We start from the raw sequence: 144,179 nt of genomic DNA on the forward strand, positions 1-144,179 counted from the left end.
ATTTTATTTTTCATAAATTTCTTTTTGAATAGAAATTTATATTTATTTTTAAATTTTTGTTACTCTCTACAATGTATGTATATATTATATATTAGCTCTGTTTATTAATTATAAATCTCTAAAATATTAATATTATAATTAAATTTTTATTTAAACTAAACTACACTGAACCACATTGAATAATTGTTAATTAAGTATTAAAACATGTAAAAGAAACTTAGACAATTAATAATTAACAGTGTATTTTTGTTTTAAATTTAAGATTAATTCAAATAAAGTAAAATAAATTATTTACACATAAAAGAAATTAAAAATTATTTTTAAAGAATTCATTTGCATTTAAATTATTTGTTTATAGCTTCTTTTTTTTATAAAATAACTAAAATATTAATGAAGAAAAAATTCAATTAAAAACTAAATTATTTTTTTTATAATTCTAAATATAAATATAAGTATAGTATGTATTTAATATTTTGATTTTATTGAAAATAAAATTTGTTTTGGTTAAAAAAATAATTATTAAATTAAAGTATAAATTAAATGTTTTTTTTTTTATTTTAATATAAATATTTATTATACGTTATTTATTCATATACATTTTTTATACATATTACATGTATGTATATATTTTAAGATTTTCTTTAAATTTCAAGAAAATAATTTTGTTAATTTCATTAAAAAAAAAGAAAAAAATTTGTTTTGTACTAAAAATTCATGACCCATTTAAAAAAAAAACTATTTGGCCAGACACTTAAACCAGCATTAAAGTATTATTAGGTAAAATATATATATTTTTAAAAATTTAATTGATTTACTAAAAAAAAGCTTTCATGTTTATTAAACTCTAGGTTTTTCTCAGTAGCTGCAAGGAAAAACTTTCATTGCTTTTAATTAAATTCATTACAAAAAGCTATTTTGTTAAACTTGGAAAAAAAAGATATTTTTAAAAGAAATTAAAAAAATTTAAGGATAAAGCTTACATTCATTTCACAAAGCTTTCAGTTGTATGCAGAATTTTCAAATATTTTGAAGCGACAGTTTAAAATAAGTACTCTTCAGAACAGTTTTTTTTTTACAAAAAAGCTTTCACTATTTTCTTTACAAAACTTTCAAATAAGTGAAAGTTTTTACTATTTTAAGAATAAATTAGCAAAGCTTTCAATTGAAAACAGTAATTTTAAATGTTTTTAATTGAGAGCTTTAACATAAAAAAAATATTTAAATTTAAAAAAAGTTATTTTTGTTTAATTCACTTTTAGAAATAGCTTTAAAGTAAAAGCTTTCTCAATTTTCTTTACTAAACTTTCAAATAGTTAAAAGTTTTCTTTATATTCTTTACAAAACTTTATTATAAGTAAAAGCTTTTACTATTTTTATGATTAAATTAGCAAAGCTTTCAATTGAAAACAGTAATTTTAACTGTTTTTAATTGAGAGCTTTAACATAAAAAAATTCTTTCAATTTAAAAAAGTTATTTTTGTTTAATTCACTTTTAAAAATAGCTTTAAAGTAAAAGCTTTCTCAATTTTCTTTACTAAACTTTGAAATAGTTAAAAGTTTTCTTTACATTCTTTCCTAAACTTTCTTTACTATTTTTATGTTTAAATTGGCAAAGCTTTCAATTGAAAACAGTAATTGCATCTGTTGTGAATTGAGAGCTTTAACATAAAAAAAAATTAATTGAATGTAATTAGTTTTGTTTAAATTTTCTTCAAAGATGCTTTCAGTATTTTCAGTACTAAACTTTCAAATAAATGAAAGATTTGCCATTTGTATGATTAAATTTTAATTAAAAATAGCCATTTGAACTGAAAGGCTTCAAGCTCTCGCTATTTTCTTTATTAAACAAGACAAAAATTTAATTGAAAACATTAATTTCAACTGTTTTGAATTAAGAGCTTTAGTATACAAAAGCTTTAAATTTTAAACACATGTTTTGGTTCAAAATCATTACTTTTTAAAATTATTCTTCAAAATGGTTTCGCAAAAAAGTTTTCACAATTTTTTCAATAGATAAAAGCTTTTAGTATTTTAATTATGATTAAATTTGCAAATTTTAGCTGTTTTGAATTGAGAGCTTTCAGTTAAAAAAAAGCTTTCAATTTAAAACAGATATTTATGTTTCAAAATAATTTTTTTTCAATTAAGTGAATGCTTTCAAAGCTGTTACATTTCAATAACTTTTATATAAATATAAATAAGCTTTTACTTTTTTTATAAGTAAATTTTTTTTAAATTTTAATTCTCAAAAATCTTTTAAAAATATAAGTAATTTTGCAAACAAGAGCTTAAAAGCTCTTTAATATAAAAAAAGCTTGTTGGTTCATATGAATTCCTTATTTATTCCTTTGGAAAAACTTAAAATTTTTGAAAGGAAATATAATAAATAAAAATCAACTAAATATCAAATAAATATTTGATACTTTATAGAAAAATAAAATTAAAAATCATGCATTTAAAAGGGTTAAAAAATTCATTCAATTCTTATTAAAAATTTTGTATGTTTTTTTAGTAAATCACTTGAAATTTCCTTTTTTCTGTGTTACATTGGAATTTTCTCTTCCAAATTATAAGAAAAATAACAAAACTTAAGCTTTTCCTACCAGAACTTGTAAACATTTTAAATTCATTCAATTCTTATTAAAAATTTAGTGTTTTTTTTTAGTAAATCACTTGAAGTTTCCATTTTTCTGTGTTGCATTGGAATTTACTCTTAAAAATTTTTAGAAAAAATAACAAAATATAAGCTGTAAAGCTTTTGTTTTGAAAATATTAAACCCATTAATACTTTAAATACCTTTTGTTTTGCATATTTTCTTAAATACCCAATTTCTTGAAATTGTGTTATATCTCAAATACGTTTTACCGTTTCAGTTTCTTCACTACACGACCCCTTAATGTTTGATGTGTGGAGGCTGACAATGATGAGGAGGATGAGATGGCCGCTGCCGGGTTTGTGGTGTTTAGTGCAGCCGGGTGTGAGTTACCATTACTTCTCAAACTAGTTCTCTTGCCAAAAACGGCCGACACCACTGACTGCGAACCATTGGCTGCCGCCGCATGTTTGGCATTTAGCAGAGAACGCGCTCGGGTAGCTGCGGCAACAGCGGCTGCAGCATTTATCAGTTTGGGCGAGGGAGGCGGTGCTGCCAAATTACTGCCCGTACTTTGGGTTCGTGTGGTTTTGCTAAAGTTCGCCGGGGTTTGAGAACCTTTGCTGGAAGTGCTGCGTGTATGCATACTACGCAAAATACGGCGTTCCGTTAGAGAGGCACGTTTTATCACAGGTGTCGAGGCAGCAGCAGGAGGACTTCTCATAGAGCTGACATTAGTAGAGGGCGGAGAGGAGGAGCTAGATGATTGCGACGAGGTCACTGGTCTGGATCTCAAATTCAGCTGAGGATGAGCAGAGTTTTGCAAATTGCTCTTTCCTTGATTCAGCGAGACATTTATAGAGTGGCCCGTTTTGTCGCGCCGCGTTTTAATACTTGTACGATTTGGTGTGCGCACACTGTTGCTGGAGCTAAGTGATCTACGACTGCAGGTTGTTAAATGTTGGTCATTGAGTAGCATCAAATTGGCGGCTGTTGTTCTTAAGAAATTGCGTGTTACTGCATTATGAGGATATTTAAGAGCTGTGGGTACTAAAGAACTTTTAGCTTTCATATCTTTTGTCAGGGAGTTGCGCGTTCTCAAAGTACGCTTGCCATAATCCATTAATGGCGTGTTCGTACTCGTGCAAGGTGTGGTGGTACTGCGCAATTGTCTTTGGATCATGGGTGTTGAGGTGGCGGCTGGCGGTGTCATGCTGCCCGAGGGTGTCATACACATACTTCTGCGGCGATTTTCAGACGCTTGGTTTGCATTGGAATACATGCTGCTGCTGCTGTTGTGGTTTTTGGAGTTTGAGATTCTTTGTAGATTGTTTTCATTAGGTACATTGGCATATAAATACGAGGACTTGGCGCGTTTGCTAAGGTTTAGATTTGTCTTGAGGGGCGTTAAGGCAAGTGCGGAAGGCGCTGCTGGCGCTATTGGTGTTTGAGGTGGCGGTAGGCAAATACTGTTTTTGGAGATCTTTAAGGGGGTAAGTTTAGGGTTTATTAATACTTCACTTTCTGCTAATTCCTGTTGGGGCTGCTCATCGGTGTTTGTAGCTATTAAAACATTTGGTATTATTTCAATATTTTTTAGGATTTCAACCTCACTAGCATCTTTGCCACACGATGATGAGGATATTTCATTGATTTGTACAATAGAGTCTGCTGCCATTATCTCCTCTTCCATTAAGGCGTTCTCTTCTTCCAAATACTCCACAACTTCCTCATTAACAGTTGCTGGCAAGGGATTTGCTACTGGCTGCAAGCAGGCATAAGCCGTGATATTTTGATGTTGTTGTTCTTGCTGCAATTTACTTTCCATTTGCAAACGTTCATAGGCCACCTGCTGCTCCTCTTCGCGCTCTTGTTGCAATAGTGAATGCAATTCCAAAGGTTTAGGCTGGATGGGAGGAGGCATAAATGGCTGCTGCTGTGGGTGCTGATAATAACGTTCGCTGTTCGCCGCCTGATACAACTCAATTTGTGGGGATTGTTGTGGTTCATTTAAGATTTTAAAGGTTTGCAGCGCTGCCGTTGTTTCCGTTGTTAGGTGGTGAGCTGTAATATCAAGGCTTTTGCAGGTCTGCTGTTCACGTCGGGTTTCTAATTTCGTTAGTGAATAGCCTTCTTCCTCGGACATGCATTGTTGTTGATACAACTGTTGTTCCTGTAGTATAGCATGCATATTGGGTGGGGTAACACTTTGGCAATTGGAATTCGAATTGGAGTTGCTATTGCTGGAAGATGATGATGAAGAGGAAGAGGTGGTGGCGGCCGCCAAACAATCATCTTGTGAGGCTGTTAATATGGAGTTATAGGACTCGGCAAAGGTGTTTATATAAGAATCAGTAGCATTGTTAGTCTCTTCGGCCTCCAAATGTACATAATTTTGATAGTTGACAATGCAAACTTGTCGTTCATGGGCCACAACTACATGATCTTCCACAATTGACTCTTCCTCCATATCTTCTTCGTCTTCTTCTTCATCATCATCCTCTTCTTCGTCATCATCGTCGTCGTCGTCCTCGGCTTCCTCCTCTGCCTGACCCTGCATAGGCTGTACAGTGTGTGTTGGTATATTTGCACAATTAGCCTGCCAATTCCAATTATTTGTGTTAACTAAATGCTTATAATAATTTGTGTTGGTTAGTAAATCTCCTGGAACAGGCTTTGAAGTCAATGTGATCTCTTGATCCTCTTCCTCACTTTCTTCGTTATCTTCACAATCTGTATCCGATTCATCGGCATAATAATTGAAATTGCGATAAGCTTCGGGAGGTAAATATTTTAAAGCCATTTCTTTGTAGGTGGTAGCATCATCATAAGCGGGATTCTCTGCCTGCACTTGGGTATATTCCAGGCCATAGCTGATGGGTTGAACAAAGGCGGGAGGATTGGTTAATGTGCCATTACAACCCCCCTCAGAGGTATGATCACCTTGGCTGGGCGGATATAATATCACCGTCACCACCGACGTATTATCGGCTCTCATTTTTTTATTTGACCAGGTGCGTAAAGCTTGATCCACCAATGATTTGCTGGGATTTGTCCATTGATTGCCCTCGTGGGGACTTGCGCCTCTTTGGGCCAATAAACGTTCATTAATCACCTCCTTATCTCTAACCAAATTGACAGCTTCTTGGGCGCTTACCACATTCCACAGGCCATCTGTGCCGAAAATTAAACAACGGAATGTATTGGGATTTATGGGTATAACTTTGACATCAGGATCGGGGCTAACTACAAATTCATTGCGCTCTGAATTATAACTCCAAAGATCACCCAAACTGCGGGCCACAGCCAAAAAGGGAATTTCATCTGTTAAGGTCTTTTTGCGTATGGGACCACGATGGCTGGCTGGAATATTTTTGTTTTTTTTTTAAAAAAAAATAAATAAGAACATTTTATTAGTTAAGGTTTTTAGTGTTTTTGTTGTTTTAACTCACCATTTCTAGGACGATTCCATACTACTCTGGGTACACCAGATTTCACCACCACTTTACCGCCCGAATTCATTATGCGTGTTCTTTCCTCCACGGATTCGGGTTTGTGGTCGGTCGTCAATTGTTTGGCTCTCCAAAAGTTTTCATTTTCATTTTGATAGCCCAATACTATGCCGGAATCGCCTACATGACCGATATAGATCTTTTCCTTTCTTATAAACGCTATTGTGGCTGTGGTGCCCGCTGTGCTGGGCAAACCATTGGCTGTTTTGGGCCATTTGTCTATAAAAAAAACAGGGAAAATAAAAAATTGTTTAGGTTAAGTAGAAATTTAAGGTTAGATTAAAAAGTATGTACTAATTGGTTGGCGGCTTAAGCTCTGTAATAAGTACGAAAGTACAAATAGCTGATGAAAAAATATTTCTTTAGGAAAACATAAATAAAATAAATGAATTATTCCTAAAGAAGCTAAGAAAGATTTAAGATTAAAAGACTTGATTGACACTTCGTCAGCTACAATTTTCTGGTAAATCTGTTTATTCATTCACTAACAAAGGCATCACCAATTGGAAGGTCAAAGTATACCTCTTGAACTTATAGTAAGATCTAATTAAATGGCTTAATAGTTTGGCCTTGACCTCTGTTTATACCTTCTAAAAATGGCTAAAATGTTTTATAGATTTTAAAAAGTAAGTAACTTAAAAATAATTTGTAGCAAAACCCTATCTTAAATTTAGTGAAACCTTTAAACAAATATTACTATTCTAGTTAGCTAGGTAGGTATGTATAAATAAATTTCTTCATAATAAAACCATATTTTCAATTAATGTTTTTTTTTGCTTTCCTTATTATTGACTATTTTTAATTTTCTTAATTTAATTTTACTCCTACTACAAAATTTTTAATTAAGACATTAAAACAAATATGTCAACTGTGGGGTGGTAGAAATTGTTTTTGTTTACTTTTTAGATTAATAGCGGCAAATTAAGATAATCAAAACAAACGAAACAAATAAAGTTTCTTTTAGTAATAATAACTGTGACTGACTGTCTATATTTGCGCTGTTTTTTTATGTATGGATGTATGTAGGTATGTAAACATGTTTGTAGTATTGTGTATATTAATACACTTGACATTAGAGAGGATGATATAAAGAAACAATCAAAACAGATAAATTGAGGTGAATTTAAAATCACCCAACAGCAACAACAAACAGCCAATAATACCAAAACAAAAGCCTAAAACTTAACGCAGGGTTGCAATTAATATTAATTTTACATAACAGTAATTTTCAAACAAAATTGTTTTTAAATTATTTCTAGAAAATATTTAATATCCTATAAAAAAATAGGTTTATTTAGAAAATCAATAAATATAATTTCTACAATTTCCTGTTAAAACGAAAAAAAATTGTATCTATAACAATATTTTTTTTATATTTTGCTGTTATAAAGAAAATAATATATAGAAAAAATTCAGTATAACCATGACTGAGTCATATAATACATTCATTTGTTCGTTTTCACATACAAAATATACTTGGGTATGACAGCTAAAGTGACTGGCTTATGTAAACTCAATATACAAAAAGCAAAAACCACCACCATCACCATACTTAGGTAGTTTTTTTTCCCCATTCTTCTATTTATTCCAACTAATACCACAGCAAAGTACAACTTTTACAACACTACACATATACAGCTGTATATAGATAGATATAGCAACAATAAAAAAAATATAAAAAAAGAGAAACGAAATGTTTTGTTGAAAATTTTAATCGAATAAGCACAAAATGGAATGTACAATAATTCTCATCTGGCAATGGTTGAAAATTAAATACACTTGGGTATGGCTGGCTGGCTGGCTGCTTGACTGGGCAATATTCAATGCTGATGATGATGGTGGTGGTGGTGAAGTGGTGTATGTATAATATTCAAGCGAACCGAACGAACCAGTACGAAAAATACAAAAATTGTAGTATATTTGTGTATTGAAATAATAATAATAAAAATGTAGTAGGTATATGTAGGTAGGTGTAGTATACATTTAGTATGAACTGAAAACCGTACGGACGGTATGGCACTTTGGGAATATTCCATTGTTGAAGCAGCTGAGAGAGATATTTAGGAGGTATTTTCTGTATACAATACACAAATATAAATAAAATTTCACAATATAAATTTAGGGTTGCCACTTTATATATACAATAAATACATATACAAATATATTTACATAGATACGATTTATATGCATAATGTATAATATGGATATTATCAAGGTCTTTTTGAAAGCAAAATTAAAAATTTGAAATGTTTTTTAAATTACTGACTCTGTAGGGGGATTTTAGTGGCAACTCTTTATGTTGTTATAGCTATAACAAAAATCTACTACACTTTTTTACAATTTCTCACATTATTTACGTGACTATTTGCTGTGTTGAAAAAAAAAAATAATATAAAAGCAAATGTATACAAATACATGATATAGAGGTCTTAATACAGCTGGCGACAAAAAAAAACAAGTTTTTATAAGAAAAATAATTGAAACAATTTTTTAAATAAAATTCTTTATAAAAATTATAATACATATAAAAAAACAAGCAATTTAATTTTTCTAAAAAAAAAACAAGAGATTACTTTTAAAATTAAATTCTCAATTTTAGATTTTTCAAAAAAAATTTGTTTCTATAAATTTTCTATAATTTCTTTAATTTTTTTTTTTATTTTTCTAAAATATTTACCATAATTTAAATTTAATAAAAATATTTTTCTAAATTTTAAAATAAAAAAAAAAATCGATTTTTCCCCCATCTTGCCTGTTTTTAGCAGCGAGGTGTATATACATTTCATAAAATACCATAGAAATGGGTACATGTTAATTTAACCAAGCCCATGCATAATATAGAAAATTGTATATAAAAACCAGACTGTGTGTACGTACAATTTCAACATTTTTGTTGAATACTGTGAGCTAAAGTAGTTTTTAGTATTGTAGAAAATCAACAAAATTAAATGAAACTAGAGAAAAGTAGCAGAAGCAGAAGAAGAAGCAACAAAAATAAACCAGATGCAAGTTTAGTTTTGTATGGTGGTGGTGAAATTCGATTATATTTTTTAGTTCGTTGTGTTGTTGTTGTAGCTGTTATTATTGTATAAGTTCCTCTGCTTGCAGCGTTGCTAACAAAATAACACAAACAGAAATGAACGAACGAACGGAAAAAACAACTTGGGTTATAATAAAAAAACAACAACAAAAAAACGTATGACGACGATATTTTAAGCAAGCATATGCATGAACTAAATCAACACAAAAATTTTCTACTAAAAATAATGACTGTTGTGGAAGATAAAGAAAACATGACAAATATAATTTGGCGGGTATTAAATGATTTTGTTGATTTTTTTTTTTGTTTCTGTTTCAGCTGAAAAGGTTGTGGTCTATGATTAAGATGTGTTGAATGCACAACACAAAAAGGAAACTGTAATTGTTGAAAATACAAGAATATTAATGACAAATACAAAGAGGGGGAGCGAGTGAGAGAGAATGTTTTTAATGTCACTGCAAGAGGGTGATGTGTCTTTGCTGAATTTGTTTTTGCAAAATGACTGCAAAATAATAAGCTCATATTACGTTCATGTTTGTGCCTGCATTCAATTGTAGATTTAATCGATTTGAATGGGAATTAGCAACTGAATTTAACGGTTATATGGAATAATAATGATATTAAACAAACTATAGGGTCTTATTTTTAAAATCATGGCGTCAAGTCATAGGTAGGTTTATATGGAAAACAAAATATCAGAAATGTAGTATATGTAGGTATCTATCGATTTGAATGGAAATTAGTAACTGAAATGAACGGTTATATGGAATAATAATGTTATTATGCAAACTTTATAGGTATTGGAACAAAATACCTATCAGTAAGTAAGGAAATAAGGTACTTTTAGGGTGTTAAACATACAAATTATAACATTTTTATTCTATAATCAGTTCAGAATAACACTCCCAAGAGTAAAGCTACAAATTTATTTAGCGACTGTAACAGGAACAGACATTTTTTGAAAAATCACTTAGTTTTCAATTAATTTTAGAGTGTTTTTCATACAATAATCTGAAAATTCCAGTTTGTGAAACTTAATTTAAACGTTCATTAAATTTCATATTAAAAAAAACTAGGACAGATAGAATCTCAATCTTATAGAATTTAAAATCCCGGAATTTAAATTATAGGTTTAATTATAAGCAAAAGGTAAATTGATATTAAACTAATAAACTTAAAAGTTTTGAGTCAAAACAAAATACAGTTTTATTCAATTGAAGCTAAATTTATTAAAAAATCGAATAAAGATATTAATATAATAGCAAAGTTTGCACAAAAAACTAATTTTAAACACATTTTAGCAAAACCTAAACCTATTCATAATTTAATCGGAGTTAAATTTGAACGAAAGAATGGCTCAAACATTATTTGCAAACTGACAGCCCCTATTCAAAAACACTAACAAAAGATTTAGTTCAAAAACTTCTATGAAAATCAAATAATTTTTGAGTGTTTCTATACCGTTCGCTATAAATGGCTGAGATATAGGCAAACAAATCCACGACTACCTAAATTTTTTACCTATATATGGATTATTAAGCCATTAACAAATACTATAAATATCTATCTAACGATAGACATTTTAAATGCATTTCCAACGCTATAGAAATTCAGACTGACATGGGTCAAAAAATCAAAGTTTGCTGTTGCACTTAAGATTTTTTCGCTTTAGGTCTCGAATCATTGGCTGTCTTCCCTAACTTCACAGACATTCAGGCAAAAGTTATAAAATTTCATATTATTACTACTTCGAAGTTCTTTCGTAGTATTTCAAAATCGATATATTGATTAAATAACCTTTAGTACGGGTACAATAGGACAAATTAAAGCTAATTCTAGAATCCTACATAGACATCATCAACAAATTTAGCTTTGTACTGTTTAAGAGCTGTTTTAGATCATTGCTATATCACCAATTATAAGTTAAAGTACATTTTGTAAGACTTTAAGGGAAGGGACATTTATGAACAAAATAATGATTTGCAGAACATTATAAAATTTAGGTAGTAACTACTAAAGACAGCCCTCATGCGAAAATTTTAAATGTACTATCAATTTCCAAAATAATTCAGCTCACTTTAGGAGCCCCCCTTCACACCCTCTATATGGTGGACTTTTTGTGTCATTTAGCCATTTTACAATAATCTATTATTCTTTGGACATAAGTTATATTAAAATCCAGATTCTCCTTAAAAATTTCACAATCTTTATAAAAGTTTAAATATGTGTAATAATCCGAATATTCAGAAGAACTCTAGCCATAAATAAACTAAACTATCCTTTACAACCAAACATAATATAAAAGTATAAATCATACAAAAAGTAATATAGGTAGGTTGGTATATAAAAACTTACCTTGTTCCCTCCACATAGCATAGTGTGTCGCTATGTATCCTTCACGTATGGCTCTCAACACATCATGATCATTATCGGACCAGAATAGCCGTTGATTGATAATTTCCATCATTAGACGTTCTTTAGCAAATTTGGCAGCTTCGGCACCACCATGCCCATCATAAATCCCTATAAAAGCATATTCCAAATTTTTGGTATTCTCTGACTGTTGATAGGCTACTGAAAAGTAATCCTCCATATATTTACGACCACCCTGGCTGCATTGGCCCGTTACTCGTAAGTTTACGCCTATGTTGGCAGAATTACTGTTTTTCTTACAGTTATGGTTTGTTGAGGAATTGGGGCAGGAATAACTACTGTCATTGGAGGAAGTACTTGAACCGGAGGAGGAGGATGATGAACAGGACGATGTTGCAGGGCCATTATTAAGCCTTGATGTGCCACCACCACTACTATAGTATTGTGAGGGACATTCTGACGTCAAGTGCTGTTGGGGTGTTGCTGCATAAAGTCCTTCGTTCAAGGATGTTGTTGCTGGGGATGTATTTGTTGTGGAGGGCAAGTGTGTAAAGACATGTTGTTTGTGTTGCAGATGATGTTGTTGTTGTTGTGGTTCGGGCATGAGATGATCTTGGGCTATATGGGCCATATAATGTTGGTGATGATGATTTTGTGGCATATTGTTCATCATCATTGTATTTGTTGTTTCTGTATGCATTTTGTTTATATTTTGTGCACAAATTGGTTTTTCTAATATTTCTTCTTCTGCTGGTGGTGTTGTTTTTGTTATTATTATTATAACTGTTTGTGTTTGTTGTAGTGTTATTTTGTTTGTAAAAATTTGCTTGACATTTGCACTCTTCCCTTTTCGTTGATATTCTGCTTCTTCTTATTATTGTTGCAGTTGTTTTTGTTGCTTTAATTGTGGCTGCATTTAGGAAATGACAGCTATCACACTCACACATTCTACTATGTGTGAGATAAGTGGGAAAGAGCTAATATGCTCTTTTTGCGTTTGCTTTACTTCAATCTTCTTCGTCTTTCCTCTTACGTTTCAATGCTTTTTCATTTAATCAACTCACACTCACACAAACTCTTATGTATTTGTTTTTTTTTTATTATTTTTTTCCAAACAGCCACAAAACGACCTCTTTTATTTGTTAATTTCCTTTTCTTTTTTTCAAAATTTCAATGTTTTTTTGTGTAAAAACTTGTACACTTGTTTTAAATACATATTTATTGTTAAATTTTAATATTTTTCAATTATCTTAACATTCTTTTCGAAAATTACTTGTATTAGTTTTATCTGATATAAAAGTATATTTTTATAATTTTTCTAGAGAAAACGACTGAAAATAATCGGTGAACTAAGTTTTTGGCTGTCTACGCGCCTCGACTGCAACTCTGTATCTGCCAAAGTACTGTCAGTATAATTTCGACCACCCCGTTCACAAATAGCAGACAGAGACAAAGAGAGGTGTTTTTAAAGTGTGTGAGTGTGTGCATGAGAATATTTTATAGGGAGTGTGGATGTGTAAGAGCAGTTAATCACCATGACACATTGTTGCCTCTTCTTTACAAATGAAAATAGAATGGATTATTTTGGTAATATGGGTATTTGTATGTAGCAATCTTGAAAACATTTTTTTTATTTGTTGATTTACTAGTCACCCATAGTACATTTTTCATTAAAGGAAGTAACGAATGTTTTTAAATGTGATAATTAATTTATTTTTGTGCAATTTTAAACAGCAAATATCTGAAAACTATCAGAATTTAAAAAAAAAAATTAATTATTTTAAATATTTCTTTGCCTATATCTGAGCCATTTAAAGTTCACAAATATTTCGAATTTTTTAAAGATATCACTTTATCTGTTTGCATTTATCTATTAATTATAATTAAAAAACATTAGTTTATTCCCTAAAATTAGTGCAAAATTATTCCCTTTTATAAATAAATAAAACAATAACTAGTTATTTGGTAATTTTAGATATTTTTAAAATGATAACTGTATACAATTATATTGAGCTGTTGGCAACACTACTGTGACCATGTATTTTCCCCACACACAGTGTTGTTATGTGTTTTTTTTTTCTATTTTCTTGTTTTTTTATTGTCTTATATATTTTTGTCGTTCGCTTTGGTTTGTATTTCTCTTTGGGCAAATGTATGTAAGTTGTTATTGTTTTATGGAAAACAAGAAGAAGGGGATATTTAACTTGTATTTCAGTAGAAACACAAGTCAAAAACACATATTAATCACTGATTACTTTTCACAATCGAAAAATAAAAACATTTCTAAAAGATAATCGATTATTTTTGACTGTTGGGTACAAAAAAACCTGTGGTGTATATGAATGAAAATGATATTTAAATAATTATATGTACATATAAAACATTAAATAAACATTTCTTTAATTAAAATATGACTAATTCTATAAAATAGCAAATTTAGAGAGTAAGAAAAGCAAGAAATTTCCATTAAAACCTGAAATTATCAAGTAAGGTAGAAAATATTTAAAAATGTTTAGATTTCCTGGCGGTTAAAATACTTACATATTTATGTATGTATGTGCAACAGTGGTTGGCACTCTTAAACCCCGAACTTAATCGGTAATTTATATGTAAATAACACGAATTTTTTTTAAAAAAAATAAACAAAAATCACAACGAATTGCTGGACAGTTTACATGTTATAATTCATGTTCCATATTTTCTTAATGCCCACCACTGATGTACATTTTTCATAAATATTTTGTAGTAAAAAAATATTTGGATATAAAATGTATTACAGCAATAATTTATTTTATGTTAATGTTAAGCATTTGATATCAGTTGTAGACCCAGTGTTAGGAATTAATTTCAATGGAATTATAGAAACAACTAAATATATTTTACAGAAATGCATTATGTTATTCAGGCATTACTTCCCTCATTCAAAATAGTCATTATTCACAATAAGTACTTAGTAAAGACAACAACACCCATTCACAATACATTGACAGCAACAATGCAACTGTCAAAGCCATAGAGAAATAGTTCTGCCAGATCAAAAAATTCCATTTTACTGGGATTTGGTAAATTTGTTGCAAAATATCTATTAATTAGCTGTAATTTAATGATTAAATTGAAATTTACTATTTAGTAGTAATATTCAAATAATAATTAATAAATAAATTTATTAAAAATGCTTATTTTTAAACAATTTCATAGATATTTTATGAAAATTCAAGTGGTAATTATGATATTAACATCTGGCAACATTAATTAACACATTGAAAAATGATAGAAGTCGCCTGATAGAAGCCGCCTGAATTTATCCAATCATCTCACTGTATTGTGTGAAAACACACAAGCACTACTAAATAATATTCATATTAAAAACACCGTGCAAGCAACACGCAAAAATACGAAATAATTATTATATTACAAACGTTGCGGTAATATTAAAATATTAAGCGCCAAAGAAGCATCTAAATTGCAACAACAGCTACAAAAAGAAGTAAATTATTATTACAACAAATTACACGTTTTGTCGTTTTTTACGTTGAAATTTTTTCTGGCTCGTAAAAAGCTAAAAAAAGTAATTCTTTGTTAAAACCCAAAAAAAATATAAAGTTTACATAGATATTTATGACAAAAAACGAAAAAAGTACATGTGAAAAATAAGGAAAATTGATTTTAAACAAGAAGTTAATTAAAAGAATTTGTAAGTTTTAAATGGTAATTGCGTTTTTTGCCTAAACTAAAAAGGATATAAAAAAAGACAAGAGGTACAAACCCAAACCACGAAGAAATAAATTCAAAGCGGTGAGTTATGTTTCTTGTAGCAAAAGAAGCACACACAGAAAAAAATCAAGGTGGTTTAGCGGTAACGACCACGAAGAGTTCCTACGAACAAGAAAAAGAAGTTGATAAGTGTTAAAGAATGAGAAATGGCTCAAAAAGTGGGTGGTTGGTTAAAGGGCTAAAATGTAAATTAGCAAATTTTGAAGAAAAGTTAATTTGATTTGAGAATGTCTGTTAAATAAAAAAGTTTTTTAAAGGGGTTTAATTGTGAAATTTTATCACTTTTGGTTAATATTAAAAGCTTAAATTGCAATCTTTTTCATCTATTTTGTGTTAATAGTTAATTTTTAATGCAAAAATGATAAGAACTTTCTCGAACAAATTATTATTGTTTGTGTATGATATGTGCGATTTTTTATTTTAACAATTTGTGCCAAATTTGTTGTTTTTTTTTGCTTCTCATTTGACTTTGTATTTTTGTTTATTAAAAATGTGTAATGTTACCATATTATGACAAAAAAAGTGATCGTACACAAAACCGTTATGTTTGGTTATTTACAACAAAAACTGCCAAACATAATGTAAACATTAGGTTGCCATACTTAATGTTGAGCCGCTGTGGTGTTGTAGGGTTCTATAAGTCTATTATTCGATTGTTTTTGTTCGGAAAAAAGTCGAATAATCGGTTAGGATAACAATTTTATAAAATCCTTTTTTTTCTCATCAATAGGTCTAACAAAAATATATTTTTTTACATTAAAATTGGATAGAGTTGAAAAAAATCTACTTTTCATAAATTGCAAAACTTCAAAATTCTGACATAAAAAATTTAATAAAGTTGAAAGTTCGAAAAATTTATAATTTTGGGAATATTGAAATGAAATGATCGTACTATAGGGTTTGTTAATGTATGATAGGCTGGGTTAAGGCTTCTATTTCTGCCTCATTGCTATGTTGAGTTAAAGACATTGTCATTTTTCAAAAATATTAAATAATTATATAATTTCCCAACGATCTTACAAGATTTTAATGTTTTGTATTTACATTAAATTTGTTAAAATTGTTTATTTTATGTAATTTTAGTAATTTTTTACAGTCATTGCCATTTAATTATTCCTAATTAGAGCAAAAAGATTTAAATCTTAACAAAGTCTTAAAAACTTTTAAGTTACAATCTCTATTTTTAATGCCTTGCTGCACATACGAGTAAAACAATTTGTTTACAGGTGTTTTTTTGTTGTTGTTTTATATCTTTTGTTTTATTTTTAATTCTTTAAAATCTTGCACATATGCTCAAAATTGTATTGTGTAGGTGCCTAGCTAGACACACACACCCACTTCCCCTAGACCAATAGAATAAAATAAAAATAAAAAAACACCCTAATTGTTGTTGTCATAATATTGACGATGTCGATGATGTCTGCTTTCAAACAATATCATCATGCATTTATTCATTCATTAAATTTCAATGGTTTTTTTTACACTTGTATATTTCTAACTAACAACTGATTTTTAAACTTAGAAATACAACAAAAAAAAAAAATAGCAAAACAATAGCTAAACCAAGAGCTTGACTATGTATAAAGTGGATGCAATCAAGTGTTATTATGAAGTTGTAGTAGTTTTCTAAATGGACAAACAAACTGACTCACTCAGCTATACACAGATAGTTTTCTTGGTCATTTATATAGAGATTCAGCTGATGATGATGATGTTCACTATTTTGTCGGTGCATCAATGTTAAGTCAAGTATGAAATACAAGTTAATTTTAGTGTGAACAATAAAAAAAAAACAAAATAATTTAAGTAGGAGGTGTTAAATTTAGCAACATTATAGGTATACAAAAATATAGTTTAGACACTAACTTGTTACATTAAATCCTTTTATGTTTTATTTGTCATTATAAAAATAATCAATCTATCTTCTTTCTCTTAAGTTTATAATTATCTTGAGCTGAAAAATGATTCAACAAAATTATCGATTCCTTAAATGCGGTTGTTATAAAAATACCTTTAACCTAAAGTGTGTTAGCTTAAACTTATTTATACCTATACATAAATGTTTTTTTTGTTGTTTTCTAATTTAATATTCAAATTCAATTTGTAGTCTGCCTTTTACGGTTGATATGAAAACGGGTTTTTTTGTTTTTTTCAGCCAAAAATAGTTTTCATGCTATTATTCAAATACTATTCAACTTAAATTAATTCATATAGATTTGCGTGGAATAGAAATTTTATAACTATTTTGATGAAATTAAATATTTTTCTATTTTTGTATTTAAATAGGCTTTTTTTTTATGGTCAAACAATTTAATTACATGGAAAATAGCTGGATAAATTTGAAATTGTTGAACAAAGTTTGATTTATTCTAAGTAACTTTTAACTGTGCAGTAAGATTTGATCATAAAATCAAATGAAATACAATGAACTATATTTTTTGTTTCAAAATTTTAAGTTTCACCTACACAAAGTAGTTAGTCGAGGCCATCAAAATACCCTTTTTTTGTGAGATGATTTCATCGCTGGACTCTAATCTCTTTCCGCCAAGACATTTCTTCAGGTTTGAAAACAAGAAATAGTTACTAGGCGCTAAATCCGGAGAATAGGTCGAATAAGGGAGCATTTATTGCACCATCTTGCGGAAAGCTTTCTCATACCCAAGTGATCAATTAAAATTGAAAACACTGAGCCATCTGAGATGCCTATCTCCGATCGGCCAACACCATATCGTGATTTTTTCAATTGTTTCGGTTGTAGAAATCCATTAAACCACTTTTTTACCATTGAAATTGATGGTTAATGAGTAGACGAAATTCACTTTTTCCAATTTATCCTCAAGTCACGAGGTAGTCTGCTATCAGTGGCTGTCAAACACAAACTAAATGAGGCAGCTTGTTCAAATTTTGCTATTTAGAGCCGAGAAAATCGTCCCACAAATGTCTGAGATATAACCAAAACACCGCAACTGCCTAGATTAGTTCATCTATTTTTCTTTCCCCACCAACATTTTTTTCATAAAAATTATTTTTTTTTTACCTATTTTTCATCAAATATTTTTTTCACCAAAAAATTCAAAAAAAAAATTTTTTTTCTCCAAAATATTTTTATTTGAAATTTTTTTTTTTTTACCTATTTTTCATCAAATATTTTTTTTTTTAAAAAAAAATTTTCACCAAAATATTTTTATCGACTATTTGAGTTTTCGACTTTTTTTTCGGATAACGAAATCGATTGTTCGAATTTTTTTCCAAACAAAAATTAAATTTCGACAGAAATATAAGTTAAAAACCTCAAATAACTCGATTTTTTTCTCCATATTTTTTAACAAAATTTTTATACCCTACGCCATGAGTGTCATCCCGTTTGTAATTTCTACATTTTTCATTTGCGACCCCAAAAGTATATATATTCTGGATCGTTATAGATAGCGAAGGCAATATAGCCATTTCCGTCTGTCCGTCTGTATGTTGAAATCAACATTCCGTAGCCACTAAATAACTAAATGATTCATACATCAACATGTCGGGAATTCTTCCGGCTCGGTTGCTATTTAAAATGGACAAAATCGGCCTCACATGGCTGAGATATAAGGAAAACTTAGGGAAACCCTCAATAAAGCTATAGTAAGTTGGGCCTACAATGGTTCAAAATCGGGAAAAATATTTTTTAACCTGAATTTTTTTTCATCCAAAAATTTTTTTTGTCAAATTATTTTTCAAAAAAAAAAAAATGTTTAAAAATTACAAAAAAAAAAATTTAAAAAATAAAAAAAAAATTTAAAAAAAAAAATTTGGAAAAAACTTTTTTTTTTTAAAAAATCAAAAACTATTTCGAAAAGAAAAAAATTTTTATCAAAAATTTGTAAAAAAAAAATAAATTTTGTTTACCTAAAAATATTTAAAAAAAATTATTTTTAAGTATAATTTGGTGAAGGGTATCTAATGCTAGGTATACACGTTACGATAAGTCGTACGATAAATCGTATAAGTATGAAATTAGTAACGTGTATCATGTTGTCGTACTAACGAAGTATGAAAATCAAAAATTTTTGATTTTTGTGATATTTTTGTTACTTGTCATTTTTTTCAAAGGAAATAGTACGATTTGTAGTAACGTCTATCACAAAATCGTACTTCAACTCATACTACGATTAGTACGAAAAATAGTATCGTGTATACCCAGCATAAGATTTGGCACAGCCGAATATAGCTCTCTTACTTGTTTTTTATTTAAATAATTTTATCGAGTTTTCGAATAACGTAATCGATTGTTCGATTTTTTTCCAATCAAAAAGTCAATTTCGACTCTTTCGATCTCGGCCATTTGTGGTCCTATTTTCTCGAATTTAAATAGCAAACGAACCAGGTCTATGGCGGATATATTGATGTATCAATAATGTATGCAAGTTATTTGGGGGATTTGGAAAATTAATTTCAACATACAGACTACGCTATCTATCTATTACTTACCAACTCATATTGGAAGTGTATAAAAAGTCTTTAACAATCTGTTAACTTTGGCACCTCCTGTCTAGCTAAATTAAAAGCAAAATCAAAACTATAAAGATTTCAAATTATATTTAATGTTAAAAACATTCTTTAAATGTTTAAACATGACCTACCACCTACCCTAACATCTTTAAACTGTCAATATTTGTAGACAACTACACCTGTATTAACACACAACAGCCCCTGAGCCAGCTGCTGTAACAAAAACCCAACAACCTACATAATTACCCTATTCAGTAAACCTACACGTACTTAATTTTTTTTTCTTATTTAGGGCATTTTGTATTCGTTACATCTCAAATGTTTATAAACCGATTTTCCCATGCAATTCATTCAGCCGTTTATTTGATGTTTTTCAAATTTATTTACTTTTACTTTCGTTGATAACAATAAATAACAAACAAGCAAGCTGACTGACGGACTGACTGACTGACCACCACTTAAATACGTAATATATTGTGTTTATTTTTATTTATTTAATTTTTTTTTTTCATTCAAAAACGTCATGCTTTTTGTTGTTTCCAATTGCTTTATTTATTTGTTGTACACAATGTTTTGGTTTGGTTTCAAATGCATTACAATTGTGATTTTGTAATTGAGCAAACAAATTGTATGTGCCGGTTTGGTTTTTTTTATTGTTTAATCTTATTGTTGTGTGGGGTAATGGCTGTTCAATTGATTATACGAGTTAATGTTTTGAAGAAATTGCTAAAAATAAAATTCGCATAAAAATTACCGCATTTTTAGGTAAATTAAACGAAATGACTAATTGATTTCTTTTGAAAACTTAATAAATTTATTTGAACATTTGAGGATAATTAAGTTAATAAGGGGATTCTTAGATTTATTCATATTTTAGGAGATGTAATTTAATTAAATTACAAGAATTTTAGGCATTTTGTTTGATTATTGTGCTTGTAGCTTTACTTTTTTCACATGTACTTTTTTTCTTAATTTAAAAGAAGAAAACTGAAACTGATTTATTTGTCATAATTTCAATTGTCAGAACAAAAATTTGTAAATCTTTGTAAATTTAGTTTTTAATATATTTCTAATTTTCTATAATTCATTGCAGCTCTATATTTTGGATTATTACTTAATAATATAATAATATTATATAAGTAAAATCAACAACAAGAATCCCAAACCCAAAATTACCACAAATCAACACACACATCCACACACACACACATAAGCCACAAATATGTCGGACCGCAAAGCTGTCATTAAAAATGCTGATATGAGCGAAGAAATGCAACAAGATGCTGTGGATTGTGCGACACAAGCCTTGGAAAAATATAATATCGAAAAGGTAAGTCAGTCAGTCAGTCAATCAGACATTTCCACCAACAACCTTCAGTTATTAGTTGAGATTTTATTAATTGTAACATGTAATTGCAAATTAATAGCAATTGTAATTGATAGCCTAATAAGAAAGAAGGTTAATAACATTATAATTACTTATCATTTAAAGCTTTAGGGATTTATAGCGAAAAATCTTAATAAAAATCTAGATTCAAGGCTGTTTTTTTTTATAAACATTTCTATTTTATTTGCTTTTGTTTGTTTTGGTTTAATTTTGTCTTACTTTTTTAATTTTGAGTGAAATGTTTTATAAGATAACTAGCTGTAAATAAATTTTTAACTGTTGCTGTTATCTTTTTAGTTTTGTTTATATTAAACAATATTTATTTTGTTTTTAATATTTATGAGTTTATAAACAAATTGTTAAAGTTTTCTTTTTTTGCAATCTCACTTGTATCTTGTTTGACGCAAATTGGGTCGAATTCATTGTTATTACAAACAGAGTTAAATAATTGCAAAATCAAGAAAGTTTTCTTATTTTTAAAATTTATTTGATAGAAAAAAAATAACATAGTTATTAGTCTGAAGTAGGAGTCATTATCCAGTATATTAAAAACGTTGTCAATTTGCTGTTAGTCATTTTGAAAATGACATAGTCTTTGTTTTAAAGAACGTATTTTAAAATATATTAATATAGTCTTTATTCAGATGACATAGTTAATAAGCTGACAACGTAGTCTTTATGCTGCTGACATAGTCATTCTGTTAATAACGTAGTCTTGATGCTGCTGATGTAGTCATTATACTAATGACGTAGTCTTGAGGCTTCTGACATAGTCATTCTATTCATGACTTAGTCTTGATGCTGCTGTGGTAGTCCTTATGCTAATAAATTTGACTTTACGTTAATGACTAGCAGATTTTGATGTTTTAAAAGCATCCAATGTGCTGGTGTCATATTCATTATGCTTACAACATAGTACTTATGATGATTGCGTAATTATCTTGCAAATGACGCAGTTTTTTGGTTGTTGTTGTTTTAGCAGCAGTGATTGCTGGGTTAACAGCCCTTGGCCGAGTGAACTCGGATCATTCCGGTACGTAGAACCGGCTGTCGTGGGAATGACTTGTTTGAATGGTTTCTGTTTATGCTGATAAAGTAGTCTTTCTTCTGATAATGTAGTATTTATGCACATAATGTAGCCTTAATGCTGATAACATAACATTATGCAAATATCGTAGTCTCTATGCAGACAACGTAGTCAATATGCTGTAGTCTTTATGCTGATAACGTAGCCTTTTTTTGTAAATAACATAGTATTTAAGCTGGTAACGTAGTCTTTATTCTGATAACGTAGTGTTTATGCGGATAACGCAGTATTTATGCAGATAACGTAGTATTTTTGTTAATAACGTAATCATTATGCTGATAACGTAGTCTTTTGTGGATAATCTAGTCTTTATGCTGAAAACGTAGCCTTTATTCTTATAACGTATTATTTATGCATATAACGTAGTAACGATTTTGGTTTTTCAAAAGCCTAGCAATTTTTTTGTTAGGTATTGAGTTACACCTTCGTGTTTAAACACAAGTTAATTTAATATTTTTAAATTGGATCTTCGCTCCTGAGCGAACCGAGTCTTACTCCGCCAAAGATACTCAACTCAGTGACAGCTGTAGCAATCGAAAGTTTTTTCTCCCGGAAATAACTCTCGGAAACAGTGTTACAACATCCTCCAACTAGTTTATGTAATAAATATTTATATAATAACAAGAATTTAAACTTTATTAGTTGATAATTTAAATGTAATTTCAATTTAAGTTCAATGACATTTTAAAGATCTAATTATTTTTCCAATATGTTGTTTATTTATTTTTTCATACATTTTTAGTTTATTTTGTTATTATAATTTTCCTAAAAGCAAATCAATGTTAGAACGGAAGTATGTTATACAAAAGTGTAGGTTGATGATGTTGATGTACACATTATATGGTGAACGGAACGAACACACGCTGAACAATAAACCAACAAGAACAACAACAACAACAAAAAATCAATAATTTCAATATAGTGACACTGAAAATGTAGTATGTACAAGGAAAATCCGTAGACAAATACCCACTGTTTTTTTTTAAAAAAAAAAAGATTTACAAGTAAAACGATTTTTTTTCGTTGTATTTGCTTACACACATTAGGCAGCCAGTTACTCATTTAAATACCCTATAAAAAAATAAGATTTTTTTTAAAAATAAAAAAGGTATTAAAAGAAATGAAAACCCCTCCAGTGCATATAAATACCTCTCATCTAATAGCAATTTTGTATTTATAACTGAGAAGTGTGTAATTATGTTTTTTAGGATAGAACTCTTAAACGTAAAAAAACACTTAAATATAAAAAAGTATGCATTTAAGCAGGAAGGTAGGAATCAATATTTCAGCTGAAATTTTTGGAGTTTATATCACAATTTATATCAAACTATTAGTTATGGCTTAGCTATATAAAATTCTGTTTTAATCCTAAATATTGTTACATATTTAAATAATGATTTACGAAAGTAGGGCAACTTCTCCTCTTAATACGCATGCATAAATTCAGTCTACTCACTGCTACATTTAAACACACATATTTAAGCTTTAAGGCAATTGTTTTGAGTGTCAGCCAGCGTGTGTGCCTGCATATACCATGGCATTTAACCAAGGTAATGACAGTGATTTTACTCATTCCCTAATAGTTTAGAGGTTAGTTTTCGAACAAAAAAAAATATATAAAAATGCCAGCCAGGGTTAAATTTACCTAAGGTAATCGCGTTAGGAAAACTGCACAAAAAAAATACATAATTGTGAAAATAAATTTCAGAAAAAAAAAATAAATAAAACCAGAAAAAAGTGTCATCATCACTTAACTAGACGTTTAAAACTCGTGAGCTATAATAAATGTTAAGTGTAGCATACCCCTAAGGGGGTTTCACACACATACCCACACTTTCTACTTACACAAATTGCCTAAACTGTAGGGATAAGTGTGAAATTAGCTCATTTAATATGTGTGTGCGGGTTTTTTGTTTTTTGTTTTGCATTTTTATTTTTCATTTTATAAATTTATAAACACGTGTTAAAATTTATTATTACAAAAGACTAGATTATAATCGCAGTTAACTGTAAACAATAATTATTTAAAATTTATTTATATATTAAAGTTTTTCCAGTAGAGCTAATAATAATAAAGCTATATACTATAACTGAACGTTTTTGTTTAAAATCAGTGAAATGTAAGAAATTTTTAAATTTTTTTAACACAATTATTCTAGTTTTGCTAAAATGTTTACATTAAAATTGCTTAAAAACTTTTGCGGAGCATTTCTGTAAATTTGGTACTTTTTTGAAAAAATACCCAAAAATTTGGTACTTTTTGCAAAAAGTACCAAATGTGATTTTTGCACTCAGAACGCTTAAATATCGTTAGAAAATTATAAATTAGTTTTTAAAATCAATAAAATATAAGAAATGAATACCTTTTAAACACAATTAGCCTAGTTTTGCTAAAATGTTTATGTTAAAATAGCTTAAAACTCTTTGAGAGACATTTCTGTAAATTTGGTACTTTTTTGAAAAAGTACCCAAAAATTTGGTACTTTTTGCAAAAAGTACCAAATGTGATTTTTTTTACTCAGAACTCTTGAATATCGTTAGAAAATTATAAATTAGTTTTTAAAATCAATAAAATATAAGAAATTAATACCTTTTAAACACAATTAGCCTAGTTTTGCTAAAATGTTTATGTTGAAATAGATTAAAACTCTTTGGAGATCATTTTTGTAAATTTGGTACTTTTTTGAAAAAGTACCCAAAAATTTGGTACTTTTTGCAAAAAGTACCAAATGTGATTTTTTTACTCAGAACTCTTGAATATCGTTAGAAAATTATAAATATAGTTTTTAAAATCAATAAAATATAAGAAATTAATACCTTTTAAACACAATTAGCCTAGTTTTGCTAAAATGTTTATGTTAAAATAGCTTAAAACTCTTTGGAGAGCAAATTTGGTACTTTTTTGAAAAATTTGGTACTTTTTGCAAAAAGTACCAAATGTGATTTTTGCACTCAGAACGCTTAAATATCGTTAGAAAATTATAAATTTGTTCTTAAAATCAATAAAATATAAGAAATTAATACCTTTTAAACACAATTAGCCAAGTTTTGCTAAAATGTTTATGTTGAAATAGCTTAAAACTCTTTGGAGAGCATTTCTGTAAATTTGGTAATTTTTTGAAAAAGTACCCAAAAATTTGGTACTTTTTGCAAAAAGTACCAAATGGGATTTTTTTACTCAAACTCTTGAATATCGTTAGAAAATTATAAATAAACAAAATTAGAGCACAAATTATAAACAAATTCTTATTATTTGTATGTTAGATTTAGATTAAATTTAAATCTTAATTATCTAGGGACATTTTTAGTAACAAAAAGTATTTTTTATGGAAAAAGCCATAAATTGAGGCCTACAAAATTAAAATTTGTTCCCGATTTTAGTGAATATGAATGCTGCTAATATAAAAAGTGTAATTTAATTACATATTTTCAAATATGTAGTGCAACATTTGTAGTTCACCCGCTGTCATTGCATTTTAGAAAAAAGTGCAATTTAAGAGCAACATTTCTGCCTGATAGTTCAAATCCTTACTTTCAATTTTATTGTAGCCAATAAGTATTCTTGTCATAAACAATCAATATTTTAACATCAAACTATAAATTGTTTAAAACTTTTGTTGGTTATACATATTCCAAAAATAAACATTTTCTTACTAAAAAAAGTTGAAAGTATAAATGTGTATAAGTGTGTTTTCTCTAGCATCACACAAATTGAAAAGTGAAAACATAAAACGGAAATTTAATTTGAAACTAGAAAACAAGAAAAAAAGCAGAGGCAGGGAGGAAAAAATACGTTAAAAAGGAAAATAGTCATTAAAGAAACATTAAAGGTTTTTATAAGAATTTTCCAAGCCAGTTAAAAAGACGTAAAAGAATATTTATAAAGTTTAAAGGTAAACTTTTAGTTCAATAATTTTTGTTCCACAAACCTTTAAAAGTAAATTTCCCCCCAAAATTTCAAAACGAAGGAGAATTTAGAATTTAGGTTAAAAGGTGCGTGTTTGAAACAAATTCCAAAAAAAATGTATTTGTTTTTTTATATTGCCAGGAAGAGGAAAGAAAGAAGTAGGAGTCTTTTTGAAAACAACAAGTTCTTATAATTGAAAAACTGACTTTTAATAAAAAACAACGATTAACAACTAAACTTAATATGAAAAAAAATGCTGTTGTTAACATAACAAAAAACTGAAATTAAACTAAAACACGCACAAAATATGTTAAAATATTTACAAAGAAATGAAAACTACTACTACGACTATATAATAATAAATATATAGAACAACTAATATTATTATTATCTGTTTAATATCACAAACTTATAAAGTAAAGTATACATTTAGGCCATTTAGGCCGACATACCCTTGGCAACAATAACAACAACCCACCAAACCCCAACCACTAAAATCAGCAAAGCAAAGGCAGTGCAATGCAATAATAAAAACCTGAATCAAGCAGCCAGCCAGCCAGCTGCTGTAGTAGTAGCGGTCAGTGGTGGTGGCGGTAGAGCTATTAAATTGTAGCAGGGTAAATTTATTATATTCTACTACATACCTACCTACCTATGTATCTATCTATCTAGTATAATATAAATGTTGAATGTTATTGTAAGCTAGATAAAGAGTGTATGACAACTTTGTTAATGCATATTCTATAGAATTTATTGATTTAACAGTACAATTTACACCAACTATATATGTAGGTACTACAATGCTTGTAGTTATAATGCCTTATACCTATATTAAAGATCTTTATTTTATAGTTTATTTAACAAACAAAACATATTTACACAAAATTATTTGTAGTTATTTGGCATCGCGTGTTTAATTATATTAATTTAACAAATAACAACATAACAAATATAAAAAAAAAATAAAAATTCAAGTTGAAAGTGTTGTGTGCACAAAAAATGAACTTCAGATTTCCAATACCTGTCGGTGCTAAGGCAAGAAATTACTTGTTTTGTTGTTGTTTTTCACCCCACTTTTGTTTAGAAAGAGTTTTTCTTTTTTTTTTTGTGGGTTGTTTATGTTTTTTATGCCTGGCGCCCCAAATTAGGCTATAGTTTATTAGTCTGGCAGAATTTTTATAATAAAATTTTGTGCAATAGCTATTTTTTTGTTAAATTTAACACAAGGGTAAAGGTATTTTAGTTTTTAGGTTTATTTGGAAGGATATTTTAATTCTGCATTCAATAAATTATACTCTAATAATTGTTTAAGTCTTATGATTCATGTAATTGGCTGAATTATTGGTTGTTATTCAACTGTTTAATACAATAGGCCTTGGATTATCTAAAAGTATTTGACAGACTGGTCTTGGATATAACATTGTTGAAGACAATGTTCAATAGAGCGGCCAAATTTGCGACTTCGAACAGCTGTTTAATACAGGCTAATTTAATTTACTATTCGGTATGACTGACGACTTTAAAGACCCCCATAAAGGGTAATTCCAAAGGCTCTGAGTAGCCTGTATCAATAGCTTACAAGGTATTATTGAAGAAGCATCTAGCTTTCCATCTACCTGAGATAAAAAAAATCAAAATTTTTTTAATAAAAATTTCAAAATCTTTTTTTTATATAAAAATTAATTTTTACAGATTCTTTAAGACCCTAATAAAAAAGAATCTACGAAATAAATTTAAATTACAGGAAAAGCTGCAAAACGGGCCAGCCAAATTATCGCATTCGATCACGAATCGCATCGAAAAATAATTTCGATATCGAAATTAGGATAAATTGTACAAATGCCCATAACTCAAATAAGAAAATTACTATAAATTTTATAAATTTTTATAAAAAAATAAAAAAATTAGAATTTTGTTTAAATTACAATTTTTTTTTTAAAAAAATCAAACTTAAAATTTTTTTTGTTTTTAAAAAAGTAAAAAAATTCAAAATTTTTTTTATTAAAAATTGCAAAATTTTTTTTTTATATAAAAAATTAATGTTTACAGCTTTAAGACCCTAATAAAAAAATTGCTCTATATCAAATGCCCATAACTCAAATAAGAAAATTACTATAAATTTTTATAAAAAAATTAGAATTTTGTTTAAATTACAATTTTTTTTTTAAAAAAATCAAAATTTAAATTTTTGTTTTTAAAAAAGTAAAAAAAATTCAAAATTTTTTTTTAATAAAAATTTCAAAATTTTTTTTTATATAAAAAATTAATGTTTACAGCTTTAAGACCCTAATAAAAAAAATCTACGATATATATTCAAATTACAGGAAAAGCAGCAAAACGGGCCAGCCAAATTAACGCATTCGATCACGTATCGAAAAATGATTTCGATATCGAAATTAGGATAACTAAATTTCTTGCTCTATATCAAATGCCATAACTCAAATAAGAAAATTACTATAAATTTTACTCGACTTTTTATAAAATATAAAGAAATTAAAATTTTGTAAAATTTTTTTTTTTAATAAAATTTTATAAAAAAGTAAAAAATTCTAAATTTTAAATTCCAAAATTTTTTTTTATAAAAAATTAATTTTTTCTTAAAACTCGTATTTTTTGTTTTTAAAAAAGTAAAAATATTTTTTATAAAAAATAAAATTTTTTTTTCAAAAAAAAATTATGTAGGTACTAAAATTTTATAAAAAAAGTAAAAAAATATTTTTTTTTATAAAATATAAAATTTTTCTTAAAACTCGTATTTTTTTGTTTTTAAAAAAGTAAAAATTTGATAAAAATTTTTTTTTTAAAAAAAAGTTCAAAATCTCTTCTTTTAGACCCTAATAAATACAAAAAATTACGAAATAAATTTAAATTACATGTATATTCAAATAATATTGAAATTTTTATCAATTTCTTATAAAATTTTATTGTAATTAATTTTAGATTTTGTAAATGTTATTAAACAATGAAACATTTTTAAATTTAATCTAAAAAATTACAATTAAAAAGACAAAAAAAGTACCAATGAAAATATGTGTAGCATACTTTTAGGCTTTTAATATTTTTTTAAAATAATCACTTTTAATACTAATCCATTTTTTTATATTTTTCCATTCCAGGACATTGCTGCCTTTATCAAGAAGGAGTTCGACAAAAAATACAACCCCACATGGCATTGTATTGTAGGAAGAAATTTCGGCTCCTATGTAACGCATGAAACACGTCATTTCATATACTTTTACTTAGGCCAGGTGGCAATTCTATTATTCAAGAGCGGTTAAATTAGCTAAAACAAAAAAACATAAAAAAACACAATATTTCAAAATAATAATAATAAAAAAACAACTACCATTAAATTGAACCACAAAAATAAAAAACCACATGACGAAATTATTGAAATAAAAAGAGAGAAAAACAATTACAACAACAAAAAACCTACAAACAACAAAATTACATTAACAGAAAGAAATAAGAATATTATACCACAACAACAAAAAAAAATCCAGCAGAATTTAAGCTATTTTACAATTTATGTAGAAAAAATAAAACCAAACAAGAAAGATGCTGAAAGAAGAAGGGGAAAGTATAGTAATTTAAATGATAAAATAGTAACAATTTCAATTTCATGTTTATAACAATATTTACTACCTATATTTTTTCTACACTTTTTGGTTGGTTTGAGTTTTTTATTTTTGGTAAATGTCTTTTGTAATAATAAGTTTGGTTTGCTTTTTTGTGCGAAAATTTTGAATTATAAATACATAACTTTAGTATTTATGCTTTTAAGAATTTTAAATGAAGAAGAAAATTCTATTTGTGGACAAAACTGAATTCAACTTAAATTAACTTACATACATACTTAAACACTTTTTTCACCTTTATTTATGTGTAACAAAACAAAAAACAAAATTTCACCCTGTAAATGAAAACGTTTTTTTGAGTTTATTTCATTTATTTTCTATGTTTTCAAATTGAAATTATTCTCTTTGTAATGAAATTATATAGAAAAAAAGAAATAAATTAATTGAAATAATAAAAAAAATAAAGAAAATTTGAAAATTATTTTGAATTTAAAAAGAAAACACTGAAAATTTAAAATTATAGAAATACATATAACAAATATATAAATTCTTTAAATTTTAACAACTTTTTTTAATTTTTTGTTTGTTTGTTTTAAAATAAAATGAATTGAATTGCAAACTTAAAACAAAATATGGCCATCCATCTTAAGAAATAAGTAAATAAAACAAGATTTTAAAAGAAAAGTTATATATTTTTTGATTAAAAACAAAAATTTAACACAAATCCCAAAAATTTTCTTTAACTTAAAAGAAAAGAAAATATATTTTAATGAAAAATATTAGCTAACATAACATGCTAAAAGTACTTAACAAAAAATTAACAGTAAAGGCCATTTTTTCAGCAGAAATACTTAAATAAATAAATTTACGATTTAAAGCAGGTACTTGTTAAGCCATTGGCATAAACGTATAAAGAAGGCCTATACTGCAGTTATGTTAGTTGTTGATGCAGCAATTAACTTTTCTTATTTGTTTAATTTGTTTAAACAAATTTTGAATTATAAAATCTATAGCAGCAGTAAATAAACATATTCCTAAATATATTCATTTAGTAGACTTTCTCTTACTCCCTCGCTCTGTATCTCTTTCTTCATCCCTTTCACTCTTTTTATCTGCCTCTAATATAAACTCTTTATTACTCTTAATTTTTAAATATATTTAGTATCAACTGCCCAACAAACAAATTGAACGCATAAGTGCTCTATATAAATGACTTCTTATTTTAGTAATTCAAATCCCTTATAAAAAATGTAACAAAAAATTAAGAAACAAAAAAAAAAACCAACAAAATAATCATCTATCTCACTCATTGCACTTTTAAAAAATGCAATAATTTTTTAAACCATTTTACTATGCACCCTTAGACGTGAAATATATTTTTTTCTTAATTTTTTTTTAATTTTGTTAAGAACTTTTGAGAGTTTTTTACAATTTTAATCCTTTTTTCCTACTTTTTTTCCATTTAGCTCTTTTTGTTATCTTTTTTATGTTTAGAATGTAACATTTAAATTAATGTTTAATTAATATAAATGTAATTGTTTATAATTTGAAAAATAAAAATTTAAGTCTAAATAAACAGTGTTGTTGTTTTCTGTCTGTAGTAGTAGTAATTATGGCAATAAATGTGAGTGTTTTGTGATTTTGAAATAAATTTTTTGCACAAGAATTTAATATACTCCCTTCCTGAGATTTCAAAATCAAATTTATCCCTGTTCAGTAAATTGAGTGATTTTAAAAACGTATTCGCCACTGTCCTGTAAACCGAGTGATTTCAAAAACGAGCGGTTTTTACTTTAATATAAATATTAAAAACAATTTTTGGTGAAAAAAAATTTGTGCGAAAAATTTTTTTGGTGAAAAAAAAAAATTCGTGTGAAAAAATTTTTTGGTGAAAACTAAATTTTTAGTGTAAAAAAAATTTAGTTTGGATAAAAACAAATTTTTAGTTAGAAAAAAATATTTTGAGGAAAAAATTCGGTTTAAAAAATATGTATCCCGATTTTCACCCATTGTCGGTCCGAATTTCTTTGGCGTTATATACTTCGTTGGAAAGGTCTATCATTAGATATCCATATTGTCTATGTTAATGACTTAGAAATACAGATATAGATCAAAAATTCAGGTAGTCTTAGTTTTTTTTTCTATATCGGCCATTTGTGGGTAAATTTACCCGAATTTAAATAGCAACCGAACTCGAACTATAGCATATATATTGATGTTGTTATTTAGGGGCTTCGGAAACTTGATTTCAACATATAGACGTTAAGACGGACATGGATATATCGATTCTGGAAGAGTAGGTCTAACTAGTGTTTGTTGAAATTGACGATTGACCTACAAATCGAGTAAGTATGTGAACCGGAAAGTCTATATTTTGAATGGCTACCATAATAAGATAATTCTCGGCCATATGAGATTCTTCCAAGAAAAAGATAATTTATGCATGATTTTTGCTACAAAATTACTGTTCAAAACTAACGGATTCCAACTGTAAATAACTTCTAAAAACGTATTGTTTACTTTTTACTTCGTTGTTTTATTTTCCCCGTTTCATTCCACTGCGTTACCATTATTTTTTAGTACTTTTCTAGTACAACTGTGTGCCTCAAATAAACACACAAACAAAATTTTGACAGCCACTTCACAACTATTTTCCTTTTTGATTTTAGGTTATTGTCAGTAATTAATCGAAAAAATATAATAAATTTTGTTAAAAAGACCGAAATTATACAAACATTTAATTAATTATAAGAAAAATTACATTTGGAAGATCGCGTGTGTGTGTTTTTAAAGCGTTAAAAACAAATGTAAGCAAAATTTAGTTACTGCCTCATGAGAAAAAGTGCATGATTTTTGCTACAAAATTATTAAGTTTTAATTGTAGCAACAAAATACAAAATTTGACAAAAATACAACGAAATTTTAAAGAAATTTATTGGCAGCAAAAACAAAAAACTTTACAACAGCCAAATACAGCTGAAACAACAATAAATATTAACGGGTTTAGAAGACTACAAACAAAAACAGCGGCAGCAGTAGCAGCATCACCATCTTTGTGGGCAGCAGCAACAATAAAAACAACATTACAACGTTTACAGACACCGTGTCAATTTCTGGGTTCAACAAAATCAACAGCTTTTGAACAGCATCGTTTTATTTATAATAAAACCACAATTAAACTTAGCCAAAATATGGTGACTTCAGAGGAAGCTGTCAAGTATTTAGAAATTCCAGACAAGAGTGAAAATGATAAAAAGCATTACAAGTGGGTTTTTTTTTAAATTTTTGGAATAAATCTAGTTTAAGGTCGCCTAGGAGAAAAACCTTTATACCTTTGCACATCTGGTAAACATTTGGTAACAATCCGGAATGGCGCCCATAAACTAGAGTTTCCCTTAATTTTTTATATTTTTCTTATGTTTTCCTTGTTTTTTGTTTGAATATTTTAGAACTTTAGTTTTGGCCAATGGTTTGCATGTGCTATTAGTATCAGATCCCAGCCCAGTGCCACATGATGGTCTTACCACCTCTTCCGATGACTCAACGGTAGATTCTTGTGCCGAAGAGTCTACTGAAAGTGATGGTGAAACTACCGCTTGCTCTACTTCGGAGGAGGATAGTGAATCAGATGCTGAATCGGAGGAAGGTAGGTTTTTCTTTATTTAATTCGAAAATTTCATAATACAAATTTGAAATTTGTCTGCCTTTAAGGTGATGAAAAATTAGCCGCTGTGGCTTTATTGGTGGATGTGGGTTCTTTTACCGAACCCCCCAAATATCAGGGTTTGGCTCACTTTTTAGAACACATGATATTCATGGGCTCTAAAAAATATCCTTCAGAAAATGCCTTCGATTCTCATATCAAAAAGTGTGGTGGCTTTGATAACGCCAATACCGAATGTGAAGAGACTCTGTTTTACTTTGAAGTTTCCGAAGAGCATTTGGACAGTAGTTTGGATTATTTTACGGCCCTTTTAAAGGCCCCGCTAATGATGAAAGAAGCCATGACCAGAGAACGTGAAGCAGTTGAATCCGAATTTCAACAAACTCTTTACGATGACGAGGCCAGACGTGATCAACTGTTGGCCAGTCTGGCCAATAAAGACTATCCTCATAGTACGTTTACTTGGGGTAATTTAAAATCGCTTAAGGATGGAATAAATGAAGATGATTTACACAAAGATTTGCATGAATTTTGCCAAAGGCACTACAGTGGCCATCGCATGTATGTGTGTGTTCAAGCGCGTTTGCCCATAGACGAATTGGAGACTTTGGTGGTAAAACATTTTAACGATGTACCCAGTAATAATTTGTCAGGCAAAGATTTCACTGTGTACGATTATCGCCAGGCTTTTAGCGAAGAATTCCACAATGAAGTGTTCTTTGTTAAGCCCATAGAAAATGTGTGTAAATTGGAATTGACCTGGGTCTTGCCACCAATGAACAACTTGTATAAATGTAAACCCGATCAGTTTCTATCGTATCTGCTGGGTTATGAGGGTGAGGGCAGTTTGTGTGCTTATTTAAGGAAAAAGTAAGTAATATTTGCTGGCATAAAGGTTTCAGATAATTAATTTTATTTTATTTTTTTAGGCTCTGGGGACTGGAGTTAATAGCTGGTGTGGATGAATCTGGTTTCGATACAAATTCCATTTATTCTTTGTTTAATTTATGCATTTATTTAACCGACAGTGGTTTCCAGCATTTAGATGAAGTTTTGGCCGCCACCTTTGCCTACATACAATTATTTGCTCAATGTGGTTCCCTCAAGGAAGCCTACGAAGAATTGTCCAGCATAGAGGCCACTAGTTTTCGTTTTGCTTCTCAAAAGCCGGCTTTTGATAATGTCCAAAATCTAGTGATACGCTCCAAGTACTATCCCCCGAAAGATATTCTAACTGGCACTGAATTGTACTATGAATTCGATGAAGAGCAAGTTAAAAATGTTATAAAACATTTAAATGAATTTACTTTTAATATAATGATTACCTCGCAACAAAAATACGATGGTATTACGTATGACAAAAAGGAAAAATGGTTTGGTACCGAATATACCAGCATTAAAATGCCACAAAAGTGGCAAGATCTATGGCAGAATTGTAAAACCATGTCGGAACTTTATCTGCCCAAACCCAATCGTTTTATATCACAAGATTTTCGTATATTTTGGTTGGAAAATGGTAAACCTGAGGTTCCCCTGGCACCCAAGAAGATTTTACAAACTGATGTTTGTGAATTGTGGTTTAGACAAGATGATAAATTTCAATTACCCGATGCCTTTATGTATTTCTATTTTGTTTCACCTTTGCTAAGGCAAAGTGCTCAAAAGTAAGTAGTAAATTTTAAATCATAATTGTTATATTTATTAACTTTATTTTTTTGCTAGTGATGTGTTGTGTGCTTTGTATGCTCAATTAGTTAAATACCGTTTGGCTGAGGAACTGTATCCAGCCACGGTGGCCGGTTTAAGTTATCAATTTTATTCCGCTGAAAAGGGTGTGGTTTTAAAGGTAGTTTATTTTGTATTAATAAATTTAAATAGTTTTTTTTGAATTTTTTATTATTGTTTTACAGGTTAGTGGCTATAACGAGAAGCTGTATTTGGTTGTTGATCTTATCACCAAAGCTATGGTATCCATGCGTGAACATATTACCGAGGAACAGCTGGAGGTTTTCAAGAAACATCAAAAGAAGGCCTATTTCAATGCTTTAATAAAACCCAAGGCTCTTAATAAGTAAGTAGAAATAAAACTTTAGATTATATTTGAATATAAAACATAGGGTCAAACCTATTTTTTAAGGAGTTGTTTTAACGAATCTTATATAGGATTTGAAAATGTCTTCATAAACATATTTCTTTTGTTTAATAAGATTATGCGGCTTGGGATAGTAAATATTTTTGTGATTATTTTGATTTTTAAATTTAAGCAAATCTTAACTCTAGCAATTTTTTACCAACTATACCAAAGTTCTTATTTAATATGCTCAATACCTCTTGGTATCTCTTAATCCCCACAGTAATATTTTCACTGATAGTTATTGTTACAAGACTTCTATTTATTAACCCAAAACCTTGTCTTATTTCCACTAAAATCACACTTGTCTTTTCCTTTGCTCCCATTTATTATCATCTAGGGATATACGTTTATGTATTGTGGAAAACATACGCTGGCCCATAATAGTAAAATACAAATGTCTTAATGACATAACACTGCAGGATATGTTACAGTTTGCGGACAATTATACCCAAGAATTGTATGTGCAAACCTTAATGCAGGGTAATCTAACAGAAGAAGCTGCTCATAATGTCATGAATTCCGTGTTGACCACCTTAAATTGCCAAAATATAAAGGAGGTAAATAACAGAAAAACAAAAATAGAAATATCATGATACTTAAAAAAAAAACACATTTTTCTTTTTCTTACCAGACAAAATATATCGAGAATCGTACGGTGCAATTGCCCCAGGGTTCTCATTACATACGTTGCAATGTGTTAAACGATAAAGACTGCAATACAGTTGTTACAAATTTCTATCAAATCGGTCCCTGTTCTGTGCGCATTGAAAGCATTTTAGATTTGTTAATGATGTTTGTGGAAGAACCCTTATTTGATTCCCTGAGAACTAAAGAGCAGCTGGGCTATTATGTGGCCTCTTCGGTGCGCATTAATTATGGCATTGCTGGCTATTCGATTACGGTGAACTCTCAAGAGACCAAAAACTCCTGTGCTCATGTAGAAGAACGCATTGAGGTGTTCCGCGGCAAAATGTTGCAGATACTAGAAGAGATGCCCCAAGAAGATTTTGAACATGTTAGAGAATCGTTGATCAAAATCAAACAAGTGGTGGATATGTCTTTGAGTGAAGAAGTGGCACGCAATTGGGGAGAAATCACTTGCGAGGAGTATCTGTTCGATCGTAAACGCAAAGAGGTGGAGGTTTTGCGCTCCTTGGGCAAACAAGAAATCATAGACTTTTGCCTCAACAACGAACGTACAAATCTAAGAAAATTGTCCGTACAAGTTATAGGTCATACAGCCGGCAAATGCAATGAGGCTTTAGAAGCCGACATGGAAACAGAAACGGCAGAATCGGAGGATAACCCAGAGGAAGACGATGTGGCTTCTGAAATGGACGAAGACGAGGAGGCCAATGAGGAGCTGTTCAATGCTCTGGCCAATAAATTGGATTTGACATTTATACCCCGAGATGGTGATGCCACCACCATTGTCGATATCAATGATTTCAAGGAAAATTTGCATGTTTATCCCATAACAAAAACCAAATTGGAATCACCCATCATCGATACCGATAGCAGAGATCGTGCTACACCCACAGCCGGCATGGACATCATAGAGGATTGTTAAATTTTGTGTGATTTCAAATAGCGAATGAAAATTTAAAAATTCAATTTCAATAGACCGAAAAATTCAAATTAAAAATTTGCAATTTTTTTATTTTTTTTTTAATTCTCGAACTTATGATTTTTTTATGATTTCAGTTTTTTTAAATAATTATATTGATAATAATAAAATAATATGAAAATTTTATCTAAATGCTTAAAAAAAACTTTAAGTAAAAATGAGATAAAAGATATTGTATGTGTAAAAAGTTTATTTTTTTTCTATTATAACTGACAGCGATTAAAACTTAAGATATTGTTTAGGAAATACTAAAATACACTAGATTTTCTATAGGAAATACTGTTATACACAAGCAGTTCTATAGTAAACAATGTTATACACAAGCAATTCTATAGAAAATACTGGTATACACAAGAAAATTTTGTTATAAGCAAGATTTAATATAGAGATACTGTTATAAACAAGATTTTCCAGAGAAAATACTGTTATACAGAAGACTTTTTATAGAAAATACTGGTATACACAAGAAAATTTTGTTATAAGCAAGATTTAATATAGAGATACTGTTATAAACAAGATTTTCCAGAGAAAATACTGTTATACAGAAGACTTTCTATAGAAAATACAGTTATACACAAGATTTTCTATAGAAAATACTTTTATACACTAGATTTTCTATAGAAAATATTGTTATACGCTAGATTTTCTATAGAAAATACTGTTATACACAAGATTTTCTATAGAAAAAACTGTTATACACTAGATTTTCTATAAAAAAAACTGTTATACACTAGATTTTCTATAGAAAAAACTGTTATACACAAGATTTTCTATAGAAAATACTGTTATACACAAGAAAATTTTGTTATACATGATTTTCTATAGAAAATACTGTTATACAGAAGATTTTCTATAGAAAAAAACTGTTATACACAAGATTTTCTATAGAAAATACTGTTATACACAAGATTTTCTATAGAAAAAAACTGTTATATACAAGATTTTCTATAGAAAATACTGTTATACATACACAAGATGTTCTATAGAAAAAACTGTTATACACAAGATTTTCTATAAAAAAACAGTATTTTCTGTAGAAAATACTGTTATACACAAGATTTTCTATAGAAAAAAACTGTTATACAAACGTTTTAATATAGAAAAAACTGTTATACACAAGATTTAATATAGAAAATACTGTTATACACAAGATTTTCTATAAAAAAACAATATTTTCTGTAGAAAAAACTGTTATACACAAGATTTTCTATAGAAAAAAACTGTTATACAAACGTTTTAATATAGAAAATACAGTTATACACAAGATTTTCTATAGAAAATACAGTTATACACAAGATTTTCTATAGAAAATACTGTTATACACAAGATTTTCTATAGAAAATACTGTTATACACAAGATTTTCTATAGAAAATACTGTTATACACAAGATTTTCTATAGAAAATACTGTTATACACAAGATTTTCTATAGAAAATACTGTTATACACAAGATTTTCTATAGAAAATACTGTTATACACAAGATTTTTTATAGAAAATACTGTTATACACAAGATTTTCTGTAGAAAATACTGTTATACACAAGATTTTCTATAGAAAATACTGTTATACACAAGATTTTTTATAGAAAATACTGTTATACACAAGATTTTCTGTAGAAAATACTGTTATACACAAGATTTTCTATAGAAAATATGTTACGAAATTACATTATCAATTTGAATTTAACTTTCTGTAACGGCTGCTTGCAAAACACATCAAGTTTATCAACATTTTCATCCGTAGAAACTTCTACTTACATGTTGTTTGTAAGTATGACAGCCGTTGCTGTGAGGCATCTTTGTGCAAATAGGACATTCTAGTTTTTTCGTTAGAAAATTCATGAAAGTAGTAGAAGATGGCGCTGTGTATATAAATAGGAACAGCGAGTTGAAGCACAGTTTAAGTTAACATCAAACGTATTACCAGTGTGTTTTTAATGTGAGTAGATTTGAATAAATAAAGAGTTGTTAAAACAACTTGGCGCTTTTATTTGTAATTTAAAAGAATCCGGTTTAATTAAAGGAAATAAACCATCGTTTATAAAAGTAATGACGTAATAGTTTTATCGATTATTTTGGAAACAGTAATTGCAGTTATTTCAGTAATAGTAGTTGAGCTGAAAGTGTATTTAATGCAATATGTTGTAGTGCAAAATATGGAGTTTGATGGTAGATACGTGTTATAAATGACCACTAATAATATGTATACAAATTGTTTTCTCTTTACAGAATATAGTATATTAATATTAGAACATTATAATACTCAGAATTTCGGCTACGTAAAATTAGCTTTATATTTATAACTTAACTGATGACAAAACCTACAATTTAACATGAATTGCAAACAATATCATTTATAATTTCTGTCATACACGAACACAGTTGTTAAACCGCATGAGACTAGAACACTGCAAAGAGGAAAAATAATAACAAAAACAAGTGAAAAATCAACCAAAATAAACATTTAATTCAATCATTCTGAAGAATAAACTGCAAGTGATTCATCATTTACCTACAGAGACAACAAGAATCCCCCATTATTATAATGAGTAATACTAAAGCATCTTCTGTAGAATATTTGGAAACACCTGACAAGTCCGAAAATGATAAAAAGTCTTACCAGTAAGTATGTTTAGATTATTTCTTATGATTTATAAACAAAATATCTTTCTGTTTTGTTTGTTTAGATGTTTGGTTTTAGCAAATGGCTTAAAGGTGTTGCTGGTATCTGATAATAAAACCGGTTGCAATGCCAATGAAGACCACAATTCAGCAAAGTTAAGCAAAAATGAACAGGGTGAGTAGGAAAAACTTGTTACATACTGCGTTTTTATAGATTTTGTTTTGAAATGACACGTTATAATTTGTTTGTGACACACAAACCTATGAAGTCATTTTAAATGTTCTTCTGCATTAGCATATTGTATAGAAATTTTACAATATATTATTTATAATGGTGCTTAATTAAATAGCTAGAGACATAGAGAAAACACATAGAGCGGAAACTATCCTGTCAAAGACCTAACTCAGTTGTCAAAAACCTAAGTGGTGAGAATGTATTAGTAAAAAAAACTATGTGAAAACAAAAACAACTCTCGTATGTGTAACTTTTTTGAGTAATTTTTTTGTTTGAGTTTTTTTCGAGTTTCCGCTCTATGTTCTCTATGGCTAGAGACATAGAGAAATATGGAGCAGAAACTAGAAAAAAAACTCAAAACAAAATAATTACACAAAATAAATACATGTACGAGGGTTGTTTTTGATTTCCCATAGGTTTTTGATAATTGAGTTAGGTCTTTGACAAGACAGTTTCCGATCAAAACTTGACAAAAAACACAAACAAAAAATTACTCAATACATTTTTACAAATACATTCTCACCACTTAGGTTTTTGATAACTGAGTTAGGTCTATGACAAGACAGTTTCCGATCTACAACCGTTAAAATAAAAGTTAGCCATTTGAATAATTTAAAAAAAACCTTTCTCATTTTTATAATCTTAGCTGATGAAAAACTCTCAGCCGTTGCTCTTATGGTAGATGTTGGATCATTTATACAACCTCGCGAGTTTCAGGGTTTGGCCCACTTTTTAGAGCACATGATTTTTATGGGTTCGAAAAAGTATCCCAAAGAGAATTCCTTTGATACGCATCTCACGAAATATGGTGGTAGCAATAATGCCTGTACCGATAGTGAAGACACGCTTTATTATTTTGAGGTGCCTGAAAAACATCTAGACAGCAGTATGGACTACTTTGCGGCCCAATTGAAAGAACCTCTGCTAATAGAGGATTCCATGACTAGAGAACGTGAAGCGGTGGAATCAGAATATCAGTTAATTGTTAATAATGATGAGATTAGACGTAATCTGTTGATACAAAGTTTAGCCAATGAAAACTATCCTCATGAAAATTTTACCTGGGGCAATTTAAAGTCTCTTAAAGAGGATATTGAGAGTGATCAAGAACTACATAGAAATTTGCATGAATTCTATAAAAGACATTATAGTAGTCATCGCATGTATGCTTGTATACAGTCTTGCTTGCCACTAAAGGAATTGGAGCATTTAGCAATCAAACATTTTGCTGATGTCTTAAACAATGAATTGCCGGGTCACGATTTTGAGCAGTACAATTATAAGCAAGCTTTTAAAAGGGAATTCTTTAAGGAAGTTTTCTTTGTTAAGCCCATAGAAAATGTTTGCAAATTGTATTTGACTTGGGTGCTGCCTTCCACTTTGAAATTATATAAATGCAAGCCGGCTAGTTTTCTGTCCTATTTCCTGGGTTATGAAGGTGAAGGCAGCTTGTGTGCTTATTTAAGAAAAAGGTAAGTTTGTTAAATAATAATTTAATACATGATTAACTAAACAAACAAATTTTTATATAGACTTTGGGCTTTAGAGCTGATGGCAGGTCCCGATACCAACATTATGTTTACTTTATTCAACCTAAACATCACCTTAACCGAATTGGGCTTCAAACATTTGGATGAAGTTTTAAAAGCCACCTTTGCTTATATAAAACTCTTTAATAAAGCCTGCCAGCTAAAAGAAATATACAATGAAGTATCTTTTGTACACAACAGCAATTTTCGTTTTGCCACTGAATCATCGGCCGGTGATAATGTTCAAAATTTAGTTGGTTGTTGTAAATATTATCCCTCCAAAGATATATTAACTGCATCCCGACTTTACTATGAATTTAATGAAGCTCAAATACAAAATATAATCGATCACATTAATCAATTCCACTTCAATATTATGTTGGTAACGCAACAAACCTATGAAAATGTGGTTTATGACAAAAAGGAAAAATGGTTTGGCACCGAATATACCAGCAAAGAAATACCCTCTAAATGGTTGAAAATGTGGCAGAATACCGAAAGAATGCCAGAACTTTATTTGCCTACAGCTAATGCTTTCATATCGCATGATTTTCGTATTTTCTGGCGGGAAAATGGTGAAAAGGAATTACCTCAGACTCCGGAAAAGCTATTACAAACAGATACAGCTGAATTGTGGTTTAGGCAGGATGATAAATTTCTTTTACCACATGCCTATATGTATTTTCATTTGATGTCACCTTTGTTAAGGCAAAATGCCAGAAAGTGAGTAAAAATTTCTTAAGCTGCCTTTACATGATCACATTTTAAGACACACTTTTTAAAAAAAGAGTGCAATGTGTTATGTTTATATGAGATATGGAATGTTGTGTTAATTTGAAACTTTTCAAAAAATCATTCTACAAGCGGATTGGATTTTTTTTTTGTTACCGTGCCACAAATATGTGGTAAAATGTGATCGTGTAAAAGCAGCTTTAGATCGAGTTTTTTGACTTGAATATTAAATATTAGTTAGGGCGAATTTTTGACTTGAAGATTTGAGATTAAATTAAGTTTAATCTACGAATGTTGATTGTTTCAATCATTTACAATTCATATTGTAAATGTTATACTTTGTTGTAAATTATTTGATTGTATTCAAAAATATTTTGAACAATTTTGAATATTCGAAATAAAACAAGTAAGATATATATTCGGCTGTGCCGAATCTTATATACCCTTCTCCAAATTATACATAAAAATATTTTTATTAAACAAAATCAAATTTTTTTTTTCCGAATTATTTTTTAATTTTTTTTAAAATAAATTTTTTTTCAAATTTTTTTTAATTTTAAAAAAAAAATTTTTTGGAAAAAGAATTTTTGACAAAAAAAAAATTTTAATGAAAAAAAAATTCGGGTTAAAAAATATTTTTCCCGATTTTGACCCATTGTAGGTCCAACTTACTATAAACTTATATATATCGTTGCAATGGACTTTGAAATATTTATCATTAGATATCCATATTGTGTATATTAACGACTAAGTAATCCAGATATAGATCAAAAATAGGGCAAAAATCGGGGTTGTCCCGGTTTTTTCCTTATATCTCAGCCATTTATGGGCCGATTTTGTCGATTTTATTGATGTATGAATCACGTATTTAAATTATTTGGGGGCTACGGAAAGTTGATTTCAACATACAGACGGACAGATAATCTTAAATTTTTTTTTTTAATTTTTTAAAAAAAAAGTTTTTCCAAAATTTTTTTTTTAAATTTTTTTTTAATTTAAAAAAAAAAAAAATTGGAAAAAGAATTTATGACAAAAAAAATTTTTAATGAAAAAAAAATTTGGGTTAAAAAATATTTTTCCCGATTTTTTTTCCTTATATCTCAGCCATTTATGGGCCGATTTTGTCGATTTTATTGATGTATGAATCATGTATTTAAGTTATTTGGAGGCTACGGAAAGTTGATTTCCACATACAGACGGACAGATAATCTTAATTTAAACGCAAATCTTCCAGTCACAAAAACTGCTCTTAGTTCTTTAATAAATTAGTGTAAGAGGTCACTAAATGCGAACGAACATTTTATTTTTTATTTTATATTGAAAACAGCAAATAAATTTGAATTTTTTTATTGTTTTCAATATAAAATAAGAAAATGTTCGTTCGCATTTAGTGAGCCAGGCCCTAAATTTTATTTATTTTTTTTCTTCTTTATTTTCAGTACAGTTTTATGTTCACTGTATCTGGACTTGGTGCAGCATCACTTGGTGGAAGAATTATACCCAGCAACAACGGCTGGTATTAATTATCAAATATATTCTGAGGAAAAGGGTGTTATTTTAGCGGTAGATATAGAAAATTAAATTATGTTATATTTATAATTGAAAAAATCAAGTAATATTAAGACAGAATAATGGAAAATAGAGTTAAATGTACTCTGATTTAGAACGTTTCACAGTGATTCGTTCTTATATAACGATTTGACAATAACAGAAGGCGTTATTGTAGGTCTACGAAATTTAGTATAATTTTTGACCGTCCATATAAAATGCTAACACTTACATGAAGTCAACATTTTCCACTTCTAAGTTCACTAATTGCCAGATATGAAAACTAGCTTTACAAAAGTCTATAAAACTCATCTATCTATATATATAAAAATGAAATGGTCCATGTATGTAATGTCATCACGTGAGAACGGAGCTGGAGCGATTTGGCTGATTTTTTTTTATTCGATTAGAAATTTTCAGGAGATGGTTTGTAAAGAAAAAAAATTCGAAAATTCCATGAAAAACTCGGAAATTTTTTTTTTGTGAGTCCATTCAACTGTAATAAAAAAGCTCCCTAAAGTATGCAGTACAAATTTAGATATTTTATTTGCAAATAAATAAGAACAGGCAGGTGTATGTGGGTTGGAAAAACTTGAAGAACTAACATTAGTAAATGCTACCGGGCGAAGCCGGGGAGGTCAAATAGTTATAAAATAAAATCTTTAATCTATTAAAAAAAGGTTTTAACCTTTTAATTTTCCATTATTTAAAGGTCGATGGCTACAATGAGAAACTTTATTTGGTGATTGAAATCATAATGAAAGCTTTAATCTCCACCAAAGATCGCATCAACGAATGTCAATTGGAAATGTTTAAGAAACAGCAGCAAAAGAACTATTATAATTATCTTATAAAACCTGATCTGGTTAATGTGTATGTTATAAACAAAATTTTAATTTATTAAATAATTTTTAATGGAAACCCACTTTCAATTAATAGAGATTTACTGGGCTTTATGTTGAAAGAAAAGTACTGGCTGTTGACAGAAAAATGTAAATTCATTGCAGCTATAAACCTGCTAGATATAAAAACATTTGCTGAAGAATTTACTCAAGAGTTGTATGTGCAAGCTTTGATACAAGGAAATTTGGAGCAGCAAACTGCGCTTACTGTAATGGACTGTATTATGCAGCAGTTGAATTGTGTTGCAATAAAAGAGGTAAGCCATAGATATACAGCCCAATTATGAATAAAAAATCCGTGATTTTTTTCCCTTTTCCCAATTTCAGCATTGAGTTTGAATAGGAAAAATGGGAAAAGGAAACAAAATTCTCGCGGATTATTTATTCATAATTGGGCTGATATACATTCCAAATATAAGTATAACATATATACATTTTTTTTATTAGAAATCCTTAATGGAGGACCGAGGCACAGAAATCCCCTTAGGTTGTCATAAAATACTTTGCGCCAACTTAAATCCCAAAGATTGTAATACAATCGTGGCAAACTATCATCAAATTGGACCACGTTCTTTGCGCACTGAATGCATTTTAGAATTACTTATAATGATGCTGGAGGCAACGCTTTATGATGTCCTGCGCACCAAAGAACAATTGGGCTATTATGTCAGCTGTTCTACGCAAATTAATCATGGCATTATGGGCTATTTAATATATGTCAGTTCTCAGGAAACAAAACATTCGGCTGTTTATGTCGCCGAACGTATGGAAGCATTTCGTGTGAGCATTCAACAGATTTTACAGAATATCTGTGAGGAAGATTTTCAAAATTTTAAAAATTCCCTTATAAAACTAAAAGAAATTAAAGATGTGACATTGTATGAAGAGGTTTCGCGTAATTGGTGTGAGATAACCAGTGAAGACTATTTATTTCAACGCAAATCTAAAGAAATTGAAATTGTTCATACTTTGGAAAAGCAGGATATTTTAGAGTTTTGGCTACAAAATGAAGCTACAAATTTGCGTCAACTGTCGGTGCAAGTAATGGGTGTTAAGAACACAACAGCTGAATGTAAAGAAAGACCTGAAGACACTAATACTAATTTGGAATTAGAATTTTTAGATTTTGATAAAGATGGTGCAGCAATTGTTAATTTGGAGGAATTCAAGGAAAGTCTACATGTTTATCCTGCTATTAAAATCGAACTATAATAAAAACTGCCACAAGTAACAAGCAAACAGGTAAATCTTAAGCAATAGCTTTCAAAAACTAATGTGTTTATTAAAAAAAAAAGTTCGAACATTTTAAAATTAATTTAGTTTTTATAGACGTACTATCATCCAAATGTGTGAAAAGAGATTACTTTTGTTTCATTGATATTTCCCTCTACATGTTATTTACATTTTTGTTTACTATTTTCAAGTTTTTTAATTATTTCATTACATAAGTAGTTTAATTGTTTCTCTTCCCCCCTTATCATTAACTACTTACTTACACTCCAAAAAAACAAAACTAACGAACTACAAATGAATAGTTGTTAGACATAAAGATAAAAAAAAATTATTTTGATAGTATTTAGAAAAAAATACAGTGGCTTGTTAAATAAAATGTTCAAATGTATTTGCAAAAGATAAAAATGATAGCAATATTTATTTAAAATAACAAATTAATAATTCATTTAAATAATAAACTTCAGAATAACACATTTAAATACCCATAATTATGTTCAATTAACAGGCGCCAAGGCATAAAAATATAATGCATATTTGAAAGCAATTGGAAAAGAAAACTGTCTCATTTCTAGATACAATATGTCCGTCGCGGCTTCGCTGGTTGGGGCGCAATCGAAATGTCAAATTGTCCATGACTCTAATGCATAAATCAGACTGAATTTGACCGATGACATGGGTTATCTTGACTTTGGCTTATTAGCATAGACCTGTGACTTAAGAAAACCCCACAAGAAAAACTCTAATTGGATCAAATCGCACAATCTCGGTGGCCAGTTCACATCATCTCCACTTGAGATTATCAGGCTCTTAAATCGCTCGTGCAGAATGTCCAATGTGGCATGAGCCGTGTGTCTCGTAACGCACTACAGTTGAAACCACATGTCGTTGGTGTCCATATCATCTAATTCCGACCAAAATAAGTTAATAATCATAGAACTTAGCGCTCGCCGTTTACGCTGATGACCTGGTCAACGTCGTTCTCAAAGAAATATGGACCGATGACTCTGCCATACCAAAATCCACACCAAAAAGTGAATTTTTTGGGGTTGCATTGGACGCATTTTGATCACATGTGGATTGGAATCGTGCCAAATTCGATAATTTTGTATCCATTCATCCAGAAAAGGTTCTCATTGCGCGGAATGTTGCCCGAACAGAACAGATAAAACTATTTTATTATTTGTAAGTGTTGTTGAACGCTATTTGGTGATTTGGAAAAACAAACTGAATAAATATAACAACCAATTCGACAGATGTAGCTTCAACAATGCGGCCGCTATCTATTGTCAAAGTTTGGAAGTCCCTATTGGAAGAAGGCTTTATATTCTGAATCGTTATTGATAGCACAATCGATATAGCATTCATTATTGATACATCAATATATTCGGTATAGTCGAAATTAGATTTAATCTTGAACCTAACCTAACTCGATATTTATTTATTTATTTATTTTTATTTATTTATTTCAAATCATGTAATATAAATATATTTTTAACAAAATTTTGCTAAAAAAATTTCACCAATTTTTTTATCTAATTGTTTTCACCCAATTTTTTATCACCAAAAAATTATTTAATGCTATTTAAAATCGACCTAAATTAAAAAAAATGTCACAAATTTTTTTCACCCAAATTTAAAATCAACCTACATAATTCGTTTTTTTCACAAAATTAAAAAAAAAATAAAATTTCACTAAACCGTTTTTTAAACCCCGTTTTTTCAATTTTTTTTTTATTTATTATTTTCACCCAAATTTTTCACCAAATTAAAAAAAAAAATCATTAAAATTTGTTTCACCAAATTGTTTTTATCTATTATTTTCACCCAAATTTTTACTTCCCAAAATATTATTTTTCTCCAAACATTGCCGATAGTCCCATAGAGATATTTGACACACATTTTTTCACCTATTTAAAAAAAAAAATTTACCAAATCTAATTATTTTCATCCAAATTTTGTATCCCCAAAAAAATTATTTATTGCATTTAAAATCGAACTACCTTGTTTTTTTCACCAAATTAAAAAAAAAAATTTCACCAAAAAATTTTTTTCGCTACTTTTTTTTCACCAATTAAAAAAAAAATTCACACAAATTTTTTTCACCAATTTTTTTTTATCGATATATTTAAAATCGAGATATTCTACACACATTTTTCACCTATTTAAAAAAAAAATGTTTACCAAATCTAATTATTTTCATCCAAATTTTGTATCCCCATAAAAATAATTTATTGCATTTAAAATCGAACTACCTCGTTTTTTTTCATCAAATTTGTGAAATTTTTTTTCACTATCTTTTTTCACCAATTTAAAAAAAAAATTCACACAAATTTTTTTCACTAAATTATTTTAACTATTATTTTCACCCAAATTTTTAATAACTCGTTTTTTTACCAAATAAAAAAAAAATCACTAAAATTTTCTTTCACGACCTTTTTTTCTACGCTAATCAACATTTCACATGAAATATGTTCCCTTTTCCCATTTTTCGTTCATCAACTTTGTTCACGTGAAAAAATTCCCCATGTTGTGAAATTTTTAGATGGAATTTTGTAAACAATAAACAGCTGCTACGAACAAAATCAACTATTGTGAATGAAAAGTTTAGGGGAATATCACGATAGCAATTTTCGCTTCGAGGGAAATGGATATTTCATGGGAACATAAATTTCACATGTTTTTCACGATAGGGGTGATTATTTTAATTTTTTTCACTCAAATTTTTAATCTCCAAACATGATACAAACATTGCCGAAATAGTTTGTATCATGTTTATTTCACGACCTTTTTTTCACCAAATTAAAAACAAAAAAATTTCACTAAAATTTTTTTTCACCAAATTTTTTTTATTTATTATTTTCACCAACATTTTTTTCACTCAAATTTTTAATCCCCAAAATATTATTTTTCTCCAAGCATGATACAAACATTGCCGAAATAATCCCACTTAGGTTGCTGTTTAAAATCATTTTTAAAATATTTAAAATCGAGAAATGCGACACACATTTTTTCACCTATTTTTCACCAACATAATTTTTAACCCAAAATAGTTTTCACCAAAAATAGCTTTAATATTTATCCTAAAAGGTAAAGGCCGCATACTGCAATCTGCATTCAATATTTTTATTCGGCGAATTCGAAAATTTTTTTAAAGATTTGATTTAAATCTTGATATTTTTTGTTTTTAAGAAAATATGTTGCCTTTATTACTGACTTTTCTTGAAATAATAATTATAAAAAAACACTTTATCTTTTTACAATTTACTGGTTATGGGGTCTTTATTTTTTTTTTGTTTATATATGTTTAAGGATTCGTATAAAAAAATATTTTTATGATTTATAACAATAATATAGTACTTTGTATTTTCTTTTTTTGAGCATATGCCTGGAAAAACATTGCTGGTCATTTACAAAAGTGTTTTTTTTTTCTAAATTTTATAGTTGTTAATACAACAATATACACAAAAATACAATATAATAAATTTAAATCAATCTTAATATATTCACAGTTAATTATTGGCTTAGTGTTGTTTTAGATATCTTTTGATGCATTTGTATGTTTAAAAAAAAAACAAAAAAAAAATTTAACAAAAACATAAAATTAACAAATTAGTTTCCAATTAATTAAGGAAATTTTCGAAAGGAATAGAAATACATAAGGAAAATTTATTTAATATATTAATAAAAGATAATAAAAAAATGAAACAGTTCATATTTTAAATGAATAACAACAAATAATTTGTTTTAATGACTGCTTGCCTTATTGTATAATAAATGACGGTTCAGCAGAACAAAAAAAAAACGTTCTTTAAAAAGTCTATAGTTTTTGCATTTCTGTAACGTCTTGTATATTTTTAGTTTTAACAATTTTTGCTTGTATATAATCACCACTATCGTCACCGGACAACAAAGAGTCTTGATTGGGATCCATTTTAACGCTGCCAGAGCGTAGCAGAATGCGCGATAGCAAGGACGAGCTGGAAGCACGACGTCTGGGTAAATCCTCCAAACCTCTATGCAAGGACAGTTGATCTGGTTCACGTTCTTTAGAGGTGGCCACATATTGCATATATTCAGCCGTGCGTAAAGAGGTCGCATTGGGTTTGCGATAGAATTTCAGTAGCAGCGAAGAGCACACCACCGACACCGAACTGGCCGCCATGGCCACAGAAGCCATCCAGGGCTGTAGGGTTATGCCGAAGGGAGCGAATATACCAGAGGCCAAGGGTATACCCAAAAGATTGTACATACTGGCAAAGAGGAAGTTGTATCGTATGCGCTTTACAGTTTTACGCGACAAATCTAGACAGGCCACCACATCTAAGAGATCATTACGCATGAGCACCACATCGGCCGCTTCAGCAGCCACATCTGTGCCGGCCGCTATAGCAATACCAACATCGGCTTGTGCCAAAGCAGGACTGTCATTGACACCATCACCCACCATGGCCACACGTTTGCCAGACTCTTGTAAGCTCTGGATTTTGGCCACCTTGTGTGAGGGCAAAACTTCAGCAAAGACACGGGTTATGCCCACCTTGATGTATAAATTATAAATTTAGTATAGATTTTAAGTCAAATTCAAGCTTTTTTTAAAACTAGCAGAATCTGGTCCGCATTGCTGCTCCGATTCGTGATTTATTATAAAGAATATTCAGATTTAATGTAGAAATTCTATTAATTTCTACTAGTTTATTTTTCAATAGCTCTCTCTACATAAAGATCGAAATGTTCTTCAAATATTAAAATAATCGTTTTAGCAGTTCTCATGTAAATGATTAAAATATGTGATAATTTTTCGGACATTCCCTCCCATCGAAATTATATCCAAATTGTTCTTCAATTTGGAGCAGTTCTTGAATTTATCAATTACGAACTTTGATTTCTCTTTTATGTGTGATCAATATAAATGATCTTCTTTGCAAAAGTTGATTTTTGTAAAGAAATTTAGGCTTTTCAATAGAAAAATCTCGTAAGAGTAGATACAAAGGTCCACAAGTTACCAGGGAAAACATTCTGAAATCTAATTTCAAGTGATAAACAGACAACTTTAAAGATCCCCATGAACATTGTTAAAATTACACTGGCTTAATGAATAATATAACTACAAAAACAATTCCACTTACCTCTCTGGCTATACTAGCTGCTGTATTCTTATTATCTCCCGTCAGCAATATAACTTCAATGCCCATTTTCTTTAAAGTGTAAACCGCCAAATGAGCCTCTGGCTTTACCATATCCGACACAGCAAACATACACACCAGCTGACCATTCAAAGCACACAATACAGCCGTATGACCTTTGGATTCCTCCTCAGTCATGGCACTATTGATTTCACTGGAAACATTAATGGCATTACGCAGCATCCATTCGCGATTACCGATAAGTACATTGATTTCATTAGCCAAGATAGCATTAACATCACCCACATTGTCAGTGTTAGAGGAGTTATCATCTAATTGTAGCAGTTGTAAATGTTGCTGTTGCTGAGCGGCTAGTTTACGTTGAGTTTCATCTGTATCGGTTATAAGTTCAGTAATGGAAACACCATTTTCCAGTTGGATGGGAGCCTGTTGTAGATTATGGCCATGTGAACGATAACTATTTTCGAAATTAATGATTTTTTCAGCATTGCAAGCTTGTCTTAAGGCCGTATCATAATGAGAGACCATAACTTTAATACCACAGCCAGGAACAGCCTGGAAATTTTCAGTTTTACCCAAAGATTCTTGAGACAACATTTCCCTGGAAAATCGTACAATGGCCGAGGCTATGGGATGTTCACTATTGGCTTCAGCAGCTCCTACAATAGTGAGAGCTCTAGCTAAACTGCACACCGCAGGCTTGACAAACATAATGACCTTTGAAGTCATGGGGGTGCCATAGGTAATAGTGCCCGTTTTATCAAAGACCACAGTTTTAACCTAAAATTAGTTTTAAAAAAAATAACCACTTAAACATTTACTTTTTCATATATTTAATCACACTTACCTTATGAGCATTTTCCAAGGCAGTGGCTCCTTTTACCAAAATACCATTTATGGCTCCCGTACCAGTAGCCACCATTACGGCCGTGGGTGTAGCCAAACCCAAAGCACAGGGACAGGCTATAGCCAAAACGCTTAAAGCACACTTAAATGCATAGCTCACCACTATGGTGTTTGTGTCCATGTGGGCCTTGTGTTCCATGGCTACTGGCACCAAGCCAGGGTCTATGAAACCCGCTATTATCCAGCCTATCAGAGTCACACTTGAGACTACCACCACAAATGGCACAAAATAGCCCGCAATTTTATCGGCCAACTGTTGTATGGGGGCTTTAGAGGTTTGAGCCTCCTCCACCAAGCGCACTATTTGAGCCAGTGTAGTATTCTCACCAGTATGAGTGGCTGATATTAAAAGTACACCATTTTGGTTGATGGAGCCACCTATAACTACAGCACCTTTGCGTTTAGCCACCGGCATAGATTCGCCGGTAATCAGCGATTCATCGCAGGTTGAGTGGCCATATAAAACCTTGCCATCCACTGGCACTTTGGCGCCCGGTATAACCTTCAAAACATCTCCGCGTTGTACATAATCCACAGAAATCACTTTTTCCGAAGTGATTTCAAAATCCTTAGAGATTTCCACCAAAACCGCTTCGGCCGCCTTCAAAGACAACAGCTTGGACAAAGCCTCTGAAGTTTTACCCTTGGCTATGTGCTCCAACCATCTGCCCAGTGATATGAATATCAGCAACATGGGTGGTGTATCGAAAAATGTCAATGGCGAAGAGTTTTGTTCCATTAATATGGCCGCTATAACCACTGCCACCGAGTAAATATAAGAGATGGTAGTCACCATGGAAATTAACACATCCATGTTGGTGGTGCCATGTTTTATGGCCTTGTAGGACTGTACATAGAAATGCCAACCACCAAAGAACTGCACCGGTGTGGAGAGTAAAAACATGACCAGATTTTCCATCGACAGTCCCGGCACTATGCAACACATATTGGCATGTCCTCTTTTGCCCATTTCAGCCATAAAATAGATCATGGCAATCATACAGGGTCCACCAAAGATGAGAGAAATAAGAAAGGCGGTACGCCATTTGCGTATCTCCTCTTTGTGCTCTAAGTAACTGTGGGCCATTTTGTCTTTGCCGGAAAGTAGATGGGCTTCAAAGCCCAATTGTTCGATGGCTTCACATATGTTGCGGGGTCCAGTGAGTTCGGTATTGTAGCGGAATTTGCCTGAAAAGGGGGAGATAATAAAACATTATTTAAAAAAAGTGTTTTTTTTTTGAAGGAGACGAAGGTACTTTCTTTAAAAAGTACTTTTTCAAAAGGTAATTTCTTTAAAAAGTACTTTTTTAAAAGGTACTTTCTTAAAAAAGTACTTTTTCAAAAGGTACTTTTTCAAAAGATACTTTCTTTAAAAAGTACTTTTTCAAAAGGTACTTTCTTTAAAAAGTACTTTTTCAAAAGGTACTTTCTTTAAAAAGTACTTTTTCAAAAGGTACTTTCTTTAAAAAGTACTTTTTCAAAAGGTACTTTCTTTAAAAAGTACTTTTTCAAAAGGTACTTTCTTTAAAAAGTACTTTTTCAAAAGGTACATTCTTTAAAAAGTACTTTTTCAAAAAGTACTTTCCTTAAAAAGTAGTTTTTCAAAAGGTACTTTCTTTAAAAAGTACTTTTTCAAAAGGTACTTTCTTTAAAAAGAACTTTTTCAAAATGTATTTTCTTTAAAAAGTACTTTTTCAAAAGGTACTTTCTTTAAAAAGTACTTTTTCAAAAGGTACTTTCTTTAAAAAGTACTTTTTCAAAATGTACTTTCTATAAAATGTACTTTTTCAATAGGTACTTGCTTTAAAAAGTACTTTTTCAAAATGTACTTTCTTTAAAAAAGTACTTTTTCAAAAGGTACTTTCCTAAAAAAGTACTTTTTCAAAAGGTACTTTCCTTAAAAAGTACTTTTTCAATCGGTACTTTCTATAAAAAGTACTTTTTCAAAAGGTACTTTCCTTAAAAAGTACTTTTTCAAATAGTACTTTCTTTAAAAAGTACTTTTTCAAAAATTGTATGAGATTAAATGGGTTTTTAGACATTATTAAGAAATAATTATGAAATTGAATAGTTTTTGTTAAATTATGTTATTGAAATTGTTTGTGCATTTCTCATTTTCTTGAACATTATTTTAAATATCTTCCATAATACATATAAAAATTAATGTCTTTCATCGATTCATCGAACTTGCATGGGTTCAATGCACTTATACGAATGGAGAGCCGCTTATTTACAAAATTCAGGCACGAATTACCTAAATCCAACCACTTCACTATCTATTTAACCCCAGCTGAGTCTACATCATTGTATTTTTTGCTGGGTAGGTAAACATCTTATTTAATGTCCCATTTCCTTTTAACGTAACTTTTATTTGCTATTAATTAACATATTTAGAGCAAACTTTAGCTTAACTAATTACAAAAATTATAACAAATTAAACCATTTCCTTTGCTATTAAATATTAAACCTATAAAACATTTAAGTTATTTTATTCTGTTTGCACTCTAGGCTGAATAATGCATTAAAATAAAAATAATATTAGCTTGACATGTTGTTATTGAACTTTTATTTACAAGTTTGTTTTCAAATTAGCGCTCTTTCACTCTCTCTAAAAAATTTCTTCAACATTTTGTTGTTTCTGTTGTTGGAACACAAAAAATTCAAATAATTTTACTAAAAAATTATAAACAAGTTTATTTATTTTTATTTGTACGCTCTATTTTATTTTCATATATAAATTAGCAATAAAATAGCCAACATTAAGTTAAGTTAGATTTTGACACTAAAAAAAAATGTATTTTATTATTGTTGCCGCTCTAAATTAAACCGCCCGGCCCCACCACAAACAAGCAAACCGAACTACATACAACGTCTTCTGTTAGTTAATGATGAATGCAGAGATAAGCTCCAGCAAACCAGCACGTATGGCCAGCTATTAAAAAGACTTAATTCTTCTTAATTCCCCAAAAAAATATTAATTAATCAAATGGACAATTTTAAAAATGACTTAAAAACGAATTTATAATTTCAATGTCTGATTGTTTAATGTAGGTTGGTAGGTAGGTAGGTAGGAGTGTATATGTTGTGTGGACTGATAAGGGGTTATTAGTACTTGCGAAAAAGTAACAGAAATGTAAAAAATATTTACAATATAAAAGAGACACTAATATGGTAAATAAATTCTTTCAATTGCTATTAGCAACAGGGAAATGTAATTAAGTTTAACGAAATAAATACATCATGGAAAGACAAACACCGCAACAACGTCTCCAAATTCGGCAGTATAATGAAAATTAGCTTTCTGTGGCAAATATGTATTTTTCGTGTAGCTGGCTAATTTGCTTTCCGGAACTCTCAACTGACGTATCTAGATCTAAAAGATAATTTCTTCTAAAAGATACTTTCTTAAAAAATCTTTTCAGAAAAAACTTTTTCAAAAAGGTATATTTTTTAAAAGGTACTAAAAAAGTACTTTTTTAAGGAATTTTCTTTAAAAGGTACATTCTTTAAAATGTAGTATTGGAATAGGAACTTTCTTTAAAAAGCTATTTTTCAAAAGTAACTTTTTCAAATGGTATTTTCTTTAAATGTACCTTTTCTTCAAAAATTACTCTCGTAAAAGGTACTTTCTTCAATATGTACTTTTGTAAAAGGTACTTTCTTCAAAAAGTATTTTTGTAAAAGGTACTTTCTTCAAAAAGTACTTTTGGAAAAGGTACTTTCTTCAAAAAGTACTTTTGTAAAAGGTACTTTCTTCAAAAAGTACTTTTGTAAAAGGTACTTTCTTCAAAAAGAACTTTTGTAAGAGGTACTTTCATCAAAAAGTACTTTTGTAAAAGGTACTTTCTTCAAAAAGTACATTTGTAAAAGGTAATTTTTTCAAAAAGTACTTTTGTAAAAGGTACTTTCTTCAAAAAGTACTTTTGTAATAGTTACTTTCTTCAATAAGTACTTTTGTAAAAGGTACTTTCTTCAAAAAGTACTTTTCTAAAAGGTACTTTCTTCAAAAAGTACTTTTGTAAAAGGTACTTTCTTCAAAAAGTACTTTTGTAAAAGGTACTTTCTTCAAAAAGTACTTTTCTAAAAGGTACTTTCTTCAAAAAATACTTTTCTAAAAGGTACTTTCTTCAAAAAATACTTTTCTAAAAGGTACTATCTTCAAAAAGTACTTTTCTAAAAGGTACGTTCTTCAAAAAGTATTTTTTCAAAAGGTACTTTCTTCTAAAAGTACTTTTTCAAAAAGTACTTTCTTATAAAAGTACTTTTTTAAAAGGTGCATTCTTCTAAAAGTACTTTTTCAAAAGATACTTTCTTCTAAAAGTACTTTTACGACTACTCTCTTATCTCATCTATATATATAAAAATGAAATGGTCCATGTACAGTGAATGTCACTTAAAATCGTACACCATCGTAGTCAAATTTTATTCATTAGTTTTAGAAAGTTGATGTTTTGGAAATATTTTAAAATGCTATTTTTATATTGTGTGTGCTATTACCTATCAGAAAATTGGGTATAATTTTAATTGCCCTTATCCACAAATAAAAAAAATGGGTAAGACTGTCAGTGCCCAGAATATCAACGCTTCATTTAAAATCGTAAAGGCACTAAAAAATAGCAAATGATACCCTACAAAGTATTAGGATTATTTAATATTAACATTTTTTATTATTTTTAAAGTTTTAATTATAATTTAATATAATTGTACGAATTTAAGTGAAATATGAATTTTGTGATGTTCTTTAATTTTCATCAATATTTTTTTAACGAATTGAGGTTTTGTTAACTTTTTTGTTGAAATACATATTTTTTGTTCCAATTTATAAAATGACTTTTAATTTTTTATATAATCACCTATTATTGCCTGTAAAATTTCATAATATTTAAAAAAAATATGTTGTACGATTTTGAGTGACACTCACTGTATGTAATGTCATCACGTGAGAACGGCTGGAGCGATTTGACTGATTTTTTTTATTCGATTCGAAATTTTCAGGAGATGGTTTGTAAAGAAAAAAAATTCAAAAATTCCGGGTAAAACTCGGAAATTCTTTTTTTTTCCGAGTCCAGTCAACTGTAATAAAAAAGCTCCCTAAAGTATGCAGTACAAATTTAGATATTTTATTTAAAAATAAATAAGAACAGGCTGGAAACTTGAAGAACTAACATTAGTAAATGCTACCGGGCAAAGCCGGTGCGATCAACTAGTGTAGAATATTATTTATTTTCACTTTTTAGTATTTTATTGAAAGATCTTGACCAACATTATAATAGTCAATTGTTGTTTATTCTAATCTTATTAGAAATGATTAATAGAGATCTGTTATGCATGAGTGTTTTCTTATTTAGATTTGTTTGCTTATATTTGTTAAAAATTTCGAAATTATTTTTTAAATCCTATAAAAATAAAACCCTTTTTTAATTTTTACACACGAATTGTATGCATAATAAAACCACCATATTGAAAATTGTTAACATTTTCATACATTTCAATGAGCTTATCATTAAACAATCATAATCTTAACCTTAAACGTGTTAACTGCAATATAAAAAAAATAGTGTCATAAATTAAATATGGTTGATACAAAAATTTGTTTTATTAACAAAAATATGTAAACGAAAATGCTCTAAAAACTTAATATTTGGCTATAAATTCGATATCTTTTCGAACATACTGTACAAAATATATAAAGTATTTTCATTTGACATAGTTTAATACAAAATTTTATACGTTCATTGCCCTTCTGCTTTGTGTTTGTTGTGAGTTTTAATTAGAAATTCTTAAAGTGTAAAACGGAAAAGAAAAACAAAACAAATTCACTTTTAAACAATTTGTGATTTGTTACTACTAATAATTTATGAGATAACTAAAGTGTAGAATATTTAAAATAGCAAAAAAAAAAAATAAACAAAGAAATAAACAAAACAACAATTATTAATACTCATTTGTCTTGCAGTTATTAAGGGAGTTGTTTGCTTGTTAGATAACATCTTGAAATTATCATTTCATTTGCAAATAACATCCCAGCAAAAAAAGTGAGGAAGAAGATGCAGAATTTTCACAACAAATAGCATGCTTGATGTACTTCCAATTTTGGTGAAAAAGCTATGAATTTTACATTAGCTTGTCATTGGAGGGATGTTGTTAATTTTTGACAACTTTTTACTTAATAAATTCGATGCTTTCGATGCGATTAAATTTCGATTTTAAGGTGTTATTTTAATGTAGGTAGTGGATACCTATATTTTTTGGCATCTTGGATGGAAATATAAATAATAGAAAAAAAGAGATGTAATTGAGCATTTATAAACTGATTTTAATGTAGTTATAAAATTTATGAAACAATGGTTGATTAATTTTAATGATTAAAAAATTTAAAAATTGTTTGTATACCAATTTTTACAGGTTTTAATAAATTTTATAAAATTCAAAAAATGTAGGAAACAATTACATCAACGAAATATTTATAATTCAGTGTCAAATACCCATATTTAAAATCACATCTTCAGAGGTAGAAAAGATTCATTTGCAACTTTAGATGTGATTAAAATGTCATATGTAAAGATGCACTTCCATTATTTTTTGCTGGGATGTTTATAATTCTAATGAAAATTATTTTTTCCTTTTGTCTTTTATTGTCATTAGTTTATTTAATTTTGCTTATTTGTTTATTGTTTATAACGAACAAGTTGCTTACAAAACATAATTTAGCTTTACTAATAGCTATATTTTTGTAGTTGTCATGTAAATATTTAAAATAAAACGTCTTGTAGTATCAGGTTTGTAATCGTATTAAGGGCTGTTTGTTAAGCCTTTTAAAAAGGTTTTGCTGGAAATGTTTAAATTTCTTTAAATAAAACAAAATATCAGAGAATAACAAGGGTAACTAATTAGTTTTTCAAATTGAAAATCAATTGTTTGATTTTGGATGAAAAATGGTAAAAATTTTAATGTATTTTTGTATTAAGTTTGAAATAAAACAATTTAAATAACTCCGGGTTTTGCTGGAAACACACCGATTGGTCATAGTGAATGTGTTCCCTCGGTTCCAACGTGCGAGAGATGATATGTGCGGTTTAGAAGTCTTCATTTTGACACGAAAGACAAAAATCGGCCCAGAATTGAAGGCATTACTACATAAAGATTGTTGTCAAACTCAACAAGAGCTTGCAAAATCATTGGGAGCAATTTGAAAAACGCTTGCGAGCAGTTCTTTTGGCGCGGAATCCATATGTAACCAGAAAGATGGGAAAAGGTCTAATTTCAATAAATTTATATTGTACAAATGTTTCAAAATAAAAGCTAAAAATTTAAAAAAAAATCTCGCACTTTAAGGTTATACACCCAATAGTTTTTTGGTGAAGAATGCTTTTCAATGAAAAATCTTCATTTATTGATTAGCGGAAATTGTTATGTGATTTTAATCCAATTTATTTAAAACTAGTTGATCGCCCCGGCTTCGCCCGATAGCATTTACTAATGTTAGTTCTTCAAGTTTCTATAACCCACCATACCAGCCTGTTCTTATTTATTTGCAAATAAAATATCTAAATTTGTACAGCATACTTTAGGGAGATTTTTTATTACAGTTGACTGGAATCACAAAACAAAGAATTTCCGAGTTTAGCCCGGAATTTATGTGATTTTAATCCAATTTATTTAAAACTAGTTGATCGCCCCGGCTTCGCCCGGTAGCATTTACTAATGTTAGTTCTTCAAGTTTCTATAACCCACCTACACCATCTGTTCTTATTTTATATAAAATATATAAAAATATATAAATTTGAACTGCATACTTTAGGGAGCTTTTTTATTACAGTTGAATGGACTCACCAAAAAAAGAATTTCCGAGTTTTGTCCGGAATTTTTGAATTTTTTTTCTTTACAAACCATCTCCTGAAAATTTCGAATCGAATAAAAAAAATCAGCCAAATCGCTCCAGCCGTTCTCACGTGATGACATTACATACATGGACCATTTCATTTCAACATATGATTTTATAGTTTATCTTTCTTACTGTTTTAAGAATGACCTTTAATATTTGCTTTAAAATATTATTGAATTTTATAAAGAACATGAAATAAACATCTGCTTTTCTAAACAATTTGAATTTGTAATAGGTACATTTATAAATTTAATTTAAACTCCAGATGCTAAAAGTCTGATATAAAATGCACGATGACTTCATTTACAATACAATTTATTTGTTTAATAATGTTTCAAATGTTCCAATTATATTGTCATGCTGTGGTTTTTCACTATGCCAACAAAAGTAGGGTTTTGGAATTTTAATTTTAGCTTAAATAAGAGTGTTAATATATTATAAAGCACGAAATAAAAATATTTTATATAGAAAAAGTTAAAATAAAATAAATCAATACAAGACAATAAAAAACTAGAATGTTTTTCAAGCTGAATTTAGAGACAAAAAAAATACATTAAACAAAAATAAATTTAAACAATTACAGCTAAAAGACAAAGACTATGGATTTTATATACATAATTTGAATATAGTTTATTAAACAAAGTCTACTTTAAATACTGATAAACCTCTATAATGTAAATTACCTAAATGAATCATTATTTTTGTATAAAAACAAAGAAAAAAAAATACCCCAAATGAGGCGGATCTCATAGGGGTTTAATTTAAAGAGCAATAATAAACTTATTATTCAAAACAAATTGCAAAAAAAACTTAATTTTTCTCTCATATAAGAACAAAATTAAAAACCTTGAAAAGATTTCTCCAACTGCCCCCTAAGCCACTATATAAAACAGATAATTTGAAAGTTTTTAATAAACAAAACATTAAATAAGATATTTGTTTTAAACAATTATACAATAATCAAGGTTTTTTCCTTAACATTATACATTTCATAAAGTAATCCACAAGAATATCATAATTTACCAAAATTTAAAAGCATTAAAGTGAAGGTTTGCAGTTATAGTTTTTAGCCACAACAATTTTAAATGTTATAAAATCATTCATTAACAATTAAGAGTCATAAGAAACTGTATTTTATTTCTTTTTTGTAAATAAAAAGTGAAATGTTTTACACAATTCCCTCGAAAGCTTTTGAATCCCAGTTACAAAAGAAAATAAACGTGCTAAATACAAAATCGCACACATTAACAGTTTGTGATTTAATAAGTTAACAAAAGTTTTTGTAAAATAAATAACAAATAAATGAGAGCAGAACAGAACAGCTAAAGAATTTATTTCTAGAATTTAAAAATAAAATTTTAGGGATTTCCAGTAAAAAGTGGTTTCCACTAGAATTCTTTATTTTTATTTAAAGCTACAGAGGAAAACTTGTTAGTTATAAACTTTATCTAGTAAAATCCTATTGCAATTATCACATAATTCCAATCCAATTGTAGGTTTCACTAACTTCGTTAAAATATGCTGTGTGAAACCCACAGACCTACTAAAAATCGGTCCACAAATTCCGGAAATATCGTAAAATATCATAAAGACTGAGATATAAAAATTAAACAGTCTGGTGCTATTTTGCACCATTAAACTTTTTTAAAAAAAAAAATTGGTGAAAAAAAATGTTTGAATGGAAAAAATATTTTTCCCGAATTTGACCCATTGTCAGACCGAATTTTTATGGCATTATAAACGTCGTTGGAAAGGTCTTTGAAATATCTATCATTAGATATCCATATTGTCTATGTTAATGATTTATTAATTCAGATATAGATAAAAAAGGTTAAAAAACACGAAGAAGTCATGATTTTTTGTTTATATCTCAGCCATTTGTGGGCCGATTTTCTTGAATTTAAATAGCAACTAAACCAGAACTATAGAAGATATATTGTACATATTTGAGAGCTTCGGAAAGTCAATTTTAACAGACAGACAGGCGGAATTGCTATATCGAAATACAAAAAAAAATTATTCCCTAAAAATCTGTTTTTTTTTACCAACTTACCCCTTTTTGTTAATAAAGTAACCGTGGCAGCCGTCACACCTTTCAGTTTACCCACATGAGTCTCGATTTTATTAACGCAGGAAGCACAAGTCATGCCCTTAATTTCTATCTCTACCTCAGCCTCACCACTATTGGGTTCTTCTAGCAGCTCCGAGGGAAAACCCAATTCTGTTATCGATTTAGCTATACTTTCGGGTGTAATGACATTTGCATTGTATTTAACTTCCGCCTTGGCAGCCAATAATGCCACCAATACACTGTCTATGCCATAGATTTTGCGGCAATGTCTTTCTATGGTAGCCACACAACTGGCACAAGTCATACCACGTATGTGCAGAAAACACTTGGATAACAGCTCATCCTCAATGGCCAATGCAGTGGCATGGCCATTGGCTGAATTCGGTTTTTTGGGTGAGGTGAGAGGAGTTAAAGACTTTTGCTTGTTTGCTACTTTGGGACTATTTTTGGCAGAATTTGTACTAGAGTTATTATCCAACACACTTGCCTCGAAACCCATATCATCAATCATTTCGGCCACCTCTTGGGCTTTCAATATGGCTGGCTCAAATTCCACTTCAGCCTGTTTGTCTTCCAAACTAACCTTGATTGACTTGATGCCCGGTTTGCTGCCTATATTACCCTCGATATTTTTCACACAACTTTGACAGGTCATGCCAATAATCCTCACCAGACATTTGTCATAAGCTTCACCATTTGTTTGTTGTGTTTGTCCATTATTTACATTTTCATCGTATGAGCATTCAAAGCCCATTTCGTCAATTTCGTAGGCAATTTTTGAGGGAGTTGTTTGTGAGCTATCGTAGGTAAAGTAGCCAGCATTTTCGGCCAGCTCCACCCTGCATGTGATAATACCTGGTTTTGTGGCAATATTGCCCTCAATGTTTCTTACACAACTTTGACATGTCATGCCTATAATAGGCAGTCGTATTTCTTTGTGCGTATTCGCATTGTTCATTATGCCCAATGTATCCAGTTCCACTAGGTTTTCTTCATTATGCTTCGCTGTGGTAGTGAAAGGCATTTGTTGCTCCATTGTTTTTGTTGTTGTTTTTGCTGTATTGCTTGTCTTATCGTCTACTTTGTTCACAGTGCATTGCTTTTATAATTTTAATTTTTTCCTTTTTCTTTCTCGTTTTTATATCACCTTTCTTAATCTATTTATTTTTTGTAATATTTGGGTTTTTATTTTAATTTTTTTCACTTAAAATTTGTTTAAATTAATGGCAATTTATAAGTTTCACTCTATTAATTAATTTTAATCATTTTTCAAAAGGAAAATATCTAATTTTTTTTATTGCCCACCATTAAGAGCAGCTACACCTCACTACCGTTTCCAAAAAAAAAATTCCCGTTCCTTGCTCTTTGGACTGAATAAATCGACTGACTGCTAATAAGAAAGCGAAATTAACACAAGTGTCAAGTTAAAACTTTGAAAATGTCAAAATCATAATCATTTGTTTAGAAAGGAGATCTAAAGTAAATACAAGAAAATGACTTGGTAGCACTATTACAATGTTGCCAGTTGGTTTACAAATTTGAAATAACGGTATATTTGTATTTAAAAAAGAACAATACTGGATTGATTGCTCTTTAAATTCGGGAAAATCGCAGAGATAGAAGCAAAAAAAAACACATTTTTTTTTGATTACTAAGTCATTAACATATACAATATGGGTATTTAATGAAAACCATTTTAAATACCCTTCCAATGACGTATATAATGACATAGAAATTCGGACAGACAATTGATAGTAGTAAGGAAAAATATTTTTCTTAACCAAAAAATTATTTTCACAAAATTTTTTTTTACCAAAAATTTTTTTCTTCAAAAGTTATTTTTGGGAAAACATTTTTTTTTGTATTATGATTTAGTTTAAATATGCTAAATTCCCTTTTTAATTATTATAAATTCACTGAAATTTATTGATGGGGCATAAGCTAGTATGAACATTTCAATGGTTGCTTAGGCCACATCATCAGGAAAACTTTTCCCAAAAGGCTTTAGAAAAGCTAAAGATATTATACAAATGAAACTATAGAACGAATGGTAATTACAGACAATCAAGTCAACTTTCAATCCTTAACTTAAAGTATACTTTGTTGAAGAGTATATAAGATAAGGCACAGCCAAAATCTTATTTTTAAAAATTTTTTTATTGAGAACAAAAGTTAATTCCTATTATTTTATACATACTTACACTTTATAAATATTTCACAACAATTTCCCATTTTTTTCGTGTTTTAACTTTAACAATTGTTTAATTTTTCTTTGTTTAAAATAATAATAAAAAAAAAATACAAACGTTAATTTCGATAGAAATATAATAAAAAATAATCAATTGCTAAAGATCCCTTGTGCAACAATATTTGCTACATTTCAAAGCCAAAATCGTTAAATGTTCCATAAATCACAAATGCCTATTTTCTCAATCTTGCAGCACTGCAGCGTTAGCCACCACACTGGGATTATTGACCACCTCACCCAAAGCATCCAATACTTCCTTACGGTAATCATCAAACTCACCATCAATCTCATTAATGGTTTGCTCTTCGATGACATACAGGGTACAGCCGGTTTCACGTATCAAACGTTCGTCGTGAGAAACAATGATAACGCCACCCTCATATTCGTTGATAGCTTCAGCTAAGGCATCAATAGATTCAATATCCAAATTGTTAGTAGGTTCATCAAGAATCAATACGTCGGGAGCACTAAGACACAATTCAGCCAGGGCCACACGAGCCTTTTGACCACCCGAAAGATCCTTCATTTTGATGGTATGTGCGTGACTAATTAGACCAAAGGAACCCAAGGCTTTGCGGGCTTTTTCATGGGGTAAGTTGAAAAGACGTTGTAAATACTCAGCGGCCGACTCTTCGGCGGTCAAATGTTCACCAGAGTGCTGATCGAAACGACCAACACGCAAACGATGATTTTTCCTTTGCTCACCCTGTTGAGGCTCCAGTTCACCCAGCAATAGTTTGAGGAAAGTAGATTTGCCCACACCATTAGGGCCCACAATAGCCACACGACTCGTTAAATCTATACCAAAGTCTACACTTTTAAATAATTTACATTGGCCTTCAAAGCCAAAAGTGATATTGTGCAAACCCAAAATAGGAGGCTGCAATTGTGAAGGTTCGGGAAAACGGAATTTCACTATATACTCTTTAGGTCTCTCCAACAGTTCGGTTGGTCCATCATCTTCATCCTGCTTTTGCGTTTTGGTTTTGTTCTTTTCCTGTTTACGTGTCAAAACTTCCTTTGTTTTCTTTTCGGCAGCCTTCTTTGACTGACCATGAGCCTTCAATTCCTTAATGCGTTTTTCTTGTTTCTCATATTCCTTAATCATTTCACGACGCTTTTGCACGTACATTTTCTTGAACATGGAATAGTTACCCTTGTAGTACTGCAGTTTCTTTTGATCCAAATGTATAATTTCATTACAAACATTATCCAAGAAACTTTGGTCGTGAGAAACAATCAAAAGGGTCTTCTTCCAACCCTGCAGATAATTGTCCAACCAAATGACGGCATTTAAATCTAAATGATTTGTAGGTTCATCAAGCATAAGGAGAGTGGGTTCCAAATACAAAGCTCTGGCCAAGGAGACACGCATACGCCAACCACCAGAAAACTTGTTGGTGGGTCTATTTTGCATTTCTTCGCTGAAACCCAAACCAGCTAAAATACGTCTGGCACGGGCTTCGGCTGAGTAGGCGCCAGTAGCTTTGAGTTCGGTAAAAACATCATTGAGTTCTTCCTGTACACTTAAATCACCAGCTGAAAATTGATCTTCCAATTCTTTGCATTTCTCCAAGAGTTTTAGGCGTTTAACATCGGCCTCCAAAATGGTTTCAACGGCAGTTTTGTCGTTGGCCACAACTTCTTGTTCACAAAGCAAAACATCTATATTGGGCGGTATGGCAAAGGCACGTGTAGCAATGTGACGCAATAAAGTGGTCTTACCATGACCATTGGGACCCACCAAACCATAACGACGGCCATGGGCAATCAAAAGATTGGCATTTACAAACAAATCGTTGCCTGTTAAATAAATAAATTATTCATGGTTATTCTGTAATGCTATCGATTAGTTAATAAATTAATTACTCACCTTTGGCGGAAATGGTGAAATTCTCAATTTTAATATCCACAGCATGTTCCAAAGCAGCCTTTTGACCAGCAGTTTTCTGCACTTGAGACATGGTGAAATTGCTATCCAAATCGGAGTGACCCAAACCACCCTTTTTGGTCATGAGTTCCATTTGCCTCTCATATTCCTCCTGTTTCTTTAGCTTTTTCTTTTCCTTATGCGTCATTTTCTTTTCTTTTTTATCTTTTTCTGAAGCTTCGCTAGGCTCCTCTTCCTTTTCCACGGAAGTTTCCTTTGCCTTATCTTCTTCTATATTGAGATTTTCCATTTTTTCTTGTAGAACTGGTTCTGGTGTAGCTGATTTTTTCTCTTCAGGTTCTTTTTGTTTTGCAGGTTCAGCTGGTTTTGGTGATTTTTCTTTAGCTGGTTCAGCTGGTTTGGGTGCTTCCTCTTCTATGGGTTCATCTAACAGTTCTTCTTCGTCTTCTTGTTCCTCCTCGTCGCTCATCATTTCAAATTTGTTATTTTTCTTTTGTTGTTTTTTATTGTTCTTTTTGGCTGGTTTAGCAATAACAATGGGTTCCTCCTCCTCCTCTTCATCATCCTCCTCGTCGGCAACCTGCTTCAACAAATCAATGTCTTCGTCGTCATCGTCACTGAAATCATCTTTTTTCTTATTCTTTTTAGATTTTTTCTGTTGTTGTTTTTGCTTTGCCGGTTTGGCCACAACCACCTCTTCTTGATCTTGTTCGTCTTCCTCATCGGAATCTTGACGCTTTTTGTTGTTTTTCTTATTTGACTTGCTAACAGGTTGTGGCAGCTTTTCCTCTTCCTCATCACTCCAGTCATCTTTACCCTTCTTACCCTTTTTGTTGCCTTTTTTACCTTTATTGGCAGCCGCCTGCTGTTGCTGCGTAGACGCCTTACTATTACTAGAGGTTACACTTTCCAAATCATCATTAACACGATTGGAACTACCAGCAAAATCATCGTCTGAATCGTCACCGCCGCCGCGTTTACCCTTCTTCCCCTTCTTTTGTGATTTTTTTGACGCAATATTGGCTGGTTGTTCGTCCATGTCTTCATCGTCATCGAAATGGTTTTTCTTGCTCTTGGCCTTGTTTTTCGACATGTTTAGCTTATTGTTAAATAAAGTAAAATAATTTAAACACTAATTTTCTAACTACAAAAGGAGAAATTGTTGTAAAAAGGGTGAAAATTGTAAGGAGTTCAACTTTCACGTGGAGACGTATGCAATTTTATTTTTTTTTACAACACACACTCATACACACTGCACTAATGTCATGATGAAATTGTCAAAACAATAATAATCAATCACAATAACGTGTCGAACAGAAATGTCAAATAAAAGTGTTGGTAAAGGTTATTAATTGTATTTGTTTTTCAAAATTTTCACGACTGGATCGGCCGCGCAAGGAAATTCATGTTCCTCAGTCAGACTCGTCAAACACTCCATCTAATTTACATGGCGTGTTTGTGAGGCAGGGATAACATATTGACCAAAACCATTCGTTTTTAAAATGTTAATATCGGATGCAACTTTAATTGTATGTTTAAAAATAATAATAAAAAAAACAATTTTCTTCACCCCACACTCATATCAACCACATGCCTTGAAATATCTTTGTAAATACATCGTGCTTGATGAGAAAACAACACAAGTTCATCAAAAAGTAACATCAAGCACTGAGTGCATCGCACACATATTTTACCAACACTGCCTACTATTGTAATTTGAGTTTTTAGAATTGGCGCCAAATCACGATTTAGTTTGTGAAAATTTAATCAGTACACTCGTATTTTGGAAAGAATCTAGTTTATGTGCTAAAAAATTAAGCAACAAAAGCAAGTTAAAGTGCATCTGAGTAAAATGTCTGCCAAATCGTTAAAAATCTTATTGAATCAAGATCTTTTTGGTGCAAACACTTGATGCAGCAGGCGCAATGCAATCATCTTGCAAATACCACAACAAATTTGCTGTGCATCCCTTTAAAATTCTTGTGGACTTTTTAAATATGTTGGCTTACAGCTGCTCTGTAAGTAAAATCCAAACATTTTCATTTTAAAAAACAAATTGCACGACGAATTTTTTTATGGAAAATTTTAAATTTTATTTTAAAGAAATCGTAATCCCTTTTGTTTTGTTGAAGCCTTATTATAAGAAAAGAAACTAAAATTAAAATACACATTAAGTTGTTGCTAGACGGGTAGAATTATGTATCGCTCTTCCATAATTTTATGGTTTTGTCATTTTCCAAAGCCGCCGATGCAATAATATTCTCTGTGGGATGACAGGCCGTGCACAACACCGTGTCCGTATGGCCCTGTAACTTTTGCACCACCTCTTTCGATTGTAAATTCCATATATAAACCATATTGTCCTCACTGCCCGAAACAATCCACTAAAATTCCAAAAAAAAAAATTATTAAAAATAAAAATCATTATGTATAAAAAAAATTAGCTAACCTTGCCGCCTGTTACTGAAAAATTAGCAAATATGCAATATTTTTCATTTTTGTGGCCGGTGTAGGTTTTCAAGCATTTGCCCTTGGAATAATCCCACAATTTCAAAGTGTTGTCCAATGTGGCGGCCAAAATGTATTTGCCATTGGGTGAGAACTTGACAAAGCTGACGGGCGGGTTATCATCATCTATAAGGGTTTTCAAGCACTGGCCGCTGGCTGTGTCCCAAATGCGGCAGAGACCATCATAACTGGAACTGACAATCAACGAACCATCACGATTGAAATGTACGGCGGAGACAGGATCAGAATGGGCTGGCAATGTCTTTAGACATTTGCCAGTGCGTACATCCCATATTCGCACCGATTCATCAAAACTGCCCGAAACAATTAGATTGGATTGTGGATTAAAATTACAACAGAAAACATAATTGCTGTGGCCCTTTAAGGTTTTCAAACATTTGCCCGAGCTTAATTCCCAGACTTTTAACGTTTTATCGTCACTGCCACTCACCAAGAGACGCGAATCGGAAGACCATGCCACATCTGAAATGCCCAATTTATGGCCCGAAATGGTTTTTTCGAATTTACCATCGTAGGCTCCCCAAATTTTAATCAATTTATCGGCAGCTGCAAAGAGAAAGAAAAAACAAATATAAATTTCTTAAGATTCTCTTTATATTGTTGGCTTTATCATTAAAATTTACATGAACTAGCCAGCCATTCTCCATTGGGTGAAAATTTAACAGCTGACACCGCCTTGGTGTGTCCCGCCAACGTAAACTTCAACGTATAGTTGGGTTTTATGGACAAAGAACTTTTGTTCGATGAAGACGACGTATTACCCGCTGATGATGAAGTTTGCAAGGTATTTGGTCCACTGGGTGCTGTGGGCATGGGCTGGGGTGCATGCACTCCCGGATGTCCCCCATGAACTGGCCCTATAGGTACCATATTCTCTAATAAATTTTAAGCTGTTTTTCTATTTTCCTTAACACGTCTAATTCTTTGCACACTTTTACACTCTCTTTCCAATGTTTTTGTTACCAAAAACCTCGTGCTTTTTGTTGTTGGTTGTTTGTCAAATTTTTTTTTTTGCTGTTAATGCATATGTTTTTTCCTCTTAATAATGACGTTTAGCACGCGTGCAATTATCTGTTGTTGATGGGTATAAACCGCACTTGTATAAAGTTATTTTGTTGTTTAAAAAAATGCAATTGTTTTAAGAGTTTTATTAAATTTTGTCGTTATTGTTTGTGTTTTACTTAATTTTAATTCGTACTCGTGCTTTTCTTTATTTTATTTTTTTTTGCAGAAACAGTACACAGAAGATATGGCGGCTTGACAGTTGAGTGGATTGTGGAAAAGTGCTGTCCAGCATTGTTGTCATTTGTAGGCAAGTGCTGCCAAGTTCGGAGTGTTGTAAATGCATTGCATATGCAAAAATAATGGCAATTTTTGCATGATTTCCTATTGTAAATAATTTGTTTAATAATTAAAGCAATGAAGGTGAGTCTATTTTTTATGATTTTTATTTAATTGTGTTTAATTTAAGTAATAATAACACATTAAACTGAAATTTGCTTGTACTAAGTATGAACAGTATTACCTATAGTAACCGCATTACCATTATCAATTAATATCAACAGTAAAGACAATAGTGCCATCTTGTGTAAATAAAGTTGAGGTTTATTAAACCGTTACTAAAATTAAATTTAAATCATAAAATATCCCCAATTTTAAAACCGAATTAGGTGGATTTTTTTGATAAACCTTTAATAAAATAAAAATTTTATTATGAATAAGACCTCATTAGATCAATTTACCTAATATTTTTATATTTTTTATCTCAAATATTCCATAAATCAAATTTTTGTAGCACATACAAATTCACTTTAGCATTTATCAACAATGTGTGATATTAACAAATCCATACGCGAATATATAACTATAAATATGTGCTCAAAGAAACAGAAAAAAAGTCAATAACCTCCTCTTCTTTCTCACTTATAAAACTATTATAAATTGTGCAATAAACTAAAGCCCTCAGCGAGCTTTGCCACTTTTTTTTTCCGTTTTTCAGTTTTATTACTTTGCCAACCAAACTCATTTACTCAATTCATATTTGCTCACCTCTTACACTATACTATCCTATACATTCAGTATGTGTATGGTTGGTACAATAGCAGCATGTTGCACACATCATTGGAGCCATTTACATACAAACACTCGACGAACTGTAGTGTATAGTTCCTAGCCATAGGTACCACTACCCAAACATGTAATAATATTGAAAATTTTATGGCGTTTATTTTTCTTTTTTTAATTTTCTCATTTTTTTTTTTACAATAGTCGGTCATTATTTTGATGTGCTGTTTTAAAGATTGTTGCAAGAAATATAGATGGTATTTTTTTTGTAATAAAAAACAAATATTATTTCTTAAAATTATATGTATGTGGTTATAAATTAAACATTATTAATTTTATTGCTGTATAAATATGACTGGTAACATGATAAATAAGTAATTGCCAAAGAGTTTAAGTAAATTTTGTAAAAGATCATAAAAATACAAAAAAATTAAGATAAATTACCGTTATTTGGTTAAATTTGTGATAATTTCTTAAATATGCCTTTATTTCATGTAAAGAACATAAATATGTTATGTTAGTAGCACTGTTATAGGTAACATTTAATGTTAGCTGATAAAACTGTTCCTCTCTATTGTTTTGTATTTAGAACACTGAACAGTGCTGTTAAGTTTTCTTAATTTGTTGACATAACTCTTTCATTTACAACATAAACAAATAAGGTAATGTAAACAAAACAGAAGCAGAAACAACAGCTATGACGTTTTAACAGTTGTCTATTAGATAAAATGTAAACAAAAATGGCCGGCCAGTAGCTTATTTTAAATGAAACCTATATTTTTTCAATAAATTGAGGTCTTTCTTTAAAAAAATGTAATTGTATTAAGAAATTTATTAAATTCAACAATATTTACTTAATTTTTTTGTTATGTAATGAAAACAAATTAAAATTCCTAGCACAGTTTTATGAGCAAATGCTTGTATAACAAAATTTTAGGCCATGTTTGACAAATATCACCTTCAGTTACCACAAAAGTTGCAAAGTCAAGGTTAAAAAACTGGTTTTTAGTACGTAAGTACCTGCATTGTTCTAAAGTTGTAAGTTATTACAAAACTTACACTCTCAATGTTTTTAAATATTAAATCTAAAGGGTTCAGTGTAGTTCACATTTAAAACACAAACTGCATAAATAATTAACAGCCTATATGGGGGAAAAACAAAACAAAACTATACTAAAAAAAAATAAAAAATTATGTACGAAAAAACATTTGCGCTTGAGCTGTAGTTTTTTAATACTCAAATAAACCAATCACGTTTCAGTTGAAATCGCGACTTAAAACCTACAGGTTGTGTTTAAGCTTGGCAAAAAAAAAATAACTAAATTTAAACAAACTAATATAAACAAATAAATTAACAAATTTATTGCTTAATTAAAATTCAACTGTCTAGCCTTTAAATAAATCATTATTTAACATATTAAAATAACATGGTTGTTAAACCCGGTGTAGAAGAACAAATTTTAGAATTAGAAACCTGGCTTAAAACCCAGCCACAATTACCACAAAATATAGGTATAAACTAAATTACTCATAAAAAATATAACAATAATTAAAAAGAAAACATATTCATGAGTTTTTGTTACCAAGTTTAAGTGCTAATTAAAAATAAAAGAATTTTTTTTTTTAAATGTTTATGAAATAAATTAAAGTTGTTACTTTCTTGTCGTCATGTTCCATATAAATTCACTACTAACTAGACTGAATAAATTTGCTGGCATTAAACTTTGCTGAATAATTAATGTAAAATAATAACTAGTAGTACTTATATTTATATAAATACGTCAGACAGACATTTGACTAGAAATTACATTGTTTTTTTAAATTGTGGGTTTTTCTTTTAATAAGTGTAGAATTTAAATCTCTAATTGAAAGTAAATAAAATAGTCAATCATGCGTATTATTAGTTAGCTAGAATTATTTTTTAAAATTGTATGGAAATTTACAAAATTTAAAAAAAAAAAAAAAAAATAAACAGCAATTGTAAATTATGTTAATGTGTCATAAAATTAATTTTAATCAGGAATTTTCTATAAATACTTAAAGTACTTGGGATTTAACAAATAAAAATGTTTAAAAAATATATGTATTGTTGAAAAGTTGAAAACCTGCAAAACTTATTGAGAACTTTGCTATTTTATAGGAAATTTCTCTCAAATTTGCTATTTTATAGGAAATTTTTTGCAAATTTGGCTTTTATAATAAATTTTCCTGAAATTTGATATTTTCAGTAAATTTTTCAAAAATTCTTTGCGAGAAATCTGCTATTTTCGCAAATTTGCTATTTAATAATAAATTTTATGCAAATTTGCTATTTTTTAAAGTATATGTTCTGGAAATTTGCTATTTTATAGTAAATTTCTCGCAAATTTGCTATTTTATAGTAAATTTTCTGCAAATTTGCTATTTTAAATCAATTTTTATTCACAATTTGTAATACATTTTTCAAAATTTTTTTCTTCTATTTTAATTTTTTCCAAATTTGCTATTTATATTAAATTTTCTAAAAATTTGATATTTAAGTAATATTTTCGAAATTTATTGTTAATTTTTCGCAATTTATATTTTTTAAAAATTTTGCTATTAATAATTAATTTTTCGAAATTTTGCTATTTGCTGTAAATTTTTCAAAATTTTTCGATTTATAGTAAATTTTCCAAAAATTTACTATTTATAATAAATTTTTCATAATTTTCCTATTTTTCAATATTTCCTAATAATAGTAAATTTTTAAAGATTTTAAATTTTTTGGAAAATTTCAAAATTTTGCTATTTATAGTAAATTTTCTAAAAATTAGCTAGTTAATTTTCCGAAATTTTGCTATTTATAGTTATTTTTTGGAAATTTTGCTGGTAAATTTTTAATTTATTGTAAAATTTCGAAATTAAGCTATTTATGTAAATTTTTAAATTAAATTAAATTTTCTAAAAATTTGATATTTAAGTAATATTTTCGAAAATTTTCTATTTATTGTTAATTTTTCCAAATTTGCTATTTCTAATAAATTTTTCGATATTTTGCTATTTATAGTAAATTTTTCAAAATTTAGCTATTTATAATTAATTTTTCAAAATTTTGCTATTTCAAGATTTATAATTTTGTATGTATTTTTCGAATTTTTTTTTTCGAAATTTTGCTTTTTCAAAATTTAGAATAAATTTAGCTATTTATAGTAAATTTTTAGAAAATTTGCTATTTATAGGAAATTTTTAAAGATTTTGAATTTATTGGAAAATGTTGACATTTTGCTATTTATAGTAATTTTTTTTGAAATTTTGCTATTACATTTTTAAAAATTTTAATATTTTTGGAAAATTACGAAATTTTGCTATTAAGTAAATTTTTCGAAATTTTGTTATTTATATTAATTTTTCTAAACATTTGCGATTATAGTAAATTCTCCGAAATATTGCTATTTATTTTGAAATTTAGCTATTTAGTAATTTTTTTAAATTTAGCTATTTATTTGAAATATTTATAGTAAATATTTCAACATTTTTGTATTTTCGAAATTTAGCTTTTTATTGGAAATATTTTGAAATTTGCGAGAAATCTGCTATTTTCTCAAATTTTCGGAAATTTGCTATTTTATAGTGCATTTCTCGCAAAATTGGTATTTTTTATAGTAAATTTTCTGCAAATTTGGCTATTTAAATAGATTTTCGAAAAATTTGCCATTTATAGTAAATTTTCTAAAAATTTGATATTTAAGTAATATTTTCGAAATATTGCTATTTATTGTTAATTTTTCGAAATTTATAATTTTGCTATTTATAATTAATTTTTCGAAATTTTGCCATCTAGTATTTTTTTTCGAAATTTTTGTTATTTATTGTAAATATTTAAAAATGTTGCTATTTATAGTAAATCTTTCGAAATTAGCTTTTTATAGTAAATTTTCTAAAAATTTGATATTTAATTTTGCTATTTATTGTTAATTTTTCGAAATTTATAATTTTTAAAAATTTTGCTATTTATAATAAATTTAGCTATTTATAGTAAATTTTTAGAAATTTTGCTATTTATAGTAAATTTTTAAAGATTTTGAATTTATTGGAAAATTTCAAAATTTTGCCGATTATAGCAAATTTTTCTATTTATAATAAATTTTACTAATTATAGTTATTTTTTGGAAATGTTGCTAGTAAATTTTTAAAGATTTTAAATTTATTGTAAATTTCGAACTTTTGCTATTTATATTAATTTTTCGAAATTTTGCGATTATAGTAAATTCACCGAAATATTGCTATTTATTATGAAAATTTTTTAAATTTAGCTATTTATTTTGAAAATTTAGCATTTATAGTAAATATTTCAACATTTTTGTATTTTCGAAATTTTGCTTTTTATTGGAAATATTTTGAAATTTTGCTATTTATAGTAAATTTTTCGAAATTTTTCCAGATAAATGTTTTAAGTAATTTTTTCCAAATTTTGATATTATAAAAATTTTTTCGAAATTTTGCTATGTATATAAAATTTATCGAACTTTTTCTATTTATAGTAATTTTTTTTTTAAATTTTGCTGTTATTTATTGTAAATTTTTCGAAATTTTGCTATTTATAGTAAATTTTTTATTTTTTGCTATTTATTGGAAATATTTTTATAGTAAATTTTGGTATTTTTTTTTTTTTCGAAATTTTGCTATTTATAAAAATTCAAATTGTTCGTAATGGTTTTTTATTAAAAATCTGTTATAGTAAATTTTAATTTTTAATTTTGCTGTGTATTTATTGTATTTTTTAAATTTAGCTATTTATAGTAATTTTTTTTTTGCCATTTATTGGAAATATTTTGAAATTTTGCTATTTATAGTAAATTTTTTGAAATTTTGGTATTTATTTTTTTTTTCGGAATTTTGCTATTTTAAAAATTCAAAATTGTTCGTTGCGGTTTTTTATTAAAAATCGAAAATAAATTACCGAATCTGGTAAATGTTCTTATTATAAAGAAACATTAACTGTTTTAGAGGCATTTTAAAAGAATTATGTTATAGTTAACAGTTTCAGAGCAACTTTAACAGTTTAGTAGCAGTGTTGCAGTTTCGTAGCACCTTTAAAAGATTCCTAGCATCGTTAACAGTTTCGTAGCAACGTTAACATTTTCGAAGTCACTTTAACAGTTTCGTAGTAACATTAACAAGTTTGTAGTCTTAACAGTTTTAAAGCCACTTTAATAGTTCCAAAGCTTATGTTTTCCACTAAAGAAATTTAATATGACAAAAAACCATTACTCCATGTGAATTTTAAATTGCGGAAAAAACACTGGCAAATATTTCTAGAAAGAGATCCCCTCGATGAGGGGTCATAGAAACTACTACTATTAATTTGGTCATTAGTAACAGTTTCAGAGCAACTTAACAGTATCGTAGCAACGTTAACAGTTTCATAGCATCGTTAACAGTTTCGTAGCAACTTTAACAGTTTTAAAGCCACTTAAACCGTTTCAAAGCTTATGTTTCCCCTAAAAAAGGTTTTAACAACCAGTTTATTTTAATATAAAACAAATGTTTACAGATAAATGTTTCCTTAAACGTTTCATCTACTCCATGTATGGTGACATAGAGGGCGCCAAACGTTTGCTAGAATTAAATTTTAAATTGCGCAACAAACACCGGCAAATATTTCTAGAAAGAGATCCCCTCGATGAGGGGTCACAGAAACTACTGCAAACAGCGTAAGTTTAATAATGCAACAAAATATTGTAATAAAAACTAGTTAAACCACCAAAAAATAAAAAAATAAAACAAAAAACTAAAATTCTTATGTACATACACAAAATGTTTGCAGAGATTTAATACCTCTACCAGGCAAAACACCAGATAATTATAAACTGCTTATATATCGTTTAATTGACCATGATGCCGACAAGGTGAGTGTCTTGTTAAAAAAAAAGAAAATGTAGTCAGGCTGGTTTTATTATGATTTATTTTTTTATTTATTTTTTTTGCTTTAACCCAGTTCAACTTTACTGATTCCATCAAAGTTTTCTTTATGATGGCCGACTGTCGTTTTGCCATCAATGATGAGGATGTGGATGGTGAAATACCCATCTTTGATATGTCCGGCTATAGTTTGCGCCATCTAACAAAGACTGTGCTGTCCTCGTTACGTGTTTATATGAAATTTGTACAGGAAGCCCATCCAGTGCGCATCAAACAAATACATGTTTTAAATAGTCCTTCGTATTTGGATAAAGTGTTAACGGTTATAAAGCCTTTTATGAAAAGTGAAGTTTTTAAGTTGGTAAGCTGGATGGAGGTGAACAAGTTCCCTTTGTTCTATAAAGTTTTTATGTTTGTTGGTTTTTTTTTTTGTTAAGATACATTTTCATTTGCCTAATGCTGATACTCCCTATGATTATTTTCCACGTGATATGCTGCCTCAAGAATATGGTGGCAAGGCGGGTAGTTTGAAGGATTTAAAGTCATTTTGGATGCAAAAGTTGCAGCAGAAAAGGTACACAGAGTGCTTAAAATTTAAGGTTGTTATTTATATTATCTTATTTTGCAGAGATTATCTTATGGATCCCCAAAAATGGCAAATGGATAAAACTAAAAAACCTTTAAAATCAAATGATAAATCCTGTAAAACTGCTGATATAACACAAAGTTTGAAAACCTTGGAAATTGATTAAAGCATTAATTTAAATCTGTATAAAGTATTTGTTAAGTATTTGTTTTAGTTTTATTTTTTAAAGAAAATAAAAAAATTTATGTTGGTTTTTGTAAGTTTTTCTTTTATTTTAACACTTAATCGTTTCTGCTTTAAATATGTTTGATTATTAATGTGTGATTAATGACTTGGCAAGTACAGCCAACATAAGGACCTTTTAAATATTTAAAATACTTCAAAAATAAAAGAAAAAATATGGAAAGCCAAAGAAATACAACCACACAAACGATTACATGCATAATTTAAACAACAGTTGTGCTGAATACTCTATTTACTGCATTCTTCCTCTACCTCCCTCTCTCTCTCTCACTTGCTTACAAGAATTTAACAATAATAACCTGCTCCCACTAACAGTATTTAGTAAAGTAAATACAGCTTAATTTTTCAACTTGTATTTGTTGTTTTTTTGGCTAGTGTAAATCTAACTGTTTATAAATCGTTTAATATTCTTCTTTTATGTTAAATTATTTATGCTTTAGTAAAGTTGTGTATATGCTCTCTCAGCAAGAGTCAGAGAGGCAAGGTGGGCGAGTATGTGTTTGTATGTTTATTTGAATATTGAGCAAAACAAAACAAAGTTTATCATGACTAAACATAAATGTTGCATACCAACCAAACATAAACACCCACTCAAATGGAAATCTGCATAAGTAACAAAAAAAATAAATAAAAAATCCTAAAGGATTTGCCATTGTTTAACTTTGTTTTTTTTTTTGTATTCTTTGCATGATTGTTGTTTTTTTTTTTGTTTTCATTGTTGTTCTGTTGCAATATCAACTTCAAATAGGAACAGGAAGTGCACTTGGTCCATAATAATGGCTTTGCTTATTGTTTGCAACAAAAAGGTGGAAGGGTTGGGTGTTAAACTGCAGCATTGCGAAGCAAAGAGATGAGTGTGTTAATTTGCATTTCCAGTTGAGCTGTTATACTCGTCAAAATTATGCTGTTTATACATATTTATTTCGTTTTGTTTTATGATTGTTTGAAAACTTTTTGCAAGAAATCGTCTTAAAATCATTAACACCAAATGTTTTTTAAGCAGCTTTAAAGCTGGCAGAATGTATAAAATACGATTTAAAATAAAAATAAAATTTGTATTTACAGCCAGGCCTTGTGGAAATTTAAAATCGCTAATAACTTGGCCAAGAAAAGCAGCTCGATCTGTGATCACTCGTATTTCTGAACAAAAATCGATTTTTTTTATATAAAAAATCAAAATATCTAAATTTGCTAATAACTTGGCCAATAAGGGTTTAATCAAGAAGAGGAGCTCGATCTGTGATCACTCATATTTCTGAACAAAAATCGATTTTTTTATATAAAAACTCAAAATATCTAAATTTGCTAATAACTTGGCCAATAACCGTTTAATCAAGAAAAGGAGCTGGATCTGTGATCACTCATATTTCTGAACAAAAATCGATTTTTTTATATAAAAACTCTAAATATCTAAAATCGCTAATAACTTGGCCAATAAGCGTTTAATCAAGAAAAAGAGCTCGATCTGTGATCACTCATATTTCTGACAAAAAATCGATTTTTTTATATAAAAACTCAAAATATCTAAATTTGCTAATATGGTGATAAAATTTTAAATAATTAAAATTTTTGCTAAAATTTTTTTTTTCATCGATCAAAATTTTTTACGTTGCTAATAACTTGGCCAATAAGGGTTTAATCATGAAAAGGAACTCGATCTGTGATCACTCATATTTCTGACAAAAAATCGATTTTTTTATATAAAAACTCAAAATATCTAAATTTGCTAATATGGTGATAAAATTTTAAATAATTAAAATTTTTGCTAAAATTTTTTTTTTCATCGATCAACATTTTTTTTAAAAAAAGGTTTTTTTACGTACTTTTTTCGGTGACCATTTTGACCGAAATAACAGTTGTAAATGATATTTAAGACCTGTATCACAGTTTGGAATACTTTTATAACAGTTAGTAAACTATTATAATACTTATATAACAGTTTATAAACTATTATAATACTTTTATAACAGTTAATAAACTTTTATAACAGTTTATAATAGTTTTATAACAGTGTATAAACTATTATAATACTTTTATAACAGTTAATAAACTTTTATAACACTATTATAACAGTTTATAAACTTTTATAACAGTTCATAAACGTTTATAATACTTTTATAACAGTTAATAAACTTTTATAATACTGTAATAACAGTTTATAAACTTTTATAATAATTTTATAACAGTTTATAAACTTTTATAATACTTTTATAACTGTTAATAAACTTTTATAATAATTTTATAACAGTTTATAAACTTTTGTAACAGTTTATAAACCATTATAATACTTTTATAACAGTTAGTAAACTTTTATAATACTTTTATAACAGTTAGTAAACTTTTATAATACTTTTATAACAGTTAATAAACTTTTATAATACTTTTATAACAGTTTATAAACTTTTATAATACTTTTATAACAGTTAATAAACTTTTATAATACTTTTATAACAGTTTATAAACCATTATAATACTTTTATAACAGTTTATAAACCATTATAATACTTTTATAACAGTTAATAAACTTGTATAATACTTTTATAACAGTTTATACACTTTTATAATACTTTTATAACAGTTTATAAACTATTATAATACTTTTATAACAGTTAATAAACTTTTATAACATTTAATAAACTTTTATAATACTTTTATAACAGTTAATAAACTTCTATAATACTTTTATAACAGTTTATAATCCATTATAATACTTTTATAACAGTTTATAAACCATTATAATACTTTTATAACAGTTAATAAACTTGTATAATACTTTTATAACAGTTTATAAACCATTATAATACTTTTATAACAGTTAATAAAGTTTTATAATACTTTTATAACAGTTTATAAACTTTTATAATACTTTTATAACAGTTAGTAAACTTTTATAACAGTTTATAAACCATTATAATACTTTTATAACAGTTAATAAATTTGTATAATACTTTTATAACAGTTTATACACTTTTATAATACTTTTATAACAGTTAATAAACTTTTATAATACTATTATAACAGTTTATAAACCATTATAATACTTTTATAACAGTTTATAAACTTTTATAATACTTTTATAACAGTTTATAAACTATTATAATACTTTTATAACATTTAATAAACTTTTATAACATTTAATAAACTTTTATAATACTTTTATAACTGTTAATAAACTTTTATAATAATTTTATAACAGTTTATAAACTTTTATAACAGTTTATAAACCATTATAATACTTTTATAACAGTTAGTAAACTTTTATAATACTTTCATAACAGTTAATAAACTTTTATAATACTTTTATAACAGTTTATAAACTTTTATAACAATTAATAAACTTTTATAATACGTTTATAACAGTTTATAAACCATTATAATACTTTTATAACAGTTAATAAACATTTATAATACTTTTATAACAGTTTATAAACTTTTATAATACTTTTATAACAGTTAATAAACTTTTATAATATTATAACAGTTTATAAACCATTATAATACTTTTATAACTGTTTATAAACTTTTATAATACTTTTATAACAGTTAATAAACATGTATAATACTTTTATAACAGTTAATAAACTTTTATAATACTTTTATAACAGTTTATAAACCATAATAATACTTTTATAACAGTTTATAAACCATTATAATATTTTTATAACAGTTAATACACTTTTATAACAGTTAATGAACGTTTATAATACTTTTATAACAGTTCATAAACTTTTCTAATACTTGTATAACAGTTTGTAATACTTTTACAACTGTTAAATAAATTTATACTACTTATATAATAATTAAAAATTGTTATATCTCACTAATTAACACATTTTTAACTATATTCCTTTAATTTTATTTAAATATTTAACTTTAAAACAATCTAGTAAGCTTTTAAATTTATAACAATATTGGCACCAGCAAGCATATACCACACCCCCCCCCCCACTTGCAACATCCAACATGTCTTCTAAAAGTCTGATGAGTATGCTAGGGCATACATTTATAATTGAATACAAACGAACCTGCTGCTAGTGTTGAAGCGAGCTTCAATAAAAGTTGCCTAGAGCAAAAGACTAGTTCGCATTTAAATGTCGTACAAAACGGTCTATAAAATTTGATAATAAATAAAGAAGAAAAAAAAAACAATAAAGTTATACTAGCGGGTGTTAAAGTAAATATACATACATATACAAAAAAATAATTGAAAATTTAAAAAATATAACAAGTGCATTTTATAAATTTATAAAAAATAAAATTTAAACAATTTTTAAGTGAATTTTAAACTAATTATAAACAAACCCCCTAAAGTAGGTAATACAACATTTAGATTAAAATATTAAATTGGTAAGAGTGTGTGTTTGAAAACAATTTTAAGACATTTTTAAAAATAATTATGAAAATCCTTAATTAACATTATTTTGTTAAATTGTTTAAATTTGTAAAAATTACGTAAGCCACCCACAAATTACTCATGTTTCTTATTGTTTTTTTTTTTACCAAAAAAGCCCCACAGAAAACACAAAATGTGTTGCCACAATTAATTGTAGAATTTTTTTTCTATTTGGCTTTAACTAGTTTCCCATTTCCCCAAATTTCTCTGTTATAGTTTGCTGTTAGTTTTCCAGCTATAATAATATAGACAAAACTTTCCCCTCAGCCTTAAAAACAACAACAATGTTGTATAGATCCCTTTTACATTACATTACGTTACATTTACACATTAATTTATACATTCATACATACATAACTGAACATTAACAAAAAAAACCCATGTAAAATATGTATAAATGTCTCATTGCTTTTGTTATTGTTGTTTTCTTGCTCTGCTTCTTCTTTTTCTTAACTATTCTCAACATGTCTGTCTATTTAAGTGTGCGTGTGTATATATATGCTAAGTAATATTTGTACATTTTGCCATTTCTTTGTATTTTTTCTCTGTTATTGTTTTTCTATTGTTGTTGTTGTTATCTAGCATTCTTTATTATGATTGTGTATACCGTTATGTTGTTATGACAAAGTGTTGCCTAGTTTTGGGATGAAAAAGCGCTTTTGCTGTAAATTGTTAAATATTTCCTTGAAATATCTGAAATTAATAGTAAAATATGAAATAAAAATAATATTTGTAGCAAAATCTTAATAAAAACAAGTAAGAGTGCTATATTCGGCTATGCCGAATCTTATATACCCTTCACCTTTGTTGTGGATGCATTATTATTTTTTATAATTAGTATATATGTATGTACATTGCCCTCTTTCAGCGTACAGCATCCTAAATTTATCAAGAACACAAAAAACAACAACAACGCCAAACGAAACAAAACACCAAAAGAAAAAACAAAATACGCAAGGCAATGAAACCAACACACATCCAAACATACGTTTAATTGTATAAAAAACAACAACAACGCCAAAAGAAACAAAATACGCAAAGCATGCACATTCAAACATACGATTTGTTGATTTTTTGTCAAAAAAACCAACACACAACCAAACAAACGTTTAGTTGTATAAAAAACAACAACAACGCCAAAAGAAACAAAACACAAAAAAAAACAAAATACGCAAAGCATGCACATCCAAAAACATACGTTTTGTTGCTTTTTTGTCAAAAAAACCAACACACAACCAAACAAACGTTTAGTTGTATAAAAAACAACAACAACGCCAAAAGAAACAAAAAACAAAAAAAAAACCAAATACACAAAGCTTGCACACCCAAGCATACGTTTTGTTGTTTTTTTGTCAAAGCATGCAATACATTGTGTTTTTTGATGAAATTTTCAGAGGTTGTCTCGGATTTTTGCTCATATCTCCGTTATTTATGGACGGATTTTGCTGATTTTAAATAGCAAAATTCTCGAAAGTATGTCTGACAGAATTGTTGAAGATTTGGATCCCGGAGATATCTGGGGCCTTCAGAAAATTGATTTCAACAGACAGACAGACAGACAGACAGACAGACGGACAGACAGACAGACAGACAGACAGACAGACAGACAGACAGACAGACAGACAGACAGACAGACAGACAGACAGACAGACAGACAGACAGACAGACAGACAGACAGACGGACATGGCTTAATCGACTCCGCTATCTATAAGGATCCAGAATATATATACTTTATAGGGTCGGAAATGAAAAATGTAGAAATTACAAACGGAATGACAAACTTATATATACCCTTCTCACGAAGCTGAAGGGTATAAATATAATATTTATGCATAATTTTAAATAGTTAGTAGAGAAAATTATTTAAATGAAATTTAATGTAAAAAAATTAAATTATTAAAAAGAAATAAAAATAATAGGGGTTATCGTGTAATCGAATGAATGTGTTATAAAGCTCATAAACCATTTACGAACCGTTTTTTAAAAAATATTTTAATCTTTAACATTTTTCTCAATGTTTTGTTGCTAAACCTAGAACTTTGGGGTCATATTCTGCAAGAAAAGACTTAAACCGATTTGAAATTTTGCATTTTGAAAATAAATTAGTCCTTAAAAAACGCTAACTTGTCAATTCTACTTTTATTTATTATGTATGTTGTTGTGTATATATATTTTTGTACCGTTGCTAGTCATTGTTTGAGCCGGTTGGCATGTTAACCTCAAAATATACTTTTTTCTTAAGTTTGTATTATTTTCTATTCATGTGTTTTTTTTGGCATGGCAAAGGCAAATTGCAAGTATTTTAAGTACACACTTACTTGTGTTCTAATACTGTTACAATTTCCTAATGAAAAAAACAGTTTTTAGGTATTATAATGTGTGGAAAATAGTCAAATAAAAAGAAAAATTGAATGAAACATGTAGTAGTAAGAGATGCTTTTGTTAAAACAATTACAATCTACTGCTTACGGCAAAAATTTATGTGTTCATTGCAACATGTTTGATAGCCGGCATTTTTTTTTTTGGTATGAAACAGTGTGGAGGTAGTTTAATATCAAACCAATCAAGACTTTATAGTCTAATGCTAATTTCTTAAGATGATTTGCGTCCTTTCTTTTGTATTAGCATTTGATTATAATATTCTTTATAGTTTTTGTTGTTAGTATAATGTTTAGTGTGCCCCCTTTTTGATATTCCTCTCTCTCTCTCTCACTCTTTTGTTTTATTATTAATCGTTTTTTCCTCTTAACGGGTGTCTGAGTATTATTATGTTGTTGTTGTTAAGTTGTTTGCGTGAATGAGTGTGTGTTCCTTTGTATTTATTATGTGTGCTTTTCTAGCGTGTTGTCTCACCGAATAGTTTGTCCCTTAAATTATATTTTGCAAAGATTTTTTTAAGAAATTTTATACAAATTCTGAGTGAAGGAAAATATATGTATATCGATTTGTATTATAACAAAAAGAAAAATAAACAGTATTGAAATAATTCCATTAAAATTTGGATTTTTTTTTAATTTTGCCTCATTTTAATGGAATATTTTTCATCAGTGCTGTTTATTATAAGGATTTTTCCAATTTGTTTAGATATTCCATTAAATTGTCAAATATTCTTTTTTATTCGTTATTATTCGGTGGAACACTAACTTATATTTTAGTTTATAGAAGGTGTTATTATTACCTACAATAAAAAACAACAATAACAACTAACTAAAACATTGAATCGACCTCAAATTGTAATTTATTGAATTTTAACTAGAAAATAATCAAAACTTTTTTTCTGTTTATTTAGTTTTTTTTTTCATTGTTTCTCCTTGTTATAAAAGGTTACAAGCAAAACTTTATGCAAGTCGTTATTATTTTTTTTTCGAAGTTTTGTTTCTTTTTAGTTATATGAAAATTAGTTGACAAAGTAGTTGAATTTAAGGTTAGGATTAAAATAAATTTTAGAAATAGGAAAAATTAAATTTAATGCTTAAAGAGATTGAAAAACTTAGACAATAACAGTTTCCTAGCTTAATATTCTATAAAACAAGTAAGAGACAATTCAATAAAAAAATTTCATAATATTTTTTTTGGATTTTGAAAAGTTTCCATTGTTTTGTCAATTTCAATACATTTTTAAAAGAAAACATTCATAATATTGTTTAAATTCTTTTTAATTTGTTATTAAAATGATTAATAAATTTTAATGTAATTATTTCTTGCAATTTTTGTGTTTTAAAAATAAATGTCATCTGGTAGCCCAGTAAAATCCATCTGGTAGCGCTGTTTATAAAGGTAAACAAACCAAAGAGTTACCCTTTGTGGCTGCCATATTTAACGATTAGCGATACATTGGGTTTTTGTTATTCTAAAACAAGCAAATTGTTAATAAATCAAATCGCTTTGTTTATTAAAAGAATTTAAGATTTTTCATTAGAGATATTTATTTATGTTATTTCGTATACTTAATCAATTTTTTTTAAAGAAGAAATCTAGATTTTTTTAACAAAAATGGATAAATTTTAGACTCTCCACAATAAATGTTAATATTGGCTAAGGATAATAATAATAATATTCCTTTATGTTTTATAAAAATAATATTCACCCCTATCGCAAATTAATATTTCACATGAAATGTGTTCCCTTTTCCCATTTTTCGTTCATGAACTTTGTTCACGTGAAAAAATTCCCCAACATGGGAAATTTTTAGATGGAATTTTGTAAACAATAAACAGCTGTTCCGAACAAAATCAACTATTGTGAATGAAAAGTTCAGGGGAATATCACGATAGTAATTTTCCCTTCGAGGGAAATGGATATTTCATGGGAACATAAATTTCACATGTTTTTCACGATAGGGGTGATTTGTTTATCTGTTTTTCTAAATTTTGTGGTATTTTTGTTATTTTGTGTTGTTTTTTAAGAGAAAATATTAATATTTCTAGAACAATAATGTGTAAATTGGGAATTTTAGACTTTTCACACAATAAAACCATATGGTAGCACTGTGTTATCTATCTGGCAGCGCTGTTTATAAAGGTAAACAAAACATAGAGTTGCCTGACATCTTAACTATGTGATGCTGCCATATTTGAAGATTTAACGGTAAATTTAGGTTTTTTTATTTAAAAACAAAAGAATTGTGTAAATATCCCTTATTTTCGTATTAAAAAATTAAACCGGCTAAACATTTGAAGGAATTAAATAAAGTATTTAATATAATTGATAAAGTCTAATTACAATTATACATTTTCAAATAGAAATAAAGCTTTAAATTTCCAATTTTTCTTAAGGCCTGTATCGCTTTAATCGTTACTGACCTTTTAAAAATTATCATAATATTTATGTATGTTTTATTTTGCTTAGTTTTTTTATTATAAGTGTCCTCTTGGGTAGACATTTTTTTGTTTGTTTTCAAGCTAGACTATATAATTTTTCAATCCCCCTCGTCTTTGTTTAATATTCAGTCTAAGACTTCAAACCATTTTCTTGCTTATTTCTTTTCCAAATACTTAAAACTCTTTATTATGCTAATTCAGCGTTTAATATCAAAGAATCTTAAATACATACTAACAAAAAAATCCATATAGACTTTGTAACATTAAAAAAAAACCGCCAACTACCATGTATGTCTGTAAGTATATTAAACAAGTAAGAGGGCTATATTCATGCAGTGCCGAATCTTATATACGCTTTACCAAATTATAATTTAAAATAAAAATTTTAACAAAATTTAAAAAAAAAATATTTTAATTTTTAATTTATTAGTGAAATTTTTTTTTTGAATTTCTATTTTAATTTTTTTTTTTTCAAATTTTTTTTTTAAAAAATATTTTTCCCGATTTTGACCCATTGTAGTTCCGACTTACTATGGCGTTGTATACGTCATTGGTAAGGCCCTTGAAATGTCTATCATTAGACATCCATATTGTCTATATTAATGACTTAATCCAGATATAGATAAAAAATAGGTCACAAATCGAGGTAGTTGTGGTTTTTTGCTTATAATTCAACCATTTGTGGGCCGATTTTCTTGATTTTATAGCAGCCGAACCGGGTCTATAGCGGACATATTGAAGTATCAATCATGTATGTAAGTTATTTGGGGTCTGCGGAAAGTTGATTTCAACATGGGATCTCAAATAAAAAAATGTGGAAATTACATACGGAATGACTTATATATGTATGTATGTCTACCCTTACCATAAATGGTGAAGTATATAATAAGAAGTGGAACCTTTAACGTTGGCAGACCCATCATTTAAGTCAACAACTAAATAAATGAAATGTTAAGACACGCGAAGGTATTATTTTTTTTTGTAGAAAAATAAATAGAAAAGTTGGAAAAAACCGAACGTTATAAATGACTGCAAACAATTTCAAGGAAGTATACACACGTTTAACAAAATAAATGAAACAAAAAGTAGTTTTCATTGGCATTTAAGGCGAAATAAAAAAAAACGGTATTACCAAGTTTAAGTTGGAGGATAATTTGTTAAAAGGGTGTTGCAGGAAAAGGTGTTTTAATATGTATATCTTTTTAACAGTTTTTCAAAGTAACAATTTTACATTTCTTTTTAAATCCCTCTGTTTTTATCTGATATTTAGTTTCCTCAGCAACCACAAGAAAAAATAACGTAAGACCTTTAATTTAGCAACAAAAATTGTTAGACAGAAACAACAATTATTTATTATTATTCGAAAATAAATCAAATTAAGTTACCTGCAGTTTGAAAGAAAAACTTTGAAACAGTAATGCTATTGATCCAAAAAGGCTTAAATATTTCAAAATCAAAAATGTTTTGAAATTGAAACAAACCCTTTAAAAACCTCTAAATATTACACACTTATTTCTGGTTTTCTTAACATAAATTATATATGTTTTTTTTTTTTTATTGCCAACATTGTTGCCAAAAAATGTCCTTAGCCAGGCCTTAAAACTTTTAGATTAATACAATGACCTTAAGAATAAAACCAAATAGTTTTTCTTTTCGTCCACTAGGCAATTTTTGTTTCATTATTTACAACATTAGTTTGAAGTTTTGCAAACGACAGTTTTTTAGTTGTTTCTTTTTATTGCCCACTATTTAGCGTTTGTATACAATTTATTTAATGTTTAAGTTCACTAACACTTAAGGCCAGGCGCACATCGTAAAATTATTTGTCGTAGCAATATTCTAATTGGTAAATTTCTTTAAACCTTTGTAATGTTTTTCGTACATTTTTTTGGGTTTTTTTTTGGATTTAGGCTACATAAATTTAATTCAATAACAAGCTGTAATAAAGACTGTCAGGGTCATTTGAAAATGTATTAAACAAAAATAACAGATAATTTACTGCTTAAAATTACAACTCTGTTTATAATTAAAGTAAACTAAGTATTAAGCCATTGTTCCATAACGTACTTCATACTTTAACGGTTAAGGAGAGTTAAAGAGAAGTGTGAGTGCTGCCAAGTTCATATAAATTGCTTTATTCATACAGTGAGACTGCGAAAACAATATGGCAGACATGGATACATTTTTAATGGCTGCAATATAGAAAATAAACAATTTTTAATTATAAAATGGATTATAAGGCAATATAGGATATTGTTAACATATTAAAATCTTGTTTAAAGTTATGACCACATTCATATTGTGCCTTATTAAGGCATTGTTCCATAACGTACATCATACTTTAACTGTTAATGAGAGTTAAAGTGAAGAGAATGAGTTATAGAGAAGTATGAGTGCTGCCAAGTTCCTGTAAATTGATTTATTCATACTGTGGTATTAAAAAAACAATATCGCGGACAGGTTATATTTTTAATGGCTGCATTGTAGAAAATAAACAATTTTTAATTATAAAACGGATAATAAGACAGTTTAGAATATTATTATCATATTAAAATGTTGTAATGAGAACAAAATGTAAAGAAAATTGCTAAATAGATAAACAAAATTCTAATTATAGACAAATTTAAACCATTAATTTCGGAAAAAAAGTTGAATTTCTCACAATCGAATTACAATAGTATAAATTTACCACTATATTTGTAATTTATTTATTTTAAACTAATTTTGTTTTATAAACCTTTGATAAATTGAAAAATTTATTATGAATAACGCCTTTCTTTAATAAATATTTACTTTAAAATCTTGTATCTTTTTTTAAATACAGCAGAAAGTACTGCTTAAAGTATAGCAAGGCATTGTTCCATAACGTACTTCATACTTTAACGGTTAATGAGAGTTAAAATGAAGAGTGTGAGTTAAATAGAAGTGTGAGTGCTGCCAAGTTTATATAAAATGCCGTATTCGTACAGTGAGACTGTGAAAACAATATGGCGGACATTTTTAATGGCTGCATTATAGAAAATAAACTATTTGTAATTATAAAACGATTAATAAGACAATATAGGATATTTTTAACATATTAAAATCTTGTTTAAAGTCATGACCATATACATAGGGGCTAAAAAGTGGGTAAAGAAAACTCTAATGAAATAAAATAAGAATCTTTTGAATATTGTTAAATATTGTTCTGCTTATTTGATATTTTTTAACAAATTGAACCTTATTTGCTTTGTTTTATTATAAATAACCTGCAGTTTATTTCATTACCTATAAATTATTTATGATTTTTATTTAATAAAATCAAAATTAATTGTAAACATAAATAATAATTACTCACCACCATCCATGTGGCCTTTTCTACATCCACTTTTATTACAAACAGTTTGTGGGCTTTTATTTAACCTGTGTTTCAAGTGAAATAATTGAAATTCTTTTTATGAATGTCATGTGGTTTATTAAATTATTGTAGCATAACATGACGTATGAGTAATTTTTAATTATACACAACTCATACGCTTTAAATTATTTACTCTAGACAAAAACAAAACAAAACAAAAAAAAATGCAAAAAAAAGTTTCCTTTATTTTTTTGTCGTCATTCAGTCTCCAATGATTATAAATTAAATGCTTGTTTTTGCCATATGAAACGAAAAAAAAAATAAATAAAAAAACTGAAACTAACACGAGAAAACATTATCAAAGAGGGCAATAAACTTGTTGGAAACAACCATAGTGCCAGAAAGTAATAAAAGTTGTAAAGAAAATGAACACACAAACGCAAAAACAACAACAATAATAATAAGAATAAAACAGCAACAACACAATCTATAAACACAATAGGAGACAAGGACACATATACTATGTATGTGTACACAGTAAACTAACAGTAAATACTGCAGAAAAGAGCAAGAGTTTAAAAATATTTTTAATCTCTGCTCTAGAGAGTTAAGTTTCCATTGTATTAAGAGTTTACTGTTTACAACAAACTAACAGTAAATTCTTTATAAAATAAACAGAGTTAGTGTTAATTATTGGAAATAAAATCTCCTGGCCATTTACAGTCTACTGTTGGTCCAGTATTGTTTCATTTTATATATTTTTTTTAATTAAATCTTTTTATTAATTTTATTAAAAACCTTTTAGCCCAACAGTTTGGTGTTATTTTTTTTTTGTGTCCATGATACACTACAATGCATAAAAGCCGATTTTAAAGGGAAAATTGTAACAATAAATTGCTAGTTAATAAAAGAAAAAATATAATAATACAATGAAAGATAATTAAACAAACAAAGCTTAATTTACTAGAATTAATTAATGAAATAAAATTTTAGTTTTTTGTCTTTAATAAGTCTATCTAACTTTAACACTTCCCTGACACACATCTCTTGACCGTAATAAATACCAAAATGTACAACATCAACTTTATATTGCCCCATAAATGTAGATTTATGTCTTCTTTTGGAATTTCAATTGTAATTTTATATTAATTTCTTTTTTTTTGTTGGTTCTATCTCATTTTCTTTTTCTTTCATGTATTTGATTTCTTTCTTTTTTTCTTCCATTGCAGCAATTGTAGCAGTATGCAAAAATTCTTTTTATTAATCGTTTACTAAAAGTTCGTGATGGATCCTCGCAAACAGAAACGTCTTGGCCCGGCGCCAATTGCATCATTTGAAAAATCTTTTGAGGATACAACATCATTGACTTCTTCAGTGCATGCTGCTACAACGGCAACAACTACAACAACAGTACAGTGCTCGGCAAATATTAACCTGGCTCGTACACAGGGGATGCAAGCTGTTGTTGGCAAGACACTTAATGGGAATGGAGATGATGGTGATGTGGAAAAAGAAATGGTAAGACTTTTTAATAAAGTATAAAATGATTGCATAGTTAAAGATAAATTTAAGAATTTAACAATACAAAATTATGCAATATGATAAATAGAAAATATTTGTTTAATCTAGACTCTAGTATTGTCTATACGAATTTGTGAACCCGTTATTTTCTGTCTTTGATTTAAATGCAACTCTGTTATTAACGTATTAGATCACTGTTCCATAATAAACTTCATATTTTAGCAGCAAATGTCAGTTAAAGTAATGAGTGTGAGTTTAAAAGTGCTGCCAAGTTCGAATAAATTTCCCTATTCATACAGAGAGACTATAAAAACAATATGGCGGACATGGGTACTTTTTTAATGGCTGCAATATAGAAAATTAACAATTTTTAATTATAAAATGGATTAAAAGGCGATGTAGGATATTGTTAAAATATTAAATACTTGTTTAAAGTCAAGACCACATTCATATTGTGCGTTATTAAGGCATTGTTCCATAGCGTACTTCATACTTTAAAGGTTAATGAGAGTTAAAGTGAAGAGTGTGAGTTAAAGAGAATTGAGAGTGCTGCCAAGTTCCTGTAAATTGACTTATTCATACAGTAAAAACAATATGGCGGACATGGGCACATTTTGTATGGCTGCAAGATATAAAATAAACATTTTTTGGAATTATTAAAAGGACAATGAGATTATATAGAATATTATTAACATATTAATATGACTAAAGTCTATTCTAAAGTGTGGCCTAGTATATATTCTTGATTGTTCTCTTTACTCATTTATAGAGGAGAGTATAAACAAGAATCTCCTCTTTCCATAGCTTTATCTCTATTCTCGTCTATAGTTTTTTCTGTAGAATCATATATACACCCCTATCGCGCAACAATATTTCACATGAAATGTGTTCCCTTTTCCCATTTTTCGTTCATAAACTTTGTTCACGTGAAAAAAATCCCCAACAAGGGAAATTTTTAAATGAAATTTTGTAAACAATAAACAGCTGTTACGAACAAAATCAACTATTGTGAATGAAAAGTTCAGGGTAGCAATTTTACCTTCGAGGGAAATGGATATTTCATGGGAACATAAATTTCACATGTTTTTCACGATAGGCGTGATAGTCTTGTCCATATCCTCGTCTATAATCTCATTGATAGTCTTGTTTATAGACTCCTCTATAGTATTGCCTTTTGTCTTTCATATAGTCTAGTTTGTCTCGTCTATAGTCTTGTCAATAGTCTAATTCGTAGCCATGTATATAGTCTTGTCTGTTGCCTCGTTCATAGTCTGCTGTCTCGCCCATAGTCTCATCCATGATCCCGTCCATAGACTCGTATATAGACTCGTCCATAATATCATCCTTAACCACGTCTATAGTCTTGCATATAATCTACAGTCTCGTCTATAGTCTTGTCTATAGGCTCGTCTCGTATATTGTATTGTCTATAATCTCGTCCTTCGTCTCGTACATAGTCTCATCCGTAGTCTCGTCTATAGTCTGCTGTATCGTCCATAGTCTTGTTTATAGTCTGCTGTATCGTCCATAGTCTTGTTTATAGTCTGTGTCGCACTTCGTCTTGTACATAGTATCATCTATGGTCAGTCTATAATCTGCTGTCTCATTCATTATTACATATATAGCCTGCTGTCTCGTCTACAGTTCTCGTCCATAGTCTCGTTTCTAGTCTTATCTCTAGTCTCGTCTCTAGTTGCGTCTCTAGTACCTCGTCTCTAGTCTCGTCTCTAGTCTCGTCTCTAGTCTCGTCTCTAGTCTCGTCTCTAGTCTCGTCTCTAGTCTCGTCTCTAGTCTCGTCTCTAGTCTCGTCTCTAGTCTCGTCTCTAGTCTCGTCTCTAGTCTCGTCTCTAGTCTCGTCTCTAGTCTCGTCTCTATTCTCGTCTCTAGTCTCGTCTCTAGTCTCGTCTCTAGTCTCGTCTCTAGTCTCGTCTCTAGTCTCGTCTCTAGTCTCGTCTCTAGTCTCGTCTCTAGTCTCGTCTCTAGTCTCGTCTCTAGTCTCGTCTCTAGTCTCGTCTCTAGTCTCGTCTCTAGTCTCGTCTCTAGTCTCGTCTCTAGTCTCGTCTCTAGTCTCATCTCTAGTCTCGTCTCTAGTCTCGCCTCCAGTCTCGTTTCTAGTCTAGTTTCTAGTCTAGTTTCTAGTCTCGTTTCTAGTCTAGTTTCTAGTCTCGTTTCTAGTCTAGTTTCGTCTCTAGTCTCGTCTCTAGCCTCGTCTCTAGTCTAGTCTCGTCTCTAGTCTCGTCTCTAGTCTCGTCTCTAGTCTCGTCTCTAGTCTCGTCTCGTCTCTAGTCTCGTCTCTAGTCTCGTCTCTAGTCTCGTCTCTAGTCTCGTCTCTAGTCTCGTCTCTAGTCTCGTTTCTAGTCTCGCCTCCAGTCTCGTTTCTAGTCTAGTTTCTAGTCTCGTTTCTAGTCTAGTTTCGTCTTTAGTCTCGTCTCTAGCCTCGTATCTAGTCTCGTCTCTATTCTCGTTTCTAGTCTAGTCTCGTCTCTAGTCTCGTTTCTAAACTCGCCTCCAGTCTCGTTTCTAGTCTCGTATCTAGTCTTATCTCTAGTCTCGTCTCTAGGCTCGTTACTAGTCCCATTTCTAGTCTCGTTTCTAGTCTAGTTTCATTTCTAGTCTTATATCTAGTCTCGTATCTTGCCTCGTTTCCAGTCTCGTTTCTAATCTCGTCTCCAGATTCGTCTCTAGTTTCTCCTCTAGTCTCGTCTCATTTCTAGTATCGTTATAGTCTCGTCTCTTGTCTCCTCTAAGGTCTCGTCCCTTTCCTCGTCTTGTTTGTAGTCTCTAGTCTTGTATCTAGTCATGTCTACAGTCTTGGTTCTTATCTCTATCAGTAGTCCCGTATCTAGCATCTTGTCTCGTCTCGTCTCTTGTCTTATCTTTACACTTGTCTATACTAATGTAGGTATCAACTATAAATACAAAAATCACCATAACTTTAATATAAATTATTACATTTGACACTTAAGCGCTAGCACACGCATTGCATATAAAATAATGTAGAACAGGCATAAATAATCCTACAATAACAAATTTCGACAAATACAATTTAAAGTTGCTCCAAAAAAAAAATAAAACCAAATTCACACTCACATTCTAACACAAAAAACACAAATCGACTAAATCACACAGAGAGCATGTATGAGCAAGCATCTAAAAATTTACAGTTAGTCTGTCATATGAGTGTTTGTAAAAACGTGTGAGGAAAAGTATTTTATATGTATGCTGGAAAACAAGCTACAAAAAAAAGACTACAAAGTCACGTGGCTGCTTGAAATAGTTAACAGCTTAAATAAAATACAAAATTTGTATGAAAAAATTTACAAGAAAATAGAAAATAGTGCCGCATAACTATGAGCCAGCTTAGGCAGCGTGTCACACAGAAAAAAAAACAAGATAAAGATGTGTATTTATAGAAAAAATAGAAAAGAAATTTAACATGTGCGTGCTTGTCAAAATAGCTGTCAAATATTAGTATTGAAATGTAAACAATGGTAAATGAAATGCAAGATATAACAGTTTTTATTTATTAAAGATTTGTAGCTGGGATAAATAAATGAGAGCAGAAAGAGAAAAGAGGGAAGAGAGAGATAGGAGTTTATAAGGTTGAAATAGAAAAGAGATAAGGAAAACAAAGTGTTTTTATGGAAAATAAGGGTTTTTTAAATAAAAGTATTAAAAAAATTTATTTTGTAAATTAAAACTAGTTAAATTTGTTGGATGTTTTGCATATTTTGCTTGTTTGTTTTGTTTTTATCTTTTCTAGATAAAAGCTTTTTTTGTGTAAACTTTTCTTACAGCTGTTGAGAGTAAAGCTGTTGAATAAACCTAAAAGCATACTTAAAAACTTTTTCATTTCTTTAGAAAACTCTCAATTTTTAGGGGTTACAAGCTTTAAGGGAAAAATATCTAACGTTAGTTTGTATTTGGGCTTAAAAGTGTTGATAACTAAAAGTAATAACGCTGCATTAAAAATATAATTAAATACAAAAGTATAAAAGAAAACCTGAAAAAAAAATTTTTTTGTGTAAAGAAAAAAAGTTTGCTTTTAGGCTGAAAAAAAAATTTTAAAATGAAATGAAATAAATTTATTATTAAAAAGAGAAAAAATTTAAAAGAATTTTAAAAGAAAAAAATCGAAATTAAAGGAAATTGAAATGTAAAAAAAAACTTAACCTAATTAAAGAAAAATTACAAAAGAAAAAATTGTTGCCTAAATTAGAAGCAAAACAAAAAAAATTTAAAATTAAACTCTTGTAAGGGTATATAACAAAACAAAAGGTAAAATGAGGGTATTGCAAACAAAAATTTGAAATATTTAGATTGTTATATTAAAAAATTAAATAAAATTTAGGTTTAATAATTAAAAACTACAAATTGTAATAAATTTGTGTTAATATTTACTTTAAAACACAGAAATATCTTTAAGCAAATACACCAAAGAAGCCAGTTGTATTTGTAAAGTATTAAAAAATTTATAAAGTCCTCTTACTCTAGACAATTTTAACACAAACACACTCTGTTTTACCAGCTTTACTCTCTTTTGCACAACACACACATACCCATACTTATAAATAAACTCGACTACACAGAGCTGTCTTGCCTGCCTGCCAGCATATTAAAGTTATTTTATTTCTTGTTCTTCTTGTTTTGTTTGTTTGTAAATTGAGTGTTTGTGAGTATGTAGATGCCTCTCTTCTCATCTTCAAGGTTTTACATATGATATGGTTTGGCAATTCTTATGGGTCATGTTGTTCTTGTTATTATTGTAACATCTACAGTTAGAGTTGTTTATGTGCTTGTGTGTATATACAAAAATATGCACATTTATAACAAGCTCTTCGAATATTTTATATGTTTTTGTTTTCTCCCCGTTATTTCATTCATTCATACATATTTATATGTATGTGCTGCCATATCTGGCCGAGTCTGAGTATTCATATATTTTTAGGCAGCTACCATAAATGTGCCACTTAGGATTTGACATTATTTGCACTTGTCGAATATATTATTTTTGTTTTCGGGATTTTTTTTTATTTCATTCTTTCTTATAAAATATTAATTTTATATTGAAATTGTATTGTTGGTTTGTTTGTGTGTTTAAAATTTAATATTTCTTCACAGTTGTTTGTTAAAATTTCCACAAAAATTTATTATTTATTTTAGGGAAATTGTTTGATGATTGTAAAAATTTGTAATTCTTTGAAAAATGGTAGAAAAGCTTAATAAAGTGAAATATTAAAAATTTTTAAAGAAAATTTTGAATTTTTTTAAAGGTTTAGCATCTTGTTGAGAGCTTGATTCTTAAGAATGTATGTAAAATTACTGGTTTAATTTATTAAAAATACATAAAGAAATTATAAAGTAGGACTTAAGCTTTCAAGAAATTTAATTTTTAAAACATTTAAATTTAAAACAAAAAAATTGCATAATTTTTTATAGGAAAAAGTTATGGAATGCAGTAACCTAAATTTTCTACTTTTTATGACAATTTAACATTAAAATAAAGAAACAAATACTTTTAGTAATAAAATTAGATGAGTAAACAGCAATTTGATTCGCACTGCCAAAAAACAAGGACTGTAGATTAGTCCCAACATACAACTTACTTTATAATGGTATTTTTTTTTCAAGGAAATTTCAAGTTTCATTACAAATTTTAAAAAATGTTCAAATCTTTTGGAATAATTTTATTTAAAACTGCTTTCTTTTTAACAAAAAATAAAACTTGTAGAGTAAATTTGTTGAAAATAGTAAAATGTTGAACACTAAACCCCATTTTCTCAATATCTGGTTATCGTTTTTCATAACGATAAACCTCCAATTAACATTTTTTTTTGTATGAGAACTGTCAGTTTATCGTAACGATTAAAAATAACCAGAGATTGAGAAAATGGGGGTAAAAATTGGGTAAATTTTAACAATTTTAAAATATTTTTTAAATCCACCTTAAACTGCTTTCCATTCAGCCCAAAAGTAGGGGCAATAGAGCAAATTTTGTTAAAACTAGTATGAGAGCTATTCGGCTGTGCCGAATCTTATATACCCTTCACCAAATTATACTTTAAAATAAAAATTTAAAATATTTTTAAATTTAATTTCTTTTTCACAATTGATATTTTTTATTTAATTTTTAAATTTAAAAAATTTTTATTTTTTCAACATTTTTTCTTAAATTTTTTTTTCACAATTGTTTTTTTTATTTAATTTTTAAATTTAAAAAAAAATTTCAAATGGTTTTTTATTTTTTTTTTAAAATTTTTTTTCAATATTTTTTCAAAATTTTTTTTCAATATTTTTTTCAAAATTTTTTTTATTTAAATTATAAATGCTTATTTTAAACATATAAAAAAATGTATGACAAAAATATTTTTATTTTGCGAAAAAAAAGTTCGCTTTAAAAGATTTTGACCCATTGTAGGTCCAACTTACTATGTCCTTATATACGTCGTTGCAAAGGAACTTTGAAATATCTATCATTAGATATCCATATTGTCTATATTAATGACTTGGTAATCCAGATATAGATTGTCCTGGTTTTTTCCTTATATCTCAGCCATTTGTGGGCCGATTTTCTCGATTTTAAACAGCAACCGATCAGGGTCTATAGCGAATATATTGATGTATAATCGGTTGGGTCGAATCTTATATACCCTTCACCAAATTATACTTTTAAATATTTTTAGGTAAACGATATTTTATTTTTTTTTTCACAATTGTTATTTTTTTATTTTTAAATTTAAAAAAAAATTTTTTTCAAAATAGTTTTTTATTTTTTTAAAAATTTGTTCTTAATTTTTAAAAAAATTTTTTTTCACAATTGTTATTTTTTTTTAATTTATAAAACAATAATTTTAAAAATGTTTTTTTTTCCAAAATTTTTTCTTAATTTTTTTTTTCAATATTTTTTAAAAATTTTTTTTTTTAATTTTTAAAATTTTTTTATTTAAATTATAAAAAAATATTTTATAAACATATAAAAAAATGTATGACAAAAATATTTTTTTTTGTGAAAAAAAAAATCGCTTTAAAATTTATTTTTCCCGATTTTTGTAGATCCAATTTACGATGGCCTTATATACGTCGTTGCAAAGAACTTTTAAATATCTATTATTAGATATCAATATTGTCCTGGTTTTTTGCTTATATCTGAGCCATTTGTGGGTCAATTTTATCGAAATGAATCATACGGAAAATTGCTTTCAACATGCAGACGGACATGGCTCCACAAATTTTAATTTGTTAAAGATCCTTAAAACTAGAATGATCTAATAAGAATACGTGAACGTATACTTAATATTTAATTCGAATAAAAATTAATATTACGTATACTTTTAGTCAGCTCTAAAATGCTTTTATTACAACCCTAAACAGCAGCATTGGGGCAAATACTATAATGTTGATGAATACTACATAAACATACAAGAATTTTAAACAAAATTTCAAATAATTTCCCATTACAATACTTTTATTTCAACCCTAAACAACAACAGTGGAGCAAATTTTGTTTAAATACTATAATTTTGATGAATACTCTTTAAAAATGCAAGAATTTTAAACAAAATTTCAAATCTCCACACAAATTTCAGCTATTTTAAAATGTCTTGTTAATGATTTTTATAACTAGAATGATCTTAATAACAAGACGTGAACGTATACTTAATATTTAATTCGAATAAAAATTAATATTACTTATACGTTTAGTGTCAGCTCTAAAATGCTTTTATTATAACCCTAAACAACAGCATTGGGGCAAATACTATAATTTTAAGGAATACTCAATAAAAATGCAAGCATTTTAAACAAAATTTCAAACGATTTCCCATTACAATGATTTTATTTCAACCTTAAACAACAACAGTGGAGCAAATTTGGTTAAAATATTATAATTTTAATGATAACTCACAAAAAATGCAACAATTTTAAACAAAGTTTCAAATTTCTCCACTAATTTCAACAATTTTAAACAAAATTTTAAATTTCTCCACATATGTATTTTACTTTCTTAAGTTCATTTAAAATTGTTCTACGCCATGTATTTTTTGGACAACCGTATCACCGACTTCTTGGGGATTCGATTTTAAATCGGCACTTGTAACGCTATCAATAGGTTTACGGAGAGTATGTCCATATCCATTTTCTTCTTGTTATTTAATGAACTATTGGTTCTTCACCATTCGATTTACCAGGCTTTTACTGTATTTTTAAAAAACGATTTTCCCTTACTATTCGTTATATCGAAATATAAAAAAGTCCCAGACAGATCCAGAAATAAATTTATATTTATTGAATATAAACGTAAATTTAAAAACATAGCAAGTTGGTAAAACAATTTCAGCAACTGTTTGATTAACTGGCCAAGTGGTATACCAAAGTTATTAAAATTTTAGGTTTTTGATAAAGTAACAAAATGTGAAAAGTAAAAGTAGTCCAATTTGCCTTTATATCACATCTATATATTTCAACAATTAATATTATAAAAGTTTAGGTCCTGCTTTATGTATATGCCAAATTTCAAAAAGCTGAGCTAAATACTTTAGAAATTCTATACGTTTTAAAATTTACTTAATTCGTAAGATAATTAATATTACGTATACGTCTTGGATTTTCCAACAAATGCTGCGTAACTTAATATTTAATTCAAATAAAAAATAATATCACGTATACGTCTAAGGGGTATTTTGTTAAATTAAAGTAAACGTTTATTAAGTTTTTGAGATTAAAAAAACTCTTAATAATTCTTGATTAAACAATAAGTCTTGATTAAACAAATTTCTACAAAATTTGTTTAACAAAATTCATAATATGAAAATGTTGTTTCGTAAATCCTTTAAGTTTTCCTAATAACAATTTATCTTAATAGTTTGTAGCCCTTTAATGCTTAACTTTATTTAAAGGTTTCTTTAAATATAATTCCCAATACAAAAGCTTAAGTTTTAATCATTTTAGAAAAATTAAAATAAATTTCTTTACCTTAATTTCATTTAAAATAAGCTTACTTACATTATTACAGAATTTTTGCTGACTAGACATAACAGGGTGTTGAAATATAAGCTGTAATAAACATAAAATTTAACAAAAATAATAAGGAAGTTCAAAAAAATTAAAAGAAAAGCTGATTTAAAACCGCAAATGTAAAATTTTTGGCCAAATTGTTAAGAAAAAATAACCTTAAAACACTTAAAAATTAAAAAAATATAAAAATTTCAAAAGTTTTACCTGTCTGCTATAAAAAAACCTTTAAAGAATTAATAAAATTTACCTTCTTTTATCTTGTTCTTAAAATATAACGATTTTTTGTTTGACTCATAAAATAAAAAGTACTTATTATAGCATCAAAGGAATTAAATCCTTTCATTTTATCTTTTCCCCCCACATACTTGAGCTTATTTGACAACATTTTATTGACATTTCTATTTAGCAAACAACGCCAAGACATAATTAGAACATCGTTATACTTGAAAACAGACACAGTCTCATGTACAAAAACAAAACAACGAAAAAAAACTACACAAACACTTTATAAAACGCACAGCAATTAAAGTTAATTTTATAATTTAAAATTAAAGCTCCTTAAGGGAAAAATCTCTCCGTCTCTCTTTAACTTACATCACAACATACACACTAAACTAACAGTTTATAAACAATAATATACACACAAACAAACACCCACTCTTACATACAGACATACGTACACTTGACTTTAAAGAGCGCGCCTTTTAATTGAGTCGACATCAATAAAAATCATAACAATGTTTTTGTTTGGTTTTTATACACTGCGTTATTTTGTTGTCTGTTTTAATTTGATTTAATTACATTGCAGATGGATATAAATGATAGTGGAACAACATGTAAAAAAACCATAACAACGAAGTCAACTACAACATCAATAGCAGCAACAACAGCAACAGCAATGGGTGATGGGGTCATTGCAGAAACCAAATATGATACCAACATGTCGTCGAGAAACATTAGCAACACAACGGGCACCGTCAAAAGAGCGCCACCTTTAAAAGCCACTGCCACCACACACTCCAGCACCTTGGTCAGCAGTTGTAGCAGCAGTACCGGTGGCATTGGTGTGGCCGATATGTCCACCACCTTTAAGGGAGCCTCAACACTGTGCACACCCTCTACGCCACGCATCGAATTGAGTCGTGCTTCATCATCGTCGCACCATGAGGAAGATAGTCGTGATAGCAGTCCGGAAAATGTCTTTGAACAGGTGATTTATGTAAAAAAAAACAAAGTAGAACAAATGTATTATTTTAATGTTTTAATGTAAAGTAAATTATATATGTAGTCATAGTAGACTTAGAATAGTATAAAGTTTAGCTGTTAAAAGGATTTCTGTGTAGAAATTATTATCATATCATTATGTATTCTTATGGTGAGGGGGAGTGTAATATATAAAAAAAGGAATTAATTCAGTAAAGTCATGGGGACATTTAACAAACAGAATTTAATTTGAAATTCAACGAAAAAAAGGACTTTGTGGGAATTATCATGTAAGAACTGTTAGTGAGTTCGTTTTTAAAAACAAAATTTTAATAATTTTAAAAACTTAAAATTTTTCTAGCGATAAACTACTTTAGTACTAAAGCAATTTAGTACTAAAGTATTTTAGTACTAAAGCAATTTAGTACTAAAGTATTTTAGTACTAAAGCAATTTAGTACTAAAGTATTTTAGTACTAAAGCAATTTAGTACTAAAGTATTTTAGTACTAAATATATTTAGTACTAAATATATTTAGTACTAAATATATTTAGTACTAAATATATTTAGTACTAAACCAATTTAGTACTAAACCAAGTTAGTACTAAACCAATCTAGTACTAAGTCAATTTAGTACTAAACCAATTTAGTACTAAACCAAATTAATACTTAACCAATTTAGTACTAAACCAATTTAGTACTAAGTCAATTTAGTACTAAAACAATTTAGTACTAAACCAATTTAGTACGAAACCAATTTAGTACTAAACCAATTTAGTACTAAGTCAATTTAGTACTAAACCAATTTAGTACTAAGTCAATTTAGTACTAAAACAATTTAGTACTAAACCAATTTAGTACGAAACCAATTTAGTACTAAACCAATTTAGTACTAAGTCAATTTAGTACTAAAACAATTTAGTACTAAACCAATTTAGTACTAAACCAATTTAGTACTAAACCAAGTTAGTACTAATTCAATTTAGTACTAAACCAAGTTAGTACTAATTCAATTTAGTACTAAACCAATTTAGTACGAAACTAATTTAGTACTAAACCAATTTAGTACTAATTCAATTTAGTACTAAACCAATTTAGTACTAATTCAATTTAGTACTTCAATTTAATACTAATTCAATTTAGTACTAAACCAATTTAGTACTAAACCAATTTAGTACTAAACCAATTTAGTACTAAACCAATTTAGTACTAAACCAATTTAGTACTAAGTCAATTAAGTTCTAATTCAATTTAGTATTAATTCAATTTAGTACTAAACCAATTTAGTACTAAGTCAATTTAGTACTAAGTCAATTTAGTACTAAACCAATTTAGTACTAAATCAATTTAGTACTAAACCAATTGAGTACTAATTCAATTTAGTACTAATTCAATTTAGTACTAAACCAATTTAGTACTAAACCAATTTAGTACTAAACCAATTTAGTACTAAGTCAATTTAGTTCTAATTCAATTTAGTATTAATTCAATTTAGTACTAAACCAATTTAGTACTAAGTCAATTTAGTACTAAACCAATTTAGTACTAAACCAATTTAGTACTTAGTTAACCAATAATAAATAATTCGTTCTAAATTTTAATATAAATTAATGAAATATGTTTGAAATTTGTTATCGATATTAAATCGATAGAAAATCGAATTATTAAAATCAATCAACATTGAGGAAAAAATCTTAATTTTTCATAACGATATTAGCAGCCATAAGCATGCATCGTTTATTCATGAAACTTTCTATATATGAAATATTAAAAAAAATATTGAAATATTTTACCCTACCCATTTTCTTAAAACACTCTACTGAATTAATTCTTTCAAATGCTCTCATTTTGTACATTAAAGTAGCAGTTTATGTCTTCTTTTGTTCCATTAATTTAATATTTAAAGTATAAATTCTTAATATTCTTTAGTTTTTCTTAACACATATTTGCTTTCCAACACATCTTTCTTTGGCAATTTCCCGTTTAAGTTTTTTTTTATCAGTTCTATATTATTTTTTTGTTATTGTGCTCACACTTTGAATTTTTCCAATTTCCATAATTTATAATGGTTTGAGGGAATGTAACAAAGAATATTGTCTGTGTGTCTTCTGTTCTTATTTATGTTTTTATCTCTTTGATTTATGTGTGTAAGTAAGTTAGTGTGTTTTCAGCAAATCAATTCTCAGCACTTTTACTTTCTGTTGTTTTATTCTTGATTTTTTATTTTGTTGTACATTATTTCTTTTTCTTTCCATTTTTTTTTACTCGCAACTAATATTAACCCAGTTAATATAACAATCCTATAATTTAATACCACTCCCCCCCATAAACAACCCAGTCTTACTACTATTTAAAACAACCATTCAGTCAGCCACCCACAATCACATACAAATTTTCATACCAACATGCAAACATTCACACTCATCTTGGTTTTACAATTCTTCCTCTTCTAAATAATAAAAACTAAACTAAACCAAACTGCATGTGAGAGAAGAAGAAGAAAAAAAAAGAAAACAACAACAGCAAAATCAGACAAGAGTTTGAAAGGAAGGGAATGAATGAAAACAAGAAACAAAGTGTTGTATTTAATTTTGAAAGGTTGTATTTGATACGTATTACATCGACGTCATACATTTAACTCTTTAAAAATTTATTTTTTTTTAGTGAAAAATAGGGTGTCGCTTTAGAATTGTGATAACAGAATTATTAAAATTTGATTAATAATAGAAAAAAATAATAATGATTAGAAATGTTTAACAGTTATTCTAAATTAAATGAAATTCTCAGCAAATATTTGCAAAACTTGTTTAATTTCCAAAATAAATTACAAAATTTTCCAGGGATTTAAAAGTTTTATATTCAAGGCATTGAAATATTTCAGGAAAATTTTATTTTTACAAAATTACTGAAAAAAATTCGTCATAAATTCATAAAATTGTATAAAAATTCAAATAAATTTACAGGGATTTATAAGTTTTATATAATATTCAAAACATTAGATGACTAGATGTTTAGATATTTCCAAAAAAATTTAGTTTTTAAAAAAATGCTTGAAAACTTCCTACATAAATTATAAATCAAATCATCCTTTTATAAAATCTGCTACAAATTCATAAAATTTTCCAGGGATTTACTATGGAATGACTAATATTTCACAAAAAAATTAATTTCACAAAATTGCTTGCAAAATCTCTCCATAAATTCTAAATCAAATCATGTTTTAATAAATTTCTCATACATTTTCTATCATACATACCAAACACACATTTCGTCCTTCATTTTAAACTAAAAATGTCATTTAACATCAAAAATCTATTTAAATCCCTCTCAAAGCTGCTCAAAATTAACAAAGAAAACAAAAAGTATGAAAAGAGAACAAAAAAAGAGCAACAACTATGATTAAATTGTCAACAAAAACGTACAAAAAAAAAACAAGTACTGCACTTAAAACCCCCGTTACTTAGTATTAGTATTGGTGTGTGTGTGTGAGCTAAAGTGTTTTTGAGTTTTTGCGTATGAAAAAATTTCCCCCAAAATTGACACTTTTCAAAAGGAAAATGGCCAAGAAAACAAACACTTGTCACACAATTGCATTGATTGACATTTCTTATTTGTTTGTTTGTTTTGATAGCTTTTGAAGCTGTAACAATAGTACATACTTACATAGTTTTAGAAAATTAAGTTTTAGTTTTTGTTTTACATTTTTAACAAATACAAAATACTAAATAAGAAACATACAAAATTTAATTTTAATATAAAACTTATTTTGTGTATTTCTTTGCTTTCTCGTTTATTTTTTTTTGTATGTGCAAAACTGCTGGATGGTTTCTTTTTTTTTTTTGGTTATACTAACAAAATTGTTTGATTTTTTTTTTGTTAAAACACAAAATTTGCTTTTTTGCAAATTTGTATTCCCTCCCCCCATTTTTTTCTCTCCCGAATTGATGTTGTTTATTTATGTATTGAAAAAAAAAAACACAAAATTGATTTTTGTAAAAACAAAAAAAAAAAAACTGGCAAAAAACAAAAACTAATTATGAAAAGGTGGGCACTGGCACCCTACAGGAAACATTGGATATGGGTTTTCGTGAGGAAGGTGCATTGGAATTGCGTAGCTCAACGGAGGAATTATATTTTATGGATCCGGCTCAGAAAAAGGAAGAAGAAGCTAAAATGCAACAGCAGCAACAACAACAGGTGAGTTGAAACATAATTAATTTTTTAATGTTAAAAATATATATAGAAATTTGGTACTAAATTTGTTTAGTGTCAAACTAATTTAGTACTAAACCAATATAGTACTGAACAAATTTATACCGATGTAGTACTAAATCTATTTAGTACTAAACCAATTTAGTACTAAACAAATGTAGTACTAAACAAATGTAGTACTAAATAAATTTAGTACTAAACCTATTTTGTGCTAAACTAATTTAGTGCTAAACCAATTTAGTACTAAACCAATTTAGTACTAAACGAATATAGTACTAAACCAATTTAGTACTAAACAAATTTAGTACTAAACCAATTTAGTACTAAACTAATTTTGCAATTTAGTACTAAACCAATTTAGTAATTAATCAATTTAGTACTAAACCAACATAGTACTAAACCAATTTAGTACAAAACCAATTTAGCACTAAACCAATTTAGTACTAAACCAACTTAGTACTAAACCAACTTAGTACTAAACCAATATAGTACTAAACCAAATTAGTACTAAACTAATTTTGTACTAAATAAAAAAATAAATTTAGTACTAAACTAATTTAGTATATTTAATAATTAAACAAATTTAGTACTAAAAAAATTTAGAACCAATTTAGTACTAAACCAATTTAGTACTAAACGAATTTAGTACTAAATCAATTTATGACTAAACCAACTTAGTTCTAAACCAATTTGGTACTAATTAAAACAAATTTAGTACTAAACCAAGTTAGTTCTAAACCAATTTAGTACTAAACCAATTTAGTACCAAACCAATTTGGTACTAAGCAAATTTAGTACTAAACAAATTTAGTACTAAACATATTTAGTACTATACTAATTTAGTACTAAATAAATATAGTACTAAACCAATTTAGTACTAATTAAATTTAGTACTAAACCAATTTAGTTTAGAACCAATTTGGTACTAAACCAAATTAGTACTAACTGAATTTAGTACTTAACCACTTTAGTACTAAACCAATATAGTACTAAACCAATTTAGTTCTAAACCAATTTAGTACTAAACCAATTTAGTACTAAACCAATTTAGTACTAAACCAATTTAGTACTAAACAAATTTAGTACTAAACATATTTAGTACTAAATAAATTTATTACTAAACCAATTTATTACTAAACAAATTTAGTACCAAACCAATTTAGTACTAAACCAAACAAGTTTAGCACTAAACCAAATAAATTTAGTACTAAACTAATTTAGTACTTGATAAATTTAATACTAAACAAATTTATTACTAAACAAATTTAGTATTAAAAAAAGTACTAAATTTTTTAGTAGTTGGACTTATTCTTTTTAGTACTAAAATTTGTTTAGAATTTAATTTATGTATTTCCCAAATTTGGTAAACTTTGTGCAATTTCAAACTTTTCTTTTGATTTTCCCCCCTTTGAGCTGTGCTATATTTTTTTAAAATAAAATATATTGTTAAATTATTTTGTTTTAAAACTCTTCTAACAGCCAGGGAAAACTCTTTATAATAATCAACCAAAAAATAAACTTTATTTAGTTTGTAACATAAAACATTGTAAATATTTATCCACATTTAGTTGATTTTCATTTAAACGAAAAAACCTTGAGCTACTGGGAATAAACCCAAACTTAATTGAAAATTGTTTTTAAACAAAAACAACAACTACAAAAAAGAAATGCATTAAATGTGTAAAACCTGCAACAAGATATAATTATATTATCGCAAGCTTTCAAATTCTCTCTCTCCTTCTCTTTCGCTCAGTCATTGTACTAATTGTAAATATGAAAAAAAAAATAAAATCATCCAAAAAGTTAAACATTGCAAAAAAAAATTCAAAAGTAATAATGATTTACATAGACACAATGTGGCAAAGTGTTGAGTGAGTGGGAAACATAAAATAAATATTCTGCAAACCAAACTGGTGCAGTGAAACCACAGACTCCCTCCCATCCTCATTCCAATACATGCGACATTTACACGTAAATATTTTAATAATAAATTTTCACTATAAATGGGTGTTGCAAACATTAAAGTTAACACAAACAATTTGTTTAAATTTATATTTTTTCAAATAATATTACGCCCTACATACCCCTATTTAATAACCGGGTTTTTCGTTTGTTTTATTCCTTGAATACCCTAATTTTTTTCGTGTTAGTGTTTATGTTTGTGTGAACAAAAAAAAAATATGTATGGATTTATTGAATAGTTTGCTAAAAAGCAATATGTATGAAAAACAACAACAGCAAAAATGAAAACTAACTGTAACGTCAATTGTCATATTTGTTACATTCCCTCTCTGGCTCTTACTGGTTCCCTCACACTCATTCTGCTTGTTCTTATTTTGTGGTGTTATCTACAGGGATGGGTATTTGTAATTGTTTTAGATAAATTAATGTGATATTAATCGTAAATAAGGAATTTGAAATTAAATTTGTCTATATTCGTTTAGCATTCATAAATCACTATTTAAATGTAGAAAAATATAAAATTTTTATGAATTTAAAAAACTTAACGAAACTTTATTTTCTAAAACAAAAGTTTTTGAAACTAAATTCTTTTATATTCGTTTAGATTTGATAATACACCATTCAAATCTAGAAATAAATTTAGTATATGAGAATTAAAAAAACTTAACGAAACTTTATTTTCTAAACCAAACGTTTTAGAAACTAAATTCTGTTATATTCGTTTAGCATTAATAATTCGATATTTAAATCAAGAATATTTTTAGTTTTTGAGAGTTTAAAAAACTTAACGAAACTTTATTTCCTGAACCAAACGTTTGTGAAACTAAATTCTTTTATATTCGTTTAGCATTAATAATTCGATATTTAAATCAAGAAATATTTTTAGTTTTTGAGAATTTAAAAAACTTAACGAAACTTTATTTTCTAAACCAAACGTTTTAGAAACGAAATTCTTTTATATTCGTTTAGCATTAATAATTCGATATTTAAATCAAGAAATATTTTTATTTTTTGAGAATATAAAAAACTTAACGAAACTTTATTTTCTAAACCAATAGTATTTGAAACAAAATTATTTTATATTCGTTCAGCATTCAAAATTCGCTATTTAAATCTAGAAAAAAATTTAGTTTTTGAGAATTTAAAAAAACTTAACGAAACTTTATTTTCTAAACCAAAAGTATTTGAAACAAAATTCTTTTATATTCGTTAGGCATTAATAAGTTTCTATTTAAATCTAGAAAAATGTTTAGTTTTTGAGAGTTTAAAAAACTTAACGAAACTTTATTTTCTAAACCAAAAGTTTTTGAAACTAAACTCTTTTACATTCGTTAAGCATTAATAAGTTTCTATTTAAATCTAGAAAAAAGTTTAGTTTTTGAGAGTTTAAAAAACTTAACGAAACTTTATTTTCTAAACCAAAAGTAGTTGAAACAAAATTATTTTATATTCGTTAAGCATTAATAAGTTTTTATTTAAATCTAGAAAAATTTTAGTTTTTGAGAATTTAAAAAAACTTAACGAAACTTTATTTTCTAAACCAAAAGTATTTGAAACAAAATTCTTTTATAATCGTTTAGCATTATTAATTCACTATTTAAATCTATAAAAAATTTTAGTGTTTAAGAATTTTAAAAACTTAACGAAACTTTATTTTCTGAACTAAATGTTTTCGACTAAAAAATTTTATATATTAATTTAGCGTTTTTAAAATAGTATTTAAATCTAGTTAAATAATTTGTTTTTTTGAATTTAAAAAACTTAACGAAACTTTATTTTCTAAACCGGAAGTATTTGAAACTAAATTTTACTTTATTTTCTTAGGTTTAATAAGCTTTTATATAAATCTAGAAAAATATTTAATTTTTGAGCATTAAAAAATCTTAACGAAACTTTATTTTTTAAACCAAACACATTTTACTAAAAATTTTGCCATATTATTTGAGCATTAATAAGTCTGAATTTAAATTAAGAGAAATTTTAGGTTTTTGAGAATTTTAAAAAACTTAACTTAACTAAAAAATATTAAAATGTGTTGATTTACCATCCTTGCTTTATGACATTAATGTCATTCATTGATTTTATAGTTTGACTAAAGAGTATGAGTGAATGTGTGTGTGTGTGATGTGACAATTTAAAATGATGAGAAAAAAACTAGAGAAACTGCAAAAAAAAAACTGTTGCTATTGTCGGGGAGAATTGAATATGAATTAGAAAATTCAATACTAGTTGAAAATGTTATTAAATGATTGGCGAATAGACAAGATGACAGAAAACTGACTCAATGACAAACAGAAATTGTAACATATCTGTATGTAGATAAATATGACATATACAAATAAACAAACAAAATGTTCGCTAATATCCAAGAATGTAAGGAAAATGCTAATTAATTGTTTAAGTTCAGAAATGATTTTAAATTTCAGGGATTTTATATTAAATTTCCGTTTCTTTTTTTTTGTTAAATTCTTTTTAAAAGTTTTCCTTTGCTCTTTGGCTGTCATGTAGTTTTCTTGGTATTTTTAAAATTTCTTGGAAACTTTTAATGCTTTTCATTTCCGTAAGAAACTTCACTCATACCTGATCAATTAAGCTTTTTATGTGTGATGCATTAAAATAATGTGTTTTCAAATTTCTCAGTGTGTTGTGTGTTTCTGCTGCTGACCTAGAATAAATACATATCAAAAAGTTATTTAATCTTTTCTTTTTTTTCTTGATATAATGACAAGCTAACATTGTGGTTTCTTTTCGTTGGGAATATAAAGAAAACATGTTATATTTAATAAAGTTTTAGACAAGTAAATAGGAAACTAAAAAGCATATGAAGGCCATCAAATGTTTTAAAGTAGAGAAAAATTCAATTTGGTTGAAGTATTCGAAGCAATGGGGTCAAAAAGCTTTAAATATATTAAGGAGATGGGAAAATATTGTTTTAAATTGCTGGAGAATTTTAGAAAAATTTAACATTTCACTTTTATTCTCAGTTCTTTAAACTAATTAAAGCAAAATCAATGAAAATCTTACTTTAGTTGAATTTTTTCAATGACGTATGATTAATATTAAGTTATTTTCCTATGAAATTCACATTAATTATACGCTGGGTATGACAAACGAAATAAATTTAAAATTTGTTTGGCATAAAATTCCTAGATTTCCTTTAAATAAAACAAATATTTACACATTTTTCATACTAAATTTCTAAAAATTTTAACAAATTCTCTATTTTTACTCTATTTTTCATAAAATATCTACAAATTTTCCAAAAAAATTATTGAAAATCTAAATTTAGTTGAATTTTTTAAATGACGTATGATTAATATTAATTTATTTTCCTACCAAATTCTCATTAATCATACGCTGAGTATGACAACCGAAATAAATTTAAAATTTTTTGCCATAAAATTCGTAGATTTCCTTTAAATGTCACAAATATTTACAAATTTTGTATATAAAATTTATTTTTTTTTAATAAATATTGAAAATTTTACTTTTATTTCCAGTTTTTTAAACTTAAATTTTAAATAAATATTGAAAATCTTACTTTAGTTGAATTTTTTCAATGACGTATGATTAATATTAATTTATTTTCCTACCAAATTCACATTAATCATACGTTCAGTATTACAATGCAAATAAATAAAAATTATTTTGCCATTAAATTCTTATTATTCTAACAAATTCTCTTTGACTGATTTTAAATAGTTTTTAAGTTTTAAGTATGAAATTGATTTTGTTTTGTTTCTGTCTCTGTAACTGACCTGTTTAAATACATAATATAACAACAACAAAAACATTAACATTTACTAAAAGGAATTAATCCAACAACAATACTTTCTACTAATATCAAGCTTTTTTAATTTTTTTTTTTATTTTCTATTATTTCAAACGTTCTCATTTTTGAAAAAGAAAATCAAAAATGGAAAACTACATTTGCTTGTGCTATATTCAGTTAATGGAAACCGGTAAAAACAAAAGCCAACAACCACACCAAAAAAAAAAACTAGAAAAAAGAAACACTATACATTACAAAAACAAAACAAAAAAAAAACATAAACATGCAAGGCATAAATGTGTGTCTCTCTCTTGATGCATAAACATGCATACTAACTAGTATGTAGGTTTATGTGTGGGCTTTCTTTTGTTTTTACTATTACAAAAACAACACTCACAAAAATAAACACCTTGAATGACATCAGGTTTTAACTTGTTGCATAAGTTATCATTTTGACACATTCACACACTTCCTTACATTCCCACATACATTATGTTTAATAGGCTCTCCCTTTTTACTCCCAAAAAATAAAATTCATAACGGTTTTACAGCAATGTTTACCAAATGCCTCTATTTAATAAGTAAAGCTGCCATATTGGTTTTTCTTACACCCCGGGAAATTAGTGTTACCAACTGCATTATTAATGATTAAAGGAAAATAGTAAAGAAAAACGCAAATTTAATTTAGGAAAGTGGTAACAAACAATATTTTTCATAATATCTAAAGAAAATTTATGGAAATATATAAATATATCTTTTAAAAGAAATTTTTTTAAAAATTTTTCATTATATTGACTTAATAATGTTTATAAATTTGAGTTTTTCTTATAAATATTGTTTTGGGAAACCCATAAATCTGGTTTATACCTAAAAATAACATAAGTATTACTCTGCCATACAAACTAAATGTATATTTTTTAGTTTTTCATTTATAATTTTTTGTTTTTTTATTAAGTATGTCAAACTCAGTTTGATGTAATTGTTAAGTGCAATAGACAAATACAGGCAGAACTCTAACAAATAGGACAACTGGAAAGAGGGAAGAGTAATAATAAATAGAAAAATAATTTTGCCAACAACTTTTAATTTGTGTACTTAATATACATACATATATTCTAATTAAAAGTTAATTTTTTTATGTCCACTGATTTAAAAATAAGCAAATTAAGATCGAAAGTGACAGATAGTATAATATATACCAGACATTTTTATATCCTTCACCTTCGTGGGAAGGGTATATATAAGTTTCTGGATATTCTGGATCCTTATAGATAGCGGAGTCGATTAAGCCATGTCCGTCTATCTGTCTGTCCGTCCGTCCGTCTGTTGCAATCAATTTTCTGAAGACCCAAGATATCTTCGGGTTCCAAATCTTCAATAATTCTGTCAGACATGCTTTCGAGATTTCCTTTCCTTTCCTATTTAAAATCAGCAAAATCGGTCCACAAATGGCTGAGATATGAGGAAAAAAACAGGACAACCTCGATTTTTGACCTATATCTGGATTACTAAGTCATTAATATAGACAATATGGATATCTAATGATTTGCAACGACGTATATAAGTTGGACCTACAATGGATCAAAATTCGCTAAAATATTTTTTAACCCGATTTTTTTTTTCACCAAAAAAAGTTTTTTGAAATTTAAAAAAAAAAAAAAAAATTTACAATTAAAATAAAATTTTGAATTTAAAAAAAAAATTTGAAATTAAAAAAAAAAATTGAAATCTAAAAAAAAAATTTGAATTTTAAAAAATTTATAATAACAATTAGAAAAAAAAAATTTACCTAAAAATATTTAAAATTTGTATTTTGAAGTATAATTTGGTGAAGGATATATAAGATTCGACACAGCCGAATATAGCTCTCTTACTTGTTTTTATTCGAAAGATCAATAATATTTGAAAATAATATCGGGAATATGGCCACCTACTGTTTTAAACATTATTTTTGAAATTTAAAAAATAAAATAAAATTTAAAATAACAATTCGAAAAAAAAAAGTCCAAAAAATTTAAAAAAAACTATAACATAGCTCTCTTACTTGTTTTTATTCGAAAGATCAATACATTGCATTAATATTTGAAAATTAAATGAAATTAAATGTTTTATTTAAAATTGTCTCTATTGATTGCAAAAACTCTTTAATAAATAAAACTTGTTGCTGAAAAGCAAATAAAACATATTTGTTTATCTTTCACACACATGATAAATAACCTCATAAGTTATTTAAATATTCATAAATACATAAATTCATGTTTAATTCATAGTAAATATGTATATAAATTTAAATCAACACAACACATTACGCTTTAAATAAATAGGGAAAGAAAGCAAACAAAAACGCCTTAAATAAGGAAAATTTTGAGGAGTTTCCTTCCTGAAAACATTCTTGCTTTCTTTAAAACACACACAGTATTTAGAAAATAAATAATCAAGCATTCAAACAATGTCAACATTACTGACATTTCCCTTTATTTATGCTTATACATTTTAATACGCACACACACACATCTAAACATACATACATTTTTAATAATCAAAAGTATTCATTTAATACTAAACAACAAACATATCTACACACTCTCTCCAGCAATGACAACTCTGTTTATTATGATAACATAGACATTAATATAAATATGTTTTTCTACACAACAGACACAAATGTTAACTATACATCCACACACACATACTATATACACAACTAAAAAGAAGAAGAAGATTTAATAACAAACATACATACATCCATACCTACATAAATTAAAGGAAAACAAAAATGGCTCCCACAGCCACCCTATATTTATACAGTAGAATACCGTTAGGGAAACCAAACACTGAGCAAAATAATTGATTGAGAATTAACAACAAACATACCTACATACATAAATTAAATGAGAACAAAAATTACTCTCCCAGCATCAGCTAATCAATGCTCATACAGTAAAATACCGTTAGAAATAACAAAACACTGAGCAAAATAATTGTTTTAAATGATTATTTGGTTAAAATTGTGTTAATTTTCATATAATTTCTTAAATTTAAGTAAATTTTTGGAATATTTTAAACATTATAAGCCATATCCTACTGTAATTTTGATTAAACATGAAGGATTATATAAAAAAATATACAAAAATACCTGTTATATGCATACAATTTATGATTTTAAAATAAACTAAGATTTTATTTTAAATAGTTGTTAATAGTTGTTGATGCTTTTCTTTTTATCTCATTCTTTTTAATTACCTGTATGTGTGAAACTAAACTAGAAACTATTTATGTAACATAAAACCAAAGAACTTTATTTTTTTTTTAATTTAGTTTACAACAAACGAAAACCTTTTAATAATAAACTTAAGGAAACAACTGGCATAATACTATAATTTAATTATGTTGTTAAAGCATGTTTTAATTAAAATAAAATTTAAAACTTTGGCAAATGCTAAACTTTAACTAAAACTGAGATTAAAAATTTTAATTTAATAAAAAATTATTAAACACTTTTCAACAAAATTGTTTAAGAAACAAATTTAACTCCTTTTAAAATATAAAGTTTTAACTTTAACTTAATATTTTAAATATTTGAACTAACATTTTTTCCCTTTTCCAGACTAAACGTGCCTCACCGCACATGTTCAAAATGGAAGATCATCAGTCCTATTTACAACAGCATCAACGTAAAGATTCCGCCAGTTCTGAGGTGGCCGCCTTACTTTGCATTTCGGGACGTACCAGCCGCATTTCCAGTGTCGGCAGTCAGGGTTCGGCCGTAAGTCGTCTGTCGGCCGTTTCCGGAGTTTCACGTTCTCCTTCGCCTCATCGCATGCTCTTGGAAACATCTTTCTGTGGACCCAAACCGGTGGAAGGCATTGGCGATGGTTCGGTGGGTACTGTGGTGGAAGCTCCTACAACAGCGGCTCTGCTGGAACAAGTTTTGTTGGCTCGTACTCGTGATCCTACACAAGCTATATTAGCCGAGGGCATAAAGTTGGAGTCATCGCCCAAGAAAAAACCTCCCACTTCGCTGACGAATGGTGATGCCAAGCTGACGGCCAAAATAAAAGCACAAAATCGTCCTGATACAGGAGCCATACAAAAGAGCACCATGGGAGCTCAGCGTAAATCTACCAAGAGTCCGGGCCAAATGATTGTGGGCAAAACACCCAGTGGCACGGAGTATATACGCATTAATCTCAAGCCTGATTTTATGTATGATGACAAAGGCATCGCCTCGAATGAGAAGGTGGTAGAGGCTTCCAACTCTTTGCAGCCCGTTTATGGTGCACGTACGCAAACCAAACCTGCCTCTTTAACACTAACGCAAAAAACGAAGGGTGAGAATTTGTTAACGCCCACCGCCAGTCCTAAGCCTACGCGTAAGGGCGAAGGCAGTCGTTCGCCTTCGCCCGCCACTGTTTCAGTGTCTCGAAAATCTTCATTCAGTTCTTTGTTTCGTTTTGGCGGCGGCAAAGATTCACCCGACTCGCCTCGAGATAGATCCAGGCCACGCAGCAAAAGCAAAGAACGTGGACAAACCCCACAATCACAGAATGCTACACCCAATAAACAGAAATCAGTATTGGCTATTTTTAAGCCGGGCAAACGTGGCAGTTCAGCCGGAGCCGAGGGCTCCAAAACCTCAAAATCTTCATCTCCCACAGATGCCCATGAAATGCAACAGCTGCAGTCCAGAAGCAAATCACATACCCCCGTGGTTACGGCCACGGGCTCCAGACCAAATAGTCGTCTTAAGTATTATGAAGATCCGGTAGAGGGTTATATACACATACCCCTGCATACTCCGCCCGAGGAGAAAGAAACCCGCAAATTATTGCAAAGCATACAACAGCTCAATGCTGAACCAGTAAGACCTCAAGCTACCGCAATAACCATGAGCGATTTAGAGTCAGCCGTAAAGAAACTGAAACCAGTGGCGGCACGCAAGAATTCCGGTTCCGAAACGTCTTCAGTAGTAATCACCCAAAAAGCTCAGCCGTTTCCCCTTAAACGCATCGAAAACCTAGATGCCATACATTCTCTGCCGCAAGAAGACACCAAAGAACGTACTTGGAGTTTGGAGGTAAATAGGCACAGCTCACAAGATTCCCAAGAGACGGTGGGTTCTGGGGAAAGTTATGTCAGTGCCATAAAAGTTTCCACACAACGATCCCACTTGGCCGAGGTTAAAGAACATGTGGTCAACGAAAATGGCATAGAAGCTGAAGCCGAAATACATCGTCTGCCTTCACAGGAGAGTACTACCAGTGCCGCTGAAGTGAGAGTAGTGGAAACCAAGGCTACCATCAACAGCTCAGCTGTGGCAGATGACACGGCCGCCAAGGAGAGAAGAAGATTAATGTTTGCCACTCGTGTGGGTTCTGGCAGTCAAGAGCAAATATTCGCCACGCAATTTAGTATATCCAAAACCGAAAGTATCTCTAGTCACATGTCGGAACAAACTCAGGACACCTTGTCCGAGTCCACCACGGAAAATTTACGCAGACAAAATACTGTTATTAAAAAGTCTCCCGAAGATGTGGTAGAGCCAGCAGTCCTCGAAAGAAAGGATTCTTTTAAAAAACAACCCCAAGCCATAGCACAAATTGAAGAGCAAAGGGAAATCTTTCACAAATCCGAAACGAAAGAGTCCTTGAGAAGAGAAGAAACCATGGAAAGACAGATTACTGTGCGCAAGAAGTCGGTGTCAACTTCGGAAGATGAAAAGGTAAAACCCTTAGCAACCAGCCAGCCACCCGTGGTAATGAGAAGAAAGCCTTCCGGGGGGACAGGAATAGCAATAGCAGCAGAAGAAAAACACAGATACCAGTCAAGATCTACATCAGAAGATGACATTGAGGTGGCCACCGCCAATCACAGACACTCTAGATATTTGGAAAATTTTGATGTGCGCAAGAAATATCATGAAAATATTCCAGGAGTGGCACGTAAACCACGCAAACAGAGTGGTGCGGCTGATGTAAACCCACCTGAAAGCAAATTACATGCACAAGATCAAACAAACAAAGAGCAATATCAACGTAAAGGAAAACCACAGCTGCCTCAACCACCACCACCCTCCACGGAACCCTCTCCTCTGCACACCCCATCTCCCTCGGTAGTAGAAGCTGCCTCCTCACCAACCTCTAGCCAGCACAGAAGTGAGCCACGCTCGCACTCACAATCACCAGTAGATAAAGCACGACAAACTCCCCCCAAGCCGCCTAGGACTTCCACACCCACAAGACGTTCTCAAACAGAATCACCCACTAACAAACCAAACACCACGGTGACACAGCACACAACCAGGAAACATCACACCCACATAGACAGATCATCGGTATTTTCCACCGACGAACCGGTGGAGTCATCGGAAAGTGAACGCGATTCCGATATGACGGCTCTGGAATCAAAACGACGCCATTTGGCCTTAAATGTGGGCTGCATAGAAGATCATGAGAGCACAGGCCTGGTATCCCAAGAATCCTTTGACGACGAGCTTCCCTATATACCTACCACTTTGCCTGAGGAAAAAGCCCAGGGTATAGCAATTATACCCATGAAGGAGAGAATCAACATGGAAGTCAAAACTTGCCCTTTAGATAGACCACGCTCTACAACACCCCTTAATCCCTCGCACTTGGAAGAATACATAGGCGGCGGCATAGGTGTTAATACACCAGACTCGCCGTTTGAATTTGCCGGCTCGGTGCCTGTAAGAGGAGAGAAATTGCGCATAAGTCTGCCTAGGAAAGACTCCAAAAAGGATGTGCAAAGTTCCAAGTCACCGCGGCGTGTTTCAAATGCCAGTGGCAAGTCATGGTTTGAGTTTGCCGAAGAGGGCCTTAGAGCCACCGCACATTTAGAACGCAAAGACTCTAATAAACAACTAATGCAACAACAGAAGCCACCACCTCCTCCTCCACCCACACAAATGGCCAAAAAACTACATACAGACACAATCGACACAAAAACCAAGACCACTTCAGCCAGTAAACCTCCGGTTACAACGCCCAAGGCTTCAACACAAAGAAAGTTATCGGGCCATTGGATTGATTTCGAAAATATACCCGAGAAAAGAAAACCTCCAAAGAAAATAACCACCTTACCACGGGACAGCATTAGCAGCTCCACCCAACATGCCCATGCACGTTCCTCCCAAGGCAAGACTTTGCCCACGGCCAACTGTACACGGTCACATGGCGCCACATTCACACAACACAAGCACTCACATCAGCAACAGCCGGATGTTACTGCTTCCACAATGTCGTCAGCAGATGGCTGTATGCCACACTATAACTATGTGAAACCGGAAGACTGTCAGTGTGAGTGTCATGAATCCAAAACCAAAGAAGCTCAATCAACATCTACAACAGAAACCTCCACAACTACAACGGCGGCCATAACACCAAACACAATCAACAATAATATTAATAATAATAAAGCACAAGGTGTGGACCTGTTGCCCAAAGGCGAGGACATGTTGCCGCTATTAAGTCAAGATTCTCATGAGGGCATAGAACCCAGGTAAAAAAGGAAAAGAAAAATACAATTCATGTTATGATATTCTAAACTTTATTTTTATTTTAGTGATTCTTCTCGGGAATATAGTTGTTATACGGATGATGAACTGGATTTGCCTACACGCAGCTCTAGTCGTTCCAAAAGTAGTTCTTCAAGAGTGAGTTTTGTGGCGGCTTTAATATGTGAATTTTTTGTTAATTTTGTTTTTTATTTTCCAGCTGGATGAGTTCCCGCGTCGTGATGCTGCTCATAGTCCACGTAATAAGAAATTTCCCGATAAATAGAAGTAAGTTTTTTTTTTAAAAAAATATGTTTTTAAAGCAAATGTTCCCAATTGTAATGGTATAGGAATTTAAACTAAATTGTTAGATGTTTTCCAAAATTAAATTTAAATTGTTAAGGGTTTTTTCCAATCAATATTAGATAAATTGTTAGTTAATTATAAATTAGTTGAATTTATTAAAATGGGTTTCAAAAAAGTTTTCTTCTGTATAATTTATCTACTTCTTTTGTTGGGTAAAACGAATTAGTTTAATGTTCTTGCAATATAGGAGTTTTGTTTAAACTCTTTCTCAAAAGTATTGAATGTTTATAACAATTTTTCTTCTATTGTTTATTTATACTTCAGTTTTAATAAATTTAAAGTAATTCTGATAGGTATTAAACCATTTTTTTATAAAAATGGCTTCATTTATTTGCATACACAAACATCGCTAAGATGAGACACTGTTTTAGCAATAACTGTAAATGTGGCCACACTACTTGGGTTATTCATTGGCAGGGATGGAAAAGTTGGTACTATAGTACTTTTTTTTAAAACCCTGTTTTAAAAGTGTAAACAATAGTCGGAATTTTGCAGTAGCGATTTTTTTCTGAAAATTTATATACTGTTAGGTTTTTATGGGTATTTTATTAAAAAAACTTTTAACTGATTAAATAATTACAAACAAGAATTTATTTACTCTTATATTACAAGAAAATTATGTATTTAAAATAAGATTATTTTTTTTTTGTTAAAACAACTAAACTGCCAGGCATTTGGTACATACAACAACAACACTAACTACTATATTATATAACTAAAATACATTTAAAACATATTACAAAACATTATACGTTATAAACAATAAATAAATTTTCTTACAAAATACAACAACTATAGCAATACTTAATACTAATTACATACAAAAAAACATACTTACAATACATATACGATTGTTTAAATATTAATTGTTTAATAATATTATTTGATCATATACAAATAATGAATACAACCAAAAAAAAAATCCATATTGAAAAAACTCTTAGATGTTTAAACAAAAATAAACTTTTAAAACAATAATAAACAATTTTTTTATAAGTGTGTTTAACTCAAACCCATTTTCTTTAAAATCAATCTGAAAGAAATTTAATATTTAAAGAAAAAACTATTAAATAAATGCTCATTTAATAAATGCCTAGATAGAATTTAATGTATTTAACAAAGAAAAAACAGAACCTTAAACAAATGCAGCCGTCAATCATAGAACAAAAGGTCATAGTGAATTTAAAGTAGAAGCATTTTCTTTAAATTGAGTTAAAAAATTGGATTTTTTTTTATATTTTAAAGCTACGCCAGATTGTTTTCAAATTGCAGAAAATTGTGTTAAACCAAGTTTAAACTGAAGTTTAATTTTGACAATTTCCTGAAATTAATAATAATTAATTAATATTTTTTTTTAAAAACAAGGCTGTTCCAAAATCTTATATATCCTTTTCCAAATTGTACTTTAAAATAAAAATTTTAAATATTTTTAGGTAAACAAAATTGAAAAAAAAATATTAAATTTTTTTTCAAAATTTTTTTTTAAAAATATTTAAAAAAAAATTTTAACGAAAATTTAAATACAAAATTTTAAGATTTTTTCAGGATCTTAAAAAATATTTGGTGTAGCTCATTTATTTTTTATTAATAAGAAATTTTATAAAAAAAACTCAAACCTAATTTCTCTCTTAAAAACTCAAAATTGGCAAGTGAATTGACTAATTAAGCATTAAACATTAAAAAAACATAAAATATTTGTAGATTGTTTAAAAGTATAAGAAAAAAATAAAAACAATTTTTTATAAGTTTCAAAAACCAAAAAAGGTTAGAAATTTTTCTAAACTCTTTTTGTTTTTTTAAAGGTAAACTTAATTATAGATTACCTTATAATTTAGTTAAAACCATTTTCTTCCCATTTTAATAATATTTAAAGATTTTTTACATACTTACTTAATAATAAAAAAAAGTAATAAAACCTAAGATGCCTCTTGTTTAGAAAAATATCTTTATATACATTAAAAAAACAAAAATTAACTACATACATATATATTTAAAACAAAATCCATCTATATATAATTTTTGTTAATTATTTCTTATACAGCTTTAGCTTAATTATTTTTCAGTTTTTAGTTTTCAATACAAACCATTTATTGTTATTAAACTTAAATTTAAACAAACATTTATATATTAAATCATATATTTAATATTTACATTTAAAAACCCACAAAATAATATAAAAAAATAATAATGAATTGTGTTGTTAAATATTGCATTTAAATCTTAAATAAAAACAAAAGAAAAATATTTCAAAATAAAACTTTTACTTTAAACACAAACAATATTAAAGAAACATAAATTTAAAAAAAAAATTGTTAAACATTTTATGACTTAATTAACGAAAATAAACGTCAAAATGCATAATTTCATATTTAAAACCACAAACAATAAAAACATAATGAAAATATTTATTAATTATAATAATAATATTCGTGAAAATCTCAACAAACAAAAAAAAAACAACATAAATTCAAAAAAAAACGAAAACCAAGCATTATGAATTTCATGCACACACTTTCATTATAATGGAATTTATTATGTATATTTAAACAAATGATATTTAAAAAAAAACAAAGGAAATAATTCCCCCTCCCCCCCAAATAAAAAATCAATAAAAAGTTTCATTGAAAATAAAATTTTAACAAAAGTGTCATTATTTTAACAGTTTCAAGATAAAAAATAAAACTCATAACCTTAAAAAAGAAGTTACTTAAATAAAAATAACCAGTGGTAACCTTAAAACTTGAATGACATACAACAAAGCTGCTGTAAATTTTTCAACGGCGTTGGGTAAGTATAAACGACTGCCAATGTATAAATAGTGAAGAGTAAATACATAGCAGTTCCTTGTAACTGTCACTGAGTTCAATAAAATCTAAACTTGTCAATTTATTTATTTCACAATTACAATTTAATTTTTAATGAATTGCATACAAAATGTTGGCAACATTGGTCTCTATTTACACATTTCCACTCTTTATTTAAATCTCTCTCATTACTAAATTGTCACTCAATTGCAACTGTTTTATTTTTCTCCTTCATTTTACCAACTCGTTGTAGGAGTTGCCAGAGTTTTAGGTAGAATATCTATGTTGGGAAAAAAATTTGCTGGTTTTTTAAAATTCTTAAAAATTGTACATATTTAAGTGATTAAAATGTATATAATTGTGAATTAATAAAGTAATGACAAGTTATTTAATCCAAAAATAATATCTACTATAGAATCTAAAGAACTTTAATTTTGTTTAAAAATAATTAAACATAAGGGGCAGGAAATGAGTCAATGAAACCGGTAGTTGGATTAAAAATTTATCAGGGTGCTATCTATTTTGTTTTTAGTTTTTATTTATATTTGAATGATTTAAATAGCAATAATTTGAAAGTAACAAAATAATCAATTGTTATTTACACCAAAAATTAACATAGAATCATAAAGTGTTTCGTTTTGCTTAGAAATAATTGCAAATTAGAGCAGATATGTCTGAGATATCGGTAGACACTTCTAGAATTTGTGTTGGTTTAAAACAATTATCAGGATGCTTGCTTCTGTAGGCTAGTTATTAGTGAGCCAGAGTCTGCCTCAGTTACTCTGTGGATTATTTTAATATTTTTAGAATCGTCTTCACTTAAAATTTGATCCTAAGAGTAACTAGCCCATTTTTATAGACTATTTTTTCAAATGATTCTAAGAATTCTGTATTTTCTAAGCACATGTTTAAGATAGAAATATATTATCAATGAAAATTTAAATAAAAAATCATATTTTTAACAAAAAAAATCTTCAAAAATAAATGCATTTTGGATTTGGAGAGTGGCAATATAATTATTTTAATATTTTTAGAATCGTCGTCATATAAGATTTAATCCTAGGAATAACAAGCCCACCCACTTTTATAGAAAATTTTTAAAAATATTTCAAAGAATTTAATATTTTCTTAGCAAATGCTTAATATAGAATTATGTTACGCAATATTTTACATATTTCTAAAGGAAATTAATATTTTCTAAGACAATTTATATGAAAAATCATATTTTTTACAAAAAAGTCCTTAAATCCTCAAAACATGACAAAATTACCAAAATTATGATGAAATTAGCAATTTGGTAACACTGACTCTCAGTCACTCTTCCTCTATGACAAAGAGAAAAAAGAGACTTGTTTATTTGCAGGATGAGAAAATGTAAACAAAACTGCATTTAAATAACAGTGATGTTAACTATTATAAAATAAAAAGGGAAACAAGAAAAACACTCAAAAAAGTAGAAAGTATTAAAATGGTAATAAAATAAATACTTTGTTTAAAATTTTAATTATAAACACCTAAAATATAAAGTAAAAATAAACATTTTCATTAAAAAAATACAATAAATAATAAAAAATTCTCAACAAATTGAGAAACCTCCTTAATTCTAATGACTGCTGACTTTGATATAGGGTAATCAAATATATAGTATTAAATCATATGCACTCGGGGGACTGTGCGTGCATTTATTACTCATTAGATATGATACATTTATCGTATTTTACTCGTGATTAATAATACTCATAAGACGATAAGATATTTGTACATTTGTAGATTGACAAATAAATAAAATAATAAAATTTTAATTAACGTAATGCAACAAGAGACAAACTAATTTTTCTTGTGATTAAAAAATAAATAAAATAAACTGTTTTAAGACTATTTTCTTGATTGATTATAAAATTGAAAAAAAAACATCGTGTTTTTTTCTATTGGCGTAAATAGATTGTTTGGTTGTTTGTTCAAAAATAAAAAAAAAAATAAAATAAACAAAACAATAGCATTTTTTAAACATTTTTTTTAATGAATGATGAGGTTTAAGTATTTGTTTTGCACACTTGAAGCAAAAATGAGTTAGTATAGAATATTTGGAATTTTTTTTTATAATACCGTTTTAATTTCGGGGAAAAACTTTAAAAGCAAAATAGAATTTAGTTTAAACTATAAATTTAATTCTTTTAAATTGTTCTAGACTGTTTCTACAATAACAAAATTAATTTAATTAAAAAAAATTTTTGTAGTTTTATAAATAACCAAATAAAAAAATCCCTGTCGCCTTTTTGCATTTTTTAAACTTGTGCAAATTGCATGTTGTTTACGTGTTTTTGTTATTTTATATTTATTTTTTGTTGTTTATCGCTCTAAAGATTTTATTTCCCTATAGAAAATTAGTTGGCAGCATAATGGATTGACGTTCATAAAATGTTGACAAAAATTGTGTTTTTAATTGTTGTTTTTATTATGTATGCAAATAAATAGAATAAACAAGTAATTTACAGAATAAAAAAATAAAAACATACAAAGTTTGAAAGCAGATGGCCAAATTTAAAAAAGTATAGAGGTGGTGATAAGTGAGTGATAGTGATACCTTGGGCGCGTTTAAGGTTAAAATAATAAATTAGTAACTGATAAACAATTGAGCACAATTTTGAGCGGAAATAAATATTTAGTGATATTTTGTCAAATATTTAACTAATTAGCACAAATAATGGAAATTTTCAAAACAAAATTTGTTTAGAATCAGAAAAAAAATTCAGCATAATTTAACAAAAGTCTTATATATTTTGTACATTGAGCTTTAATTTAAAATATCAATAAAGGGATACAGAAATTAAAGTTCCCCAGGAAAATTTTAAAAATGTTTGTAAAAATTCAATATAGAAAAATAAAAATTTCTCTAAAATTAAACAAATACTTTAATATTTTAAAGCAAAATTCATTTTTTAAACTTGAATTTTACAAAAACTATTAATTAATATTTTTTGAAATAATAAACTATTGAAATAAGAAGTTATTTATTTAAAATTGCTTCTTTTTTATAACATTTTTATTGTTTTATCTTTAAACTGCATTATTTTATAATTAAAAAGAATTTTGTAGTTCCCCTTTTTCCATTTATGTATATATTTTTGAATTGGCAACTCTTTCCTTTACCACTTGCACTCATTTACATTGAGTCATTTCCCCTTTCTCACAGCACTTTACAATAAATTACTTTACATTAGCTCTTTTTTTTAATGCTCTTTTTTGAAACCATTTTTTCAAGAATTTGGCGTTATAAAATAAGACCACACCACCGTGCGGCAATCATTCGTAGTTGAATTTTTAAACCGTTAACAACGCCACAGGTGGAAGGTACTAAGCAAAACAAAGTGAAAAAAAAAACAAAAATACACAAACAAACCACTATAAAAAAAACAAAAGAACGTTAAAAATATAACAATATAAACATTACTTAAATAGTGAAAATAACATAAACAAAGCTAAAATAAATAGACAGAAACACAGCAGAAGAAAAAAACTGCAAGGTCTGCATTAAAATTTAATAAACTGCAATTGAAAAAGTTGAAAAGAGAGACAGAAAATTCTAGAACGAAAAACTCCATTTTAGAGAGTACAAAGAAGAAAAACAACAACAACAAAAAAAGGGTGGTTTGAAAAATTAAAGAAAAGTGAAGAAAAAAAGTGCCTTTTTTAAATTAAAGAAAGAAAAAAGGTTCCTAATTAAACAATTATTAAAACAAATTGTGTTTATTTAAACAAGTGTTAAACTAAATATTTAAACAACATGGCTTTTATGATGCCGGTAATGAAAAACAATTACGATATCTATAAAGATAAAGGACGCTCACGCAAAACTTCGGAATCCTCTAATGGCACTGGCACTACCGCCAATGCTGCTCCTAATATGGCCTCGGCCATGGGCATTAACCCCTCTAGGGGTAGGCAAAGAATGAAGTCGGAAAGTTTTGCCAGTTCACCCAGTCATACGTATCGCATGCAAATGCAACGTTGTCAATCACAAAAAACTTTTCCAAGAAATGCTTCCCGCACCTCGCAGTATTCTTCAACCTCAGGGGCATTGTCACCCACCAGATCATTTTGCCAAGCCTCCAGCAGTCCTCCCAAGAATAACAATACTACTACAAACTCTGGTAACAATCAAACTGGTTCCCAAAATGACATTAGCAAGTTCCATTTACGTTTGGTGGATAAATTGCGTAAATCCTTTCGCAAGGATTCGGCCAAACGTTCATGAAAGTCAAACTTAACAGATAATGAGAATGACTCTCAACCCCAAATAACAACTAGAAAGGAAGAAGCAACCACAGCAGCAGCAGCAGAAAATATAACATTTGTTAGGAGTTCAGAGCCAAGCGAAGAACCCACCACTTTATTAGGTAGTAGCAGTAGTAGTAATACACTTAAGACTGAAGCATTAGAAGCAACAGAGGTTCAACGCTTCGACGACTTAGTCGTCAATAAAGAGCAAGAGTTTAAAGGTCTCTATCTGGAAATACCTAAAACAACTTCTGCCACAACTGATCAGGATTCCTGTTATATTTCTCAAAACTCTCCAACAACATCACCAAATGAAGCAGCTGAGCATAAGCACACTTCGTTGGCTACACAACTGGGACGCCGTTTAACCGCCCCCTTAATCAAAGCTAATATCAAAAGATGCCACAAGAAATTGGCCAATTTACAATTACACCATTATCATCATACCACACATCAACAAAAATCCCAAAACCTTTTAAAAACAGATGACAATTCCCGAAAATTGAAACTTTTAAGTTCTAACTCTACCATGGAATTGTTTAATCAAGACTGTGAAAATCTAAGTAAACTGGAACACAAACCTTTAATGAAAAATATGCAAAAAACCGGCGAATCAACAACATATGTGGATAAGTGCAAAAAGTCTCCGGAAAAATGTGCAGCGGGTCTAAGGCAGGCTCGCCGACGTAAACGTTTATCGTTTATGCGCCGTTCAACGAAAAGTGCTCCTGGTTAAGAGAGCAGTAGTACATAGTTATAAAGGTAATACATGCAAAAGTAGTAAAAGTTGGCAGTAGAGTTTTGTTGAAAAGTAGTTTGTTGTAATTGTAAGTTTTACAAGGTAGTTATAAACAAATTTTAAGCAAATTTGCTGAACGAAACTAAAGGCTCTTTTGGAAAATGTAAAAAAAATGTTCAAGAAAATATTTTTGTAAAAATGATATTTTTTAAGCAACATGACAAATTTTGCTAAAGAATTTTTGCTTTGGACCGAATTGTTGTTTGGTTTACAGGGGTTTCCCCAGAATATTACAAAATACTTTAATTTTCTAAAGAAATTATAAAAAATTGGTTTAAATCAAGATTTTTTAGAGCGAAAATCTAATTTTATTTAAAAAAAAAAATTCAAAATTTCTTTTATAAAACAAATTTTTAAAGAAAAATGATTTTAAAAAGTTGGCAAGAGTTTCTCTTTAAATTAAGGCAAATTTTTTGTAAAAAAATGTTAAAAAATTGATTCAAAAATTAAAAATTTCATCAAATTTATGAATTTTTAAAGACTAACTCTTAAACAGAGATAATTAGCAAGTGATTCTAATTGAATCATGACAAAATTTAAGAATTTATTTGTAAAAGAAACTTAAAAAGGAAAGTTTAATTGAAATATATGAAAATTTAACAAAACATTGTTTAAAAATAGTGAAAATTTGGTCTTGATTAAATTTTTAAAAGAAAATTTACAAAAATATTTAAATTTTCTTTAGAATTTTGGTAAAATCTCAAAGATTAAAGATGCTATAGGGTGCTAAGATGAAAAATTCTGATTATAACTGCAATAATATGGCCCAATTAGACATTTAAACAGCAAAAAATTAACTTTTTGACAAAGTTTTTTAAAATAAATTTAATAAAATTAAAGTTTTGTGAAACTAATGGCTTAATTATTAGTGATTTGTTGAAACTTAAGCCGAAATTTATTCAAAATAATGTAAAAATTTGTTCATGATTGAATCTTTTAAAGAAATTTTCCCAAAAAATTAATATTTCTTACAAATATTTGAGAAAACTCAAGAATTAAAGATAACTTAGGATGATTAGTTGTAAAATTTTGATTATTACATCAAAAATTTTTCATTATTGATGTTTTATACTAAATTTAAAACGAAAAATTAAATTTCCTTAATAATATTTGAGAAATCTCAAGAATTAAACATAATTTAAAGTGATTATTTGTAAAATTTTGATTATAACAGCAATAATGTTGCCCTATAAACAGCAGTTTTGCATTATAGGCATTTAATGTGCAAAATAATGCACTTGCTAAGCTGTTTGTCAAGAAAATCCTATATTAAAGGCATATCTAAACAGGAGGCTGCAAAAAAATCCTCTCTGGGAGAATTTCTCTCCCCAATCATCAAATTCTGTTGTTATTTAATGCGAATAAGGATGAAAGAGACACAGTAAAAATGCAAGGATGCTGCCATATCGAGTTTAAATGCTAAAAAAATGCACTTTGTCCGGCAACTGCACTTTTTCTAGATTGAGTGTTTTGTGCAAATGTGTGCATTTGCAAATTGCATTTGTAGGATTTTCTAAAAGACAGAAAAACACAAGTTAATTCAGAAAATCGTAGTGATTTCATACTACTGAACGACTCTATTGAAGAGGAAAACAAGAAAGACCATTCAGGGAATTTAAATAATGCTTCCCAAATCTAAACAATTTTAAAAATTTCATAAAAAAGTAAAAAAAAAAGATTTAAAACTCTAGTTTTGTTAAATTTAACAGAATTTAACAATTTTTTGGTTAAACAAAGTTTAACTATTGAAAAACAAAACTTTTGAAGTTTATATTTCGGGGGTTTATATTTATTTTGGACGTTAACTAAAACGGAGTTTAACAGAAGACAGTTCCTAAAGACAAAAGGGTTTAAACCGGTTTAACTAAAACGGAGTTTAACTGACTAACATTAAACAGTTAGTTGCTAAACTAAAAGGTCTGGCCAACTGCAGTTGTTTTGTTCTGCCAGATTGAGTTTTCTGATCAACCTCATTAAAAATTTTAAAATTCTCAACAATTTTCTAACATAATCAAGGTCATTTAAGTTTTTTTTTTTATTTAATTTAAAATGCTGTTATGGCCATTTATTTGCCATAATTTATTGTCGCAACGAAAGTTTTTAAAACACATTCTCTATGGCATATACAGGATGCCAATAACACCTTCTTTTCCTGCTCCTCCTAACAACCTATTATTATAATGAATGTAAAATTGAAAAAGAAAACATACATACATTTTACACAAGACCCTGGTATACTTAATAATAATGATAAAACAGAAATATATTTTGGCTAAAAGCCAACTATTGTGCAAAATGTTTTCAGTGCTCTCTCTTAACAAAAACAAAAAATTGCATTACAGGAATTCACCAAAAAAAAAAGCTTCACTAAATCTAAAAAAAAAACAAACAAAAATTAAATGAAATGAAATATTTATAAAAAGAAATTGTACAGGCCGTACAACCACAACTAAATATTAAGAAACTGAACATTATTTACACAAGAAAGCTAAATTATAGATAAATACATATAGAACGGAAACTCTCTTGATAAAGACCTAACTCAGTTGTCAAAAACCTAAGTGTTGAGAAAATATTAGTAAAAAAAAGTATGTGAAAACTAAAACATCAATATTTTGAGAAATATTTTTGTTTGAGTTTTTATTTTAGTTTCTGATCTATGTGTATTTTTCTATAAGCAAAACTGTTATAAAAAAAAATATTTTTATTTTGTTTTTTAAAAAGAAATAAAGTAAAATAAGATATATTTGTATATTTTTGCGGTTTCTTATTAAGTTTAAGTTTAATTTTAGTTATAAAAACTTGTATATTTGTTAAATTTTATATTTACCAAACAAGACTAAGGACCAAGACCATAAAAATTTAAACAAATAAGAAAGAAAGGTTCGTAAATGCAGTAATTAATAGTAGATCACTAAAATTTAGTGATCGCATCACCAAACTTTAGTGATCTACAACAACATGCTGATCTTGTTATGATTAAATTAAACATTTTAATCATTTACGAACACTATTACTTAAGCTCTCATTTTGTTAAACAGTTATTAAACATACTAGAAAAATATTGAAGATATTTTATTAAATATTTTGTTTAAATCTTAACACAAGCTTCCAAAATATTATAAATTAAAGGATTTTAAGGAGAAATTTGATTTGACTATTCCAATTATATATGAATTACATGGTCCTTCGAATCAAATTTCTCCATAAGAACCTTAGAATTATCAAAAAAACGAAGAACATATTGACTTATAACACAACAAATAGCTAACGAAATATAACAAGGGAATTAATTTTTAGAAATATAAAAAAAACCAAAATTACAGTAGTACTTAAATTTTAACGAAAAAATCTTCCTTAATTTTTTTTTTTTTTAAACAAACTTTTAAGTAAAAACTGCCACAGAAAAGAATTTTTGAAACCTATAAAAATAAATAAATCCCTATAAAAAAATAACGCTTCTAAAATCAAACAAAATTTAGTTTTAAAATAAAATATTTTTATTAAAAAAAAAAACAACAATAAAATATATATTTACTTAAATCTATATTATAAAAATAAAAACAATTTTTATATTTTTTAAAAACCTAAGAAATTTTTGTATAAATCTTAAAAAAAAATTTGAAAATTCTTAAAATTTTCATAAAAAAATTTTCTGTCATTAAATATCAATTTCAAAACTTTTGATATTTTTTGTTTAAATAACGCTTTAATCTATATATTTATCTCTTATTATAACTTATCTGCTTAATATTTTTTTGTATAAGTAACCAAGTACCAAGTAATTGTAAATTTACCTTTATCTTTTTTTTAAGTTTAAGTTTGTGTTTTAAAAAATATATCATTATAAATAAAAAAATACAACATATATATATTTATATACATACATATAAACAAAAAAAAACAAAGTGCTTTTAGTTTTAATTTATGCTTAAACAAGCAAAAATGTAAAACAAAATTTTTAAAAATGCAATTAAGTTTTGTTCTCAATAAAAAAATGCTGTAAATTTATAAAGCGTAAAGAACTTTATAAATAAGTATGACTAATTTAAGTAGTAAACTAGCTATAGAAAGGTACATTCTTTAGCTTCAACTGTAATTGACAACGATGCCAGTTTAACAAGAATTTGCTTACTTCAAAGATAACAAATTAGAGTATTATATTCAGCTATGGCGAATCTTGTATACCCACCATTAATAAAAATATTTATCTGATATAAGAGGTTATATGGGGGATAGGGTCTATTATTGACCGATCCTTACAAAAGTCGGTAGAAAGATTTAGGTACATATAAAACTTATTGGGTGTATGACGTAAAATTGCGGGATTTCTTCAAAGTTTAGTCTATAAATATAAATTTATTCGAAGTATTGCCATTTGCCATTGTTGGCTATGACCTTTTCCCATCCTTCTGGCAACATATATTTTCCGAGTTCTTGAGGACAAGAACGAATCAAGCCAATTTAGGATACTCTTTTCCAAAGTGAAGCATATCCCAGAGAGAGCGTTCTGCATCGATCGAAAGAAAAAGTAGTCGGACTGGGCAAGGTCTAGAATATAAGGCTTGTGAGACAAAACATCTCAACCACGTAATTCTAAATAGTTTTTATCAGGTATTGCAACATCTGATCTAGCGTTGTCATCGCTTCAAACGAATCAGTTGCATTCGGTACAGGTTCCCTATGATGGCTTCACGTATGATTTCAGCCAGCTAGCTTCTTTCGTTTAGGCCATATCGTGTTTTCAACAGTCTTTGAATCTTATGAGGAAACAGAATATATGTACTTTTTGTTTCTACGGCCACGATATGTTACAATATTTTTTGATTGTGGGTATAAAAGGACAGACAGACGGATGGACATGGCTAGATCGTCTTAGATCGTTTTTTGATGGTGGGTAGAAAAAGAACCCAACATTTGTAAAATGCTTTGAAGTTGTATGTATTAATTGAGCAACCTCTTGTATTTAATCAATGAATTTAATGGCAGTTGTCAGTTGCAATTTAAGCTAAAGTATTGTAAATGGATGTATCTTTAAAGGACAGCTTTAAAGTCTAAAATATTTGGTGAAAATCAAACAGAAATGTTGATTTTGTGACTGCAAACTGTTTCTATATTTCCAGTTTTATGAGGTATTCCCGAAAATTATTCAACTATAAGTCTTAATTGGACATTAAATAGCAAATGATATTTTAAAATAAAGCTTCATCAATGAACATATCAAGAAATTACTGGAACTTAAACAAATACTCAAGAAGAAATTAAGCAATTTGGAAAATTAGGATTAAACTATTTAAAGAAAACAAAATTGCACAAATATTCTTATTTTAGTTGAATTTGAAGACTCAGAAAAATCATAAAAATTTAATTCATTTGACGAAGAAAATAAGATTTATGGAACCTAAATATACGAAGCTATAATTCTTATTTGTTCACCAAGTTTCCACTGCATTACATGTTGAAGAGAAAAATTAATTCATTTCATTCAATTCATTTGCTAGAATGAAAAGATTAGGAACAGATTTTGAGAGCGGAAGTCAAGGATATGTAGATTTTATTTGGAGTGAATGCAGGATTGGAGTTAAACCTTCATTTCAACTCAGAATCAAAACATTTTTCATCTTAATTTATTCATTCATTCATTGTGCAACTCATATCATATTTCTCAATAAGAAAAATGCATGAAAAATTCAAAATATCATTCAATTCATTTTAATTAATTTTGACAAGGAAGTCAAGGATAAAGAATTTTCATTGAAACTAAATGCAGGAGTTAAGTTGAACTTTCATTTCAATTTGGAATCAAGACAACTTTATCAAGCTACCATCACACTATCCTATCATAGTCTTGAAGTCATCTATGTGTTCAAAACCTATCTTATTTGAGAAGCTATCCAGTTCAACACTGATCATTAAGCATTTCCCCAGCATGCAACTGAATCATAAGACAAATTAAACTTCGTAGACTGAGAAAAACGAACTCTCTTTTGATCACGATATATATAAGGATCGTGTAGAGATCATTGATTGTATTACATCTGCACATAATCATTAATATCTCTCAATTGAGATGAGATCATCTACAATTGGACATGGAAACTCTTCATAATCATAAAGGTTAGTGCTGATTCACACTCGTCAAGCTTACTTGACAAAGGCTTAAGTTTGTGGATGAGAGAGGAGATTGGAAAGATTTTCCTCTTTTTCTTCCTCTCTCTTCTATAAACTCAAGACTTGTTCAATTAAACTTGACGTATGTGAACCAGCACTTAGTAAAAGCAACTACATTGCATGATCATTATTTAAGATACTATATTGTTTTAAGTTAGTGCTGATTCACACACGTCAAATTTACTTGCGAAAGTCTTGAGTTTGTAGATGAGAGAGGAGATTGCATAGATTTTGTTCCTCTATTCTTTTTTCTTCTATAAATACAAGAATTGTTCAAGTTAACTTGACTTGTGTGAACCAGCACTTAATAAAACGTAAGGAACTAAGTACATTGTACGATCATTATTAAATATACGATCATCGTTTTATTTAAATTTAATTACAATTGAATTCTTTCAAATTTAATTAAAACCTAGTCCCTCGACAAAAAATAAGTTCGAAATGAGTTTGCATTAACATTTGATATCAAACATGATTCTCAAACCTAGACAGAGGATAAATTTGAGATTGATTTGAGAAAAATCATTTGAAAAATAAAATTTTCACAACATATTGTCAAATATTAATTTCAAATCATTCTCAAACCTAAATATATGCTTAATAAATATAGCAGAAAATGTTTGAAAAATAATGCTTTCTCAAACGTGAAGATGCGATAAAAAAGTCGTCTGTAAGTTACTCGATTCGACTGTTTTGCGATAAAACTATCTTCTATAAATTGCGTGAATCGTTGTTTGATTTTCAAAGTAAATTTTGCGTAATTTGGTAGCGTTATGCAAGCATCAATTTATTCATGATGAATTGCTAAAGTATTCAGATCAAAAATGTCAAAAAGTGAGCGCAATACGTTTGTCAGTTAACTCTTTCGTAAGTTCTATAGGGCGAGTGCTATAAAAACCTTTGATACATTAATGCAATATCACTGTATTTTAGGTTTTGTTTAAATTATTTGAAAAGTTCATTTAATTGCCAACAAATTAGTGTGTTTCCTAGTAAACAAAACACCAGTCGTTATTTAATACTTTATTTACAAAAAAATGTATTATACATTTCTTGTTTATATTCTTTTATCACGTACTACAAATCTGGATTTGTGATTTCACAACAATCCCCCCAACCAATTTCCAGTAAAAATCCAAACCAAAACAAAACAGTTAATAGAACAAAATATTATTAGCCTTGATTCTTGTATGTAAATATTACAAAACACAGACCCACTGCAAATGTTCTTTTTATACCCTCTTCCGTTGTTGGCTTATTTAATTTATTAAACTGTGAATTGTTTAAAACAATAAATGGTTTGTGTAGGGTCAGTATAGCATTTTGCATAGTTGTTTTTTTTAGGAGCAGCAGAGGCGGCAGGGTTTTGTAAGAGCTAGACACTGACACAATGGGTTGAACAATAATTAAATTGCAATTTATTTGCTTCAACACTCTTACCCAGGTGTGGGGGGGTGGTTGAAATCTCCAGGGATTTATTAATTCTTTAAACGGAAATTCAATTAAATGGCACATAAATTTCTATTAATTGATGGTAAATTTAAACATTGAGAAGCAAAGAATTGAATTAATTTTCTGTTGAAATTTTAAACACAATTTGTGCTAAATTGAGTTAAATTTTTTTGCTAGAAATTGCGTTTGTTTTAAAAGTTTGATGAAAAAAGAAATTGCGACATAATTAAGTTAAAACTGCGACTCTTTTTTAATAAAAATTTAACAAAAAAAAAAGAAAAATTTCATTAAAACAAAAAAAAACAAAAAAAAATATGGGGAGTTCCATATGAAAACAACAAAGTAATTAATTCCAATCTAATTTTGATTAAAATAGTAAAGTTACAATCTTTTTTCTATATAAAATATCAGATTTTTTTTCTTTTAATTCAATTTTTTATAAATTTTTAAATTTATGTAGGGAATAACCCATATAAATTAAAAATTCCTGCCTTTATAAATTCATTGCTATATTTTTACTCCACATAAATTGTTTTAACATGATTCCTTTCAATTAAACTGCCATCATTTCTTATGATTGATTAAAATTTTATTTCTCTTTTCTACCGCTTTTCAATATTAGCAATTTGTTTCAATTTCTTTTTGTTTGTACAATGAACTTTAAAACCAAAACCAAAACCAGAACTGTCAGAAAATAAGTCACAATAATAATGATGAAAATTCTGGTGATGACGTCTTTAATTTAAGGCCTTTTTGAATTTGAAAAGAAGCGTGTTAAATTTGAAATAACCTTCGCTTATAATTTATTATATATATAGCACAATATTCTAATGATTTTTTTTAGCTGAGAGTATAATTTTTTTCTGCATATGTCTAAGGTCTATTATTATTTTAGCATATGTGTATTTATATATTTGATATTTTACAAAAAAAAAAAAACAAGAACAATTTAGATTGTGTAATGTGTAGTAGATACTATATATTTTGTTGTTTTTTTCGAGGACTTTTAACATATTTGTTCTATATATTAATCAACTAACAAACTGCAGGCTATGCAAAGATTAGGGTGGCCATTAATAAGTATCATATCTAACGACACTGGATTTACAAAGTAAACAAGGAGATTTGATATCAAATTGAACATCAAACTTCCTGGCAAATGTTCTCAACAATTATCGGAATTTATTCTAAATTTACACAACTACACTCTGGGAACGTTGAATTTTTCTAGTTGTAATGCAATCTGTAGGGCCTGTTGTGGTTTGGTCTCACTCAATATGCGACAATTTTGTTTATTAATGAACCCATTAAGCCAAAAATGAGCCTATTTGCTGAACACAATTTTGCGATAAAATAGTCGTCTAAAGAGTCGCGATTCGACAGTTTTGCGATAAAACTGTCTTCTATAAGTTGCTTGAATCATTGTTTGGTTTTCAAAGTAAATTTGTATAATTTGGTAGCGTTGTTCAATCTATCAATCTATTCATGATGATTTGCCAAAGTATACTGATCATAAATGTCAAAAACTGAGTGCAGTATGACATTTCGTTTGACAGTTAAGTCTTTCGTAAGTTTTATGGGGGAAGGGCTATAAAAACCTCTGATACATTGATGCAATAGCAGTTATTCGAATTTATTGCCAATTTATTCTCAACTTATTCAGAATGGGAGATTTTGACATGGAAAACAAAGATTGGACAGGCCAGCCAAACAAGTTTGAAGACCAAAAAATTGGAGGCATTACCTTATGAAGAGCTTGAAAAATCATTGGCAGCTACTCAATCAGCAATTTCAAAACGTTTGCCAGCACCAGGATAAATCCAAAAGCAGGGAAATTGGATACCATAAGAATTGAGGACGAGAGATCTTGAAAGTCGATTTTGCATAACCGAAATAATGCTTGGATGCTATAAAAGAAAATCATTTTTACAACGAATCATTACTTTCGATGAAAAATTTATCTATTGTGATGACCCAAAGCGTAAGGGAATGTATGTGAAGCCTGGCCAATCAGCCGAATTGACACCAAAGCCAAATATCCATAGCGCTAAGGTAATTATCTGTATTTGGTGGGAGCAAAAAGGTCATATCTATCTTTAGAATGAAGTGGTTGGAACTGTGCCACGTCGATATAGCCATGTCCTTTTCTGTCCGCCTGTATGTTGAAATCAACTCTCCATAGCCTCTAAATAACTTACAAACATGATTGTTACATCAATATATCGGGTATAGTCCCGGTTCGGTTGCTATTTAAAATCGAGAAAATCGGCCCACAAATGACTGAGATATATGCAAATAACCATGACTACCTCGATTTTTAAACTATTTTTGATATCTGGATTACTAAGGCATTAATATAGACAATATGGATATCGAATGATAGATATTTCATAGACCTTTCCAACGACGAATATAACGCTATAGTAATTTGGACCTACAATGGGTCAAAATCGGGAAAAATATTTTTTAACCCGAACTTTTTTTCAAAAAAAAAAAAAAATTTCACAACTAAATTTAAAAAAAAATTTTAAAAATTAAAAAAAAAAATTATGGATCAAAACCGGGAATAATATTTTTGAACCCGATTTTTTTTTTTTTAATTTTCACAATTAAATTTACAATATGGATATCAAATGATAGATATTTCAAAGAGCTTTATAACGCTATAGTAATTTGGACCTACAATGGATCGAAATCGGGGAAAAAAATTTTAACCCGAACTTTTTTTTAACAAAAAAAATTTTCACAGCTAAATTTAAAAAAAAAAAAATTTAAAAAATTAAAATAAAAATTTTAAAAATTATGAATCAAAATCGGGGAAAATATTTTTTAAGTCGATATTTTTTTTTAATTTTCCACAACTAAATTTAAAAAAAAAATTTTTTGATTAACAAATTTAAAAAAAAAAAAATTTTTAAAAATAAAATAAAAATTTAAAAAATTTTTTTTACTAATAAATTAAAAAAAAAAAATATTTTCACTAACAAAATAAAAAAAAAATTTAAAAAATTATAAATTAAATTTTTTTTTAATTTCAATTTACTAATAAATTAAATTATTTTCACTAACAAATTAAAAAATTTAAAAAAAAATATTTAAAAATTTAAAAAAAAATATTTTCACTAAAAAATAAAAAAAAAAATTTAAAAATTATAAATTTAATTTTTTTTTTTTTTTCAATTTACTAAAAAATTAAAAAAAAAAATATTTTCACTAACAAATTTAAAATTTTTTTTTAAAAATTTTAAAAATAAAATAAGAATTAAAATTTTTTTAGTAATAAATTAATAAAAAAAAATTTAAAAATTATAAATTTAATTTTTTTTTTATTTTCAATCCCTATCTTAAAGTATACTTTGTTGAAGGTTATAAAAGATTCGACACAGCCGAATATATCACACTTACTTATTTAATGCTAAACTTCAATTATGCTGTTAAAATCAAAAAATATTTCTGCTGGCCTCCTTATTTTCCCTATAAACTACATATTTCAAAGCATTTTTGTAAACTTTTGCCTACAAAGCCATTGTCGGAAATGTTCAAGAAGAAAAAAATTTAATCAATATTATTTTTGTACCACAATAATCATACACTTGTGAAACAAAATAAAAGGGTTTTGCGAATTAAACAAAGTCCCCTTTGTTAGTTAATACAAAAATAGTTGTCAAAGCCTTTAATGCTTATATTTATACTTAGTTGTAGAATAACTTGCCTTCATATAAGTAATATGTTTGTATTATAACTAACAGCATACTTAATAATTTAACCTTCTACAAGCTTGTTTATTAGCGAGGTTATTTTTAGTTGTGTGTTGTCATTTTAATGAAATCACTCTTTGGTAACCTGATTAAAGTTTATTGAACTTTTTCCCCCTTTACTTAGCACTTGCATACAGTAAAATGAAATGAAAATGCATGTGGCATATACATAACAACGAGTATATTTAAAAAAAAAACAATTTAAATAAGTATATACACTTACATGGGTTATATACTTGAATGTAGCTGTATATATGTTTATTACTTATATGTAAAGTACGAGTATTTTATAAATTATTCTCTCTAAAGAGCTGTAATATTTGCCTCAAATATTCGGTTACTTTTATGCACTTTCGTAAATGCGCTAATAGGGCATTACTGCATAAGAAAAAGCATACTTGGCATCACTGCTTTATGTCAAAAGCTAATGGTTGGCAGTGATGCCACACTACCTCATTTTGCTTTAACATGCTAAAAAGTAGCAGATTTTTGCCATCATGAGGCAAAAATTGACTGCATTATATGAAGGCAACCTTCTGGATGGCTGGAAACTAAAAGAAATTAATACTTATAAAATTGTGCAAACATCTGTGCATTGCCTGTATAACTTGGTTCTTTTGGCAATTTTTCATTCATTTTTATTCTATATTCGAATATTTTTTGTATGACTACACCATATTTTATTGCATTATTCTTTGTTCTGGTAACAGGTTTTCACGTTTTTTTTTTTTTTGCTGTAATATAAAACAAATACACAGACCATAAAGTATTTTATACTAAACAGAAATAATATATATTATTGGGCATCAACAGAACTAACTTAAAATTGAAATTGAAATGGGCAAAAAGCAGGAGAAGAAAATATAGTTAATAATAGCCAGATAATGATGATGTATACATATTTACATTATACTTATGTATGAATATATTATTTTCAATTTACTTTGCCAACACTTGTAGACAATTTTATGCACATTTCTATGGGAATAGGAAAATGTAAATAAAACTAATATTTATTCAAAACAAGTAAGAGTGCTATATTCGTCTGTGTCGAATCTTATATACCCTTCCCCATAGTATACTTTAAGATAAATTGGAAAAAATTTTAGGTGAAAAAAATTTTGGCGAAAAAAAAATTTTTGGTGAAAAGAATTTCCGAAAAATTCTATATCTTTCACCAAAGTTTACTAAAACTGATAAACTGAAAAAAAAATTGACGAAAAAAATGTTGATGGAAAAGATTTTTATGAAAAAAAATTTTGGTGAAAAAATGTTGGCGAAAAAATATTTTGGTGAAAAATTTTTTTTTAAAAAAAATTTATTTTGTTAAAACAAAAAATTTGCGAATAAAAAATTTGGTGATCAACATCTTGCAAAATTTACGGTTTCATGTCTAACCGCATATTCTGGACGATTTTCAGCCAATGCTTGCTTTCCGAAAAATTCTATATTCTATATCCTTCACCAAAGTTTACTTTAAGATAAACTGAAAAAAAAATGTTGATGGAAAAGATTTTTATGAAAAAAATTTTTGGTGAACATTTTTTTTAGTGAATAAAAAATATTTAAAAAAAGAATTTTGTTGAAAAAAAAAATTTGCGAAATAAAAAATGTGGTGATCAACATTTTGGAAAATTTACGGTTTCATGTCTAGCTGCATATTCTGGACGTTTTTCACCAAAGTTTACTTTAAGATAAACTGAAAAAAAAAATGTTGATGAAAAAGATTTTTATGAAAAAAAAATTTGGCGAAAAAATTTTTTTGGTGAATAAAAATTTTTTTATAAGAAAGAATTTTGTTGAAAAAATAAAATTTGTGAAAAAAAATTTTTGGTAAAAAAAATTTACGGTTTCATGTCTGGCCACATATTCTGGACGTTTTTCAGCCAATGCTTGCTTCAAACGAATCAGTTGCGTTCGGTACAGGTTCCCTGTGATGGTCTGGCCAGATTTCAGCAGCTCATAATAAATTGGATCCTTTTGCTCCCACAAAATACAGGTTGGCCGGGCGATCTATAACGTTTGGGGTTATCGTAATGGATCCATTTTTCATCGCAAGTATAATGCAAAATTGATTTTCTTTTATAGCGTCCAAGCAACATTTCGGACATGAAAAATCGTCTTCCAAGGTCTAGGCTCGGCTTCAATTCGTATGGTAGCCAATTTTCCTGCTTTTAGATGAATGCTGCTGCCTGCAAACGTTTTTAAATTGCTGACTGAGTAGCTCCCAATGATTTTGAGTTTGACAACACTCTTCATGGTGTAATGCCTCCAATTCTTAATCTTCAAACTTTTTTGGCTGGCCGTGGCATCACCACATCTAAACCGAACAAACCACATATCTCGCACGTTGATTCGGGTGTAGAGACCTCAACGGATAGTCCAAAACGTTCGTCAACGAAATTCAGTAAACCTTTTTTTATACCCTTCGGCATGAGTGGCAGATAGCGAAGTCGATATAGCCATGTCCGTCTGTATGTTGAAATCAACTTTCCGTAGCCCCCAAATAACTTACGTACATGATTCTTACATCAATATATCGGGAATTCTTTCGGCTCGGTTGCTATTTAAAATCGACAAAATCGGCCAAAAAATGGATGAGATATAAGGAAAAACCGGGTCAAACTCGATTTTAGGCCTATTTATACCCTTCGCCATGAGTGGCAAGGGCAGGCGCGGATCGTGGTCAACCATTTGGGGGGGGTATTAAAATTTGTTCTACATTTTTCTTTTTATTCCTTTTTTTATATGAAAACTTTTCGGTTTTAGGAGGGGAAATTTCCTATTTCACCCCCTCTGGATCCGAGCCTGGACAAGGGTATATATAAGTTTGTCATTCCGTTTGTAAATTTCTGTCCGTCTGTATGTTGAAATCAACTTTCCGTAGCCCCCAAATAACTTACATTCATGATTAATACATCAATATATCGGGAATTCTTTCGGCTCGGTTGCTTTTTTAAATCGACAAAATCGGTCCACAAATGGCTGAGATATAAGGAAAAAAACCGGGACAACTTAGATTTTTGGCCTATTTTTGATATCTGGATTACTAATTGATTAATATAGATAATATGGATATCTAATGATAGATATTTCAAAGTCCATTGCAACGATGTATATAAGGCTAAAAAATTTTAATCCGAATTTTATTTTTCATCAAAAAATTTTTTTTCTCAAAAATTATTTTTCATCAAAAATTTTTTGGATATCTAATGATTGATATTTCAAAGTCCATTGCAGCGATGTATATAAGGCTATAGTAAGTTGGACCTACAATGGGTCAAAATCGAGAAAATTTTTTTTGTAACCCGATTTTTTTTTCATCTAAAAATTTTTTTTCTCCAAAATTTTTTTTCATCAAACATTTTTTTTAAAAATTTAAAAAAAAAATGTTTGGACCTACAATGGGTCAAAATCGGGAAAAATATTTTTTAACCCGAATTTTTTTTCATTAAAAATTCTTTTTTAAAAAATCCAAAAATTTAAAAAATTTAATTTTTTTTTTAAATAAAAAAAAAAATTAAAAGAAAAAAATTTAAAAAAAATTAAAAAACAATTTGGAAAAAAAAAATTTTTTAACCAAACAAATTTTGATTCTTAATTGAATATTTGGAAAAGTTTCCATTGTTTTCTGTCAATCACTGTTTATCTCTAAATTGACCTTTAACCTTCAGCTTTAAACTTTGAAATTTTTTAATTTAAATAACTTTCATTATAAAACTTAAACTTTTGAATGAGTTTAAGTAACTTAAGTTTTAAATAATTATTTTCTTTCATTTTATAATCTTTGCTGGGTTTTATAAACAAAAATTCTTGAGCAAATATTTAAATACGTCTTTAATGCATCTAATAAAAGGCGTTTTATTGTATTTCCTATACATTATAAGCATTTGCCAATTTTTGATTCATTCTGAAATAACACACATGACTGCATTGCATTTAATTTATTATATTTCTAAATTAACTTTTCACATTTTACGTTGGGCCATAAAATTTTATATGCATTTGTATAGGAGAAGATGGATATAAGTGTAATTATTATAAAGTACTTTTGTTTTTTTTTATTCATTATTATTATATTTATATAGTATATAAACTAAATAACTTGTTGCATGAATAATTATTTTATTTTTATTGCAAAATGTAATAAAATAGCAAAACATTTGACTTTTTACAATAATTTATAAAAATACTTGCTTTGAGGGTTGGAAAACAGTGAAAATATCACGTTTTATTTTAAGGCTTTTTAAAAATGTTTATTATCTGTTATTAAATTCAGATTTTTTTTAAACTAGTTTATAAATAAAATTTAAATTCACGCGATTAAAAGAAATCATATGACAGAAATGTGATATATTTAAGTCTTTTCTCCAGAATAAAGCCGTAAATTTGTTCACTCATCAAACAATTATAAATGCTCACATCAATTTGTCTTGTTTGGACACCCCCTGTCAATGTTATGTTGCTGTCCACACGGGACAAATTTCATGTTTTTTAACTAGTCAACGTATTAAGTATTTAATTTTGTTTTATTTAGTTTTTTTATCACACAAATTCATTATTTTCTTTATCATAAAACATCTGGCCCCTTTAATATGTATTTATCTAATAGTTGAGCCAGTTCGTCTACGTAAATCCCCCTAATCCAAAGTTCAGTTATTCATTCATTTGTTGCGTATTTAATTTTTGCATTTAATTCCCCACAAAAACAATTATTTTATCTGGTTTTACGTTGGTTATTTATAGTTAAAAGATAAATGAAACCGCGACCAATAATTAAAAACTCTTGTTATTTACGGGGGCCTGTGTTTAATATCACACGCTGTCATATCGGATGTTACACTTAATATTTATTATCTTAGAGGAACAACATTTAGATAAAAGCAATACTTGCGATATTTATGGGTCTTAGAAATGTAAACATAGACATGCAATTTGCTTATCAAATGGCTAATGATGGAAAGTATTAAAAACGTGACAAGGAAGATTATTTTTATTAAGGGAAATAACAGAAAATTTCAACAGATGAGATGTAGGAAGATTATAGTAATAAATGTTTAAATGTCTATTATATTTCCACCATTTCAATATAATTCTCAGGAAATTCTTCTAAAAAGAAAGCATTCCTTTGATGGTAAAACCATCCCAAATCATTAAAGAACCCCCAACGAAATTTCACTCATTCGAACCTTTTTGTGCTCCCTGTCTATACCTGATACATTTTTATCATGATAAACGTCAAAATGCTTTGTCTTGACAATAAACGTCATTAATTGTTATGATAAATATTTGTCAAGTATAGACAGGGGGTTATTCGTAAATATTTGTTTTGTTTTGGAAAAGATTATACCCGAAATGCTGCTATATTTAACTGAATTTTTTAA

General features: G+C 28.4%; 10 protein-coding genes across 10 annotated transcripts; 6 read left to right on the top strand and 4 right to left on the bottom strand.

Annotated features, from left to right (window-relative positions):
* Window positions 1-2,490: 2,490 nt before the first annotated feature.
* Window positions 2,491-12,846, bottom strand: Pp2C1 (protein phosphatase 2C). The gene is made up of 3 exons (XM_065506781.1): window positions 11,502-12,846; window positions 6,047-6,325; window positions 2,491-5,957 (listed from the first exon to the last, which is right to left on the bottom strand). Exons 1-3 carry the CDS (start codon window positions 12,217-12,219, stop codon window positions 2,863-2,865), a joined length of 4,092 nt encoding a protein of 1,363 aa, XP_065362853.1. The 5' UTR covers window positions 12,220-12,846; the 3' UTR covers window positions 2,491-2,862.
* A 2,004-nt stretch (window positions 12,847-14,850) lies between these two features.
* Window positions 14,851-31,319, top strand: LOC135957959 (dynein light chain 2, cytoplasmic). The gene is made up of 3 exons (XM_065508809.1): window positions 14,851-15,006; window positions 20,878-21,114; window positions 29,282-31,319. The coding sequence occupies exons 2-3, from the start codon at window positions 21,007-21,009 to the stop codon at window positions 29,441-29,443; spliced, it is 270 nt and encodes an 89-aa protein (XP_065364881.1). The 5' UTR covers window positions 14,851-15,006; window positions 20,878-21,006; the 3' UTR covers window positions 29,444-31,319.
* Window positions 31,320-32,424: 1,105 nt separating this feature from the next.
* Window positions 32,425-37,355, top strand: Nrd1 (Nardilysin). The gene is made up of 8 exons (XM_065506880.1): window positions 32,425-33,008; window positions 33,193-33,389; window positions 33,455-34,277; window positions 34,337-35,071; window positions 35,130-35,253; window positions 35,318-35,478; window positions 35,879-36,098; window positions 36,173-37,355. Exons 1-8 carry the CDS (start codon window positions 32,590-32,592, stop codon window positions 37,109-37,111), a joined length of 3,618 nt encoding a protein of 1,205 aa, XP_065362952.1. The 5' UTR covers window positions 32,425-32,589; the 3' UTR covers window positions 37,112-37,355.
* A 2,242-nt stretch (window positions 37,356-39,597) lies between these two features.
* On the top strand, window positions 39,598-46,448 carry LOC135957788 (nardilysin-like). The gene is made up of 8 exons (XM_065508591.1): window positions 39,598-39,790; window positions 39,856-39,965; window positions 40,672-41,497; window positions 41,558-42,277; window positions 43,726-43,849; window positions 44,547-44,707; window positions 44,774-44,993; window positions 45,184-46,448. The coding sequence occupies exons 1-8, from the start codon at window positions 39,714-39,716 to the stop codon at window positions 45,946-45,948; spliced, it is 3,003 nt and encodes a 1,000-aa protein (XP_065364663.1). The 5' UTR covers window positions 39,598-39,713; the 3' UTR covers window positions 45,949-46,448.
* A 2,766-nt stretch (window positions 46,449-49,214) lies between these two features.
* ATP7 (copper-transporting ATPase 1) lies at window positions 49,215-63,353 on the bottom strand. The gene is made up of 4 exons (XM_065508590.1): window positions 61,958-63,353; window positions 51,961-53,207; window positions 51,096-51,893; window positions 49,215-50,506 (listed from the first exon to the last, which is right to left on the bottom strand). Exons 1-4 carry the CDS (start codon window positions 63,009-63,011, stop codon window positions 49,787-49,789), a joined length of 3,819 nt encoding a protein of 1,272 aa, XP_065364662.1. The 5' UTR covers window positions 63,012-63,353; the 3' UTR covers window positions 49,215-49,786.
* Window positions 63,354-64,206: 853 nt separating this feature from the next.
* LOC135959063 (ATP-binding cassette sub-family F member 1) lies at window positions 64,207-67,363 on the bottom strand. Its single transcript, XM_065510065.1, has 2 exons — window positions 66,097-67,363; window positions 64,207-66,026 (listed from the first exon to the last, which is right to left on the bottom strand). The coding sequence occupies exons 1-2, from the start codon at window positions 67,205-67,207 to the stop codon at window positions 64,405-64,407; spliced, it is 2,733 nt and encodes a 910-aa protein (XP_065366137.1). The 5' UTR covers window positions 67,208-67,363; the 3' UTR covers window positions 64,207-64,404.
* Window positions 67,364-68,182: 819 nt separating this feature from the next.
* Window positions 68,183-69,927, bottom strand: wds (WD repeat-containing protein wds). Its single transcript, XM_065508708.1, has 3 exons — window positions 69,267-69,927; window positions 68,564-69,189; window positions 68,183-68,498 (listed from the first exon to the last, which is right to left on the bottom strand). Exons 1-3 carry the CDS (start codon window positions 69,511-69,513, stop codon window positions 68,310-68,312), a joined length of 1,062 nt encoding a protein of 353 aa, XP_065364780.1. The 5' UTR covers window positions 69,514-69,927; the 3' UTR covers window positions 68,183-68,309.
* Window positions 69,928-72,062: 2,135 nt separating this feature from the next.
* On the top strand, window positions 72,063-77,436 carry LOC135957626 (alpha-tocopherol transfer protein). The gene is made up of 6 exons (XM_065508411.1): window positions 72,063-72,219; window positions 76,223-76,382; window positions 76,496-76,577; window positions 76,667-76,951; window positions 77,028-77,164; window positions 77,219-77,436. Exons 1-6 carry the CDS (start codon window positions 72,135-72,137, stop codon window positions 77,340-77,342), a joined length of 873 nt encoding a protein of 290 aa, XP_065364483.1. The 5' UTR covers window positions 72,063-72,134; the 3' UTR covers window positions 77,343-77,436.
* Window positions 77,437-101,316: 23,880 nt separating this feature from the next.
* Window positions 101,317-119,646, top strand: LOC135958182 (proteoglycan 4). The gene is made up of 5 exons (XM_065509060.1): window positions 101,317-101,713; window positions 105,750-105,902; window positions 115,259-119,172; window positions 119,236-119,326; window positions 119,388-119,646. The coding sequence occupies exons 1-5, from the start codon at window positions 101,402-101,404 to the stop codon at window positions 119,451-119,453; spliced, it is 4,536 nt and encodes a 1,511-aa protein (XP_065365132.1). The 5' UTR covers window positions 101,317-101,401; the 3' UTR covers window positions 119,454-119,646.
* A 6,009-nt stretch (window positions 119,647-125,655) lies between these two features.
* On the top strand, window positions 125,656-131,322 carry LOC135957302 (uncharacterized). Its single transcript, XM_065508026.1, has one exon. It carries the CDS (start codon window positions 126,122-126,124, stop codon window positions 126,590-126,592), a length of 471 nt encoding a protein of 156 aa, XP_065364098.1. The 5' UTR covers window positions 125,656-126,121; the 3' UTR covers window positions 126,593-131,322.
* The last annotated feature ends 12,857 nt before the right edge of the window (window positions 131,323-144,179 follow it).

The sequence above is a fragment of the Calliphora vicina genome, chromosome 4 (assembly GCF_958450345.1).
Source record: "Calliphora vicina chromosome 4, idCalVici1.1, whole genome shotgun sequence".
In the NCBI taxonomy this organism is placed as follows: domain Eukaryota; kingdom Metazoa; phylum Arthropoda; class Insecta; order Diptera; family Calliphoridae; genus Calliphora; species Calliphora vicina.

Bases quoted from the DNA above. Each gene is read 5' to 3' on its own strand.
- Pp2C1 (XM_065506781.1), bottom strand. From the start codon at position 12,219: ATGCATACAGAAACAACAAATACAATGATGATGAACAATATGCCACAA. The intron at 6,326-11,501 runs GTAAGTTTTTAT...TTTTTTTTATAG, and splicing joins TGCTATGTGGAGGGAACAAG to ACAAATGGCCCAAAACAGCC. The intron at 5,958-6,046 runs GTGAGTTAAAAC...AAAATATTCCAG, and splicing joins ATGGAATCGTCCTAGAAATG to CCAGCCATCGTGGTCCCATA.
- LOC135957959 (XM_065508809.1), top strand. From the start codon at position 21,007: ATGTCGGACCGCAAAGCTGTCATTAAAAATGCTGATATGAGCGAAGAA. The intron at 21,115-29,281 runs GTAAGTCAGTCA...TTTCCATTCCAG, and splicing joins AAAAATATAATATCGAAAAG to GACATTGCTGCCTTTATCAA.
- Nrd1 (XM_065506880.1), top strand. From the start codon at position 32,590: ATGATTTTTGCTACAAAATTATTAAGTTTTAATTGTAGCAACAAAATA. The intron at 35,072-35,129 runs GTAAGTAGTAAA...TTTTTTTGCTAG, and splicing joins CTAAGGCAAAGTGCTCAAAA to TGATGTGTTGTGTGCTTTGT. The intron at 35,254-35,317 runs GTAGTTTATTTT...ATTGTTTTACAG, and splicing joins AAAAGGGTGTGGTTTTAAAG to GTTAGTGGCTATAACGAGAA.
- LOC135957788 (XM_065508591.1), top strand. From the start codon at position 39,714: ATGAGTAATACTAAAGCATCTTCTGTAGAATATTTGGAAACACCTGAC. The intron at 39,966-40,671 runs GTGAGTAGGAAA...TTATAATCTTAG, and splicing joins GTTAAGCAAAAATGAACAGG to CTGATGAAAAACTCTCAGCC. The intron at 41,498-41,557 runs GTAAGTTTGTTA...ATTTTTATATAG, and splicing joins TGTGCTTATTTAAGAAAAAG to ACTTTGGGCTTTAGAGCTGA.
- ATP7 (XM_065508590.1), bottom strand. From the start codon at position 63,011: ATGGAGCAACAAATGCCTTTCACTACCACAGCGAAGCATAATGAAGAA. The intron at 53,208-61,957 runs GTAAGTTGGTAA...CCCCCTTTTCAG, and splicing joins TACTTTATTAACAAAAAGGG to GCAAATTCCGCTACAATACC. The intron at 50,507-51,095 runs GTAAGTGGAATT...TTATACATCAAG, and splicing joins CAGCTAGTATAGCCAGAGAG to GTGGGCATAACCCGTGTCTT.
- LOC135959063 (XM_065510065.1), bottom strand. From the start codon at position 67,207: ATGTCGAAAAACAAGGCCAAGAGCAAGAAAAACCATTTCGATGACGAT. The intron at 66,027-66,096 runs GTGAGTAATTAA...TTTATTTAACAG, and splicing joins TTTCACCATTTCCGCCAAAG to GCAACGATTTGTTTGTAAAT.
- wds (XM_065508708.1), bottom strand. From the start codon at position 69,513: ATGGTACCTATAGGGCCAGTTCATGGGGGACATCCGGGAGTGCATGCA. The intron at 69,190-69,266 runs GTAAATTTTAAT...TTCTCTTTGCAG, and splicing joins AGAATGGCTGGCTAGTTCAT to CTGCCGATAAATTGATTAAA. The intron at 68,499-68,563 runs GTTAGCTAATTT...TTGGAATTTTAG, and splicing joins TTTCAGTAACAGGCGGCAAG to TGGATTGTTTCGGGCAGTGA.
- LOC135957626 (XM_065508411.1), top strand. From the start codon at position 72,135: ATGGTTGTTAAACCCGGTGTAGAAGAACAAATTTTAGAATTAGAAACC. The intron at 76,578-76,666 runs GTGAGTGTCTTG...GCTTTAACCCAG, and splicing joins TTGACCATGATGCCGACAAG to TTCAACTTTACTGATTCCAT. The intron at 77,165-77,218 runs GTACACAGAGTG...CTTATTTTGCAG, and splicing joins CAAAAGTTGCAGCAGAAAAG to AGATTATCTTATGGATCCCC.
- LOC135958182 (XM_065509060.1), top strand. From the start codon at position 101,402: ATGGGTGATGGGGTCATTGCAGAAACCAAATATGATACCAACATGTCG. The intron at 119,173-119,235 runs GTAAAAAAGGAA...TTTTTATTTTAG, and splicing joins CATGAGGGCATAGAACCCAG to TGATTCTTCTCGGGAATATA. The intron at 119,327-119,387 runs GTGAGTTTTGTG...TTTATTTTCCAG, and splicing joins CCAAAAGTAGTTCTTCAAGA to CTGGATGAGTTCCCGCGTCG.
- LOC135957302 (XM_065508026.1), top strand. From the start codon at position 126,122: ATGGCTTTTATGATGCCGGTAATGAAAAACAATTACGATATCTATAAA.